Source organism: Geotrypetes seraphini, chromosome 3, assembly GCF_902459505.1.
Source record: "Geotrypetes seraphini chromosome 3, aGeoSer1.1, whole genome shotgun sequence".
NCBI classification, from domain to species: Eukaryota; Metazoa; Chordata; class Amphibia; order Gymnophiona; family Dermophiidae; genus Geotrypetes; species Geotrypetes seraphini.
Genome location: NC_047086.1, coordinates 77,456,783 through 77,600,961, shown reverse-complemented (window position 1 = coordinate 77,600,961; position 144,179 = coordinate 77,456,783). Strand labels below are relative to the sequence as shown.

The window sequence follows — 144,179 nt, the reverse complement described above, 5'->3', positions numbered from 1 at the left end:
CATACCTGTCAGAGTACTTCTGTCAAGCTATTGGCTTAATTTCATATATAAAGGAATAATTTTCAAATGGATTTCTATAGGTAAACAGCAGTTCTTGTATTTTGAAGACAAGTGAGTGATAGGTGCATGGCCACTGCTTGAATTGGTGGTATATGAGGGCGGTTTGAAAAGTTTGGTAAAAATCAAGTTAAACAAATAATATTTTAAAAAATTTGACATAACCATATTTCCCAACATGACAGAAAACCTGGAAACTCATTGGACTAAGGGGACCTTTTATCAAGGCGCGGTAGGGGGTTTAACGCGCGGAATACTGCACGTTAAACCGCCTGCCGCACTAGTTGGTAACGCCTCCATTGACGAGGCGTTAGTATTTTGGCTTGCCTCAGGAGTTAGTGCGTGATGAAATGTCCGACGCGCTAACCCCCGTAGCGCACCTTGATAAAAGGAGCCCTAAGTGTATAGCCCTTGATGAAGACAATGTTGAGAAATATAACTGGTTTAAAAAAAATATATTTCTTTAACTTGATTTTTTACAAAACTTTTCAAACCACCCTTGTACCAGATGTGGTACCAATGTTAGTCTACTTTAAAAAATAATAAATAGATTTCTCCAATTTGTCCATTCTAAGAGACTGTTGCTGGAGTTTCTCTTCAAAAGTTTTAAATTTACTATTAGAATTTTGTGTGGAAAGTACAATCTGGGAGCATACCTTGTGTAAAGTCTCCATAGCGCTCCATAGTGCCTCCATGTCAATCACCGCTGGTTTAATCAGGGGAGCAGGGGTAGCTATTCCGAGGGACTTCACCATGGGATCCATCTCCACCTTCCATGCTTCCCACTGACTTTCAGGTCCTCCGGTTTCCAATGCTGACTGTAAGGAAGTCAGCAAGCTGTGGTTTCCATCCGGGGTCAGGGGTGAGACATGCAGCGCCGCCGGAGACATCAATTCCGGCGCTTCCTGTGCGTCTGAGGGCAGCCCCGACATCATCCCGGGATGCGGAGGAACTCCAGGCCCGAATGGGCTAAGCGAAACGTCGCCTTCCAAGACCGAGGTCTGCCCTCCTCGGTCAACGGATGCGCCCACTCCAACTGGGACAGCATAAGATGTTATTGCCGCTTGCCGAGTCAATGAAGTGGAAGAGGAGGCAGGAAGCACGCTCCTCTGCTTACCCCTGCGCTTGGGCATAGCAGGTAAGTCTCTAAGGAAAAAAAAAGTTGAAAAAATTGCCGAACAGAGCAGGAGCCACTTGATAACTCGATTCACTCCGACGCCATCTTGATTCCTTACTCCTTACTTGGAGAAATCTGTGGCAGATGAGAAGATTACCACTAATTTACAACTTAAGGAGAAAGTTTTACTTGCTAGGAAAATTGAAAATCTGGAAAATGCTAATAGGAATTTGAACTTGAGATTTTTAAACTTTCCTGTTTCCAAGTTTAAATCTCCTAGGGATTTATTTCAGTCGTTTTGAAATTTCCTGAAAATAATATGCCACCATTACAAAAGATATATTACTTAAATTTACCAAAGGAGGATAAAGATAAAGGGAACGCAGTACCAGGAGAATTGGATCTCACTGGTATGCTGGAGACATCTCAAGAAGATATAATGACTAGAGCTACTTTATTGTTAACTTTTGTCTTTCTTCAAGATAAAGAAGCAATTCTTCGTCTATTCTATAGGACTGATAAGGTGGAATTTCATGGATTCAAAATTTCTATATTTCCTGATGTATCTAAGTGGACACAAGCCAGACGTAAGAAGTTCTTGGCTTGTCGTCAGTCTGTTTTGAGTTTAGGGGCACCCTTTCAATTACGTTTCCCCTGTAAATGCTGCATTACTTATCAGAGTAATAGATATATTTTTTTATGAACCCGATCAATTGCAGCTTTTTCTTGAAGGTAAAGTAACCACAAGAATTCCAGACACCTCCATGGAATCAGCCCAGCAGGCCATTAGTTAATAACTCCAACTACACTCTGTTATTTGATTAATTTAGTTTATTTCTTGAATCCAACTACCCTTGGAAGTGATTGATTCCTTCTCCTCTCAGATTGTGGACTTTAATCATAGTTATTATGTGTTATTATTTTATAATTAATATTTGTTTTCCTTATTGGATTGTTATATTTCCTTTCAAGTATTGATTGATTTGTTAACTTGTAAAAGTATAAATAAAAAAAATAAAAAGTAATAAATAGAAATAAAACAAACAAGAAAAAAAGATAAGATGATGCCCTTGTATTGGACTAATTCAATACATATCTTTCAAAGACAATGCATTCTTCTACAGAAATGGGCAAAAGATGACAAATATCAGAATAAATAAGTGAAACCTTAAAGTATTCCAATGAAAGTCTCCAGAGGAAAGGTAGGGGTGAGAAGGGAAATGGATAAATGATCAGAGGGTAACAAAGTAGTATAATTTTATGGTTTAGAACAGTGGTCTCAAACTCAAACCCTTAGCCACATTATGGATTTGTAGGTACTTGGAGGGCCACAGAAAAAATAGTTAATGTCTTATTAAAGAAATAACAACTTTGCATGAGGTAAAACTCTTTATAGTTTATAAATTTTTCCTTTAACAGTTAAAGGAAAGATTTATAAACTATAAAGAATTTTACCTTATGCAAAATTGTCATTAACTATTTTTTCTACGTCCCTCCAAGTACCCTATTTTTTCTTCAGCACTCACATTTAAAGTTTAATATCTATCCTCTCTCAAAACTCATCCTCTCTCAAAACCGCATAGAACTTAACGGTATTGCGGTATATAAACTGTTATTATTATTATTAAAACTGACACATTTCAATTACTATATTTAAAATAAAATCATTTTCCCTTTGTTGGCTGGTGACTTTATTTTTCTGTGCTTTTAACTTTGTTTCCAGGGCCTTCTTATCCTTTGATTGTTTTTCTCTCCGTCCTCACTTTTTGCCTTGCATCCATCTTTAAATTACTGAATTACGTTCAGGGATATTATTTGACAAACACTAGGTCAGAAAGAGTCAAAATCCCAAAGACATATAACTGACCATGTAAATAAGACAAGCCTTTGAAGGGTGATCAAGAAATATTGTATAAAATTACTCAGAGATGTGAAACTCTGAAAGGAAGGCTACAAAACCTCCCTTGGGTAAAAAGTATACCTTCCAGTCATTGTTATTCTATAAAAATCTTTTTTGATCACGACCTGGAAAGGCTAAAAAGTTCAAACTGTTTCAAAAGTTCAAAATAACTGGTTTATTCTTGTTGTTAATATCATGCAAACATCACTGCATCCTTGATGAAAAAAATCCACTTAGCTGTTAAACAGGAGTGACCCCCTCAAAACCTCAAAACGTTGGCAGGCCAGCCGGCTCCAAAATAGGGCCAGATTGGCCCAGGCGGTTGAAACCCCACCCATAGGTGGGGCCTCAGGCACCTGGGCCAACCAGAATGGGCCCGGGAACCTTAGGCTCCTCCTGTGGGCGAAGCCTTAAGCACATGGGCCGGGTTGGTTGTCCTGGGGCATTCTGCTCAGAATTCCTTACCCAAGCAGAAGATACAGAATTCACAGTTCTGCTAAGGCACTAGCATTGGATCTCTCCTCAGTCTCTCTCCCTATCAGGATAGAAACATAGAAACATAGAACATGACGGCAGAAAAGGGCCATAGCCCATCGAGTCTGCCCACACCATTAACCCTCCCCTAACTACCCTCCTAGGGGTTGTGCTTTGATGGCATCACCTCTTCACTACCCTCATAGAGATCCGATGTGGGCATCCCACTTTTTCTTAAAATCTTGCACACTGCTGGCCGCGATCACCTGCACTGGGAGCCCGTTCCAGTGGTCAACCACTCTATCCGTGAAGAAGTACTTCCTGGTGTCACCATGAAATTTCCCGCCCCTGATTTTCAGCGGATGCCCTCTAGTGGCCGAGGGACCTTTGAGAAGGAAAGTATCATCTTCTACTTCGATACGGCCAGTGATATACTTAAATGTCTCAATCATGTCTCCCCTCTCCCTACGTTCTTCGAGAGAGTATAGCCGCAATTTGTCCAGCCTATCCTTGTAAGGGAGATCCTTGAGCCCCGAGATCATCCTGGTGACCATTGTCTGAACCGATTCAACTCTCAGCACATCCTTACAGTAGTGTGGCCTCCAGAATTGCACACAGTACTCCAGATGAGGCCTCACCATGGTCCTGTACAAAGGCATTATGACCTCTGGCTTCCGGCTAACAAAACTTCTACGGATACAACCCAGCATTTGTCTAGCCTTGGATGAAGCCTTCTCCACTTGATTGGCAGCTTTCATGTCTTCGCTAATGATCACCCCTAAATCCCGTTCTGCTGCAGTCCTAGCCAAAGTCTCACCGTTCAGTGTGTATGTTCTGCACGAATTATTGATACCAAGGTGCATGACCTTGCATTTTTTCACGTTGAAGCCCAGCTGCCAGGTCGAAGACCAATGTTCCAGTAAAAGCAGGTCTTGCTTCATGCTGTCAGACAAATCGCTTTTACTTACAATGTTACATAATTTGGCATCGTCGACGAATAATGTGATTTTACCTTGAAGCCCCTGAGTCAGGTCTACCACGAATATGTTGAAAAGGATCGGACCCAGGACCGAGCCCTGCGGTACTCCACTGGTCACCTCCGATGTTTTAGAGTGGGTACCGTTAACCATCACCCTCTGAAGTCTTCCACTTTGCCAGTCATTGACCCATGTAATTAGTGTTGCGCCTAGTCCCATTGATTTCATCTTGCTCAATAACCTACAGTGGGGGACGCTATCAAAAGCTTTACTAAAGTCCAAGTACACGACGTCTAGGGACTCTCCAAATCCAGCTTTCTAGTTACCCAGTCAAAGAAACTGATGAGAATGGATTGGCAGGATCTACCCTTGGTGAAACCATGTTGGTGGGGATTGCGTAGATTCTCTTCGTTCAGGATCGTGTCTAATTTGCGTTTGATCAATGTTTCCATGAGCTTACTCACTATCACCGGTCTGTAATTCGCAGCCTCTGCTCTGCAACCCTTTTGTGCAGAGGGAAGACGTTAGCTGATTTCCAGTCCAAGGGGACTCTTCCCGTACTCAGGGAGAGATTGAAGAGTACAGTTAACGGTTCCGCTAGGACTCCACACAGCTCTCTGAGCACCCTGGGGTGTATATTGTCCCGTCCCATGGCTTTGTTCAGAAGAGAAGGAAGTGAACATTGGGACAAAGTATCTGCATCCTTCAAATGTAAACTGCTTTGAATGTACCATAGAAAGAAGGCATATCAAATCTCACTTATCCATCTCTTTTTCTTCCTTCACTGAGGGTGTTTAGGAATGAGGCTTCACACAGGACTCAGGTCGGGATGAGGCGACCCTAATGGATGGTCTCTCACCCTATTATTAAGAATCTTAACTCCCTTAATTACTTAGCTAATGCTCTGCAAGGTTACAATTTCATCATGTATTTACAGTGTGGATTATAACAAGGTAACTCATTTGTTTACATATTTAATGTGATTCTCAAAACTACTATCTCACTTGACATATGAATACATCATAATGGTTACAATAAAGTGATTCTCTTATGTACTCTTTTAATATGTCTATAATTTTACTATAGCATTTGACAGTCCAAAGGTTATAATGCATGCTCCTTAAGCCTCTCATGATTAGCCTTAAACTCAGGGCCTGCTTTTGCATGTAGGCAAAGTCTGATTGTTGCCCATATAAGGAATAGTTAAACAAGATAAGGAATAAGATAAGGGTAAACGTGGATCAGGTTAATATGTGACAAGGATCTTGTGATAAGAGGGGGAAGGGGGGAATGCCTCAGCATTCTGTCACAAGGTGCTAACATTTTTCCTTGCTATAGAATGACTACGTGGCAGGAGGAGAGAGGGAATGAGAAAGGATTCATACTTCTTTCACAAGGCCTCAGATCCTTACACAGGGCCTTAGATCAGCGTGCTGACCTTGCCCTGGTTCAGAACTGCATTCCTTCAGGGGTACTTGTGAGTTTGCCACTATTGTTTGGGAAATAAAAGGTGGCACTCACTATCACTGAAACTGTATCTGTATGAGCCTTTGTCATGCTTACACCCCCAGCTGGCGTAGTGCCTGGTCTGCTCATTGGGTGGGTGGGTGGGGGAGGGGGTAGAGATCATCCTCCTCTTGGTCCAGTACACCTGCTGCTGCTGTATAGGCTCTGGCAGGGGCTGTCTTTATGCCAGGATGTGCAGCATGCCATGAAGATTTTGGCTGCTTTGTGGGCAATGCTCCCTCTAAGGACTATGTGCAATTTATTTCTCATGTTAGTGACGTTCTAAAAAAATATATTTTTGCGTGAGCAACAAGTTCTAAAAACCAACAATTTTCCAAATTTGCAAGTATTTTTGTGAGCAACCATGTAAAATCTGTGCGTGGTGGGTTGTGAGAATAGCTGCCTGCTGTCCCTGGATAACACCTGTTACGGTAAGTAACTGTGCTTTATCCCAGAACAAGCAGGCAGCCTATTCTCACAACCCACCCACCTCCCATGGTTGGCTTCTTTGCTAGCTATCTGAACTGAGACGCATGTCCTGCACTGGACGGGAAGGCACTCGCGCATGTGTGGTGCAGCAGTCGCAAACTTTTTTCAAGTTCTTCAAGCAAGTCTGCTTGTGAGGCTGTCCGTATCGGGACTCCATGGATGATGTCACCCACAGGTTGAGAATAGCTACCTGCTTGTCCTGGGATAATACCTTATAACAGCGTCGGCAGAAATCTACACAGGCTGCTTCACAGCCTTCTATCTCCAAGGCGCTCCTATGCTGTGATGCTGATGACATCATCAGTGATGCAGCAGAGGAATGCCTGGGAGATTTTTTGCAGTTTTCAATTAAGGAACCCCAAGGAAGCCATTAATATTGAGGAAACTGGACCCATCAGGCATAACTATATTGAACTGCACTTCACTATCACACTTTATCAATCAACATTAAGATACCGTATTTTTTGCTCCATGAGACACATCTGACCATAAGACGCACCCTATATTTAGAGGAGGAAAACAAGAAAAAAAACATTCTGAACCAAATTCTCCCTGCCAGGTTCTTCACCCAACTCCACACTCCTTGCCAGGATCTGCACCCTGTCCACCTTTCTGGTGGTCTAGTGGTAGGCCAGGACAGGGCACAGGGCGGGCAGGGACAAGGCACAGAGCAGCAGGCCTAGTGACAGGCATACAGGCAGGCCCCCCAAGTACGCGCTGAGCAGCCAGGTTTGTTCATGGGTGGGTAAAGAGTATATGAAAAATGGCACATGACGCAAAGGTTCAAAAAACTTATTTTTTATTTATTTCCATAACATCCATCAAAAAGTTATTGTGTCATCGGGAGATCTTTAAAGACACCAAACGCTGGCTTTTCTGGCAAAAATCTCAACCCCTTAATTGTCATTCACCAATATATACCTTACATGAACAGCATGACATCATTACTTGTCAGCCAATCACTGACAGAGGCTGTCCTTAAGTTTAAACAAAGAACTTCCTTTTTTGACATCGAAATAAAAGTTTCAGAAATCATATTTTTGTTTACATTCATTTCTGAACATACATAAACTCATTATTACATATCCAATATTCTTTTTGTCCTTCTCAAGGACAAAAACTTAAATCAAACTGTTTATCTATTTCAAGAGAGCCTGCATTTGTTTTCAGCATCTGCTGAAAAGTGCTGAAAAGTTAATGTCCCTGTCAGCACCAGAGAAAGGAGGAGGGGCTATTCTCCCCTGCTCTGAGCTTTGCAATGACTGGTACAGTGTTTCTGATTCTATTTCCAGATGTTGTTCTTAGGATTTCTCCTTAGAGTTTCTTCAGGTTTAAAATATATAAAATATGTTTTTCAAAACCCACTCTCATGCTTAGTATACCTTCACACATCATTCATACATCATTCATTCGGGGCCCCATTCACACACAACACGGTATATTGCATTCATATTTAATACAAGAAAGCTTTCTCTGTTATACCCCATTTTGGGATATGTAATCTAATATGTTCTACCTAACCAGCTCAAGCACATCAGGTATCAATTAGACCATGAGGCTCAAAGCGGGAAAAACTGAACAAAGACAGACAGAGAGGACAAAGACAGACAGAAAGACAGAAAACCAAAATGGAGTCATTTAACAAAATGGAGTTTCTTATTACAAGATGGAGTTCTTAATCCCTCTAGAAGTATATTGCGCATTACCTGATTTCCTCTATGATTCTGCCCTACCTAACACCTCACACAAATAGTGAATTCCCCTTTTCCTATGCTATATATTGGTTTTCTGGTCTTTTGTTTATTATCCTGACTTTTTCAAAGTTTTAAATGTGTTTGCATGTATATAAGACCCTCTGATCAGAACTAGGAAGGTCTCTGTCATGCCCTGCTAACGCTTTTGTGCCGTGTGCACCAAACCAGGCCTCTTCAGCGCCCAGTACCTTAAATCACCCCCCACGTACCCCAGTGCCTTTTTTAATAATCCCCCATACCTTTAATCATAGCCCCCTTGTAGCTTTTTAATCATACCCCCTCTTGTACCTTTTTAATCATATCCCAAACCTTTGTACCTTTTTTATCATAGCCCCCCTTGTTCCTTTTTAATCATATCCACCCCTTTGTACCTTAAAAAAACAAAACCCCGTACCTTTTTAAATTCTTCCCTCCCTCCCTCCATGGCTCTGCATTATTTTCTGGCAGCAGGCGCGCGAGTCAGGAGCCCGGAGGTCAGGCGCGAGCTTTCCATGTTCCCACCTGGTCCTGCACCGCTTTCTGAATGGCTGCCAGCAGTTCTCGCAAGTCCCGCGAGAACTGCTGCCAGCCACTCAGAAAGTGGTGCGGGCCCAAGCGGGAGCGTATAAAGCTTGGGCCTGACTGCTGCGCTCCTGACTCGTGTGCCTGCTACCAGAAAATAATGCAGAGCCGTGGAGGGAGGGATATACGCTGGACCACCAGGCTTGAAAAAAGTATGGCGGTGAATATAGCAGCGATGGTGATGACAGTGGTAGCGGGGGGGGAGGGGGGGTGTTGTTTTAAAAAGGTGTGCAGCCTAAAGGGGTTGTGGCTGCGACGAGGAGGAGTTGCAATTGTATGGGGGGGGGGCCTGCGAGGCAGTGTTTAAAAAGGTGGTGTGGCTGAAAGGTGGTACGGCCATGGGGGGGGTTGCAATTGTATGGGGGGGGCAGTGTTTAAAAAGCTGGTGCGCAGGGGGGGGTTGCAGCCATGTGGGGGATTCAAATTTTTCACCTTCGCTTCATAAGACACACCGAGATTTCCACCCACTTTTGGATGGAAAAAAAATGTGTCTTATGGAGCGAAAAATACGGTAAGTGCATTTATCACAATATATATATCAGTATTTATTTAAATTAAGTATATAGAAAAATTTAAAAATATTGAACCACAGAGGAATATGGTCGATGAATGATAACCTGACCTGCAACAGCTATTTCAATGGTTACTCATTGAGAGCGCAAGAGCTCTGAGACCATTTCCTCTTGTGAATACAACGCTCTTGTTGAATAGAAACCTGTTTGGACTGTGGAGTAGAACAGGTATAAGTGGATCAATTTTTCACTCCATCAAAAATTACAAAGACTAGGGGACATTTAATGAAGTTACAGGTAAATACTTTTAAAACCAATAGCTAGTTTTAAGAAAGGTTTGGACAATTTCCTGGAGAAAAAGTCCATAGTCTAATACTATTCATTTCTGATGGTTGAGAGCATGAACCAAATATGAAAGGGGATCTTCATTTTATAGGTCTTATAGTCTCTCTGCATTTTAAGCACTTTTCAAGATTTCAAAATTAACACAAGTGCAAATCCTGTTGTCTTAGAAAACTAAAGTAATGAATTCAATGCCAAAATGTAAGGGGTTTTAAACATATTACATTCTGCCCACCTTTTCAGTGATGTCATTTTTAATTAATCCACTGCCATCCTCCTACAGTGCCCCTGGCAGGTTTCACAGTTCCCATTAATCATGTTCAGATAATCAAGACTCACTGTACCACTGTGATGCTCCACAAGAATATGATCTTTCAATACCCTTACAACCTTTGAGTGGAGGCCACCATAGAAGCTCACAGTAATTACATCTGCAATGTGAATTCAAGTCATTTGGTGTTCTAAAATCAGACAATCTGCTTATCAATTAGCAGGTGTATTAACCTAGTACAGATCAGTAGATTACCGTCACTTATTATGTACTGAAGAACAGACAAGGAATGATCCATTACTGATAATTACTGGTGGGTTGCTGCCTCATTCATTACAGTAAGAGTCGGTGTCAATTAAGACTTTGAAAATGGAGTAAGGAAAATAAGAAAGGAGATGGGGGAGATAATCCAGAATAGGGAAACAGAGCAGAATGAGATTACTGAAAAGAACTGACATAGAATAGAAGTAGAAGGAAATAATTACAGTGTAGTCTCACTTAGGGACCTTTTTTTTACTAAGCTGCACTGTGCCCTATTGTAGGCTTAACATCGTAAAAAAAAAAAATGCTTACCTCAAGTCGCTTTAGCACATCTGTGCCAGTAATTTTCATGTTAATGTGCACTATTTTTATTTTTCAAAATTATTTTTGAGGTGGAATGTCATGGGCAGATAGTGGGCATTCCTGCATGAAACACCTAGCATATGGAAATTACCATGCATAAAATATTTAGTGCATAATTAATTTGGGAGCATTTACTGCCTCCTAAATAAGAGAAGGTAAGCGCTCCCACATTAATATTTTTGTCAGTCCCAACCTCTAATGGAGAAGTTAGTGTAGGTCCAGCAAAAATATAAAAAGAAAAAGGGTGGGGGGGTTTTCTGATGTGGTAAGAAAGTTCCATGTTAGGGCATGTAAGGCTATTTCTAACTGGCGTATAATGCATATAAAATGGCGTATAATTGATGTAGATCATGGTGGGCTCAAATTTTCCACCATGAATGCAGTGGTTAGAGTGGCTTATGGGCCAGGGTACTCCTCTCTATGGTTCACTAGCCCACTCCCAGACTACTTAAGCCACCTCTATGCAGCTCTACTAGGCTTTCCTATGCCAGGTGCTGATGTTCTGGAGGCAGATATGTACGTTTTTATTCTGATTTTTATGGTGGTGCGGGAGGGGGGGGGGTCAGTGATCACTGGGGGAGTGTGTGGGGGTCTGTACTTTGTGTCTGCAGTGGTTATCTGGTCACTTTGGATACCTTCTGGGCACTTAGACCTGTTTTAAGATCGTCTCAATCACAACGTATAAGTTCCATCCAGGCAGCCTCATAAAACTTTTGATTATCCCTGCAGTACGACTAAGGGCTCCTTTTACAAAGGCGCGCTAAAATGCAGTGCGCGGTAGCCGCTACCGCCTCCTCTTGAGCAGGCGGTAGTTTTTCAGGTAGCATGCGCTAATCCGGTGCGTGCGCTAAAAACGCTAGCACACCTTTGTAAAAGGAGCCCTAAGTCTAGGTTGGCCCACATCCCATCCTTCAAAAACTCCCCTTTCAGCTCTGGGCACACAGTGGGATTCAGAGGCCTAAAAAGTCTCTGGATTATCGGTACTTGGACGACCTGTCTTTTAGGTCGTCCAACTGCCAATTTGGATATATATTAGATATATTTCTGTTTCGATTATGTCTCATAACTTTGGCTATGAAATTGAAAGGGTTTTTAGCATAATTACCGCAGAAAGCATCATTATCCACAAAACCCAGCACAATGAGCTTTGGCAACTGTCCCAAAACGAGATTTTCCTGGATAGTCACACGTGCACTGGTCAGTATGCTAAACACCTTAAACCCCACATGATCTATTGCATTAGCTTTTAGTAGAGCTTCAGCATGTCCCAAGTGCACCACGGGTACAAGTGGATCGATTTTTCACTCTGTTAAAAATTACAAAGACCAGGGGACACTCGATGAAGTTAAAGGAAAATACTTTTAAAATATAAGAGCTCACAACTTCAGTTTTACTGAGAGGGCCCACTTTACAACATCTGGTCATGAGGTGGAACTGTTGGGACATTTACACAGTGATCTATTTTTTCAAGAAAAGCTGCTGATCATCACCATGGATCTCAAAATTAAATTGATTTGTAACAAATACTCCTTCTGTTTAATGAGAGGCGATACCAACCAAAATTATAAACTACTTATCCTGAACACAACCCTCTTTGTAAAGAACATAAGATTAGCCTTACTGGGTCAGACCAATGGTCCATCAAGCCCAGTAGCCCGTTTTCACGGTGGCAATCCCAGGGCCCTAGTACCTGGCCAAAACCCAAGAAGTAGCAACATTCCATGCTATCGATCCAGGGCAAGCAGTGGCTTCCCTCATGTATTTTTTAATAACAGAATATGGACTTTTCCTCCAGGAAACTGTTCAAACCTTTTTTAAAACCAGCTACGCTATCCACTCTTACCACAACCTCTGGCAACACATTCCATATCTTAACTATTCTCTGAGTGAAAAAAAATTTCCTCCTATTGGTTTTAAAAGTATTTCCCTGTAACTTCGAGTGTCTCCTAATTTTTGACGGAATGAAAAATCAATCCACTTGTACCCATTCTACTCCATTCAGGATTTTGTAGACTTCAATCATATCTACCCTCAGTCGTCTCTTTTCCAAGCAGAAGAGCCCTAACCATTTTAGTCTTTCCTCATACGAGAGGAGTTCCATCCACTTTATCATCTTGGTCACTCTTCTTTGAACCTTTTCTAGCACCACTATATCTTTCTTGAGATAAGGAGACCATAATTGAACACAATACTCCAGAAATTTTTTTTTCACTCAGAGAAATGTTAAGCTCTGGAACGCGTTGCCAGAGGTTGTGGTAAGATTGGATAGCATAGCTGGTTTTAAGAAAGATTTGGACAATTTCCTGGAGAAAAGCTCATAGTCTATTATTAAGATAGACATGGGGGAAACCAGTGCTTGTCCTGGATTGGTAGCATGGAATATTGCTACTCCTTGGGTTTTGGCCAGGTTCTAGGGACCTGGATTGGGCACCATGAGAACGGGCTACTAGGCTTGATGGACCATTGGTTTGAACCAATAAGACTAGTCTTATGTTCTTTACAAAGAGGGTTAGGTTCAGGATAAGGAGTTTATAATTTTGGTTGGCATCGCCTCTCATTAATCAGAAGGAGTTTTTGTTACAAATCAATTTAATTTTGAGATCCACAGTGTTGATCAACAGCTTTTCTTGAAAAAATAGATCACTGTGTAAATGTCCCAACAGTTCTACCTTGTGACCAGATGTTGTAAATTGGGTCCTTTCAGTAAATGAAGTTGTGAGCTCTTATATCTCTTCCCCTTGATTGCCAGCTGTATCTTTATAAAACAGGCTATTTGTAAACTGTAAATTGAGGGCTCCTTCACAATAATTGAGGAGCAGCTCTATGAAGGATCTATAGGGGTAGCAGTTATTACTCTGGCTAATCAGTTGGTCTCCCAGGGTAACATTCAATTGGCTAAAGATAGATAGATAGTTTACCAGTGCTACTTTGGCTGTTGCATCAATGTCTGAACTGTCTTCCTCCACAATTTTACAGGTCAGGTACAAGAGAGTGCTATTTAAATCAATGTACATAAGAACATAAGAAGTTGCCTCCGCTGAGGCAGACCAGAGGTCCATCTCGCCCAGCGGTCCACTCCCGCGGCGGCCCATCAGGCCCATTGCCTGAGCAGTGGTCCCAGACTATCCCTAAAAACTACCTCTACTCCTATCTGTACCCCTCAATTCCTTTATCCTCTAGGAACCTATCCAAACCTTCTTTGAAGCCTTGTAATGTGCTCCGGCCTATCACAGCCTCCAGAAGCGCATTCCATGTATCCACCACCCTCTGGGTGAAAAAGAACTTTCTGGCATTTGTTCTAAACCTGTACCCTTTTAATTTCTCCGAGTGCCCCCTTGTACTTGTGGTTCCCCATAATCTGAAAAATCTGTCCCTGTCTACCCTTTCTATACCCTTCAGGATCTTGAAGGTTTCTATCATGTCTCCTCTAAGTCTCCGTTTTTCCAGGGAGAACAGCCCCAGCTCTTTCAGTATGTCAGTATATGAGAGGTTTTCCATACCCTTTATCAGTTTAGTTGCTCTTCTCTGGACTCCCTCAAGTACCGCCATGTCCTTCTTGAGGTATGGCGACCAGGCCTGGACACAGTATTCCAGATGCGGGCGCACCATTGCACGATACAGTGGCAGGATGATCTCCTTCGTCCTGGTCGTGATACCCTTCTTAATGATACCCAACATTTTGTTTGCTTTTCTTGAGGCTGTGGCGCACTGTGCTGACGCCTTCAGGGTTGTGTCTACCATCACTCCCAGGTCTCTTTCAAGGTTACTTACCCCTAGCAGTGATCCCCCCCATTTTGTAGCTAAACATTGGGTTCTTTTTCCCTACATGTATGACCTTGCATTTCCCTACGTTAAAGCTCATTTGCCACTTTTTGGCCCATTCTTCTAGTGTCGTTAGGTCCCTTTGCAGATCTTCGCAGTCTTCCATGGTTTCTACCCTGCGGTAGAGTTTGGTGTCATCCGCAAATTTAATAACTTCGCAGTTTGTTCTCACCTCCAGGTCATTAATAAATATATTGAACAGGAGCAATCCCAGCACTGACCCCTGCGGAACTCCGCTCGTAACCCATTGCCAGTCTGAGTAATGGCCCTTTACTCCAACCCTCTGTTTCCTGCCTGCCAGCCAGTTTTTGATCCATCGGTGGACCTCCCCTTGCACTCCGTGTTTCCACAGCTTTTTAAGCAGCCTTTCGTGCGGTACCTTGTCGAAGGCTTTTTGAAAGTCTTCACCGTAATCAGCTATGTAGAAATCTAAAGGGGCTGTTTCCGACAAAGTCGATAATGACGATATTTCCACATAAATGTTTTTTCAATACTGTTTTGGGTCAGGGCTAGTTCCGATTTAACACATTCTTCAGTGTCATGGTGTACAAAAGCCATGGTGCTTTTTTTTTTTTTTTTTTAAGAATATATCATGTTCCCTAGAATGGGCTCTTCTCTTCTTACACTCATTGGTTAGTTTCTGCGACTTGTCACCTTTGGGTTTCTGCTTTTAAAAGATTTGAGAGGTCCTTGCAGTAACCCTGACGCTTTGCCCTCTTTCTTTTAAAAGCTCTCCTAATCATAGCCAGTCCTGATCCATCCTGCTGTGCAGAATGGTCAATTTAATTTAGAACGGCTGTTGCGACATAACCTATGACATCTTTGGCAGTTTTCTGTGGTGCCTTTCATATATGATTTAACAATCTCAAAAACCCTTCTCAAAAACGGTATTGCTGTTCTAAAGAGACTATGAAATATAACACCTACCCCAGCGTTATATGACTGGGGTCCTGTGATATCTTGAAAGTCCACAGCTGGCTTATGTTGTGTAATCATTTTTGTATGCTCTGGAGTCTCTAGTCACCAACATTTTAAAAAACAACAGTCTTCCGGGGTCACAGATGAAGCTTAAGGATCACCTTCCCATAACGAGATGAGATGTGTCTGTTCTGATCTGTCTTTATTTCAAATGTGATGGGGTCGAGGTGCTGCTTGTTCACAGGGACATAGTGCGGTTTATCATAAGTGAGGGTAATAAACTTATCCCTTGACTCCTTAGTTGGAACACAACAGAACAGCTGGATAAAATGGTCACCTAATAACTGGTGCTCTACAATATCTATGTACAAGTAGAGGATATTAAAACCACCCAAGAAATTCATGGGGAATTGAGAACGCTGTGTATTAATGTTAGCTTTTACCTCCCATAGGAGGGGCCTTAAGCACCAGGGCCAACCGGAGTCTTAGATCTCCTTACCAATGCATTCTGGGATGCACAGGGAGTGGTCTAAGATTCCAATTGGCCAGATACCAAAGGCCACTGTTGGTGAGTGTTGGGGAATGTTGGAGAATGTCAGGTGGGTGTTGGGGAATGTTGTGGATTTGGGGTATCGAGAGGGCCGGCGGCAGGAGGAACTGGGCATCCTTCCTGCCCAGAGACTTCGAGGGGGGGGGGGTTCGGGAATGGCGGCGGAAAGGATTGGACATCCCTCCTGCCGAAGACAGTGTTGAGTGGGGGTTCAGGGGTGGCAGCAGGAGGAATTGGCCATCCCTTCTGTCAGCCAAGTTTGCGGGGGGGGGAGGAGAAGGAGGAGGGGTTGGAAGTTCCCTGCTGCAGCTGCTCAGCTGATCTTGGCAGGAGGATTCTCTTACCATGATCAACTGATGGGAAGGGATTAGGCACAGTTCTATAACTGGTGCCTGTGACATGGACGCCAGTTAGAGAATCAGGCTGGTTAGGCGGAGTTGAGCATCTGTCCCTTAGGGCACACGCGATTCTGTATAGGATGCCGGTGTGCAATTCTCAGCTGCTTCTTAAGCTGCTGCAGAAACCAGCGCCCTATACATAATTTCTCCCCAAATTGTGTTTGTAACAGATTACATCTTCACACATCCCCCTTCCTGTTGTCACTAGGCAGCTTATTTCCTCTCTCCTTTCTCTTGCACAGAGAAAGAAAAATGACAGTGCCTCAAGGATCAGTGTTAGGGCTAATTCTGTTCAATATGTTTGTGAGTGATATTGCAGAAGGGTTAGACGGTAAAATTTGCCTTTTTGCAGATGATACCAAGATTTGTAATAGAGTGGACATCCCGGAGGGAGTGGAAAACATGAAAAAGGATATGCAAAAGTTGGAAGACTGATCGAATATCTGGCAACTAAAATTCAATGCAAAGAAGTGCAGAGTGATGCATTTGGGAGCAGAAATCTGTGAGAAATGTATGTGCTGGGAGGCGAGAGGCTGATATGCACAGACGGGAAAAGGGACCTTTGGGTGATAGTGTCTGAGGATCTGAAGGCGGCGAAACAGTGTGACAAAACGGTTGCTGTAGCTAGAAGGATGCTAGGCCTCCCCCCTCTCACATTACCCCTCTCCTCAAGTCGCTTCTGGAAATTGATCGTGCTCATCGTGTGCCATCGCACATGTCTGAACCTGGTGCGCGCCATCCCCGTCCCATTGTGGTTCGGCTCTTGCGATACAGACAAGTAATGGATATTATGAAGCAAGCAAAACTTAAGCAGCCTCTAAAATCTGAGGGGTCATCTTTGCTCTTCGTGCCAGACCTTACAAAACAGACCGCTAAGAGGCAAAAGTTACTATTGGAGTATCGCCCCAGACTCAAGTCCGAATACAGTTTAAACTCCTCTTGCTGACTTACAAATGCATTTGCTCTGAAGCCCTCCCCCCCCCCGATATCTCTCCTCACTTATCTCCCCCTATGCTCCCCCCTCATGATCTCCGCTCATCGGGCAAGCCCCTCTTATCTGTACCCTTCTATTCCACTGCCAACTCCACACTCCGGCCCTTCCTTCCTTCGACACCGTATGCCTGAATCAATACATTGTGCTCCATCCCTGGCAGTGTTCAAATCCAAGCTAAAGGCCCACTTTTTTGAAACTGCTTTCAACTCTTAACTCCCACTCACTGCTGTCAGATACCTATACCCACTATAATCTCCCCAACCCTGAAATGTCCTGTCTAAATTAGATTGTAAGCTCTTCTGAGCTTCTGTTTTCTTATCCTTTCCAAAACAAAAAATATATATATATATTTTTGTTTTTTCCTCCTGGTTCTTCGGTGGCCGCTTGGCCTCGCGTAGCCGCAGCTTTTTCTCTCTGCCCTATGTCCTGGCCTCTCACCAAGTTCAAGAAGTGCACACAGTGCGGTCGGGTTATTTCCATCATAGACCCGCACCATTGGTGTATCCTTTGCCTGGGGGTTGATTACCCTACGGACTCTTGCCCTCGCTGTGCCACCCTTCAACCTTGGGCTCTCCGTCGGCATCGGGCCAAGATTCTGGACCTCTTCGCCATGGAAGCGGGTCCCGCCTCGACCCCGGTCTCGGTCTTGACATCAGCCTCAAAGACCTCGGTCCCAAGCAAATCCCCGTCGACCTCGAAGCACTTGGGGGCTCTGGCTTCGAAGACTTCAACCTCAGGTAAGTCTCCTCTTCCTCCTTCAGGTTCAGCTCAGCTACTGAAGAAGCCAGTCTCTGGCCTCCCAGGCAGTGAGTGCAGTCCTGCCGGCCTCGACGAGATCTCCTCCCAAGCATGCCTCCACTTGCCCAGTGAGGGGCAAGGGCAGAGCCAGAGAGGATCGAATACAGAGGGCGAACGACTGGCTGCGAGGATGGTGCAAGGAGATGAACTTCGGGTTTCTGCACCATGGAGAAGCATTGCAAGGACTACAGGGACACGACGGGCTACACCTGACCAGAAGAGGGAAGAATGTCCTTGGACACCGTCTGGCCCGCCTACTCCACAGGTAAGTCGGGGGAGGGTACAGGCACAAACAACATACCCGGCGAACTAAACTGCCAATACATTTTTGAGGCTGAGGTAAGTAATCACCGAAATTCTAGGTCTGGGTCAGGGGTGGGTGCACACACTTTCGAGTTGGGAGTAGGGTCACATCATATTTATGGGTCACATTGTAATTCCGGGTCTAGGGGAGGTACACACTGTAGTTCTGGGTATATGGGGAGTACACATTGTGGTTCTGGGTCTAAGGAAAGCACAAATAATGCTAAAGGTGTTCAAGTAGCTCAAGCAGGAATATCCCCATTGAGACGTAGCAAAAATACAACATGGAGGGCTATGTACGTCAACGCACACAGTTTAGGAAACAAGATCCTGGAATTGGAAACAGAAATAAGGAATGCCGACTTGGATGTGGTGGCGATATCCGAAACCTGGCTCACAGACTCCCACGGGTGGGACATGGTCATACCGGGTTACAACTTGCTTCGCCGGGACAGGGAGTGCAGAATGGGAGGAGGTGTAGCAATCAAGTGGAGAAGGCTTCATCTAAGGCAAGGCAGATATTGGGTTGTATCAATAGAAGTTTTGTCAGCCGAAAGCCTGAAGTCATAATGCCGTTGTACAGGGCCATGGTGAGACCTCATCTGGAGTACTGTGTGCAATTCTGGAGGCCACATTACAGTAAAGATGTGCGCAGAATTGAATCGGTTCAACGGACGGCCACCAGGATGATCTCGGGGCTCAAGGGTCTCTCGTACGAAGAGAGACTGAACAAATTGCAGCTCTACACTCTTGAGGAACGTAGGGATAGGGGAGACATGATCAAAACATTTAAGTACCTCACGGGACGTGTCGAAGTGGAAGATGATATTTTCTTTCTCAAGGGACCCTCGGCCACAAGAGGGCACCCGCTCAAACTCAGGGGCGGAAAATTTTATGGCGACACCAGAAAGTATTTCTTCACAGAAAGAGTGGTTGATCATTGGAACAAGCTTCCAGTGCAGGTGATCGAGGCAGACAGCGTGCCAGACTTTAAGAATAAATGGGATACCCATGTGGGATTCCTACGAGGGTCAAGATAAGGAAATTGGGTCATTAGGGCATAGATAGGGGGTGGGTAAGCAGAGTGGGCAGACTTGATGGGCTGTAGCCCTTTTCTGCCGTCATATTCTATGTTTCTATATATACTAAAGATGACATTAAGGTCACGAGAATCTCAGATGTCCAGTATACTGGGGAATCCCTTTGGGTTAATTTGGCCAGAGGGAAGGACAAATGCTTGTATCTTGGCGTAATTTACAGACCCCCAAGACAACAGGATGACCTGGATATGGAAATAATCGGAGATATAGAAAATATCATCTTGCGTGGGGACACAGTATTGCTGGGTGACTTTAACATGCCTGATGTGGATTGAGTTACACTTACCTCTGCTTCCGGCAGCAGCAGGAGGCTATTAAACTCTATGAAGGGAGCAAGACTCAGGCAACTGGTGTTGGAACCAACAAGGGATCAGGCAATACTGGACCTGATACTTACCAATGGAGAAAGTGTCACAGAGGTCTCGGTGGGTGACACATTGGCCTCCAGTGACCACAACATGGTATGGTTCAATCTCAGGAAAGGTTTCACTAAATCTACCACACTGACCAAGGTCCTCAAATTCAAGGACACAAATTTCAAAGAAATGGGAGACTTCGTTCACCAGGCGCTACAAAGCCAAGCAGAAACCGATAACGTGGAAGATATGTGGTTGACTTTGAAAGCAACCATACAAGAAGCAACAAACCGCTATGTTAAATCAGTAAGTAAATGGCGAAGGAACAATAAGCCACAGTGGTTTACTGCAGAGATCTCAGACCTCATCAAGGAGAAGAAAAAAGCATTCATCTCTTACAAACAATCGGGGAAGCAGGACTCTAGAGCAGACTACCTGACCAAATCAAAAGCCGTCAAAACAGCAGTCAGGGAGGCTAAATTCCACATGGAGGAGTCTCTAGCAAAGAATATCCAGAAGGGAGATAAATCCTTCTTCAGGTATATCAGTGATAGAAGAAAAAACTCAAGCGGGATTGTATGTCTTAGGAATCCAGACGGAGACTATGTGGAAAAGGATTCGGAAAAAGCCCAACTATTAAATGAATACTTCTGCTCAGTCTTCACCCGAGAAGAGCCGGGGTTCGGCCCTCAGCTACAGACAAGGGTTGGCTCAGTTGACCCGTTTAGTAACTTTGAGTTTACGCCCAGCAGTGTCTACGGTGAGCTGTCAAAGCTCAAGGTTAACAAAGCAATGGGGCCGGACAACCTGCATCCCAGGGTGCTAAGGGAGCTGAGTGATGTCTTGGCGGAGCCACTGTCCGTGCTCTTCAACCTCTCCCTTAGTACAGGCAGCATCCCGTTGGACTGGAGGACGGCTAACGTCATTCCACTCCACAAGAAAGGCTCAAAGATGGAGACAGCAAACTACAGACCAGTGAGTCTAACATCGATAGTGAGCAAACTAATGGAAACTCTAATCAAACGCCAATTGGATAAGATCCTGGATGAGGAGAATCTACAGGATCCCCGACAACATGGATTTACTAAAAGGAGATCATGCCAATCCAACCTGATCAGCTTCTTTGATTGGGTGACGGGGAAGCTGGATATTGGGGAGTCCCTGGACATCGTGTACCTGGACTTTAGCAAAGCATTCGATAGCGTACCACACCGCAGGTTGCTGAGCAAGATGAGTTCTATAGGATTAGGCGACACATTGACGCAATGGGTTGGGAACTAGCTTGGAGGTAGGCTTCAAAGGGTGGTGGTGAATGGCACCCCCTCCGAAATGACGGAGGTGATCAGTGGAGTGCCACAGGGCTCAGTCTTGGGCCCAATCCTATTCAACATCTTTATAAGAGACTTGGCAGAAGGGCTTCGAGGTAAAATAACATTATTCGTCGATGACGCCAAACTAAGTAATGTAGTGGGCAAATGCATAACAGACGAAGATTCAATGCCCGACAACATGATGCACGACCTACTCCTACTGGAGCGATGGTCTAGGACATGGCAACTCAACTTCAGTGCCAAAAAATGCAAAGTTATGCACCTGGGCAGCCAAAATCCATGCAAGTCTTATACCCTTAATGGCGAGATCCTAGCAAAAACGGTAGCAGAACGAGACTTGGGGATAATCGTCAGTGAAGACATGAAGTCCGCCAATCAAGTGGAACAGGCTTCGTCCAAGGCAAGACAAATCATGGGCTGCATACGAAGGGGTTTCGTCAGTCGTAAGGCGGAAGTCATTATGCCATTGTATAGATCCATGGTGAGGCCCCACCTGGAATACTGTGTGCAATTCTGGAGGCCACATTATCGCAAGGATGTGCTGAGACTGGAGTCGGTGCAGAGAATGGCAACCCGGATGGTCTCGGGACTCAAGGATCTTCCATACGAAGAACGGCTTGACAAATTACAGCTATACTCGCTCGAGGAGCGCAGAGAGAGGGGAGACATGATCGAGACGTTCAAGTATCTTACGGGCCGCATCGAGGCAGAGGAAGATATCTTCTTTTTCAAGGGTCCCACGACAACAAGAGGGCAACCGTGGAAAATCAGGGGCGGGAAACTACGAGGTGACACCAGGAAATTCTTTTTCACTGAAAGAGTGGTTGATCGCTGGAATAGTCTTCCACTACAGGTGATGGAGGCCAGCAGCGTGCCTGATTTTAAGGCCAAATGGGATCAGCACATGGGATCTATTCACAGGGCAAAGGTAGGGGAGGGACATTAGGGTGGGCAGACTAGATGGGCTGTGGCCCTTATCTGCCGTCTATTTCTATGTTTCTATGAATACTCTACCTCGAGGTCGCCCTCATTGGAGTGCAAGGGGGCGTCCGTCTGTCCGAATCCCTTGGTCTCAATGCCGATACTTGAGGATATGCTTAATGCTATTCTAACCACGCAGATCTCGGCTTTGGCCCAGCTTGCCCGGCCACGACCTCGCCCGTTGTGGACCAGCCTGAGCATCGCGCCGAGGGCCCTTGAGGCAAGCAGTGTCGGTCTCGACGCCTCTCCTCGAGTGATTCCTCGCCTGTTCCCTCGAGACGTACTTCTCCCGCCGCCCGTCCTCGTGCGAGGCACCGGTCGAGGTGTATTTCTGCCTCTCAGCGCACTGCGGTGACACCCTCCTTGCGGCGTTCGCTCCGTTGGTGGACGCTCTCTTCCAATCTTTCAAGAGGTTTTCTCTTTCTCACTCCCCCGCCACAGAAGGTCCTGACGACGGACTCTTCCGCGTATGCCTGGGGGGCTCACCTCGACGGCCTCCGAACCCAGGGTCTTTGGTCGAGCACCGACCATCGCTGCCACATCAATCTGCTGGAGCTTCGGGCCATTTACAATGCCCTGGTCACCTTTCGGCATTTGATTCAGGATCAGGTGGTCCTGGTGCACACGGACAACCAGGTGGCAATGTATTATGTAAACAAACAGGGGGGTACGGGTTCCCTGTCTCTTTGCCGGGAGGTTCTTTGGCTCTGGGAGTGGGTGATACGTTACAACATCTTCCTTCGAGCGGTCTACATCCAGGGAGAGCACAACTGCCTTGCGGACAGGCTGAGTCGTCTTCTCCAGCCACACGAATGGTCACTTCATGTCTCGATTCTGCGTCAGGTGTTTGCTCATTGGGAGACGCCGCAAGTAGATCTATTCACCTCGCCCCTCAACCACAAATTGCCTCTCTTCTGTTCCAGGATTTACTCCCCGGACCGTCTCGAGGTGGATGCTTTCCTTCTGGATTGGACAGCCCGGCTCCTCTACGCATTACCTCCTTTTCCTCTGATTCTGCGGACCCTCATGCAGCTCAAGTCGGCTCATGCCGACATGATTGATAGCTCCTCGTTGGCCCCGGCAGCCGTGGTTCTCCCTTCTCCTTCAGCTTAGTGTCAGGGAGCCACTGCTTCTGCCTGTGTTTCCTTCTCTGCTGTCTCAGGGTCAGGGTTCGCTGCTGCATCCCAATCTGCAGTCTCCACACTTAATGGATTGGTTCCTGTGCACCTAACTCCCTCCTTCGGTTTTTCTCAGTCGGTCTGGGATGTTGTTGAGGCTTCTCGCAAAAGTTCTACTCGACAATGCTACTCCCAGAAGTGGAATAGGTTTGCTGCGTGGTGTGCTTCACGTAACCTGGAGCCGCTGTCTGCCGCCTTGCCCTCCGTGCTGGGTTATTTGCTCCACTTGTCTGGCCTCAAGTCTGGCCATAAGTCTGGCCTCAAGTCGACTTCTATTCGAGTCCACCTTTCAGCCAATTGATGGGAAATCGCTCTCCGTCCATCCAGTGGTTTCTCGATTCATGAAGGGCCTTTTTAATGTTCATCCTCCTCCTGTCAAACCTCCCCCGGTGGTTTGGGATCTTAATGTAATGTAATGTAATATAATGTAATTTATTTCTTATATACCGCTAAACTCCGTTAGGATTCTAAGCGGTTTACAGAAAATAGACAATAGTGTGCATTAAAATTATAAGTAATATAGGTTTACAGAGAAATATACATTAAAGGATACAATAAAAATAAGATAAATAAATAAAGAATAGGTACTTAGAAATTCCCTTACTGTCCAGAAGGCTCACAATCTAACTGAAGTACCTGGAAAAATAACAATTAGTTGAGTAATAAAAGTAAGAAATAGAAATAGAAGAAAAAAATAAGAAAATAACTACATTGATCTAAGGACTTTGAAAGGTAGAAAAGAAGAGAGATAGGAAAAGCTGCAGAAAGGAGGAACCGTTGAGCAATAGAATTTTGGAGAAATTTAAATGTTAAAAATAAAACAAAACAAGGGGCAAATCAATGAATGAAATTAACAATAAAACATAAACTGGAAAAAAAAGTGTAAATATAAATCAGAACAGTCGGATTAAAGTCCAGATTGAGATGACTTCACTGCTAGGCCGCCAAATTTCACCAGGTATCATCCGTTCCTTGCCAACACACCGGAAGCCCCAGATCCAGTGTCTCTGCTTTTCGAAGTCGACCGAGATGTTCACATCCTCCTCCTGCATGCCAAACCTGAAGAACTGGCTCAATTAATGGTACTGGCTCAATTAATGAAACCTCCATTTGAGCTCCTGGATAAGATTCATCTGAAATTCCTCACTTGGAAGATGGTATTTCTTGTTGCTCTCACGTCTGCTTGCAGAGTCAGTGAGCTGCAAGCTCTGGTTGCGGACCCGCCTTTTACTGTTTTTCATCATGACAAGGTGGTCCTTCGTACTCATCCGAAGTTCTTGCCCAAGGTGGTTTCGGATTTCCACCTCAACCAGTCCATTGTTCTTCCGGTGTTTTTTCCGAAGCCCCATTCTCATCCTGGTGAAGTGGCACTTCACACTCTTGAATGTAAGAGGGCGTTGGCCTTCTACCTCCAACACACCCAGTCTCATCGGACGGCTCCTCAACTTTTCATCTCATTTGATCCTAATCGGTTGGGCTGTCCTGTTTCCAAGAGCACCTTATCCAACTGGTTGGCTGCTTGTATTTCTTTCTGCTACGCTCAGGCTGGTCTCCCGCTGCAGGGTCGGGTCACGGGGCACAAGGTCAGAGTGATGGCGGCGTCTGTTGCTTTCCTCAGGTCTACGCCTATTGAGGAGATACTGCAAGACCGCCACTTGGTCCTCGGTTCATACTTTCACCTCTCATTACTGTCTGGATGCCTTTTCCAGGCGTGACGGCCGGTTTGGCCAGTCAGTTTTGCGTAATCTGTTCTCCTAATTTGCCAACTTTCCCACCGTCCCTTCCTAGTTAGCTTGGAGACCACCCACATGTCGAGAATATGCTGCCTGCTTGTCCTGGGATAAAGCACAGTTACTTACTGTAACAGGTGTTATCCAGGGACAGCAGGCAGATAATTCTCGCAACCCTCCCATCTCCCCGGGTTGGCTTCTTTGCTAGCTATCTGAACTGAAGACCACGTTGAGGAGTTGCGCCCTCTAGCTGAGCGGGAAGGCATGCACATGCGCGGTGCAGTACTAGCAAACTTAAGATCTTCAATCAAGTTTGCTTGAAAAGCTGTCCGCATCAGGGCTCCGTGGATGACGTCACCCACATGTCGAGAATATCTGCCTGCTGTCCCTGGATAACACCTGTTACGGTAAGTAACTGTGCTATCTGGTCGATCCTGTCTTTTTCAGGGTTCCTTACGTCTCAGCTTCTCCTTATGCTTTATCACCTTTCTCTTTTGCTTAGTGGTTAAATCCAGGGCTCGTGCAAGGAAATTAAAAAATATTTTAATGACTAGGTGAAAGCACAATATAATAATAAAGTATACTAGATGTACAACCCAATATTGTTTGAATTTTAAAAGTTATAATCTCTCAATTTTTCGTGAAAGGTATTCTGGCTTATAATGATTTATTATCCAGTATTCAGATCAAAGTTTTGAAGGTCGGGCGATCTCCTGCTCTTTTGCTGAACTCCAGCTATCTCTCCAGTCTCTGGCCCTTCCCACCACTTTTAGCCTTTCCTGCGTGACGCGCTGCCGTTCTCATTTGCTTTGACCAAAACATTGGCACGTGCGAGCGCTCCCCGGCACGTGACGCTTTCCTTACTTCTTCCGTGTAAGCTGGTTTCTGCCTTCATCTTCCGCGGCCTTCGCACTAACGTTTTGATGTAACAATTCGGAAGTTGTCTCGGTTTTTTTTTTTCGCCCACCCGGAAGGTAGATCTTGGTCGGTGCGGGGCGTTATCAGGTGAGCTCGAGGGCTTTAGGTTTCTTTTGGTGAAGGCCGGGAAATCCCGAGTTTGCCTCTACCCCCTCCCTTACCAGGTAAGCGGTGACAATGCTTGCTGTCTTTGCCTGCAAGCATTGTCACCGCTTACCTGCAGCACAGACTCGCTCCTGTTTATTTTCGTGAATAAAAAATAGTGAGAAAAGGTAACTTGGATAGTAATTGCTTTCTGTCTGACGGGGCTTCGGCTTATGTAGTATATGGGTACAGTATAACGTATTGAGAAGGAAGTTCTTATTTTCTTCCTGTGGTGCTTGGAAGTGAAAGTGGAGAATTGTTTTGTCTAGATTCAGTAACCAGATTAGTTTTGCGGCTCAGGGTTGAAGGTCAGCCAGCGCCAAGTTAAAACTTTTCTTTAAACTGTATATGTTTGGGATACCTTTGGATATCCGTGTTTTCTTACTGAGTCAGTACAAACTTAGGCAAACTTTAGGAGTCAAAAAAGCCAATATATTTGATTTTCGATGTTTGTGCTTTGTAACATGAAGATCTAGTACCTACAGTAGTATCTGTTCTTAAGAAAAGCAAAATTTTTGCAGGCTGTGTGATGTCTTTTACATTACTAAATAGAGTTAACATAGTAAATGATGGCAGATATAGACATTTTATAGTCCAGACTGCTCAACTTTAACCCCTCCCTCTCCCACCTCACTTCCATTCTATGCAGATTACACTCCTTAGTTATTAAACATGGTATCACAAACAAGGCATTTGGCAATCTGTCACCATGTTAATGCCATAGACAGTTAAAGCACAACAACACTATTCCCCAAAATGGTTTTATTATTATTATGGCCTCAGCATAGTCAAATACATTAAATACATGTCTTTTGCTCCACCTTTTAAGAAAAACAGCAAGGACTGGGTGGAAAACAGATCCTATGAATCTTTGTGTGCTTCACCTTAAATTTGGAAGGTCCAGCTTTTACCCAATTAGCCTTCAGATTAATGTATTCAGAGGTCTTCAGATTCTGCTTCAGCCTGCCTTTGAATAACTTCCAATCTCAAAATACTGGGTAACTAATTTAAATAGAGAGGGAAAAATTATGAAAATCAAAATATACAGAGCCCTCTCTTAAATGTAAAGTGCTTTACAACACTATACTGATGAAACTTATATCATAATATTTTTTAATCTAATATAATAAAGAGCTAGCCGCGCATGCGCACTCCTATTTGCGTTGTTCCGTGCGTGTAGGTCTGTGGCCGAAGGAGTGCGCATGCGCGAGTCCCCAGCCTTGACTGCGGCTTGAGGCGTATGCGCCAGTTAGCTGCATCGGGCGACAGGAGCGGCTCTGGCAGCGGATGGCGGGAGGAGGGTTCATGGTCCTGCCGCCGCTGCCGCTCCTGTTCATAGCGGCCTGCACGTCGCTGACTCCCCCCCTCCCGCAAAAACCGCTCCCGCTCTTCCTCTCCCTCCAGTCACCGCTGCCATTCCTATTTAAAACGGCCTGCTGAGGTTCGCGGCCGGCTGTAGCGAACCTCGCAGGCTGCTTTCCACATGGTAGCACGTTCCCTCTGACGCGATTGCGTCAGAGGGAACATGCTACTGAGGTGAACAGCGGCCTGCGAGGTTCGCTACAGCCGGCTGCGAACCTCAGCAGGCCGTTTTAAATAGGAATGGCAGCGGTGACTGGAGGGAGGGGAAGAACGGGAGGGGAAGAGGAAAAAGAAGCGCCATGGAGCAGGCAGGAAAGGGGGCTGTTTTGGTGGGAGGGTTGTGCTGAGTGCAGATAGCAATCATGGGGGGAGGGAACAGAAAGGGGCCAAGGAGTAGGTAGGCATTGCAGAACAGGGGGAGAGGGAAAGGAGGCTGTTTTGGCAAGCAGGGGGGGCCAGGGAGACAGACAGAAAGAAAAACGGACAGACAGGGGACCAGGGAGAGACACAGACACAAAGAATGACAGACAGACAGCGTCCAAGGAGAGAGAGACAAATAAAACCCCCCAGACATACAGACATCTATTCTGGGCGGCGGGAGGAAGGCGTTGTGGCCCAAGGCACTTGAGGCACCTAGTGTGAGGGTCTGTGAGAGAAATTGCACGTTGACACTGGCTACACTTCTTGAAGCCTGTTGCTGGTCAGGAAGTAGAAGGAAAAACAACCGCTGCAAGGTCGAAGCCCCTGGGCTGCGGCCAAGCGGCCTGCCCGGCAGCCGAACGGAAGAAATAAAATAAAGAAAGTATGAACAGCGATTTGTGAAGAAAAAAACACAAACCGCGGTGTAGTGAAAGCACGAAGTTGAAAAGTTAAACGCAGAGAGTGAAAGATGGACTTCTCGGCTCCGCGGAAAACTGAGAACTGAGGAGATGCGCCCTACACTGGGCGGGAAGGCACTCGCGCGTGCGCGGTGCAGTCGACGCGAAACTTCTAGAATAGGCTGCCTGCTTGTCCAGGGATAAGTGTTTTTTTACTGTTGTTTGAACTTCAGGTTGTGTTTGGGAGTCTTAGTACTGTGGGTTCGGTCAACGTACGTTTAAGGAATGGATATTTTATTGAGGCTAAGTTTTATGACTAGAAATCCGTTGAGGAGGCCGGGACTTTCCCGCCCTTTGCATGCACGCGCTTGGTTTCCTTGTAGGTTACAGTGCGGCAGTAACGGTGCGATTTCATGCTCGCACTTGTTCTCCTTGTTGGGTTTCAGTGCAGCAGTAGTAGTCCTGTTTATTCCGAGGCTCTCTTTCGTCGGTGTTTGTCGCGGCCATGTGCAGCTGATTGTGCAGGTGCCGGTTTATAGCAGCGCACATGAGATGGGACATGTTTTTTCCGGCGCTGTGGGAATCACCCACCGTTCTTCTAGTTATTCCCCGAGTCTGATTTTCTTTCTATACAGGCTGCGGCAGGGTAAATTTTGCGGGGCTTGAATCCGACTATGTTTCTAGCAGCATTGATGCAGCAGCCACGTGTTGGCAAGAATCAGGTGCGCACTTGGGTCTTCGGCGATGACGGGAGAGCTGCAGCATTCTGGTAGTTTATTTCCAGCTGACTTTGGTCAGGGTATGCTGCGGCTTCTCTTCTTTCCGGTTCAGACAAGTTGTACGTGTTTCACCAGGTTTGGGACAAGCTTGGGCAGATTTATATATTTATGTCTGTGTTCCTGCTGTATTCACTTGAAGGAAGCTGCTAGTTTAATCGGACTCTGGGGTTAGCACTCTGACCTGTGCTAGGTCACCCAGTCTCGGTTTGTCTCCGGACTGGGTCAACATACGGCAAATCACGGCTCAGTGAGATTAGCAGTAAGATAGTGCCCTGTATTTCACACGGGTATCTCATTGTCTCTTGGGGTCCATGCAGATTGAGCCTTTGTCTGTTGGTAACTGTCCTTCTTATTTGGGCCTCTGTGCTGCGCTGCATGTGTCTATAGTGGCATAGGATATATATGCCTAAAGGTAGTACAAACAGTTTCCAATTTCAGGCTGTCGCTATGGGCATAATGACACTTCGCATCTTCCTGCGGGCAGGACTCTCTTTCTCTATTTCTGAGGGGGCCTGGACTTCATATTTCCATGCTTATCATGCTGGTTTCGTACACCTCTTAGATAGCCCTGTCCGGAGTATAGTCTTAAGGTACTTCTTCACAGTTTACCGAAGGCGTCATTTCATCCTGGTGTTAGACATAACGGGGGACCGCAAAGCCCAGGCTGTGCTTCTTTAGCTTCCAGTTGGCTTAGGGCTTTCTCTGACCAGAGGGCAGTTGCCCTAGTTGCACTCCCCTAACATTATTCCTTTCATGTGTGACTGCGGTATTCTGTTAGCATGATTTTTTGTGTAGCATTCTGTAATAATTTGGTTTATTCAGTTTTTTGATAGTGGAGGGGATATTTGTGAAGGGGAGGAGAAACAGGGATTTTGTTGATCCTTGCTCTGTATTATTTGTGTTTATAAAATGACAATTGTACAGAATATTGTTTCTTTTTATACTTTAATAAAATAAGTTCAGTATAAAATTATAACTATTCGAGGCTTATGCGGATGAATCCATAGAGGCCGCCACAAAGAAGTTGTCTGAGCATGAGAAATCTTTTACTTCCATAGTCAGACCAAAGCCTAAGCCAGTTCCTTCTAAGCCTTCTCGATCTCCTTCATCCTATCAGAGGCGTTATCCTCCGAGGGCCGCTCCTTACACTCGAGCAGCAGCAGAAGCACAGCAGCAAAAGCAACAGAAACCTTAGCCTTCTTCTGCACCCAAGGCTTCTCAGCCTTTTTGACTGTCTCAAACAGAGCACAACCTCCATCATTCTGCCTCTGTCCTCCCCTCTTCCCATAGGAGGTCATCTCCATCATTTTTACCTTCGATGGGAGACAATTCTATCGGACCTCTGGGTACTGCCCATCATCAGGGAAGGATACTCTCTTCATTTCACTCAGATTCCACCAGAGCTTCTTCCAAGAGAGTATCCTTCCCAGACCACCCTTCTTCAGGAAGCTCAAGCTCTGCTTTATCTCCGTGCCATCAAGGAAGTTCCCTTTCAACAGCAGAGCAGGGGGTTTTACTCCCTAGTTCCAAAGAAGGCGGGCAATCTGTGGCCTATATTGGATCTCATGGCTCTCAACAAATTTTTGGTCAAAGAAAAATGTTGCATGTTGTCCCTGGCATCCCTATATCTCCTTCTAGATCAGAACGATTGGTTATGTTCTCTAGATCTCAAGGAGGCTTACACTCACATTCCCATTCATCCAGCCTCCTGTCAGTACCTCAGATTTCGAGTAGGGAATCTGCATTTCCAGTAAAGAGTGCTACCCTTTGGCCTGGCATCATCTCCAAGAGTGTTCCCCAAGTGCCTAGTGGTGGTTGCAGCAGCTCTGCGGAAGCATGGTCTTCAGGTGTTCCCATACCTGGACGACTGGCTCATCAAAGATTCAACATCTCAGGGGGTTATTGTAGCGACCCAACGGACTACGTGGTTCCTACAAAGCTTGGGATTTGAAATCAACTTTCCAAAATCCCATCTCCAGCCCTCTCAGAACCTACAGTTCTGGACACTGTACAACTCAGAGCATTCCTTCCTCAGCAGCGTCTGGATGCTCTCCTTCAGCTTTGCCGCAAGGTGTCTTCCTTTCCTTCACTCTCAGCGAGACATGATGTTACTACTCGGTCACATGGCTTCTACAGTTCATGAGACTCCTTTTGCTAGACTTCACCTTAGAATTCCTCAGTGGACCCTGGCATCTCAGTGGGCGCAGGCTTGCGACCCACTTTCTCAACACATCAGAGTGATGCCTTCATTGAGACAGTCTCTCCACTGGTGGATGCTCTCTTCCAATCTTTCCAGAGGTTTGCTGTTCCAAGCGCTCCCTCATCAGAAGGTTCTCATGACAAGAGTTCTCAACCTACGCTTGGGGGGCACATCTAGACGGTCTCCATACTCAAGGCCCTTGGTCCAACACGGATCGTCAGTGTCACATCAATCTGTTAGAACTCAGAGCGATCTTCAATGCTCTACAAGCTTTTCAACATCTTCTTCACGACAAAGTCGTTCTTATTCGAACGGACAATCAAGTCACTATGTACTATGTCAACAAGGAGGGAAGCACAGGCTCTCTCCTTCTTTGACAAGAAGTTCCGCAGCTTTGGACTTGGGCTGTCTCTCACAACATCATCCTGAAAGCTGTCTACATTCATAGGAAGAGCAATTGGCAGACAAATTGAGTCGCCATCTACAACCTCACGAATGGACTCTCAATTTGTCGCCTCTTTATCACATCTTCTCTCTGTGGGGGGACCCCTCAGATAGACCTCTTCTCGTTTCCCCACAACAAATTGCCTCAATTCTATTCAAGGATATACTCTCCTCACCGCATGGAGGCAGATGCTTTTCTTCTGGAATGGACGAACAAGTTTCTGTATGCATTCCCTCTGATTCTCAAGACGCTTGTCAAGCTCAAGAACAATCATGAAACCATGATTCTAATAGCTCCTCGGTAGCCCAGGCAACCCTGGTTCTCCCTTCTTCAACTCAGCAGCAGGGAGCCATACCTTCTACCAGTTTTTCCATCTCTGCTTACACAGTGTCAAGGTTCTCTACTTCATCCCAACCTGCAGTCTCTACATTTGACAGCTTGGTACCTCTCAACATAACTCCTCTTCAGTTTTCTCAACTTGTTTGAGACATTTTAGAGGCTTCCAGAAAACCTGTCACTAGACAATGCTATCACCAAAAATGAACTAGATTTTCTACGTGGTGCTCTCTCACAACAAGCTACCTCCTTGTCTTCCGTCTTGGATTATCTTCTGCACTTATCTACTTCTGGCCTCAAGTCTACATCCATTTGAGTCGCATGGAGGCAGATGCTTTTCTTCTGGAATGGACAAACACGTTTCTGTATGCATTCCCTCTATTCCCTCTGATTCTCAAGACTCTTGTCAAGCTCAAGGACGATCATGAATCCATGATTCTGATAGCTCCTCGGTGGCCCAGACAACCATGGTTCTCCCTTTTACTTCAACTCAGCAACAGGGAGCTATTTCTTCTAGCAGTTTTTCCGTCTCTGCTTACACAGAGTCAGGGATCTCTGCTTCATCCCAACTTACAGTCTCTATACTTGACAGCTTGGTACCTTTCAACATAACTGCCAATCTACAGTTCCCTCAATCTGTCAAGGACATTTTAGAGGCTTCCAGAAAGCCTACCACTAGGCAATGTTACAACCAGAAATGGACTAGATTTACTGTTTGGTGCACCATTCATCACAAGGAGTCTCAATCTACCTCCTTGTCTTCAGTTTTGGATTACCTGTTGCATTTAACCCAATCAGGCCTCAAATCAACATCCATTCGAGTCCATCTCAGTGCAATTGCTGCTTTCTATCAGCCTATCGAAGGGAAACCCCTTTCTGCTCATCCTGTGGTTTCCAGATTTATGAAAGTTCTTTTCAGTGTCAAACCACCTCCAGTGATTTGGGATCTCAATGTTGTTCTTGCTCAATTGATGAAGCCTCCTTTTGAACAAATTGCTATGGCTCATCTCAATACCTCACTTGGAAAGTGGTGTTTCTCATTGCTCTCATATCTGCTCAAAGAGTCAGTGACCTGCAAGCTTTGGTAGCTGATCCACCTATCACATTTTTCCATCATGACAAGGTGGTCCTCTATACTCATCCTAAATTCTTACCTAAAGTGGATTCAGAATTTCATCTCAATCAATCCTTGTACTTTCAGTGTTTTTTCCAAGGCCTCATTCTCATCTTGGAGAATCAGCTCGTCATACCCTGGACTGTAAACGTGCTTTGGCCTTCTACTTAAAACGCACTAAACCACACAGAACTGCTCCTTAACTTTTTGTTTCCGTCGATCCAAATAAGTTGGGACATCCGATTTCTAAGCATACCATGTCCAGCTGGATGGCTGCTTGTATCTCTTTCTGCTATGCTCAGGCATCTGCAGAGTCGAGTCACAGCCCATAAAGTCAGAGCCATGGCGGCTTCAGTAGCTTTCCTCAGATCTATTCCTATTGAGGAAATTTGCAAAGCTGCCACCTGATCCTTGGTTCATACTTCCACCTCTCATTATTGTCTGGATACTTTCTCTAGATGGGATAACCATTTTGGCCAGGCAGTATTACAAAATTTATTCTCCTGAATTGCCAACACTCCCACCATCCCATTCTGGTTAGCTTGGAGGTCACTCACATGTGAGAATAGGCTGCCTGCTTGTCCTGGGATAAAGCACAGTTACTTACCGTGACAGGTGTTATCCAGGAACAGCAGGCAGCTATTCTCACAACCCACCCACCTCCCCTGGTTGGCTTCTCTGCTAGCTATCTGAACTGAGGAGACGCGCCATGTGCTGGGCGGGAAGGCACTCGCGCATTTGCGGTGCGGCAGACTCGAAAATGAGTTTCTTCAAGCAAGTCTGCTTGCGAGGCTGTCCGCATCTGGGTTCCATGGATGACGTCACCCACATGCGAGAATAGCTGCCTGCTGTCCCTGGATAACATCTGTTACAGTGAGTAACTGTACTTTATAGTTTTTTGTTGTTTTTTTTTAAATCTTTATTTTCATTTTATAGTATTGACATAATATTAGTCAAAACAAGAAAATAATACAAGTCAGTTCAAAGATTAAAATGAGACAATAGGTAATAATGAACATTTACAATTGAAATAAAGGAATCAAGGCAAAATTTTCCCCTTTCTCATACGGCATAACATTAAACACAAAATAAATTTTTACTGGTTTGTATCGTTAGACCTCAATCCATGGGGGAGAAAGCTTTAAAATTGCTGAAATCTTAATCAAATAGTTCAAAGGAAAATGAAAATGGTAGCGGGAGAGAACATAACCAAAAACCTTATACTTGAGCAGGTTGAGACTGAACTTCTCTCAAGAATTTAAGTTTGCTCTTTAGCAGAAATAAATTTTGTCAGCTGCTGGGGTTCAAAGAAAATAAATCTGTTCCCTTGATAGGTCATTACACATTTACAGGGGAATCTGAGTACAAACGTCGCACCTAGCTGCAGAACCCTTGGTCTCAAAATAAGAAATTGTTTTCTTCTCTTTTGGGTCATTCGTGACACGTCTGGATACATTCTCACTATTTTAGTCATAAATGGAACATCTTTAAACTTGAAAAACAATTTAAGCATCCATTCCCTGTCAGCATCTATAGCAAATTGTACAAATAGCGTAGCAGTTGCCGATATCTCTTCACCTGACCTCTCCAGGAAATTTGTCAAATCCAAACTATCAGCAGACAAATTCTGCTGGTTTGGTTTTTGAACAGATGCTCTAGTTGGTAAATAATAAATTTTAGTGAGAGGCAGATAGGAGGTTTCGGAAACTTTCAAAACTTCTTTCAAATATTTTTTAAATGTATCCTGCGCTGAAATAAGTGGTAATTTTGGGAAGTTAATAATCCGAAGATTACTTCTTCTAGTCATATTTTCTAACATTTCCACCTTAAAGTTAAGGTTTCCACTGTCTTTTACCCAGACCGAAGCCTGGGACTCCACTGTTTTTAATCTAGTTTCATGTCCATCCACTTTATTTTCAACGCTGGATATCCTATTTTTCATTTCCAAATTTTCAGACACAACAGAGGTATAATGTGTAGTAAGTTGCTGCATTTGAGTTCCCAAAGAGATTTGCAAACTAGATATTGCTTCCCAAATTGTCTCCATATTGAAAACCTTGGGCCTCTGCATTGGTGTCAGTTCAGTACCCAGAACCTCTGGTGAAAAAGTACCTGGAACTTCAGCAGGTGATGAAGTTAATGTCAGGAAATCCTGAGGAAGCTTCTGTCCCAGCTCCTCCGAATGCACAGATAATAGTGGCTTCACTCCTCCTCCTACTGAGCCGACTTCCGAACTCAGCATGCCTGGAGAGCAAACACCCTGGTGCATTTCCTCCACCGTCGACTGGCCAAACACCCCCAAGCAACTCGGAGGACTTGGAGGACTTTGATCTTCAATCGATCGGACAAACGCCCCCGGGCGACTCGGAGGACTCCGCTCTTCTGGGGTCAGAGATGTTGCCTCGAGGGAGAGCTGCGACGCTTCAGCCAGCGTGTCTCTCCCAGCCGAGAAAGCCTCCGGCTGTGTTGGCGTCCCTCGCTGAAGGAAGGCGTCCATCGGGCCCGTTGCTGCTGGTAAGGATTCGTCGGGGAAAATCCGAAGCTTGGATTATCCCAGGACAAGCAGGCATGATATTCTCACATGTGGGTGACGTCATCTACGGAGCCCCGATGCGGAAGCATTTTCAAGCAAACTTGATTGAAGATTTAAGTTTGCTCTGCTGCTCCACGCATGCGTGCCTTCCTGCTCTACTAGGGGGTGCATCCCCTCGTGGTCTCCAGTTCAAAAATTTTCCGCTGAGCCTAGAAGTCGTGTTTTTCAGGCTCTGCCCCAACTGCCTTCTAGCACCGCAATTTTTTCTTGTTTTTTCTCGATTAAGTCGCTGTGCGCGAATTCTTTACTTTTCAACTTGATTCCTGCTTCGTTTTTGACGACCCGGAGGCTTCCGGGTCCCCGTGGCCGCGTGGCTACTTGAGCCGCGGCTACTTTCGATCTATGTCCCGGCCTTTGACCGGCTTTAAAAAGTGCACCCGGTGTGAGCGGCTTCTTTCCATCACAGACCCGCATCGCCGGTGCATCCTCTGCCTGGGGGCGGCTCATCCAACCGACTCCTGCCCCCAGTGCACTACTTTCCAGAACCGGGCCCTTCGTCGAAGAAAAGCCCGCATGGCGGATCTTTTTGCTCCGGACCAACCCTCTACCTCGGCCTCGAGGTCAGCCCCGGCCTCGGCCCCGGCCTTGACCTCGGCCCCGAATACCTCGGCATTGCCCCGAGACCCGAATCCGAAGCCCTCGGGACAGCAGAAAGCCTCGGCCCCGGGTAAGTCCCCTCTTCCTTCTTCAGGTTCCGTAACATCGAAGAAGCCAGCCTCGGGGACACCGTCGACGCATGGCGGAAGCCCCATGCTTACAGCCTCGGCTAAGCCCTCCAAGCCTTCGGGCCGTGCCTCCACCACACGGGAATACTCTGATACGAGGTCGCCCCCGGTGGAGTGCACCGAGGCAGTGGACATGCCTTCGATGCTGTCCGTGCCCGTCTTCCAGGACCTACTCCGAGCGATGATCTCGTCGGAGCTGTCCGCTGCAATGGCCCAGTTACAATCGGCCTCGACCTCGACCCCGCAGGTGCCAGACCAGCCTGAGCCTCACATCGAGCAACCTCGGGGAAAAGTGCACAAGCTTCGCCGCATCCCATCCTCCTCGGACTCCTCGCCGAGGCGCCCGAGACGCTCTCCCTCCGCAGACCGCCGCGGGGCAAAACGTCGTGCTAAAACGACAGAAACCTCGAACCGCCGTACCCCCAAGAAGGCCCTAGGTTCACCAACTCTACGAGGCCGTTCTCCTACACCTCGTACGGGACCACTAAGGGTGGCTGAGTTATCACTCTCCAACCCGCACATCCTCCGAACTCCCTCTCGGACCGGGACCCCCGACCTGAGGTTGCAGGTATTCTCCGAGGGAGTCCGGGTCGAGGTCACCGATTCGACACCGATCGGTACCCCGAACCCCGGCATCGTCTCCGAGGGGCTCCTCGAGACGCCGAAGATCGACGACCCCGGAACACTCTCACAGTGCTTCCCCGGTCTCGGAGCGTGGATCGGAGCAGGAACCTCGATACTCGAGGGAAGCCTCCCCATCCTTCTCCACCTGACAGAGGTCTCGTTCACCGACCCCGCACGGGACCCCGGGAACATCCCGCCCATCCTTCACTCGCTTTGTCCAGGACATGGGCCACGCTTTGGACTTAGACCTCCAGTCCGACTCCAGATACTCTAAGGAGTACCTAGCGGAGCTGGATATGCCTTCACTGCCCAGAGAGTCCCTTCGCTTACCACCTAACCCGGTACTCCAACAGGCCTTCTTCAGGAACCTGGAGACCCCCTACATGGTCACAGCCGTACCCTCAAAAATGGAGGCCAAGTACCGCACAGTACCCTACCCGGGATTCGAACAACCACAGCTCTCCCACCAGTCGCTGCTAGTAGAATCCTCCTTGAAAAAGGCTCACCCATCCCGGGTCTCAGCTGCGGTCCCCCCAGGCCGAGAAGGCCGAACCCTGGACAAGTTCGGCAGGAGACTATATCAAAATGCAATGATGGCCTCTAGGGTGCAAAGCTACACTTTCACCTTCACATCCTACCTCAAACACCTCATTGGACTATTGAGAGCCTTTGAGACTGACCTACCGGCCTCCCGGCAAGGAGCGTTTGGCCTGCTTTTAGAGTCCCTCTCCAACCTGCGCCTCCATCTATTCCACGCGGCATACGATGGCTTCGAACTCTCCTCCAGAGAGGCAGCCTTTGCTATCGCCATGCGCCGACTAGCTTGGCTGTGCCTGGTCGACATGGACCCCAACTTGCAGGACCGGTTGGCTAACCTCCCCTGCGTGGGAAAAGAACTGTTCGATGACACTATCGAGGCGGCTACAAAACGCCTCTCCGAACACGAATGCTCGTTCGCCTCCCTCGTCCGGCAAAAGCCTAAACCGCCCGCGTCCAGGCCGTACAGGGCCCCTCCGCGCCGCTACCCACAAAAATCCACCCATGCCTTCTCGCGGCCTCCACCCAGGCGTCCGCAAGCCCACCACCGGGCCATGCCCAAGTCCCAACCGCCTGCGACTACCAAACCATCCCCGTCCTTTTGACGGGATACGCGGAAGGGGCGGGCCCCCTCCGCCATAGTCCTAGGCCTCCTTCCCATCGGGGGTTGCCTCAAAGCCTTTTACTCTCGCTGGGAACAAGTCACGTCGGACGCATGGGTCCTTGGCGTGATCTCATCAGGATACTCTCTCAACTTTTGGGCCATTCCTCCGGACAACCCCCCAAGGAATTGCCCTCCCAACCGGACGCAGCTACCCCTACTCCTCTCCGAAGCTCGAGACCTGCTTCGCCTGAGAGCAGTGGAGGAGGTTCCCCCCGACCAACGGGGGAAGGGCTTCTACTCCCGTTACTTCCTGGTACCGAAAAAAACGGGAGACCTACGCCCAATACTAGACTTGAGACGCCTCAACAAATTTCTGGTACGGGAAAAATTTTGGATGCTTTCCCTACCGACCCTCTACCCCCTGATCGACGAGGGCGACTGGCTCTGCTCCCTCGATCTGAAGGAGGCGTACACGCATGTCCCAGTGCACCCTGCTCACCGCAAGTTCTTGCGTTTTCAGGTAGGGGACTGGCACCTACAATACCGTGTCCTCCCCTTCGGCCTAGCATCGTCACCTCGGGTCTTCACCAAGTGCCTCGTGGTAGTCGCAGCAAGCTTACGCTCCCAGGGCCTCCAGGTATTCCCCTACCTGGACGACTGGCTGATCAAAGCCCCGTCCAGGGAAGCGGTTATCTCAGCAACCCAACAGACTATTACCTACCTACAAAGTCTGGGGTTCGAGATAAACTTCCCAAAATCCCAACTACGCCCCTCCCAGTTCCTGCAGTTCATAGGGGCCACGCTGGACACGGTTCGCCTCCGTTCCTTCCTCCCCCCTCCACGCCTAGAGGCGTTAGTAAGTCTGAGTCGAAGGTTTTCCCTGCTGACCTCGGTATCAGCTCGGCAGATGATGACTCTTCTGGGCCACATGGCCTCCACCGTCCACGTCACACCCTTCGCCCCCCTCCATCTGAGAATTCCTCAATGGACCTTGGCCTCTCAATGGCGTCAAGACCGGGACCCGATCGACCGCCCCGTGACAGTGACGCCTTCTTTGCAACGATCGCTCCGCTGATGGGCCGACTCTTCAAATCTTTCCAAAGGTTTGCTCTTCCTCACCCCACCTCACAGCAAGATACTCACCACGGACTCGTCGGAGTACGCTTGGGGAGCCCATCTAGACGGCCTACGCACTCAAGGGATGTGGTCAGCAGAAGACCGTCGCTACCACATCAACGTGCTAGAGCTTCGGGCCATCTATCTCGCAGCTGTAGCTTTTCAACATCTGCTCCACGACCGAGTGGTTCTCATCCGAACCGACAACCAAGTAGCAATGTACTACGTAAACAAACAAGGGGGAACAGGGTCTTGGTCCCTTTGCCGGGAAGCCCTGCGCCTCTGGAAATGGGCAATCTCCAACAACACCTTCCTTCGAGCGGTGTACATACAAGGAGAACAAAACTGTCTGGCGGACAGACTCAGCCGCCTCCTCCAGCCACACGAGTGGTCACTGCACTCTCAGATCCTACGACAGGTGTTCGAAAAGTGGGGGACGCCTCAAATAGATCTATTCGCATTCCCCCACAACCACAAGCTGCCTCTCTTCTGCTCCCGGATGTACTCCCCGGACCGGCTCGAGGCCGACGCCTTCCTCCTCGACTGGGAGGGAAGGTTCCTGTACGCGTTCCCGCCGTTTCCTCTGATACTGTGGACGCTTGTCCACCTGAAAACAGTACAAGCCACCCTGATCCTGATTGCCCCTCGCTGGCCACGCCAGCCGTGGTTTTCCCTTCTACTTCAACTCAGTGTCAGAGATCCACTGCCTCTGCCTCTGTTTCTCTCTCTACTATCACAGGATCAGGGTTCGCTGTTACATCCCAATCTTCAATCTCTTCATCTGAATGCTTGGTTTCTCTCCCCGTGTCTCAATCAGTCAAGGAGATATTGGAGGCCTCTAGAAAGACCTCGACGAGAACCTGCTACTCCCAAAAGTGGACCAGATTCTCAATCTGGTGCTCCTCCCACAGCCAGGACCCGGTGTCGGTCCCCGTCCCTCTGGTCCTTGACTATTTACTTCAATTATCTCATTCCGGCCTAAAGACCAACTCCATTCGAGTACACCTCAGTGCGATTGCGGCCTTTCATCAGCCCCTGGAAGGGAAAGCCCTCTCGCTCCATCCCTTAGTCTCTCGCTTCATGAAGGGTCTTCTGAACGTCCACCCTCCTCTCAACCCCCCCCCCCCCCGGTGGTTTGGGACCTTAACGTGGTTCTGGCTCAACTAATGAAACCTCCATTTGAGCCCCTAGACAAATGCCATCCAAAATTCCTCACTTGGAAGGTGATTTTCCTGCTCGCGCTCACTTCCGCCCGGCAGGTTAGTGAGTTACAAGCTCTGGTAGCGGACCCACCCTTCACGGTATTCCATCACGACAAGGTGGTACTCCGCACCCATCCAAAGTTCTTACCTAAAGTAGTGTCTGATTTTCATCTCAATCAGTCCATTGTCTTGCCTGTGTTTTTTCCCAAGCCCCACTCTCACCCCGGAGAAGTGGCGCTCCACACTCTTGACTGCAAGAGAGCGTTGGCCTTTTACCTCCAACGCACTCAGTCACACCGGAAAGTCCCACAACTGTTTTTGTCCTTCGACCCAAACCGGTTAAGTCACCCAGTTTCCAAACGCACCTTGTCCAACTGGTTGGCCGATTGCATCTCCTTTTGCTACGCTCAGGCTGGTCTCGCGCTGCATGGTCGAGTAACGGGACACAAGGTCCGAGCGATGGCAGCCTCCGTAGCATTCCTCAGGTCCACACCTATTGAGGAAATCTGCAAGGCTGCCACGTGGTCTTCGGTTCATACCTTCACCTCCCACTACTGTCTGGATTCACTGTCCAGAAGCGATGGCCGGTTCGGCCAATCGGTATTGCGAAATCTATTTGCTTAAATTGCCAACTTCCCTCCATCCCTTTTCAGTTAGCTTGGAGGTCACCCACATGTGAGAATATCATGCCTGCTTGTCCTGGGATAAAGCACAGTTACTTACCGTAACAGGTGTTATCCAGGGACAGCAGGCATATATTCTCACAACCCGCCCACCTCCCCGAGGTTGGCTTCTTGGCTAGTTAAGTGAACTGGAGACCACGAGGGGATGCACCACCTAGTGGAGCAGGAAGGCACGCATGCGTGGAGCAGCAGAGCAAACTTAAATCTTCAATCAAGTTTGCTTGAAAATGCTTCCGCATCGGGGCTCCGTAGATGACGTCCCACATGTGAGAATATATGCCTGCTGTCCCTGGATAACACCTGTTACGGTAAGTAACTGTGCTTTTTCGTTTCACCATTTCTCCACTTTAGAAAAAAAAAACAGCAGTCAGGGAACATCCGTGGCGTCTAGCTCCAGACTCCCGCAGCCATCTTCCTTAGGCCACTCCCCCTACTTTATAGTTTATAAATCTTTCCTTTTGGCTAGTCTTAATAATAATATTGTAATTTACAGCTAGAGAGACATATGATCAAGAAACTTGTTTTATTTTACTTTTGTGATTAAGATAAACATACCGAGGACCTCAAAATAGTACCTGGTGGGCCATATGTGGCCCCCGGGCCGTGAGTTTGAGACCACTGGGCTAGTATATATTGGGGTGTGAATCTGGCTTAGCCTATTTTATGTAATTGTTTTCAGCAGGTGAATCATGCCATTTTTGGGACAGGATTGGCGATCTCCTGGATGGAGCTGGATGAAAACAGAGGATGGATGGAAAAGATGTGAGTTTTATAGTCATGAACTGAAGAGAGAGAGTAACCAGCTCAACATCATCAATTATCCGATGTAAGGTTTAAGGAAAATATAGACTAAATAGAATTGTTTGTTGTATATTAATTTGCACACCTAAGAAATAGTTATTTTATTGTATGATAAAGTCTGTGGTGTGAAAATATTAATGTGCTGTGTTTAGGCATTTGAGTGGTTTTGGAATTTTGTGCTTCCTTGTCATCAACAACAGCCTATCCACAAAGTCAATGTATTATTCTTGTTAAGATCATTTATCATACATGCCACTTGATTACCCATATTCTCGCAGTAACCAAATATCTCAATGGCTATGGCTTCTTCATTTGCCCTCTCTGTTTTATATTAGAATTATTCTTTTCCTTGTAATTTTCTTCAATTTTCTTGTATTTTAAAGTGCTTAGTGCTTAAATAAGTATAAATAAATATGAACTTATCTTAAAATGTTTTTTGTTCATTTCATTCTCTCTTATCAAATCGGGAAAGGGACCTGTCACATCGACATGTTTCGCCGTTAGGCTGCTTCAAGAAAAAGTCCCCCTTTATCCATTTATCCAAGCCATCCCGATCTATATAATCTTATCTTAACAGAAATTATATAGATCGGGATGGCTTGGATAAATGGATAAAGGGGGACTTTTTCTTGAAGCATTTATCCAAGCCATTCTGATCTATATAATCTTATCTTAACAGAAATTATATAGATCGGGATGGCTTGGATAAATGGATAAAGGGGGACTGAGAGTGATGAGGAGAAAGCAAATGTGCTAAACAAATAATTCTGCTCTGTGTTCACAGAAGAAAATCCTGGAGAAGGACCGAGATTGTCTGGCAAAGTTACACGAGAAAATGGAGTAGATTCTGCGCCATTCACGGAGGAGGGTGTTTATGAGCAACTTGAAAAACTGAAGGTGGACAAAGCGATGGGACCAGACGGGATCCATCCCAGGATACTAAGGGAGCTCAGAGAGGTTCTGGCGAGTCCTATTAAAGACTTGTTCAACAAATCTCTGGAGACGGGAGTGATTCCTGGGGATTGGAGGAGAGCGGATGTGGTCCCTATTCATAAAAGTGGTCACAGGGATGAAGCAGGAAACTACAGGCCGGTGAGCCTCACTTCAGTTGTTGGAAAAATAATGGAAGTGTTGCTGAAAGAAAGGATAGTGTACTTCCTTGAATCTAATGGGTTACAGGATCCGAGGCAACATGGCTTTACAAAAGGTAAATCGTGCCAAACGAACCTGATTTAATTTTTTGATTGGGTGACCAGAGAGCTGAATCGAGGACATATGCTAGATGTAATTTACTTGGATTTCAGCAAAGCCTTTGATAGAGTTCCTCATAGGAGGCTGTTGAACAAACTTGAAGGGCTGAAGTTAGGACCCAAAGTGGTGAACTGGGTCAGAAACTGGCTGTCGGACAGACGCCAGAGGGTGGTGGTTAATGGAAGTCGCTCGAAGGAAGGAAAGGTGACTAGTGGAGTCCCTCAGGGTTCGGTGCTGGGGCCAATCCTGTTCAATATGTTTGTGAGTGACATTGCTGAAGGGTTAGAAGGAAAAGTGTGCCTTTTTGCAGATGATACCAAGATTTGTAACAGAGTAGACACCGAAGAGGGAGTGGAAAATATGAAAAAGGATCTGCAAAAGTTAGAGGAATGGTCTAATGCCTGGCAACTAAAATTCAATGCAAAGAAATGCAGAGTAATGCATTTGGGGATTAATAATAGGAAGGAACCGTATATGCTGGGAGGAGAGAAGCTGATATGCACGGATGGGGAGAGGGACCTTGGGGTTATAGTGTCCGAAGATCTAAAAGCGAAAAAATAGTTTGACAAGGCAGTGGCTGCTGCCAGAAGGATGCTGGGCTGTATAAAGAGAGGGTTAGTCAGTAGAAGGAAGAAGGTGTTGATGCCCCTGTACAGGTCATTGGTAAGGCCCCACTTGGAGTATTGTGTTCAGTTTTGGAGACCGTATCTGGCAAAAGACGTAAGAAGACTTGAGGCGGTCCAGATGAGGGCGACGAAAATGATAGGAGGCTTGCGCCAGAAGACGTATGAGGAGAGACTGGAAGCCCTGAATATGTATACCCTAGAGGAAAGGAGAGACAGGGGAGATATGATTCAGATGTTCAAATACTTGAAGGGTATTAACGTAGAACAAAATCTTTTCCAGAGAAAGGAAAATGGTAAAACCAGAGGACATAATTTGAAGTTGAGGGGTGGTAGATTCAGGGGCAATGTTAGGAAATTATACTTTACGGAGAGGGTAGTAGATGCCTGGAATGCGCTCCCGAGAGAGGTGGTGGAGAGTAAAACGGTGACTGAGTTCAAGGAAGCGTGGGATGAACACAGAAGATTTAGAATCAGAAAATAATATTAAATATTGAACTAGGCCAGTACTGGGCAGACTTGCACGGTCTGTGTCTGTGTATGGCCGTTTGGTGGAGGATGGGCTGGGGAGGGCTTCAATGGCTGGGAGGGTGTAGATGGGCTGGAGTAAGTCTTAACAGAGATTTCGACAGTTGGAACCCAAGCACAGTACCGGGTAAAGCTTTGGATTCTTGCCCAGAAATAGCTAAGAAGAAAAAAAAATAAAATTTAAATTGAATCAGGTTGGGCAGACTGGATGGCCATTCGGGTCTTTATCTGCCATCATCTACTATGTTACTATGTTTTCTTGAAGCAGCCTAACGACGAAACATGTCGATGTGACAGGTCCCTTTCCCGATTCGATAAGCGAGAATGAAATGAACAAAAAACATTTTAAGATAAGTTCATATTTATTTATACTTATTTAAGCAAAAAGCACTTTAAAATATAAGAAAATTGAAGAAAAATACAAGGAAAAGAATAATTCTAATATAAAACAGAGAGGGCAAATGAAGAAGCCATAGCCATTAAGATATTTGGTTACCGCAAGAATATGGGTAATCAAGTGGCATGTCTGAAGCCCTGAAAAGTATGATAAATGATCTTAACAAGAATAATACATTGACTTTGTGAATAGGCTGTTGTTGAATAACTAGTCAATGTTGAATGAATGACTGAGGCTTTCACTGGTCCTTGTCATCAACAGCAGATGAATCCAGAGATAGTGGGATTACTTCCATCAACCAGCAGGTGAAGATAGAATTAGAGAGCACTGAGTTGCCCTCAGGTATATCTTGGAAGCATAGCCTCCTGGCCAACCAGTATACTCTATCTCCAGTATACTAAATCTCATAAGCTCACTCGTTCTGTGGGCGTGGAGCTACTGAGGTCCTGTTCTCTTTGGAGAGGCACCGGTAGGAGGTGGGTTTTTTTTTTTTCTCCTTTCCAGCTTTGGCCTTAGTCTCAAGGGTCATGTTTGTTTACTCCGTTCCCTCCTGCCTTGTCTTTGGGCAGGGATGGGGTGTTTGTATTTTGGAATGGAGTGCTGCCATTAGTGATACAGGAGGGGTTTCGTGATGCTGCTTCCTGTTCCCTGTGCCGGTTAGGGTTGACCGTGACGGTATGGGTGAGTGTGGTGTCATGGCAGCTGTGTTTTGCCGGAGTTCACTGGTTGCAACTAGGTCAGGCAGTAGGAGGCCCTGAAGCTGGTTGGTCGATGCCCTTCCCTTCCACTGCGGCTCGGGGAGGGGGGGTGGGTGTGAGCGTCGCTGCAGTTGCTGTCACCTCCACTGTCTTTCTCTTCTCGGAGGAAGGACGATGCCTCCGGCAGTACTGCCTTTTCCGCCACTGACTGGCCGGCCTAGTTGCTGCTGCACGGATGGGGAGTTGGCCTTGGCCGGAGCGCCAGTTCGCTTACGGCCTAGTGTACTTTGTTTAGCCCGGCCGGCTGATAGTTAGTTGTGGCTAGGCTAGTTGTGGGTTAGTTTACAGCTCTTTTTCTCGTGATCAGAGTCTATTCTTTTCACTTCTTCTTGGTTCATATATGTGGAAGAGTGGGCTGGAAGTTGGATCAGCTACCTCAGTGCCTGAGGTTGCCACGGTATCTCCTTGGGACTCTGGGGAAGACACTTGTCACTTCGTGGCATTCTTCTTGACTTTGGTCAGCAGTTTGCCTCCTGTGGGAGCCCTATGGACTTTGTGCTTTGAGAGGGCTGCAGTTGGCGGGGGGGAAGGGACTTCACTTGTCATGTTTCCAGGCTTGATGTCCTAGAACCTCGCGAGTGGAGAGGGTCTGGTCTGTGGCAGTGCTTATGGGTTTTATCATTAGCTAAGGACCATTGCCAGACACGATGGTTTCATTCCACAGGAGGTTATTTAGGGGCCTGGTGGTCACAATAGGAAGCTGCTTTGCACTCATTCTATTTGTGGAGGGTCACTGTAGTTGTGAATTACTCAGCATGGTGCTCTCAGGCAAGGATTGCTCCTGCTCACATGTTCTATGGGGGTTAGCCTTTGTTTGATCATGGGATACATACTCTCTGGAATTTCATATCTCCTTGGACGTGTGCTGCAGGGCTGGATTTGGGAACGTGGGATTTCAAGTTCACTTGTTTATTTCCCTCCCTATGTTTGGACTGCTTTGGTACATCCCACTAGTTTCTGGGTTCATCTGCTGTTGATGACAAGGAAGGTAAATTATGTCCTTACCTGATGATTTTCTTTCCTTTAGTCACAGCAGATGAATCCAGAGCCCCACCCTGTTGCGGGGTTTGTCTCTCTCAGGCATGGTTTGAGCCTGCTTTTCGGCTGAAATTGCATTCTCAAATTTAAAACATCAGTGGTTTGGGTAGTACATATGAGGGAAAGTTTCATATGTTTCATGCCTTTTATGTGCTTTATTTCAACTGCTTTGAGAAGCCCTATACTGGTTGGCCAGGCGGCTGTGCATCCAAGATTTACCTGAGGACAACTCAGTGCTCTCTATTTCTACCTGCTGGTTGATGGACGTAATCCTACTAGTTTCTGGATTCATCTGCTATGACTAAAGGAAAGAAAATTATCAGGTAAGGACATGACATAATTTTACCATAATGTATGATGATGGGCATAATTCTGCAATCCTGGTAACACCAGTAACAAAAAACCAAAACTTTTTCTGTCCTACTGCTTTCCTCCAGTAACTTATTCCTTCCATCAGACCTCTGTTTCTGGCTGGATGGACACTTCTCCTCAATGAAAACTGCAAACCTAGAAACCAGCCTCCACAGTGCCCATGAAAACACTGTTAAATGACTGTGAACTGATGTGCTGAATAAATAGGTTAAGAGGCTGGTTTTTAAATAGAAATTGGCTTTAAATGAATTTCGGGAAGACACCTTCTCCAGGATTGGCTCAGGTGCTTCAGGCTCCTCCCGTTTCTTTTCCCCCAGTAGCCAAAGCAGGCCAATCAGAGACTTCCTTAGACTCAACCCTAAGGAAGTCCCTGATTGGCTCAGGTGCCTCAGGCCCCTCCCAAGGGAGGAGCCTGAGGCACCTGAGCTAATCAGGGACTTAGGTCCCTCCCAGTGCATCACATCCGTTGGATAACATCATCCAAATGGAGAATACTTGACCTGGTGTCCTTAGAGAACATCTGCTACAGGTGAGTAGCTTCCCTTTGTTGATAGAGAAAATGACATAGTGGGATAATCCATCACTTAAACTTTCATCTCTGTTTTTGCAGTTGTTATTTAAGCCTGAGGAGCTTGTCTGGTAGCAGCTTTGTAGGATCTTCTACACATGTTCAGAAAAGTCTTTTAGGGTTTTTTAAGTTGAACTGAATACTTTTGTCATTCTTCACATTTGTATATTGTTAGGTACTTGAGTGGCTGCTTTAATCAGCTATCCTAGGAATGCATGTATGACCATTTATCTACTTTTTATGGTAAATTTACCATAATTATGTGTACCAAAGAATGTTTTGTTTTCATGTAATTAATTGAACCTAAATGTTCTTATTTTAGCACCTTAAAGAGTGAAGACCAGGAAAACTGTAATGAAAATTGTGAAATCACAGTATAGAAAAGAAGAAAGGACAAGTTTAATAATAGTAAATCAAAGTGTAAGTCTAGTTTTTGGTCCTGGTCTCTTTGTACTAGTCTCAATGAAAATTCACTTTTAGTTGCTTTGATTTTTTTTTTTTTTTTTTTTCCCCCTCATTTACATATGAATTTTTTAGCAAGATGTTGACAAAAATTATTTTTTCAAGCAAGTTACTTTCTCAAGAGTGTGTGATATACTGAGATCATTATATAAATAAGGTAAAGAAAGGTAATCAAATTTTTCTTTTTCCCTCAGTAGATTTTTATCAGGAAACATGGATCTGTTTTCATAAAGAAAGCACAAGAGAAGTAAGTAGATCTGTAATTTTTTTTTTCTGATTAGTCCTGTTTGTTCAGAATACCTGCTTAGGCAGACTATCTGCTCAGCCCTTTTTTCCATCTCTGAATGAGGCGAAGGAATAACAGCTGGATACAAATTGGAGTGAAAACATAAGGCCTTCATAGGAGAACACTCAACGTGCACAAAATGGCAGTATTCATCCACATATCTCTCCTTGGATGAATACTGCCATTTTGTGTAGGTTCTTTGAGTGCTCTCCTATGAAGCTTATGTATAAACAACTTACTTATTTAGATTCAATTTAAGCCCCTAACTATAATTCAGATCCCTAACTATAATTCAGATGTATCTATTTATATTTGTCTCCTTTTCATCAGTTATAGAAGGCTCACTGGTGTATGATCACCCTAAATCCTGCTTAATACTATTATTCACGTTGGCCTCCCCCTTTGATCACAAGAAGGATAAAAACATGGCCCATCCAGTCTGCTCATCTACAGCATCCCCTATCTCCTCCTCTCCCTAAGAGACCACTGCATGTCTGTTCCATGGTATCTTGAATTCAGATACAGTTCAATCGTTGCTGCTGAGACTGTTGTAACATAGTCTACTTGACATGTACCAAGAAAGAGATGGCTAGGCTTAGACTAATTCAGAACACGGCAGTAAAATTGATTTATGGTCTAAAGAAATATGATCATGTGACACCCTTCTACCATGAGTTGCATTGGCTTCCAGTGGAGGCTTGCGTTTTGTTTAAGTTGGGTTGTCTCTGTTACAAAGTTGTGTACGGGTATTGCTCCAATCTATATGACTGATAGATTCCTTATAGCATCCTATAAACATAGAAGATGATCATACACTTTGTTTAACTTTCCATCGGCTCAAGGATGTAAGAGTAAGAAATCTTTGGAACGTACATTAACATTTTAGGCTGCTTTCGATGATAGGGCATTTCGACCATTTTTGCATAGTTCTTGTTCTTATAAACACTTTAGAACTCAATTGAAAACTTATCTTTCTTCAAAGTATCTGGTGAATTAAGCTAAATGATCCCTAGGTTACGCTATTATTAATCTTTTGTTAACCATGTTGAACTTATGGTTATATGGTTTATAAGTATGATGTTATGTCATGTTATGTCTTCATCTCCACCAGCTCCACCAGGAGATCATTCCACGCATACCACCCTTTCTGTAAAAGTATTTCCTTAGATTATTCCTGAGCCTATCACCTCTTAACTTCATCTTTTGCCCTCTAGTTCTAGAGCTTCTTTTCAAATGAAAGAGATTTGCCTCATGCGTATTTGAGAGATTTGCCTCATGCAACCAAAGAGCTCCAGGATTTTGGCATGTCTCCGGAGAGCTCGTTTTTGAAGGGTAGCACAGCGCGGGCAGGAGTCAGGACAATGTTTGGGTCCCAAGCACTTGATACACCAATGGTGGGGGTCGGTGAGAGAAATCGCCCGATTACACTGGCTACACTTAAACCCGGTAAGAGGCCGGGACATAGAAAAAAATAACGTCTGCAATGAAACGAGGGCCGGCGGCAGGGTCTGAGCCCGAGAAGAAAAAATAAAAGTTGTATTGGTTTTTTTTGGTTTTTTTTTAAAGAGACGCGCTGCACAGCGACTATGAAAAATAAAATAAATAAAGAAGAAAAGGAAGCCGCTGTGTGAGAAGGCTACTCAAAAATCAGCAGAGCTCAGAAACAGGTGCTTCTTGGCTCCGTGGAGAACTGAGGTACTTCACAGGAGATGCATGACTTATGTTTGGCGGGAAGGCACTTGCGCATGAGCGGTGCAGCACTCATGAGCTCTTTGAAAGTTCTACAAGCAAGTCTGCTTGCGAGGCTGTCCGCTACGGGGCTCCGTGGATGACATCACCCACATGTTGAGAATATGCTGCCTGCTTGTCCTGGGATAATGTGCTGCAGTCTGCCACAGCTCTCTTACAGTAGTTGGAATCAGAGAACCACTGCCACATGCCTGGAATGCCTTCATGATACTGATCTTCGGGCTGCTAGTCAGACTCCATGCCCGACTGCACTTCCACCTCTGCAGACGGACGGATGCATTCGTGAATGGGCGGATGCGCGGAATGTAGCTAGCACCCTGCAAGATACTGCCGAGTCTCCTAGATATGCCCAACAGCCTGCGCTGAACTTCATCCAACAGTAGGAGAAAGGGGGATGGCCCGAACCCCTCAGAAGCAGATGCAGGCTGACTGACAGGTATCTACTGGGATTGGCCTATCAGCTGTAGTCTGTGTATTCCCCACACAGGCAGAGCTGAATAATCACTCCGAGCACAAGAAATCTTGAAATCCTATGGAGTCATCTACAGAGAAGACCTCGGCCTTGACCCCCTTGGTGACCTCATCTTCCAAGTCTTCAACCTCAAGCAAGTCACCCTTGTCCTCGAAGGCCTCGTCTGCTGTGCCTCTAAAGGTCTTGTCCTCAGGCAAGTCTCTTCTTCCCTCCGCAGGTACGTTACCTAAGAAGCCTCCAGCTGAGTCTTGGGCAATCCAGGCAATGAGTGCAGTCGTGCCAACCTCTACGAGACCTCTTCCGAAGCGTGCCTCCAAACATAGGGAATACTCATCTTCAAGGTCGGCCTCTATGGAGTGCACTGCTGCACCTTCTAGACCAGAGTTATTGGTCTCGGTGCTTGTCTTCGAGCTTACCTCTGTTTTGGCCAAGCTTGCCCCTGCCTCGGCCCTGCTTTCTGCGAGCCAGTCTGAGCATACTGTCGAGGCACCAGGAGCAAAACCTCTTTGGCCTCGACCTTTGTCCTCCAGTGACTCCTCGCCGCATCCTTCCAGGTCCGGGTCTCCAGCTACTCAACCTGTTCAAGACGTGGTGGAGAAACCTTGATCGAAGCATTCCTCATCCTTGAGGTACCTGGCTTCGAAAAAGAAGGAAGAGTACTAAGTCTCCTATGCCTCATTCGTCGAGGTCCATCGAGACCCCTTCCAAACCCAGGCATAGGTCTCAAACTCCGACGATTTCAACGCCTCGTACTTCTCCTCGAGGCCCATCCAGGTCCCAGACTCCTTTCTCGAGACCATCTCCGAGGGATCCTCCTTTGTTTGTCTCTACAAGGCACGAGTCGAGGCTGTCAATTCCTCATACTCCTGGGACTTCTCCATCAAGACTTCTCAAACATAAGCACTCTCTGACCCTGCCTATATCACACAGCGGAGCTTCTTCTGTGACTCTTACGTTGGATACAGACCTCCCTTCTCAATACTCCAAGGAGGCTTCTCCTTCTTATTCAGCGGCGCCTCGGTCTCGCTCTGCTTCGCCTTCTAATGACTCTTCGGCTTCCAAGTCCACATCTTTTTCAAGATTTCTTTTTACATGAGTAAGGCTCTTCAAATTGATCACCAAATGCAAAGTAATGCATTTAGGTAGTAAGAATAAGGAACACGCGTATAGAATGTCAGGCGCAACTCTGGGTAAGAGCGAACAAGAAAAGGACCTGGGTGTACTGATAGATAGGACCCTGAAGCCATCGGCACAATGCGCGGCAGCGGCAAAGAAAGCAAACAGAATGTTAGGCATGATAAAGAAAGGAATCACGAGTAGATCGAAGAAAGTCATAATGCCGCTTTATAGAGCAATGGTCAGACCACACTTGGAATACTGTGTCCAACATTGGTCTCCCAACCTAAAGAAGGATATAAAACTGCTGGAGAGGGTGCAGAGACGAGCAACGAAGCTAATAAGAGGTATGGAGAACTTGGAATATGAGGAACGACTCAAGAAACTGGGACTGTTCTCCCTTGAGAAGAGGAGGCTGCGAGGGGACATGATAGAGACGTTCAAAATACTGAAAGACATCGATAAAATAGAGCAGAAAAACAAATTATTTACATTGTCCAACGTGACACGGACAAGAGGACATGGTTTGAAGCTAAGGGGGAACAAGTCCAGGACAAATGTCAGGAAGTTCTGCTTTACGCAGCGAGTGGTGGACGCCTGGAATACTCTTCCAAAGGAGGTTATTAAGGAATTCACTGTGCTAGGATTCAAAGGCAAATTAGATGCACATCTCCTTACGAGAGGCATAGAGGGATATGGGTGATTAAAACTACATCAGGTGTATACCTGACTGGGCCTCCGCGTGTGCGGATCGCCGGACTCGTTAGACCATGGGTCTGATCCGGAGATGGCAGTTCTTATGTTCTTAAGTATACTACTGAATATCCACATCAAGTTTCAAGTTTATTAGTATTTTGATATACCGACCATCACGTGTATCTGGTCGGTTTACAGTAGTAAAAAGATAAAAATAGAAAATAAAAATTTTTTTGATAAAAGTTAAATCTAAGCATAGGAGAAAATAAAATCTCTATGGAAGTATGGGGAAGAGGGTCAAGACAAAGACTTGATTACAAAGGATACGAAACAAAGGAAAAAGAGGGGAGGGGAAGATTTGTAAATTGATTTACTATTATTAAACTTGTCCTTTCTTCTTTTCTTGACTGTGATTTCACAATTTTCATTACAGTTTTCCTGGTCTTTACTCTTTAAGGTGCTAAAATAATAACATTTAGGTTCAATTAATTACATGAAAACAAAACATTCTTTGGTACACATAATTATGGTAAATTTACCATAAAAAGTAGATAAATGGTCATACATGCATTCCTAGGATAGCTGGTTAAAGCAGTTTTGCGCAAGGATGGCATTCTGGTTCACCCATATCTGGACGACTGGTTGATTCAAGCAAAGTCTTTTCAGGAGAGTTCTCGAGTTACAGCTCGGTTTGTGGAGTTCCTGCAGTCACTGGGATGGGTAGTCAGCCTATCCAATAGTCGGTTGACTCCATCTCAGCACCTGGAGTACCTTGGGGTTCTTTTCGACACCAGCTTGGGGAAGGTCTTCCTGCCAGAGATCCAAGTGGTCAAGTTGCAGTCGCAGAGGACCTCTCATATACTGACAGACTGAAAAAGCTGGGGCTTTTCTCCCTGGAAAAGCAGAGACTTAGAGGAGACATGATAGAAACCTTCAAGATCATGAAGGGCATAGAAAAAGTAGACAGGGACAAATTTTTCAAATTATGGGGGACCACAAGTACAAGGGGGCACTCAGAAAAATTGAAAGGGGAAAGGTTTAGAACAAACGCCAGGAAGTTCTTTTTCACCCAAAGGGTGGTGGAAACATGGAACGCGCTACCGGAGGATGTGATAAGCAGGAACACGCTACAGGGCTTCAAAGAAGGTTTGGATAGGTACCTGGAGGACAAAGGGATTGAGGGGTACAGATAGGAGTAGAGGTAGGTTATAGGGATAGGATTAGAGATAAGTTATAAAATTAGTCAAGGACCACCGTTCAGGCAAGTAGGCCTGATGGGCCGCCGCGGGAGCGGACCGCTGGGCAAGATGGACCTCTGGTCTGCCTCAGCGGAGGCAACTTCTTATGTTCTGATGGCTTCCCGATGTCCTCAGGTGCAGGTTTTTCTCCAGGTCTTGGGGTCGATGGCGGCTTTTCTGGACATGATTCGGCGGGCCTGGGCTCACATGTGCCCGCTTCAGCATGCTCTGCTTCAGCGGCGGTCACCTTAGGTGCACAATTTGGACTTTTCTGTTCCTCTCTTGAGGTTAGTTCATCGCAGTCTCCGTTGGTGGCTACAGTCTTCCAATCTGGTGCAGAGAGTGAGTCTGGATCAGCCCCAGTGGACAGTGCTCCTCACGGACGCCAGTCTCCTCGGTTGGGGAGCTCAGTGTCTCGGTCAATCGGGGGGGGGGGGGGGGGAACCAGGAGTAGTCTGGTACTACAGAAGGTTGCTCTGCTCATGGTGTAAGCAGAAACTCATCTCGGTTTGCAAGCCTTCAGTTGGTTGTGCAGTCTTGGGGGCCACCGGTCATGGACCTGATGGCCACGAATGTCAACGCCAAAGCACTACTGTTCTTCATTCGGCGCAGGGATGTTCAGGCATAGGGGTTAGATGCTCTGGTACAGCTTTGTCTGACGGTGGGCCTCCTGTACGTGATCCCTCCATGGCTGATGGTGGGCAGAGTCCTTCTTTGCATTGCTCAGCACCCCGGCCACGTGATCCTGGTGGCTCCAGACTGGCCCTTGGTACATGGATCTGATTCTTCTCGTGGCAGATCCTCTTCCGCTGCCCCTCTCGCCCGACCTTCTGACTTGGGGCCCCATTCCAATGTTTGATCCAGGTCCCTTTTGTCTTGAGAGGGAATGCCTAGGTAAGAAAAGTTATTCAGATAAAGTGATCTCCACTCTCTTGGAGTCCCGGAGGCTTTCCACTTCTCGGGCTTATGTGCGGGTTTGAAGAGTGGTGTGCTGCGCGTGGAGTGGTTTCTTTTGTGCCTCTTTGCCTTCGCATCTTGGAGTTCTTGCAGGATGGCCTGGATAGGGGTCTGGCCTGGTCTTCTCTCCAGGTTCAGCTTGCAGCTTTGCGTTTCACGGTTTGCTGCAGGGTAAGCATTTAACTTCTTTTCTGGACATTGTTCGCTTTTTGAGGGCAGCTAAATTGCCTTTGGTTCCGATCTGGGATCTCAATCTGGTCCTGTCCATGCTAGTACACTCTCCCTTTGAGCCCCCTGAGTTTTTGCTCGTTGAAGGACCTTACTCTCAAAACAGTTTTCCTGGTGGCCATTACTTCAGCGAAACGCGTTTCTGAGCTGCAGGCTTTCTCTTATAGGCCTCCCTTCTTGGAGTTTTCTAGGTGGTGCTACGTCCTGTTCCTTCCTTTCTCCCGAAGGTGGTCTCACCTTTTCATGTCAACCAGTCCGTGGTCCTCCCGGTCTTGGGTAGCCGCGAGGGCTCTTTGGAACAGAGGCAGTTGCGCAAGTTAGATGTCTGTTGGGTCTTCGCTCTTACATTCAGTGGACCCAGGAGTTCCAGAAGTTGGATCATTTTTTTGTCCTCTTAGCGGGTCCTCATAAGGGGGACGGCGCTTTCAAGGCTACCATTGCATGTTGGATCAAAGAGACAATCACTTCTGCCTATCTTCTTCAGAAGAAGCCCGTTCCGGATTTTCTCAAGGCTCATGCCACTGCGGCTCAGGCAGCTTTTTGGGCTAAGTCTTCTCTGGTGCCTCCAGTGGATATCTGTAAGACCGCGGTTTGGTCTTCGACACTACTGTGTGGCCGTCCAGACGCATCGGGACGTGATGTTCGATGAGCGTGTTCTGGTGGTGGCCTTCCGTGGGTCCCACCCATGATGGGTACTGCTTTGGTACATCCCATCAGTGAACTGTACCGTTCTGGAGAGATGCTAAAGAAGGAGAAATTAGGCTATTACCTGCTAATTTTCTTTCTTTTAGAGTAGACTCTTCAGACTGGTACAGTCTCCACCCTGTTTGTTTGTTGTTCTTACAGGATTCGCATGAAGTGTGTTTTTTCTGTGGGTTCTAGGATTTTATAGGGTCGAGGAGATCAAAAGAACAGCGGCTGATCAAAAGAACAGCTGGTGTAGCTGGCGACCTGTGGGGATGTTTTGCTGAAGGGGCATTTATGCAATTTCTAACAGTATTGCTCTATGTTAGTTGTTACTCCTGTAAGGAGTGTTGTTACTGTTATAGCTCTGCTTGGCTATTCGGCAGACTGGTTAGACTAGAGAGAAGCACAGCTGTTAGTATTACAGCCAAAGTTTTGTCTGTCTCCACCTTCTGGTCATGGTTAGCTATTACCCATCAGTGAACTGTACCAGTGTGACTAGTCTAAAAGAAATGAAATTAGCAGGTAAGCACATAATTTCTCCTTGTTACTTCCAGTTCCCATGTATTCATATTGAGTGAACTCAGATTCAAGCCGAGACTATATTCAGCCATTTTAGAGTGCTGGGAGACGCGTTTTCATGTTCCACATGAAAGATACATTTTGTTTCATTCTCCCGCATTATATGGGTTAGATCTGGAGGTTTTCACTGAAGTTTTAAAATGTTTATTCTCTATGCTTTGATTGCTTGTGTCACACACTGAAGCAGCAGAAATATGAAATGCTGGTCATTGTTGGTGTGCCAATCGGCTTTATTAGATAAGTTGATTTGTTCATCTATCTTTTAAACATTTAAGTTTTTCACTGCACCGCCCAGAGCTTTTTCAGACACGAGGGGAGGTTTTTTATGCCAATGAGCTTATCACCCTGAACACCTTGAACCACTATTGTGGCGTGGGAGGAGTTGGGTTCTGAGGCTTTTTCCTCCTCCGAGTCTTTGTTTAAGTCTGTGTTGTTGCATTCACATGTGATTCATTTTTGTACCTGCACTATCTATGTGAAAGAGTTATTTATTCATAGTATTGGATTTTCACTACATCTGTGTTATTAAGACAGCAGTGAATCTAATACAGGTACAAGATCCTTTATCTGAAATCATTGGGACCAGGTAGATTTCAGTTTTTGAAATTTTTTGGTTTTCAGAATGATAATATTAAGTCAGAAAAAGAGATCATAAGACCATAAAATTGCACTTCAAACACAAACTTACCTGCACTAGCTGACATGTCCCTGCCTCATATTTTCATGTAGGACAGATATAAAATATAGGCGTGCACATCCAACAATTTCATAGTTTTTTATTTTTTATGTTTATTAATCTGTATTCTTTCAGAAAGACTGTGCACAACTGAAGAAAGAGTCGTACTATTCACAAAGGGCTTCTTTTACAAAGCCTCTACCATGACTTTGTAAATGGGGCCTAAAAAGCCTGCATTACTTGGGGGGGGGATCACAAACATTAAACACTTCACCAAAGGTCCATCAAGCCCAGTATCCTGCTTCCAACAGTGGCCAACCCAGGTCCCAAGTACCTAGCTAGATCCCAAGTAACAAAACAGATTCTATGCTGCTTATCCTAGGAATAAGCAGTGAATTTCCCCAAGCCATCTCAATAATGGCCTATGGACTAGAGAATGACACGGTGGCGGTTACCTGCTGCTAGCCGCGTTTAGCCGCGGGTAACCCGCCAAAAGGGGGAAAGAAAACTAGCAGTCGCTGCGGGGACGGGGACAAGGCCATTCACCGTCCCGTGGAGCGGTGAATGGTCTTGTCTCCTGATCAGGATAATTGCACACATGCGTACTTATTCTAGGGTTGTAAAATGAAAATGACAAAAAAATTAATGATGCAAAATATTTTAATAAAATCCAAAATCTTATTTTTTATTAGATATCAATATTAGATCATAAGAGTACTCAATTAATTGATTAGCAAATCAATTGAGTATCATTTGCATCAGAGAATTATTACAGAAGCCAAAAGCTGGCCTTGCTCATAAAAAATTCCAACGTTTTACCAGTTACACGTCCATATATATCCTAAATGACGACATTCCTTCATTACAATCCATCTGCAGTCTAATTGGTTCACATTATTTATTCCCATATAAGGCTAGCTTCATATAGGCGTGTCACAAATTACATTCTTATATCTAAAAAAGTTACATTCTCACATTAAGCTTACATATTTTATAAAAAGAAGAAATACATAGACCAATATTATAATATACTTACAAAACTCCTCAGATTCTACATCCCTTCCTGTAAATATCAGTGTCTTTTCCTGAGATCTTTGTCTCACAAAGACTGCACAAAGAAAAGATGGAAAAGAGCAGGTACCCCTCCCATCAAAATTCTATGTAGAAAAAAGTTGCTCAAGGTCAGAGGTCAAACACCATCTGTTGCCTTATCAGGATCTCTTCAGGATTTCAGATATATGAAAATCAAAATAACATATATTCCTAATCTAATCTATATTGGTTGTTAACTTATTACCTATAGCTACCTAAGAAAATTTCTATTATGTAATTTTTCCTAACTTTCTGACACTTAATTTTGGATCAATTCATACCATGATACACATGTGGTTTAGATTTGTCCTTAGCAAACTCAAGTCATGGCAAACCAGGGCCCCCTGGTATGTGGATACCAGGTCAAAAGCCAACTCCTGTCTGCCTACATTTCCCTGAGGATTGGCCTAGTTCAGGCTGGTCACTCTAACACAAAGAAGCTCTATAAGAAACTTAAGCTTCCCATCTGGAGTACATTTGATATGGTAGTCATCAATCACAAAATGTCTTAGCCTGCCTCCCTATATCCGTCAAGCACATGACATATATCAAATCCATATGGTGACTTAAAATCCCTGTTTTTAAACTTTTTGTATTTCTGATCATTTTATTCCAGCTCATCCAATTTTCATTTATTAATTTATAGCTACTAATCCACATTCTCACTTGCTCTTGGATTAGGCCCTATCTATCAACAGGTTTTTTTCTAATTAGTAAATCCTGATGCAATGTGAGAAAGTGTAATAGCTGAATTTTTTTATTTCATGTTTGCTCACTTGTACCTGTCCAGGTAAACTAAGCTGGCCCTACTCAGAACTACTTAAGGCATAGGTCAAGGTCCTGACTCCGCAGTGAGGCATCAAGGATCGCGCGGTTCCCGCAGCCTCCACCCGCCCAATCGATCGTTTAACTAGCTTCCTCTCTCCACCTCACCTTAGTTTGCAGGCTTTCTTTTTCAGCGACCCGCAAGCGCGGCTGCTCAGTATTCAATCTTCTGCTCTGACGCAACCAGAAACAGAAAGTTGCAGCAGAGCAGAAGATTGAACTCTGAGCAGCCGCGCGTGCGGGTCGCCGAAAAAGAAAGCCGGCAAACTAAGGTGAGGTGGAGGGAGAGAGCTGGCTAAACGTTGCGATATGGCGAGTGGGTGCGTGTTCCGCAGCCAGATCTTCCCACTCTCTTTGCTGCCCACGTCGGTGGTCTGCATACTGGCAGCAGCCTGGGGTTATTCACTTCTGTCGCTCGCCACGAACGCCGAGCCGCGCTCTTCAGTCCTCCCAAGCCCGCCACCAAACAGCGGGAAATTCAAACGGCCATTTGGCTGCTTTTTTACACACACCGAGCGCCCTCGCAATAGCCAAGACTCCTCACTCTACCGCTCCACGGGGCAGAAATAGAAACTACCCAAACTGAAACAGCGCACGGCTGAGCAGCAGCGCTGAAACCATATCACCCCTCCCAAGAATCAGATCCAGGAAAACAATCATGGTCACCCTTTACATGCTGGGAAATGCAGTTTTGCGCGTTGGATCCTTCGTCCTCCTTCCGACCACAGGGGAGACGGGCCTTTAGGCGAAGTTAAAGAGTGCTGTGGGTAGGTACTCACCTAAGCCTGTCGAGAGGTCGCACTGACTAATGTGTGTGTTTTATCACGTGAACAAGAAAGACATTACTTCCTTGATCTGTCTAGATAAGCTGTTTGTTTTGTTTCTGTTGTTTTCTCTTTTGTTGATACTATTTTTCCCCCCATAAAGTAATTTATTGATATTTTAAAAGATACAGAAACAAACAACAAAACAGAATACAAATAACAACAATGCTAATGATACAAGATATTATAAGTACAATTAGTCCTGGAATGTTATAAAAGATCATAGAGGGCTCCTTTTATCAAGCGCGCTAGCGGGGTTAATGCGCACAACTTTTCATCACGCGTTAACCCCTGCATGCTTGAGGAGGCGGTAGCAGCTAGCGCCTCCTGTGGTTTAGCGTGCGCTATTACCCATGTTAAACCGCTAGCACGGTTTGATAAAAGGAGCCCAGAATGTTTTACACATATTGTGAAATTTTTTAATATTCAACTACCATAACTACAAAAAGGATTCCATGTTATGAAATTTCTTCGTTTCCACACCTAATAGCAAACATTTTTTTCTTATTTGACATATAAGCACAATATATTCCACCAATTAATCTAATCTAATTTTGTTGATATTTATTTATTATTTAGATTTATATCCTGTCCTCTCCAGAGAGTTCAGAAGGGGTTACAGGTTAGCATTCAGTGCTACAATATCACATTATATAGGGTTACAGTTAAGGTAGAAAAAAAAATTCTATTTATTTTTTGCTTTAGGATAAAGTAGTATATTAGTTGTGTTGATAAAAATTTATAAACAAAACCCTGCCAGCTGAACATCTCCATGACGGGGCGGTGAAAGGGATGGCGGTGACGGTGTCGGGGCGGTGAAGGGAACGGCGGTGACGGGGCGGTGCAGAGGATGGTGGGCCGGGGACGGTGCAGTGACGGGAACAGTTTTTTTCCCCGTGTCATTCTCTACTATGGACTTCTCTTTTAGGAACTTATCCAATCCTTTTTTAACCCCTACTAAGCTAACTGATTTCACCACATTCTCTGACAACAAATTCCAGAGTTTAGTTACACATTGTGTGAAGAAATATTTTCTTCAGTTTGTTTTAAATCTAATACTTAGTAGCTTCATCGCATGTCCCTTAGTCCTAGTATATTTGGAAAGAGTGAACCATCGATTCACATCTACCCTTTTCACTCCACTCATTATTTTATAGATCTCTATCATATCACCCCTGAGCCTCTACATGTTCATTTTCATTGAACGTTGTTGATGGCTTAAGTTCATGCCAAGCATTTTTTAATGCTTATTTTGTTACATCTTTCTAGGCACTCAATCAGCACACAATCTAAATCTTCATTTTTTGCACTATGCAATGTTTTTCTTTTTTTCATTAATTTGTGATCATCATTCTCACTAAAATTTCAACAGCTTTCTGTTTTTGTAAGTCATATATGCTCCCACATCATATTCTTCATTCAGCCATTATACAGAAACATTATGATCAAGCTTCTTCAATATCTCAGTTTTCTGTTGATGGATATAAAAGCTTCCTTTTCTGCTTCTCACTGCTCTGAGTGGAATCTGCATCTCTCTGCCATTTTCTAGCCCTCCGAACTTTTCTGATTCTTACTGCCACCCTGAAATCTTTAGCTCTCCACTTTCTAGCCTGAAATTGTGCAGAGATAAGGAGAAATGCACCTGCTTTGGTTTCAGCGTGTGTCACATCAGGGGAAAAACTACTACCGTTTTACATCAAATTTCAGTTTTCAGAGCTTTTAGGTTTTCGGAATTTCAGATAAAGGATCTTGTACCTGTAAACTGGTTTTCTCAGATCCATGTTTGGTATATTTGATGTATGACTTAATATATTTATTTTGTAGAGGCATGGATATTGCACATTAGGAGAAGCTTTTAATCGCTTGGATTTTTCAAGTGCAATTCAGGATATTAGAAGATTCAGTTATGTGGTCAAAGTAAGTTAACTAATATGTTGAAAGAAATTGTGGACATTTTCATATTTATTTCTCAAACCATTTCTCTATAGCCTGCAGTGACAATGGGACAATACTGCAATGGGAGAAGTATAGAATGGGATAATATATGCTGATAAATTGTACTGATAGTTTGGCCTTGGCAAGAGGAAAGACAAATTAGTTGTATCCCTTTCTATTGGCCATCAAACAAATTGTGCTTCTCCATCCTGCGGATTGACAGTAAGAGAATACAAAACAACAAGGGCTTGTTTTTCTCCTTCATTTATTTCCAAAGGGAGTGTGTTTGTGGGGAGGACAAATTACTTTGTCTGCTAGCTGCTGTAGTAACATACGTAGCCTAGGAGTTGGGGGAGACAAATATTTCTGAAAAGTGAGGAGAGGTGAATCTGAAAGAGAAGATGAAGATCAATGCACTAGGACAGAGTTTCTCAACTTCTTCAAGCCAAGTACCACCACCCAAGCTCTACCCCACCCCCATAATAATAGTACAAATTATAATGCAATTTCTTCTATCCATTTTTCATATAGAAACAATATAATCCTATTAATACATAATGGTAACCACAAAATTAAAAAACAACAAAGCACACAGAGAAAATCTTAATTATCATTTATATTTGGGGTTTTTTAAAAGAGGTCAGGGCGCTAGAAAAGGTTCAAACAAGAGCAACCAAGATGGTAAAGGGGATGGAACTCCTCTCGTATGAGGAAAGACCAAAACGATTAGGGCTCTTCAGCTTAGTAAAGAGACAGCTGAGGGGAGATATGATTGAAGTCTACAAAATTCTGATTGGAGTAGAATGGGTAAGAGTGGATCGATTTTTCACTCCGTCAAAAATTAGACTAGGGATCACTCGATGAAGTTACAGGGAAATACTTTTAAAACCAATAGGAGGAACTTTTTTTCACTCGGAAAATAGTTAAGCTCTGGAACGCGTTGCCAGAGGATGTGGTAAGAACGGATAACGTAGTTTGTTTTAAGAAAGGTTTGGACAAGTTCCTAGAGGAAAAGTCCATAATCTGTTATTGAGAAAGACAAGGGGGAAGCCACTGCTTGCCCTGGATTGGTTGCTACTCTTTGGGTTTTGGCCAGGTACTAGTGACCTGGAGTGGCCACCGTGAGAACGGGCTACTGGGCTTGATGGACCATTTGTCTGTCTCAGTAAGGCTATTCGTATGTTCTTATGCAGTGTCACCTCAGTAACAACTATAGACAAATATAGAGCAAAATATAGACAGCAGATATAAATTCTAAAACAGACACATTTCAAGCACTAAATTGAAAATAAAATCATTTATCCTACTTTTGTTGTCTGGTGATTTTATGAGTCTCTTGTTTCACTTTCTTCTGACTGTGCATCCGGTATTTCTTTCTTTCTGCCTCCTGCACACTTCATCTCCTCCATGCAGCATCTCTTCCTTCTTCCCCTCCATTATCATGTACAACATTTCTTTCTCTCTCCCCAAGCACCATCTCTCCTTGCCCTCCACCCTATGTCCAACATGTTTCCCTCTTCTCCATGCATGTCTCTATCCCCTCCACCATATGCAAGATTTCTCCTCTACCTCTTTGTTGCATCTCTCCCTTCCTCTCCCCTACCCCATGTCCCTTCCCCTCTCCCCCCATGTGCAGCAGCTTTCAACCCCTTCCTCCCATCCCCCTGTGCAGTAGCTTTCCATCCTTACTATCTCCTTGTGCAGCCCCCCCCCCCCCGACTGACTTCCCCCCCCATCGTGAGATCTGATGGCCTTCCAAAGCTACAGTGGCTGGCCAGCAGAGGCAGCACTGTGAACAGGATGCTTGCGTTCTGCCCCGCCAGGACTTCCTTGGCCGACAGGCCACCGCTGCTACTGCTGCTGCTGCTTTAGAAGGCCCGACAGTATGAGGTCTCTCTGTGCGTGTGTGTGTGTGTGGGGGGGTATTGGTCACTGAATCGCTGAGTCCAATATTTTTGTGAGAAGAAGGACAGGGGAGTTATGATACAGATGTTTAAACACTTGAAATGTATTAATATAGATGTATAAACACTTTAAAGCAGTGGTCTCAAACTCAAACCGTTTGCGGGGCCACATTTTGGATTTGTAGGTACTTGGAGGGCTGCAGAAAAAAATAGTTAATGTCTTATTAAAGAAATGACAATTTTGCATGAGGTAAAACTCTTTATAGTTTATAAAACTCTCCTTTAACAGTTAAAAGGAAAGATATATAAACTATAAAGAGTTTTACCTCATGCAAAATTGTCATTTCTTTAATAAGACATTAACTATTTTTTTCTGCGGCCCTCCAAGTACTCTATTTTTTTCTGCAGCACTCACATTTAAAGTTCAATATGTTTTCTTTCTCAAAACTGGCACATTTCAATCACTAAATTGAAAATAAAATCATTTTCCTACCTTTGTTTGGTAATTTCATCAGTCTCTGGTTGCACTTTATTCTTCTGACTGTGCATCCAATACTTCTTCCCTTCTTTCAGCCTCCTGTATGCTTCCTCTCCTCCAGACCTCATTCCCTCCCCCAACTTTTTCTTTCTTTCTCTATGTCTGTCTTTCTATGATTCCGTGCCCCATTTTTTGCTTTGTTTCTGGTTCCCTGTCCCCCCTCCTTCTTTCTTACTTCCTCCGTGCCCCATTTTTTGCTTTTTTTTCTGGCTCCCTGTCCCCACCCCACCTTCTTTCTTTCTTTCTTTTTTCCTTCCTTCCTGCCCTCCCCCATGCCTCCGCTGCTGCCGCTCCAGCTATCGGGAACAGGCCGAAATCTCCCTGCTTCTCTTCTGCACGGGGCCGACCAACTCTCGCCGCCCGACGTCAATTCTAACGTCGGAAAGGACGTTCCGGGCAGCCAGGCAGCAATTGGCTAGCCAGAACGTCCTCTCGACGTCAGAACTGACGTTGGGCCGCGAGAGTTGGTCGGATCCGCAGGGAAGAGAAGCAGGGAGATCAAAGAACACGGTGCCGGCCTGATCCCCAATGGCAGCAGTGAGAAGGGAAGGGAAGCAGGTTGGGCACCACTGCTCTAGACGAGCCGCGAGCTGCACTCTAGGGAGAACAGTGGACCGCCCCCCCCTTGGTATGCCACTGGAGCAGCAGCGTGTCTGGCCGGCTCGTTCGTTCAAAGCCGGGGGTGGCGGCTCCTTGCGAGATCCGTGCCTGCGTCTGAAGCCTCTCTGATGTTGTGACATCAGAGAGGCTTCCGATGCAGGAGTGGATAGCGCAAGGAGCCGCCAACCCATGGCTTTGAACGAACAAGCCGGCTGCTGCTCCAAAAGGAAGAGAATGATGCCTCCAGACCAGGGGCCGCAAATAAAACCTGGAGAGCCACATGCGGCCCACGGGCCACATGTTTGAAACCGCTGCTTTAAAGGTATTCATTTAGAAACAAATCTCTTCCAGAGAATGAAAAATGGTAAAACTAGAGGGCATGAATTGAGGTTGTAAGGTGGCAGACTTAGGATTAATGTTAGGAAATTTATTTTTATGGAGACGGTGGTAGATGCCTGGAATGCCCTCCCAAGGGATATGGTAAAGATGAAAACGGTGATGGAATTTTAAAAAGCATATGATGAACACAGGGGATCTCCAATTAGAAAATGAATGTCATAAAACAAACTTAAGGCCGATACTGGGCAGTCTTGCATAGTCTGTGTCCCATATATGGCGATTTGGTTTAGGATGGACTGGAGAGGTGGAAGCTCCAGTGACAGGATGTTTAGGAAAAGCTGGATTGAACTTTGATGCCATCTCTAGTAGTGGGAACCTAAAGATGATACCAGGTGGACTTTTACAATCTGTGGTCCAGAAATATTAGAGAAGAAAGACAATTTAACCATGAATGTATAATGCGTGTGACTATTGGACAGACTGGATGAACTTGTTAAGTTGTTATTTACTATCTTACCCTCTCAACATGGCTTCAGGAACTTACACAGCACAGAAGTGTGTGTGATAAATCATTGGGTGCTAATGATCAATTACTGGCACTAATTAGTTTTAAAATTTACATCCACAATTTTAGGTGCCATGGGAGGAAAATGGGTGGATCAGGGCGTTCCTACAATTTATGCTTACTGTTCTAGAATAAGTGGAATCCACACTTAATTTAGGCACAAGGATTATGCACTCGTTTCGTTAATGTAAGTCTATGTGCTTAAAGTTAGGCACAGATCCCAGTGCTAAGCATTATAAACGGTACCTGTCATAACGCCATTAATAGAATAGTGCTTAGCTTGCCTTTTTTTTTTTTTTGCAGTGCTGATTTTTTTGGCACCATTTATAAGAATTGGGTCCATAATGTTCAGCAGTACGATTATGAGTATGAAACTGCTGAGTTGTAAGTGCATTATTTATCATGTGGAATGTATTTGACCCAGAAAAACTCCTTTTTGTTTATAGCTGCTGCAGTTGATTGCAAAATCAGAATTAACTAATTTAAGTGGAGCAGCACAGAAAAACTACTTCAGTATTTTGGAAAAAATTGTCAGAAAGGGTAAGGTTATTATATGTTTTCCTAATTTACATGTTGTCCTATATTCTTATGATACTAGATTCATGTTACTGGCAAGATGTCCATCTCCTGTAAAAAGAAAACATGGATGTCATGAAAAAGTTGAATCAATGTAAATTGATAACATTGAGACACCTGCATCTGGTGTTAACTGGAATATCTTTTTTTTTTCTATGATTTCTACTAGCAAGGAACAGCTGTGTACCATGTATTTATTTAATGTTGAATTTTAAGCATGCAACCCCATGGTCCTTTCTCCTTTTTAAAAGAATGTAATGAAAAGGAACACAGACTTAGCTGTAACAACAACAACTATTTATTAATTTATTCATTCATTCAATTTTCTATACTGTTCTCCCAGCAGAGCTCAGAATGGTTTACATAAGTTTATTCAGGTACTCAAGTATTTTTCTCTGTCTGTCTCGGCGGGCCTATAATCTATCTAATGTACCTGGGGCAGTGGGGGGATTTAGTGACTTGCCCAGAGTCACAAAGAGCAACGTGGGTTTGAACCTACAACCTCAGGGTGCTGAGGCTGTAGCTTTAACCACTGCGCCACACTCAAAACAACTTTTCTTTTGCCCTTATAAAAGTCTCCAGTGATCTTTTCATGGCTAAAGTCTAATTCCTTTTCTCCATCCTTATCTTTCTCTACCTGTTTGCTTCTTTTGACAATGTTGATTACCACCTACTCCTTGATCTCTGTCCTTGGGGTTTCTATTTAGTGTGTCCTTTGACAGATTCTTGTCTGTTAAGAACATAAGAATCGTCTCCGCTGAGTCAGACCATAGGTCCATCATGCCCAGCAGTCCGCTCCCGCGACGGCCCCCCAGGTCGATGACCTGTAAGTGATCTATTACTCTAAAGCATTTGTACTGTATAGTACCCCTCTAATTGTACCCTTCAATCCCCTTTTCCTTCAGAAATTTGTCCAGTCCTTATACGGCCCCGAAGCAGCATGTGTAGATGCTGCTGGAGTCGGCAGGTTTGGAGTCGGGACCGTGGGAAGGGAAGGGGGGGGGGGGCAGCAAGGTTAAGAACTTACTTTTACCAGAGCAGGGAGTCCAGCGCTGGCGGCCAGTCCTGCCGGTGAGTGAAGTTAGGTGCTATAAGGCTGGGGACCCACGCATGCGCACTCCTGCCACCACAGACCTACATCTCAAGGAACAGGGAAAATGGACACGCAAGTAGGAGTGTGCATGTGCGGTTAGGGTTTTATTATATAGGATGCCTAGCTTATCATCATTGGTACAGAAATGTGCACATAATTCTTAAATTATTAATATTAGAGGTGGCTTTTACTTAGAGAAAATCAGACAAGAAATTGTTAGCTGATAACCACAATCACTAATTAGTGATGAGGTATCTTTAAAAGTAATCAGTGACAAAATGTTACATTCTGCCTTTCCTTAATTTTCAGCTGAACGCAACTGGCCTGTTTTCCTATAACAAACATAGTGGATTCTAAGGCCCGGATTCTGTATAGGACGCCCAGTCTCGGAAGCCAGTGGGCGCCCTATACAGAATCGCACCTAAGCCCGCCTAAAAAGAACCCGATTCTCTAACCGACATCCATGTTACAGACGCCAGTTAGAGAATCGGGTTGCTGCTGAGCTTATAATGGCAAGGGATCTCCTTGCCATGATAAGCTTAGTGGCTGCCTGTCCTCCCCAAACGATTGCTGGCAGGAGGGATGTCCAATCCCTCCTGCTGGAACGCCCCCCCCCCCCCCTTCGTAGATAGCAACAGGAGGGGTACCCAATCCCTCCTGCCGGAGGCCCCCTGGTAGATCGTGCCAAACCCCCCACCCACACTAGAACCCCTTCCTAACCCCACCCAAAGACCCCCCTCTAACCTTTTTGGAAGGCCAGCCGGCTGGGTCATCCCTCTGTCCATCTGTTTTGCAGCCCAAATGTATGGCCTTGCATTTCTTAGCATTAAATTTTAGTTGCCAAATTTCAGACCATTCTTGTATAACAAAAATCTTATACACGACCCCTCAGGAAAGAGACTTGGGAGTACTGGTCGACAAGTCGATGAAGCCGTCTGCGCAAAGTGCGGCGGCGGCAAAAAGGGCAAACAGAATGCTGGGAATGATTAAGAAGGGGATCACGAACAGATCAGAGAGGGTTATCATGCCGCTGTACCAGGCCATGGTATGCCCTCACCTGGAGTACTTCGTTCAGCACTGGTCGCCGTACATGAAGAAGGACACAGTACTATTCGAAAGGGTCTAGAGAAGAACAACCAAAATGGTTAAGGGGCTAGAGGAGTTGCCATACAGTGAGAGGTTAGAGAATCTGGGCCTCTTCTCCCTTGAAAAGAGGAGACTGAGAGGGGACATGATCGAAACGTTCAAGATAATGAAGGGAATAGACTTAGATAAAGACAGGTTGTTCACCCTTTTAAGATGGAGAGAATGAGAGGGCACTCTCTAAAGTTAAAAAGGGATAGATTCCGTACAAACATAAAGAAGTTCTTCTTCACCCAGAGAGTGGTAGAAAATTGGAACGCTCTTCCGGAGGCTGTTATAGGGGAAAACACCCTCCAGGGATTCAAGACAAAGTTAGATAAGTTCCTGCTGAACTAGAACGTACGCAGGTAAGGCTAGACTCAGGGCACTGGTCTTTGACCTAAGGGCTGCCGCGTGAGCGTACTGCTGGGCATGATGGACCACTGGTTTGACTCAGCAGCGGCAATTCTTATGTTCTTAATCTTTGCCAGGTCTTCATGTTATTCACACCATCCTGTGTATCTACTCTATTGCGGATTTTGGTATCATCCACAAAGAGGCAAATCTTACCTGACAGCCCTTCAGCAATATTGTTTATAAAATGTTTAAACGATCAGGCCCAAGAACAAAACCTTGAGGCACTCCACTGGTAACATCCCTTTCCTCAGAGCGATCTCCATTGATCACTACCCTCTGTCGCCTTCCACTCAACCAGTTCTTGACCCATCTCATCACTTTGGGGCCCATCGCAAGGGCACTCAGTTTATTTATTAGACGTCTGTGTGGAGCACTGTCAAAGGCTTTGCTAAAATCTAAATACACCACATCTAGCACAATCCCTCCATCCAATTCTCTGGTCACCCAGTCAAAGAAATTGAACAGATTTGTCTGAGAAAACCTACCTCTAGGGAATCCATGTTGTCTCTAGTCCTGTAATCCACAGGATTCCAGAAGCTTCACCATTCTCTGTTTTAAAAGCATTTCCATTAATTTGCTTACCACAGAAGTCAGACTTACCGGCCTGTAATTCCCTACTTCTGTAGCGCCTGTAGACCGGTACAGTTCAATTCTTCACAGATGGGTTATATCTCACTGTGACCAGCAGGTGGAGACTGAGACCAAAACTTGTATATTAACTGAGACTCCCCTTACCAATCCAGTCTTTTCTCAGTCTCCAGCAGAGTGGTAAAACTAAATTGCCCCCCCCCCCCCCCCCCGTTAGGGCTGTTGGAATTTGTTTTAGGACTCCTGTGTCCCCTTTTTTGCCGGATGGAGCTTGGATGGGTCCTGTTTGGGGATCCGTTTGACCTTAGGGGTATTAAACCTGGCAGGTTGTGTGCTGGGTCCCTCCCCCCACCTTCCTCCACCTCCCCACATTTTTGTAGAGGTGTCTTAGCTGGCAGCCTGGCTACTGATACCGGTCAGGCCTCCAGCTTTGAGAGCCGTGGAGTCTGTTCTGATTGAAAAAGAAAAAAAATCTTGAGGCTGTGCCGGTCTAAAGGGCTCCTTTTGTGTTTGTTCTCACCTAACTGGCACTTATTTTCAGCTAGGTAGCATTTAAAGCACAATGAGCACTTTGCAGGGGAAAAAGTGGAGTCTGTTCTTGGAAGAAAAAAAAATCCTGAGGCTGTGCCAGTTTAAAGGACTGTCTTTTGTGTTTGTTCTCACCTAACCAGCACTTATTTTCAGCTAGGCAGTGTTTAAAGCACAATGAGCACTTTGCAGTGGAAAAAGTGTTCATTGTGCTCCAGACGTGAGGCACTTGCGGCTGGCCTGTGCAAGCGTTGTAAGGGGTTGGATTCCGCCAGCGATGGTTTTGAGCGCCCGTGGTGCACATTTTTCAGCAAGATGAGCTTCTTGAGCTAATGAGTCAGGTCTCCTCTGTGTTGAGGTTTGAGGACATCATGTCGGAGCCCCCGCAACAGTGGACCCCTTGCTCCGGGGGATCCGCTCTGCTTCCCATTCTTTCCCTATGCATCAGGATATTCAGGATATGCTCCCACAGTGGCAGATGCCGGAGGGGCTCTTTCGCTTTACGTGCTCCATGGCCCGCCTGTATCCCATCCCGGAAGAGGATTGGGACACTTTGAAGTCACCGGTGGTGGACATGGTAAGTCTCAGCTATCGCAAAGTGACATACTGTGCCTGTTCAGGGCGGTGCTGCCTTGAGGGACCCAGAGGAATGTAAGTTTGAGTCCCTCCTTAAGCAGAGTTTTGATGTGACAGCTCTGGCGGTCCAAGCGGCGATATGTGGCAGGCTGGTTGCTCGTGCATGTTTTCGCTGTGCCGAGCGGGTCCTTGATCCTTGAGTCTGATACTTGGGACCTAGTAGAGCATGAAGTTGCCAAAATTGAAATGGGTGCTTCTTATCTCTCGGATGCCATGTATGACCTCTTGCGAGCTTCTCCAAGTCTATGGCTTTTGGAGTGGCAGCATGCCGTACCTTATGGCTTAGGGCATGGTTGGCGGATGCGGTGTCCAAAGCTAAGCTGACAAAATTCCTCTTTAGGAGATCTTTCTTGTTTGGAGAGAATTTGGACAAGTTAGTTCAGACCTTAACAGATTCTAAAGTGCTTTGTTTGCCTGAAGATAGGGCTAGGATGGTGGCACGAGGTTGTGCTCCTCAAGGGCTTGGGCGTGATTTCCACTGTCTCCGTCCTGGTTCGGGAGCCATTTCTTTTCAGGCGTTTGGGTTTTCCTGAGGCTGGTTCTTCCAGCGTATGCAGTCTTTTCGAGGGGCCTGCCAGGGTGCTGGAGGTACCCCTCCCTGCTGGTTCTCCTGCAGCCCATCTTGCCCAATGACTCCTTGCTGGCACCTGCTCTGGTTCTGGTGGGCGCCCGGCTACGTGACTTTTATCCAAAGTGGGCAGAGATCACGTTCGATCAATGGGTCCTGGAGGTGATTCAGGATGGTTATGCTCTGGAGTTTGCCATTCATTGCCAGATCATTTTCTCGCTTCTCCTTCGCTGGTGCCGTGGAAGAAGCAGGCCTTTCACCAGACCCTTGCGTTATCCTGTCCCATACAACGTAAATTGTTTCCCATCCAAACTGTCACATTTATTAGGCTACTCGGGGTTGTCTTAGACGGAAAACTTTCTTTCCATGACCAAATAAGTTCAGTGGTTAGAAAATGCTTCTATCACCTCTGTATGATCAGATCTCTTGCCACATTGCTTAATCAATCTTCATTGGCCATCCTCATCCATTCATTAGTTTTTTCATGCCTGGATTATAGCAACTCACTTTAGCGGGTGCCCTCTTGTTCTCATCACCTTGGAGAGGGTGAACAATCTCTCTTTATCCCAGGACAAGCAGGCAGGTATTCTCACATATGGGTGACGTCATCGATGGAGCTCGGATGCGAACGCCTCACAAGCAGACTTGCTTGAAGAAACTCAAGTTTCGAGTCGCCCGCACGGCGCATGCGCAAGTGCCTTCCCGCCCAGCGCAGGGCGCGTCTCCTCAGTTCTCAGTTTTCTGTGGAGCCGAGAAGACCATCTTTGACTCTCTTCGTTTAACTTGGTTCCTTTGTGCCTTCTCTGAACCGCGGTTTGTATTTTTTTCTTCACGAAAAAAAAAAATTTTCTTCTTCCGTACATTTTTTGGGACAGGATGCTCAGTCGCAGCCTGAGGGCTTCGATCTTGCGGTGGATATTTTTCCTTCTATGTCCCGGCCTGCTACGGGCTTCAAGAGGTGTAGCAAGTGTCAGCGCACGATCTCTCTTACGGACCCTCACGGACGCTGCCTCAAGTGCCTTGGGCCGAAACATCATCCGAGGTCGTGTCTGCCTTGCCAAACACTTCAGCCTCGTGCTTTCAAGCGTCATATTTTGGTGGACAAGCTCTTCGAAATGGAGTCTTCTACTGATCCCTCGACTTCAAAGGCGTCCTCGGCCTCGTCTCCTACCGAGGCCACTCCTGCACCTACTGCTTCCACCTCGAGCCTCATAAGATCTTCGTCATTTGTAGCGGCTCTTTCTTCGATGTCTTCTGCTGTATCTTCCCCTGTTTCCTCAGGTCAGATAGCTCAGCAGTCGGTTCCACCGGTAGTGATTAAAGTGTCTAAGACTCCCAGGTCTAAGCACACTCACACTACCTCGAAGGAACCACCAGCCAAAGCAGGTGGTCTGGTTTCAGACGCGGACCCATCCTTGTCGGATTCTTTCCAGACCATGTTAGAGAAGCAGTTTATTCAATTCCTTACTAACATGGGACCCAAACTGCTTCCTCTTATCCAGCCTGGGCATTCAGCAGACTCCCGCGAGGTCGAGCCACTTCCTTTGCCTCAGTCTGACTTTACACACTCTTTGCAGGGAACAGAGCCTCTGCGAGTGTCTGGTCTGGCATCTAAGCACGTGAAGCAAGGAGCAGATTCTTTGCGAATGCCTCAACGAGAATCCTCACAATCTATACAAAGAGCAGAGTCTTTGGGAGTGCATCGAGGATCCTCCACCAAGCCACTGGAGCTTCGATCTACAGCCTCTAGTCCTATTTATACATTGGCATCGGCTGCTCTCGTCTCCGAGGCGAAGTCTCCTCGATCCTCGAGATCTGGTTGCAGACACGGTTCTCACCGACGTTCGAGGCCTTCATCGAGGCATCCTTCCAGGCATAGTTCTTCTCATGACAGACCATCTTCCTCGAAGCCTCGATCTACTCCAACCTCGACCAGACCACCGACTCCTCGTTCGAGGTCTCCGATGCCGGACCTCGACGATATCCCGATTTCGATTGCCTCATCCAAGTCACCAGGTTCCTTTGATGCCTTTTTCCCTGCCGAAGCTTCATCTTCGACACAGGCTGCCTCGACGCAAAGCATTGGCAGATCAGCTATCTTTCTCGTCTTTCCTTCGTGAGATGGCTGTGTAATTGGATATTCAATTAGATACTAGCTCCAAGTACTCTAAGGAATATCTAGAAGTCATGCATCTTCCTCAACCTCCGGCAGAGTCTCTTAAGCTTCCACTTCATAAGCTTTTGAATCAGACTTTTGGTCGATGCACCTTTTTCCATACCAGCTGTTCCAGGAAAATTGGACTCTAGGTATAAGACTCCCAGCCACTGAAGCCCTCCCCAGCCCATCCCCCACCAAACGGACATACACAGACACAGACCATGCAAGTCTGCCCAGTACTGGCCTTAGTTTAATATTTAATATTATTTTCTGATTCTAGATCCTCTGTGTTCATCCCACGCTTCTTTGAACTCAGTCAGTTTTACACTCCACCACCTCTCTCGTGAGCGCATTCCAGGCATCCACCACCCTCTCCGTAAAGTAGAATTTCCTAACATTGCCTTTGATTCTACCACCCCTCAACCTCAAATTATGTCCTCTGGTTTTACCATTTTCCTTTCTCTGGAAAAGATTTTGTTCTACGTTAATACCCTTTAAGTATTTGAACGTCTGAATCATATCTCCCCTGTCCCTCCTTTCCTCTAGGGCAGTGGTCTCAAACTCAAATTCTTTGCAGGGCCACATTTTGGATTTGTAGGTACTTGGAGGGCCGCAGAAAAAATAGTTAATTTCTTATTAAAGAAATGACAATTTTGTATGAGATAAAACTCTTTATAGTTCATAAATCTTTCTTTTTGGCTAAGTCTTAATAATAATATTGTAATTTATAGCTAAAGAGACATATGATGAAGATACTGTTTTATTTTACTTTTGTGATTATGATAAACATACCGAGGGCCTCAAAATAGTACCTGGCGGGCCGCTTGTGGCCCCCAGGCCGCATGTTTGAGACCACTGCTCTAAGGTATACATATTCAGAGCTTCCAGTCTCTCCTCATATGTCTTCTGGCGCAAGCCTCCTATCATTTTCGTCACCCTCCTCTGGACCGCTTCAAGTCTTCTTACGTCCTTCGCCAGATACGGTCTCCTATACTCCAAGTGGGGCCTTACCAATGACCTGAACAGGGGCATCAACACCTTCATCTTTCTACTGGCTACGCCTGTATTTATACAGGCCTGCATCCTTCTGGCAGCAGCCACTGCCTTGTCACACTGTTTTTTCACCTTTAGATCTTCGGACACTATCACCCCAAGGTCCCTCTCCCCGTCCGTGCATATCAGCTTCTCACCTCCCAGCATATACGGTTCCTTCTGATTATTAATCCCCAAATGCATTACTCTGCATTTCTTTGCATTGAATTTTAGTTGCCAGGCATTAGACCATTCCTCTAACATTTGCAGAGCCTTTTTCATATTTTCCACTCCCTCTTCGGTGTCTACTCTGTTACAAATCTTGGTATCATCTGCAAAAAGGCACACTTTTTCTTCTAACCCTTCTCCATGCCCTCGAACCAGTTCCCTTGGAACAGCAGAACAGGGTTTTTACTTCCGTTACTTCCTTGTTCCGAAGAAGACGGGCGATCTGCGGCCCATTGTGGATCTCAGGGCTCTCAACAAATTCCTAGTCAAAGAAAAGTTTTGAATGTAGTCCCTGGCATCCCTTTATCCCCTTCTCGAGCAGAACGACTGGTATGCTCTCTGGATCTCAAGGAGGCTTACACTCATATCCCCATTCATCCGGGCTCCCTTCACTACCTCAGATTTCGGGTGGGGAATCTGCATTATCAATACAGAGTACTACCCTTCGGCCTGGCCTCGTCCCCCAGAGTGTTCACCAAGTGCCTGGTAGTGGTAGTGGCAGCTCTACGGAACCATGGTCTTCAGGTATTTCCCTACCTCGACGACTGGCTCATCAAAGGATCCACATTTCAAGGGGTTATTGTAGCGACCCAACAGACTACCTGGTTCCTACAAAGTTTGGGATTCGAAATCAACTTTCCCAAATCTCAACTTCAGCCCTCACAGAATCTACAATTCATTGGAGCTGTTCTGGACACTGTCCAACTCAGAGCATTCCTTCCACAACAACGAATGGAAACTCTTCTTCAACTCTGTCATACAGTGTCTTCCCGCTCTTCCATCTCAGCGAGACACATGATGGTACTTCTGGGTCACATGGCCTCCACAGTACACGTGACTCCTTTTACCAGACATCACCTCAGAATTCCTCAGTGGACCCTGGCATCTCAATGGACGCAAGTTTGCAACCCTCCTCCTTGACACATTTCATATTCATAGTCAAACGGAAAACAGCAGGATACCATACACACTCTATACCCATCCACACAACAACACACAGACCAGCCCTACCATCCAGGAAACTCCTTACCCCCAGAACCCTGATCCCCTGTCCAACATACAGCCACGAAAGCATTCCCACTACCTGGGGAATAAGACCTCCATCAAAACCCAAGACAAGCACACAAAAACACCAAACAGTACCAAGAACAATCAACACAGTCACTACTCCCCTCCCTCACACAAAATATTCATCATTTACATGCGCATATATGAACATTAGATCTATCAGCCCAAAGACTGAACTAATCAAGGACTGGCTGATTAAAGATAATTTAAACTGCCTCTTCCTAACCGAAACCTGGCTCACTTCCGACTCAGACCCACACATTACTGAATTCTTCCCCAACAGATACAAACTAGAGCTAGTATGTCGAGAAAACAGAAGAGGAGGAGGCCTAGCAATCATAGTAAAAAACAATCTCAACATTAAAGTCCTAGCCAAGCATTCCACCCCTCACCTAGACCTGTTAGCCTGCCAACTCTCTGACAACACACTCACAGGAAATCTCAACTGCCTTCTCTGTTACGTTACACCAGGAAAGTGGAATACCTCAAAACAAGAACTCGAAGAATTCATATTCCAGAATTCTCTCTCCTCCACACATAACCTGATCCTTGGAGACGTAAATCTCCACTTTTAGAAGACCACTCCTCCAAACAAGTAGCGGAATTTTTGTCATACCTCAATACCCTATCTTACCAAATCCTCAACCCTGAACCCACACACGAAAAGGGCCATCAGCTTGACATAGCAGCATACGCGTCTCCTAACCTCAACACACAAAACATCCACATCACCAATGGCTCCTGGCTCCCTTTCCTCTGGTCAGACCACTACAAATATACCTTCACTATCAACTGGAAGCAAAGTAACAACAAACCCACTCCACACAAAACAAGCATCAAGACCAGACAGAAAATTGAACCTACCAAATTTTGGGACACAGTAGACCCCGCAATAGAGTCCAGCAACCCTAAAGAATTCATAAATAGCTGGCGGTCCCTCAGTGAATCTGCCTTGAACAAACTAGCTCCAATAAAAACAAAAAATAAGATATGTAGACCATCAGACAAATGGTTTGACGCCGAACTCCTACACCTAAAAAGGCAATGTAGACAACTAGAAAGGACAAGGAAAAAACAGAAACAAGACCACACCAAAACAGAATGGAGAATCCAAATCAAACAATACAAAATCAAACTGAAAGAAAAACGGAAAGAATACTACTCCAAACTCATTGGCACCGAAAAACCAGACACAAAAAAACTTTTCAACCTCGTAAGAAACCTCACTGATACCAAACGTTTTCTAGCCACCCAAGGAAACCAGTCTCCAACAGCTCACCAATTAGCGGATCACTTCAAACATAAAATCATCACAATCAGATCCACATTCAACAACTCACGAAACAACATAGACGAGATACTAATAAATCCCACAACAGACAATGCCATCTCAGAAGATATGATCTGGACCAACTTCCCAACAATACAATGGTCAGACCTGGATCGACTTTACAAAAAATACAGCAAATCTTCATGCGATTTGAACAACTGTCCACCTTACCTACTAGCTCCAAGGAGAGCAGGCAGGCGAACGCAGAGGCTTCAGGGCTCGCGGCCGATTCCAGCGGCAGCGAGCAGGAAAGCGGAGAGGCGAGGGGGACGCGGTGAGCCAGGGACGGGCGAGAGTTAGCTCCGCCCACCCGCATCGCGTCAGCGGCTTCAGCCAGCGGGCTCCCCCTTAAAAGGCAGGGAGCCGCGGCCAGGACAGGAGAGCAGGCAGGCGAATGCAGAGGCTTCAGGGCTCGCGGCCGATTCCAGCGGCAGCGAGCAGGAAAGCGGAGAGGCGAGGGGGACGCGGTGAGCCAGGGACGGGCGAGAGTTAGCTCCGCCCACCCGCATCGCGTCAGCGGCTTCAGCCAGCGGGCTCCCCCTTAAAAGGCAGGGAGCCGCGGCCAGGACAGGAGAGCAGGCAGGCGAACGCAGAGGCTTCAGGGCTCGCGGCCGATTCCAGCGGCAGCGAGCAGGAAAGCGGAGAGGCGAGGGGGACGCGGTGAGCCAGGGACTGGTGAGAGTTAGCTCCGCCCACCCGCATCGCGTCAGCGGCTTCAGCCAGCGGGCTCCCCCTTAAAAGGCAGGGAGCCAACGGCGCGCAGCCGTCCGGCGCGCGGCGAAGGCGAGCGGCAAAGGCGCTCGCCTTAGCGGGAGCGCCTTTGCGGAGGAGCCTTAAGGAGGAGCCAGGAGCACAGGCAGCCCAGTAGAGAAATTCCTGAGGTACATTTTCTCTAAATTTATTCTCTACTCATTCTCATTCTCTTTCCCTCTCTTCTCTTACAGAACACAGGAAAGAAAACAGAGAAATGGAGGCTGCAGGAATCCAGCAGGGCTACCCAGTATACTGCATCGCATGTCATATGTATGACTACCTCCCCTCTGGGAGGCAGGCATACATATGCAATCGATGCCAGGAACTGGATAGCCTGAAGAGGGAGGTCGGAAGACTGCAGGTTAGAGTTCAGGAACTGGAGGGACTCTGCTCAATAGAGGAACAGTGTGGGGAAATTGAGGATACTACCAGAGAGAGCCACATCACAGAACAAGTCAGAGAGCTCGAGAAGTTCATAGAGGAGGCCTGGCAGATGGCAGAGGCCCAGGACCACCAGCATATCAGACGGGAACCGGCAGCCGGAGGTCAGGAACCACCAAACACCATGGGAGAAGGACCTTGCGTAAGGTCTGAAAATGCGGATGATGACACCCAACAGGACCTGGCGGAAGGACCAGCGGAGATCCAGCAGAGCCCGGAGGACACGGACCTGAGACCAGAGAGACATCTGAAGAAAGGGAAATCTGCTGTTGTAGTGGGAGACTCAATCCTGAGAGAAGTGGACAGTCACATTGCCGGAGGGAGGGAGGACCGACTTGTGACATGTCTCCCGGGGGCAAGAACAACGGACGTCATCAGCAGAATTGATAGAATCCTGGAGGGAGATGAGACGGAGGAGACGGCAGTTGTAATCCACATTGGAACCAATGACGTCAGCAGGAAAAATTTCAACCGGACTACACTGACAGAGCAGTTCAGGATCCTGGGGCGGAAACTGAAGCTGAGATCAAAGAGGATAGCCTTCTCGGAGATCCTGCCAGTACCGAGAGCAGACGCAAGAAGACAGAGCGAACTACAAGAAATGAACGGATGGCTGAGGAGATGGTGCGAGGAGGAGGGATTCCACTTTGTTCGAAACTGGACGACCTTCTTGGGGAAGAACAAGCTCTACAGGAGAGATGGACTGCACCTGAGCACAGCTGGGACGAGGCAGCTGGCAAGAAACATCCAAAACGCCATAGACCTAGCTTTAAACTGAGGAGAAGGGGAAAGCCGGAAGTCGATCTGGCCTCGACACACCGGACATTGGTATCAAAAAATGATACTGAGCAAGGACATTGCAAAAGAGAGCTTGGGACCGAGTGGGATCTGATGGACAAAGGGACTGAGAGAAAATTCTTGGACAAAGGGACTATGAGGGGCTTCTTGGACAAAGGGACTGAGGGGACACTTTTTGGTAAAAGGACCGATTGGGAACTCTGGGACAAAGGGGCTGGGAGGGAACTTTTGGACAAAAGGGCTAAGTGGAAATCTTCAGAAAAAGGGCCCACAGATGCAACAGGAGAGCCAGGGGACCATCCAAAAAAGGGGATACTGGCTGGGGGTAGAACAGACACACCACGGGAGGTGGAGGACCGAGTAAAGGCAAGCCAGGTGGGAGCGCCGAGCCAAGGAAAGAAAACAGCAGGGCGGGCGACAAATCAGGACCTATATTGCCTCTACACAAATGCGAGGAGCCTCAGGGCCAAAATGGGAGAGCTGGAAATTATAGCCAGTCAAAAAGCCCTGGATATAATTGGAATCACAGAAACATGGTGGGCTGATGACAATAAATGGGATGTGGTCATACCAGGGTACAAACTTTACAGGAGAGACAGAACACACAAGAAGGGTGGAGGAATAGCGCTATACATAAAGGACTCCATACCCTCAACCAAAATGGAAACAACAGTAAGGTCGGAAGGCTTGGAATCAATATGGGTTAAACTACCAGGAGGATCTGGAGCAGACATCAAATTGGGCCTATACTATCGTCCGCCTGGCCAATCGGAAGAAATCGACCGGGACCTGGATACGGAACTGCGGCAGGTATGCAAAAATGGAAGTGTGGTGGTGATGGGGGACTTCAACTACCCTGGGATAGACTGGAGTATCGGGCACTCAAGTTGCGAGAGAGAGACCAAATTCCTGGAAGCCACGAGGGACTGCTTCCTAGAACAGCTGGTCACGGAACCTACACCAGGAGTAGCCACTCTTGATCTAATCTTCGGTGGACTGGGGGGACCTGCAAAGGAAGTAGCAGTATTAGACCCACTGGGGAACAGCGATCACAATATGATCCAGTCCAGACTAGAACTGGGATCAACCAGGGTGAAAAGAACCACAACGACAGCGCTCAACTTCAGAAAAGGGAATTATGATGCAATGAGGAAAATGGTGGGGAAGAAACTCAACGGCAGCACAAGGGAGATAGAGTCCATAGAAAGAGCCTGGTCCCTGCTCAAATGTACGGTGCACGAAGCACAGAACCTGTACGTCCCCAGGTTCAGAAAAGAGTGCAAGAAAAATCGAATTAAGAACCCAGCATGGATAACGGCTGTGGTAAAAAAAGCGATCAGTGACAAGAAAGCATCGTACAAAAAATGGAAACAGGACCAAACGCAGGCCAACCAAAAGGAACACAAGGAAAGCCAAAAGGAATGCCACCGAGTGGTTAGGAGAGCAAAGAGGGAATATGAAGAGAGACTAGCGGGAGAGGCAAAAAATTTCAAATCATTCTTCAGGTACGTAAAGGGAAAGCAACCAGCGAGGGAGGAAGTGGGGCCCTTGGATGATGGGGATAGAAAGGGAGTATTGAGGGAGGAAAAAGAAATAGCGGACAAGTTAAACGACTTCTTTACGTCGGTCTTCACGAGGGAGGACACATCCAACATTCCGGAACCAGAGGAAATAGAAAATGGAGATCAAGATAGCAAGCTGGTCCAATTAGAGGTGAGCCAGGAGGAGGTCCTCAGGCAGATAGACAAGCTAAAGAGCGACAAGTCGCCAGGCCCGGACGGCATTCACCCAAGGGTGCTCAAGGAATTAAGGAATGAAATAGCAGAGACACTTCAGCAAATATGCAACCTATCCCTAAAAACTGGAGAGATCCCGGAGGACTGGAAAATAGCAAATGTCACGCCCATCTTCAAGAAGGGTTCAAGGGGCGACCCGGGAAACTATAGGCCGGTAAGCCTCACATCGGTCCCGGGAAAGATGATGGAGGCGCTGATCAAGGACAGCATTTGTGACCATATCGAAAAAAATGGACAGCTAAGGTCGAGCCAGCATGGGTTCTGCAAGGGTAGGTCGTGCCTCACAAACTTATTGTACTTCTTTGAGGGGGTAAATAACCAGGTGGACAAAGGTGAACCCATAGACATAATCTACCTAGACTTCCAAAAAGCCTTCGATAAGGTACCACATGAGCGGTTGCTCAAGAAGCTATGGAATCACGGGGTGAGAGGGGAGGTCCACCGATGGATCAAAAACTGGCTGGCAGACAGGAAGCAGAGGGTTGGTGTAAAGGGCCACTACTCGGACTGGCAAGGGGTCACGAGCGGGGTTCCTCAAGGGTCAGTGCTGGGACCGCACCTGTTTAACATATTCATTGACGACCTGGAGGCGGGAACAAAATGCGAGGTCATCAAATTCACAGATGACACCAAACTATTCAGCAAGGTTGAAACCATGGTAGACTGTGAGAATCTCCAAAGGGATCTTACGACATTGGAAGAATGGGCGAAAAAGTGGCAAATGAGCTTCAATGTAGGGAAATGCAAGGTCATGCATATAGGGAGAAGGAACCCGATGTTCACTTACAAAATGGGGGGATCAATGCTAGGGGTCAGTAACCTTGAAAGAGACCTGGGAGTGATGGTAGACACAACACTGAAGGCGTCGGCACAATGCGCCACAGCCTCAAGGAAAGCAAATCAAATGTTAGGTATCATTAAGAAGGGTATCTCGACCAGAACGAAGGAAGTCATCCTGCCACTGTACCGGGCTATGGTGCGCCCGCACCTGGAATACTGTGTACAGTACTGGTCACCGTACCTCAAAAAGGACATGGCAATGCTTGAGGGAGTCCAGAGAAGAGCAACTAAACTGATTAAGGGTATGGAGAACCTTACATACACTGACAGACTGAAGAAGCTGGGGTTCTCCCTGGAAAAGCGGAGACTCAGAGGAGATATGATAGAGACCTTCAAGATCCTGAGGGGCATCGAAAAGGTTGACAAGGATAGATTTTTCAATTTGAAAGAAACCACAAGAACAAGGGGTCACTCGATGAAATTGAAGGGGGACAGGTTTAAAACAAACGCAAGGAAATTCTTCTTCACACAGAGGGTGGTGGACACATGGAACACCCTTCCGGAGGCCGTAATAAGAAATAGCACAGTACAGGGTTTCAAGGATGACCTGGATAGGTTCCTGGAGGACAAAGGGATTGAGGGGTACAGATAAGAGCAGTGGAAAGTTTAGAGATAAGTGTTGAGGTAGGCATAAAAATTGGTCAAGGACCGCAGATCAGGCAATATGCCTGATGGGCCACCGCGTGAGCGGACCGCCGGGCTAGATGGACCTCTGGTCTGCCCCAGCGGAGGCGACTACTTATGTACTTATGTACTTAGCTACAGCATCCACAAAATTCAAAGTTAATCTCACGCTATGGCTGCAAAATACTCTCAGTGAAGGTCAGTTCCCACCTGAACTTGGCGAAATTATAATTACTCCTATACTGAAAGACCTCAAAGGGCCAATAGACAACCCAACTAATTATAGACCAATCGCTTCTATCCCACTAAACGTCAAACTAATAGAAGGTCTTGTAGCACAATACCTCTCCAATTATCTAGAAGACCACCGCATTCTGCACCCATCTCAATCAGGATTCAGAACCAATCACAGCACAGAAACACTACTGGTATCCTTACTAGATATAGCCCTACAACACCTCAGCAAAGGAAACAAGCTGCTAATCATCCAACTCGATCTTTCAGCAGCATTCGACCTAGTTGACCACCCCATACTACTCCAGATACTAGACGCCATAGGAATAGGTAGAGTTCATAACTCAGGTAGAGTTCATAACTGGTTTCAAGGTTTCCTTAAAACAAGATCATACAGAGTAAAGTCAAAAGATCTTATTTCCGACTCATGGTCTAACCCCTGCGGAGTACCACAAGGATCTCCACTATCACCCATACTATTCAACCTCTTCATAGCTTCCCTAGGCACAACTCTAGATGCCCTAAATATAACCTCATTCAGCTATGCGGACGACATAACCATCCTCCTCCCCTTCGACATCCAAGACCCCAGCTCCACAGAACGCCTGAAAACAACACTGGTAACAGTAGAAAACTGGATGACCAACCATAAGTTGAAGCTAAACTCGGATAAAACTAAATTCCTTCTACTAGAGAAGGAAAAATTACCATCCTTTACAGAACTGGAAGTAAACGCAATCAAGTACCCAATACAGAGCACCCTCAAAATTCTGGGAATACAACTTGATAGATGCTGCACAATGCAGACACAAATTCACAAAATCATCCAAAAAGCTTTCTTCACCATGCAAAACCTAAGAAAAATAAGAAAATTCTTTAACAAAGATCAATACAGAATCATCGTTCAATCCCTTGTGCTTAATATTGTAGACTACTGCAACAGCCTCTACCTATCATGCCCAAACAACATGATAAAACAACTACAGACCGTTCAGAACACAGCCCTCAGACTCATCTACTCACTTAGCAAATTTGACCACATCACCAATGCATACTTAGACTCTCACTGGCTACCGATAAAAGCAAGATCACAATTCAAATTCTACTGTCTACTATTCAAAGTAACCCACAGAGCTGCACCAAGTTACCTAAACAACCGCCTATACCGCAACCTCACACACAGAATAAGGAAAACTCAAAGCCTATTCACCTACCCACCTCTCAATGGTACTCGCCGCAAGAAACTTTACGACAACCTTCTGATGACACAGGCAGCGAAAATTGACCCAACCGTCTCCAAACTGCTGACCAAAACAACAGACATTAAAGTTTTCCGAAAAGAAATCAAAACTCTTCTATTCAAAAAACACCTCCCATCACTCTAACCTCCATCCTACTCGCACACGCATACTCCATCATAAACACCACCCCTTTAGTATCTCCTAGCCAACTCTTCAAACCTTACCCCCAAAATCATGATCAGAAACATAAACAATCTACCTCCAAATGTAACCAGACTATTTCTCCCTTCAACGCTATGTAAGCAACCTCCATCTGTAACCAGAATGTTTCTTCCCTCAACGTTATATAATAATCTTCCTAACCTGAATGTATTGCTCTTCTTACCAAATATGTAAACTTGATATGTAAACTTGTTATGTACCTGATATGTAAACTTCCTGGAAATGTCCAGTTTTCTTCCAATTTGTAATCCACTTAGAACCGCAAGGCATAGGCGGAATAGAAATCTCTAATGTAATGTAATGTAATTTCAGTCATTCCTTCCTTGCAGAAATCTCTCCGTTGGTGGATGCTCTCTTCCAATCTTTCCAGAGGCTTGCTTTATGATACGCCCCCCCATCAGAAAGTCCTCACAACATACTCTTCGACCTAAGCTTGAGGCGCTCATCTTGATGGTCTCCGAACTCAATGTCACATAAATCTGTTGGAACTCGGAGCGATTTTCAAGGCTCTCAACGCTTTTCAACATCTTCTTCACGACCAGATAGTCCTCATCCGGACGGACAATCAAGTTGCCATGTATTATGTCAACAAACAGGGAGGGACGGAATCTGCCTCCCTTTGTCAAGAAGGTCTGAAGGTTTGGGACTGGGCAATCCGCCAAAACACCTTCCTCAAAGCTGTCTACATTCAAGGGGCGAAGAATTGCTTGGCGGACAACTTGAGTCATCTTCTGCAACCTCACGAATGGACACTCCATTCTTCGCCTCTTCATCACATTTTTTCACAGTGGGGGACCCCTTAGATAGACCTCTTTGCGGCTCCCCACAACTACAAACTGCCTCAGTTCTGCTCCAGGATATACTCTCCTCATTGCCTCGAGGCAGATGCTTTTCTTCTGGAATGGAAGAATCTCTTCCTCTACGCATTCCCTCCATTTCCTCTCATTCTCAAGACTCTGGTCAAGTTGAAGAACGATCATGCCACCATGATTCTAATCGCTCCTCGGTGGCCAAGACAACCTTGGTACTCCCTTCTACTTCAACTCAGCGCCAGGGAACCATACCTTCTACCAGTTTTTCCTTCTCTGCTTTCACAGAGTCAAGGATCTCTGCTTCATCCCAACCTGCAGTCTCTACACCTGACAGCTTGGTACCTTTCAACATAACTCCTCTTCAGTTTTCTCAATCTGTCAGAGACGTTTTAGAAGCTTCTAGGAAGCCTGCCACTAGACAATGCTATCACCAAAAATGGACTAGATTTTCTACGTGGTGTTTTTCACATCATAAGGTGCCTCAGCATTTCTCCTTATCTTCTGTTTTGGACTACCTTTTGCACTTATCCAATTCTGGCCTCAAGTCTACATCTATCTGAGTCTATCTCAGTGCAATTGCAGCTTTCCATCAGCCTATTGAAGGGAAACCCCTCTCTGCTCATCCGGTGGTTTCCAAATTCATGAAAGGACTCTTCAGTGTCAAACCTCCTCTCAAACCGCCTCCTGTGGTTTGGGACCTCAATGTTGTCCTTACTCAACTCATGAAGCCTCCATTTGAACCAAATGATAAGGCTCATCTGAAGTATCTCACTTGGAAAGTGGTGTTTCTCATAGCCCTCACTTCTGCTCGAAGAGTCAGTGAGATTCAAGCTTTAGTTGCTGACCCACCATTCACTGTGTTCCATCATGACAAAGTGGTTCTTCGTACTCATCCTAAATTCTTCCCTAAAGTGGTCTCGGAATTTCATTTCAACCAATCCATTGTTCTTCCAGTGTTTTACCCAAGCCTCATTCTCATCCTGGAGAATCTGCTCTTCATACTCTGGACTGTAAACGTGCTTTGGCCTTCTACTTGGAATGCACCAAACCACATAGAACTGCTCCTCAACTTTTTGTTTCCTTAAATCCAAATAAGTTGGGCCATCCTATTTCTAAACGTGCCATCTCCAACTGGATGGCGGCTTGTATCTCTTTCTGCTATGCCCAGGCTGGATTACCCCTTCACAGTAATGTCACAGCCCATAAGGTTAGAGCTATGGCAGCTTCAGTAGCTTTCCTCAGATCTACACCTATTGAGGAAATTTGTAGAACTGCTACTTGGTCCTCAGTTCATACCTTCACTTCTCACTATTGTGTGGATACTTTCTCCAGATGGGATGGACAGTTTGGCTAAAGAGTATTACAAAATTTATTCTCCTAAATTGCCAACACTCTCACCATCCCATTCTGGTTAGCTTGGAGGTCACCCATATGTGAGAATACTTGCCTGCTTGTCCTGGGATAAAGCACAGTTACTTACCATAACAGGTGTTATCCAGGGACAGCAGGCAGTTATTCTCACAACCCATCCACCTCCCCTGGTTGGCTTCTCTGCTAGCTATCTGAACTGAGGAGATGTGCCTTGCGCTGGGCGGGAAGGCACTCGCACATGTGTGGTGCGGGTGACTCGAAACTTCTAGTTTCTTCAAGCAAGTCTGCTAGTGAGGCGTCCGCATCCGGGCTCCATCGATGATGTCACCCATATGTGAGAATAGCTGCCTGCTGTCCCTGGATAACACCTGTTATGGTAAGTAACTGTGCTTTCTCTACTAAGCCAAATCCCTTCAATATCTTGAATGTTTCAATCATGTCCCCTCTCAGTTTTCTCTTTTCAAGGGAGAAGAGGCCCAGTTTCTCTAGCCTCTCGTTGTACTGCAACTCCCCCAGTCTCTCAACCATTTTTGTCGCTCTTCTCTGGACCCTTTCGAGTAGTACAATGTCCTTTTTCATGTACAGTGACCAGTGTTGGATGCAGTATTCCAGGTGGGGGCTTACCATGGCTCGGTATAACGGCATGATATCCTTTTCAGTTCTGTTTGTGATCCCCTTCTTAATCATTCCTAGCATTCTGTTCACCCTTTTTGCCGCCACCACACATTGCGCAGATGTTTCATTGACTTATCTACAAGTACTCCCAAGTCTCTTTCTTGGGGGCTCTCTCTGAGTATAGCACCGGACATCCTGTATTAGTACATATGATTTTTTGTTACTGACATGCATCACCTTGCACTTATTCATGTTGAACCTCATTTGCCATTTTATGGCCCATTCCTAGAGCGTATTTATGTCTCTTTGTAGGTCTTCGCAATCCTTCTATGTCTCACTACTCTGAATGACTTTGTATTGTCCGCAAATTTAATCACCTTACTCGTCGTGCCAATTTCTAGGTTGTTTATAAATATGTTGAAGAGCTCAGGCCCGAGCACCGAACCCTGTGGCACTCCACTCATGATGCTTTTCCAGTCCGAGTATTGTCCATTCACCTTCACTCTGTTTCCTATCCGCCAACCAGTTTTTAATCCACATGAGTTTATCACCCTTGATTCCATGGCTCACAATTTTTTGAAGTCGACGTTCATGCGGAACCTTGTCGAACGCCTTCTGAAAATCTAGATATATGATGTCGACTGGGTCACCCTTGTCTATCTGCCTATGTACTCCTTTGAAGAAGTGCAGTAAGTTTGTCAAGCAAGATCTTCCTTTGCTGAAGCCATCAGTTTGTGTCCGTCAAGGTGATCGATGATGCGGTACCAAAGTCAGACTCACTGGTCTGTAGTTTTCCGGATCTCCCTTTGAACCTTTCTTGAAGATCGGCGTAACATTCGCCACTTTCCAGTCTTCCGGAATCTTTCCTGATTTGATCGACAGATTGGTTATTAGTTGGAGCAGTTCAGCTATAATCCCTTTCAGTTCCTTGATTACCCTTGGGTGGATGTCGTCCGGTCCCGGGGATTTATCATTTTTAAGTCTATCAATCTGTCTGCATACCTCTTCTAGACCGACCGTCGTCCCTGTCAGTTTTCCATCTTCATTTCCTGTGTATAGCCTGTCGGCATCCAGTATATTGGATATATCCTCTTTGGTAAATACAGACGCTCCCTCTTCCAGGTCCAGGACTAAGCACCCGTGCATGTTCTTAACCAAAGGCCCATCCCCATACGCTGAAAGCGAGCCTATGATTAATAAAAGCCCTGTACTTGCACTGAATACGCTGGTCCCTGGGAGAGCAGGAGAGTCAGGGCCAGTAAAAAAAACAAAACAACAACCCATGCAGATGGGCTGCACATGCATCAGGATCGCACACTAGCGATCCATGCAGTCAGAGGGGGGCGTTCCTCCGATCGCCCTCATTTTAATTTTTTGGTTTTGTGAATTGGTCGGGCCTGCACGGATCATCCACGGAGAATCAGGTAAGTGAATCTAGCCTTCTCACCCCAAGGTCCCTCTCACCTCCCAGCACATACAGCTCCTTCCTATTTCTAATCCCCAAATGCATTACTCTGCACTTCTTTGCATTGAATTTTAGTTGCCAGATATTAGATCATTCCTCTAACTTTTGTAGATCCTTTTTCATGTTTTCCACTCCCTTCTCAGTGTCTACTCTGTTACAAACCTTGGTATCATCTACAAAGAGACAAACCTTTTCTTCTAGCCCTTCAGCAATGTCGCTCACAAACATATTGAAAAGGATCAGCCCCTAGCACCGATCCCTGAGGGGCTCTACTACTCACCTTTCCTTCCTCCGAGCGGAGAAGATAAAGGTAAATGAGTTGGTGTTTGTGAAATATAAAAAAACGAAAGAAGAGATGTACAGAAAGGATTACCAGGTGAAACTGAAAGAAGCCAAGAGAGATATACGACTGGTGAAAGCAGAAGAGCAAATGGCTAAAAATGGCTAGAAATGTAAAAAAGGGAGACAAAATTTTTTTCAGATATATTAGTGAAAGGATGAAGATGAAAAATGTAATTACGAGACTAAAAAATGCTATGAACTGACATGTGGAGAGTGATGAGGAAAAAGCAAACATGCTAAACAAATACTTCTGTTCTATGTTCACAGAAGAAAATCCTGGAGAAGGACCAAGATTGTCTGGCAAAGATACACACGAGAATGGAGTAGATACCACACTGTTCACAGAAGAAAGTGTTTATGAGCAACTTGAAAAACTGAAGGTGAACAAAGCAATGGGATCAAATGAGATCCATCAGGATACTGAGGGAGCTCAGAGAGGTTCTGGTGGGTCCCTATTAAAGATTTGTTCAACAAATCTCTGGAGACAAGAGTGGTTCCTGGGGATTGGAGAAGAGCAGATGTGGTGCCAATTCACAAAAGTGGTCGCAGAGATGAAACAGGAAACTACAGACCGGTAAGCCTCACTTCGGTTACTGGAAAAATAATGGAAGCGTTGCTGAAAGAAAGGATAGTGAAATTCCTAGAATCTAATGGGTTACAGGATCCAAGGCAACATGGGTTTACTAAAAGTAAATTGTGCCAAATGACTCTGATTTAATTTTTTAATTGGGTGACCAGATAATTGGACCAAGGACATATGCTAGATGTAATTTACTTAGATTTCAGCAAAACCTTTGACACAGTTCCTCATATGAGGCTCTTGAAGGTTCAAGGTTTATTAATATTTGATGTATCGCTGAATCTGTGTACAAAGCGATGTACAAACTTGATGGGCTGAAGTTAGGACACAAAGTGGTGAACTGGATTAGAAACTGGTTGATGGACAGGCGCCAGAGGGTGGTGGTTAATGGAATTCGCTTGGAGGAAGGAAAGGTGAGTAGTGTCTTCTGTGGTGCCGCTCTTGTCGCTTTAGCCTTGAACACAGAAGTTTTTAAGGTTCTCTATTCTGGGTGAACACTAAATATTAGTTCAGGATGTTCAATTTTCTTTAGCCATGATCCCCAGAACCTTTTTGAAGGTCAAGATAGTCTTGGCTGCATACCTATGCATGAAGGGAATAAGAATGCAATCTTATATTGATGACCAGTTATTAAATTAGGCTGGTGGTGAATTTTATCAAGATCTTGCTAGGTGCTTTGTTCCATTATAGTCACTGGAGTTTCTTGGAGCATGCTTTGATACCGAATTGGAAAATGTCTTAACCAGGAAGTGTGGTCAAGTTCCATGAGTAGCTTCAAGCTTTTTATGTACAGGAGGCGCTGAAGGCCTCAGATTACCTAAAGCTGCTAGGCTCCATTGCTACAACCTTGAAGCTTGTGTGAGAGCACATGTGTGGTCCCTTGAGAACTTTCCTCATAAGGTGGTCTCCCCAGTCTCAGGACTAAATGAGTTCTGTTTTGTCTTCCCCTGCAGCATTTACTGCAAGGTGGAGAGTTCCAGCACACTCCTAAAGGCTATATAACTGGCTGCACTGTGACAGGGGTAATTGTTCATTAGTTACTTGTTAACATAACACAATACTCCATTTGTATACCGCAAACACCTCACAGTTCTATGCCGTTAATATAAAGAGAACTGTGCATTCACAGAGAATTACAAAATAACTATGGAAGCATATATTACATCTACATTATTCCTCCAAAAATAGCTTAAATAAGTAAGTTTTTAACATTTTCCCATAAAGATCTTAAGATATAGATGTTTGTATTATAGGGTATAGATTTCTCTCCCAACTAGCAGCCTGAAAAGCCTCCATGTTTTCCACATACAGTATAATCTCGTTATAACGGACTCGCTTATAATGGAATATCATTTATAGCGGACGAGGTCCGCTGGTCCCAGCAGTGCGCCTTTATGAACATACAGAAAATCACCGCATATAACGGACAAACAATTTGGTCCCCAGAGCTGCTTTTAGCTGTAGTTAACGGACATGCAGGCTCCATCTACAAGGCGCGTAGTATCAAAATGCAGCTTTCTAGTACAATACAACATAATGCTTTAGAACCTCTTTTAGTGCTCTGGCTTTGCAATCATTTCGTGCCATACCAATGTTTTGCTGAGTTTTGTTATCGATGCTGCTGATATGCTTGTGCATTGACTGTTGTTCATTGATTGTTGTTTGACCTAAATAAAGTTTTTTAAAAATGCAACTCTGAATATAACGGACTCTGGATATAAAGGACTGTTTTTCCAGGTCCCTTGAAGTCTGTTATAACGAGATTATACTGTACTATATTTATGTAATGTAATATTAACCAATCTTTTATATTTAATTTGTTTAATTTTTCCTTAGTACTGGAAGATCAACAGTATCCTTGCCTTATCAAAGAACTTCTTCAAGATTTGAATTCAGCAATCTGTATGTTCTTAAGAGAAGTTGGACAGTTTGTGTTTATTGGAAATATTAACATTTGGATTTGTCGTTTGGAAACTATTCTTGTTTGGCAGCAGCAGCTCAAAAATCCTCAAATGGACCAGGTAAGTTGAATTGTTGTAGCAAAGTACAGAAAGCAGATTTCAGATTTTAAAAGCCTACTGTTAATAGCAAACAGAGCATTTTAAAAATTTAATATTTTTTGTAAAGAATTTTTCATTATTATAATTAAAGGCTGAAAATCTCTGGAATATTGTGTTATTACATGTATAGACTGCCTTCTCTGAACAGAAGTGCAGCACAAAGCATTTTGCTCAGTATAGTACCTATAAGTTGAGAAATTTTGCCTTCAAAATCCCATGAATAAACCAGAGTCATCTTATCTGAGTCATTCTTATCAGTGCCTTGCTTTGGGTGGCTAATCAAAAATAAACATAACCTTGTTATCGTTAGATTCAAGGAAGTAAGGCAGTTGGACTCAGGCTATACTGAACTTGTTTTACCAGATTTATTTATTTATTTAATTCGTTTTCTATCCCGTTCTCCTCAATGAGCTCAGAATTGGTTACAGGTTAAAATACATAATATACAGTTAACGGGTTACAATTTGCCATAATTACAGTACAAGATTTTTCAATATTTTTTTTATCCTAACTCGACACATACTAGGGATCTAATACTAATATACATAATATACAGTTTACAAGTTACAATTTGCATTGTTACAGTGCAAAATTTTTCAATGCAAATTTTTATCCTAATGTAGCACATACTGAGGATCTAGTACCAATATACATTTCTTTGTAATCCATCAGTCTTGGGCAGGGGAGTTAGGTGAAGAGGTATGTGTTGCTTTCCTAAAGTTCAGGAGTCCTTCAAGGAATCTGATCTGTGAGGGCAGTTGATTTTCAGTGGCTCGGAATGAAGTGGGAATAGGAACATCATCTGGCAGTTTGCAGTTGAAGGGCACGATCAGGGGGCGTTTTAATCATATTTCATACTGGGAGCGGAGGGACCTGTTCGACACATAAAGGGTCATCATGTAGCCCAGCGCCATGTCATACAAGGATTTGAACTCTAGCTTCAGGCCCTTGAAGACACAGGGTTTGGCTATGGGCAGCCAGTGAGCTGATGATAAAGCCTGAGAGACAGGGTCACGGGCACGGAGGTTTTTTAGAAGTCTGATTACCACATTTTGTACACGCTAGAGACGTTATACATTCTTCACTGTGAATCCAATGAATGGGTGAGAGGACAAGGGCAAAGATGAGTTGGGTTAAGTCAGACCCAGAAAAGTAGTTCCTTATTTTTCAGAGTTGTCACAGATGGTAAAATGAGGAAGAGACCACCTGAAAGATATGACTGGAAAGCGATAGGTTGGAGTCAAGAAGTATTCCTAGGCTGTCCTTTGCAATTATGGTAGTTGAGTCCCAGTGCAGTGCTCTATGTGGATCCAAAGGAGTTCCGTTTTGGAGGCATTTAGTTGTAATTTGTTGAGGGACCTCCAGTTTTTGATTTCCAAGAGGCAGTTTAGGAGTTTCATGATCTGGGAGTCATGAGTTTCTCCTAGTGGTAGGTTTAGTTGAATGTCATCTGTGAAGGAGTGAATCAGTATTTGTGGGCTATGTCAAGGACAGGTCTAATGTAGAGATTGAATAATGATGAGATGATAGAGCCCCCTGTGCAACACCGTATTTGATTGGTTTTTGTTTCGATAGCACATAGTTGAGCAGTATTCTTTGGGATCTGTTATTCAGGAAGGAGGTGTACCATTGTCACAGTGTCTCCGATTCCAATTTCAGAGAGCTTTGCAAAGAGGAGAAGATAGTCAGCAGTGTCAAACGCTACACAGAGGTCCAGTAAAACCAGAAGAACATCATTACCCTTGTCCGTGAGTTTCCAGCAGTCATCAATGATGTCGAGAAGGACGGTTTCAGTATTGTGGAATTTCCTGAATCCCGATTGGAAGGTAGATAGGGCTTCTTGTTTGTCGATGAATGAGTGTAATTGGATTAGCCTTGTTTTTTCCAGGATCTTTGAGACGAAGGGTAGGTTAGAGACAGGTTTAAAGTTGCCAGGCATATTAGGGTTGTGTGTGGGTTTTTTCAAGATCAGTCTGATGACCACTGACTTCCAGTCTGCGGGCACTAAGCCTGTTTGTAGAGAGGTGTTGATGAGGGAAAGGATGAAGTCTACAAAAGCGTCTTTCACAGCCACCAGGAGGAGTGGCAGACAGGGATCTAGGATAGAAACATAGAAATAGACGGCAGATAAGGGCCACGGCCCATCCAGTCTGCCCACCTTAATGACCCTCCCCTACCTTTCTCTGTGAAGAGAACCCATGTGACGATCCCATTTTGTCTTAAAATCAGGTACGCTGCTGGCCTCAATCACCTGAAGTGGAAGACTATTCCAGCGATCTACCACTCTCTCGGTGAAAAAGTACTTTCCCAGGACAAGCAGGCATGATATTCTCACATGTGGGTGACGTCATCTACGGAGCCCCAGCGCGGACAGCTTTTCAAGCAAACTTGATTAAAGTTTCAAGTTTGCACACTGCACCACGCATGTGCTAGCCTTCCTGCCCACTAGAGGGCGCATCCCCACCTCGTGGTCCTCAGTTCAATTTCATCCGCGGAGCCAGAAGCCCTGTGGAAAATTGTGCTCTTTCTTTAGCACTCTCCAGACCAGTAGAGGTTAATCTTTACGAATGGGTATATATCCAATCATGACCAGCAGGTGGAGACTGAAAACAAAACTTTGGGACAGTATATACTATCCTCCCTTCTCTATTTCCCTCAGTCTTCTTTCAGTCTCCAGCAGGTGTTGAGTGATCTGTACCCATCTCCCTTGGTAGGGCTGTTGGAATTTGTTTAAGGGGTTTGTTGTCCCTGTTTTTAGCCGGACGGAGCTTGGGCGGGCCCTGTTTGGGGGTTCGTCCGACCTCGGGGGTGTCAAACCCGGCGGGTCTCGAGCGGGGTCCCTCCCCCCACTTCCTCCACCTCCCCACATTTTTTTAGAGGAGCCTCAGCAGTAAGCCTTGCCCCCTAAATCAAGCAAGGCATATTGCTTCGAGAGCCTGTGGAGTCTGTTCTGTAAAAAAAAAAAAAAAAAAAATCCTGAGGTAGTGCCGGTCTGCAGGGTTGCTTCCCTGTCAGGTTACTGTTTTTTACTGTATTTTTTCTTCTAACCGGCACTTTGTTTCTAGCTAGGTCGCGTATGGAGCAATTGTGCCCTTCTCCGGGGGAGTGGGACACAATTAAGTCCAGCCGCGAGGCACTCGCGGCCAGCCTGAACTCGGCGGTTTGGGTCGGTGAGGTGGTGGAGCTCCGTTGGCAGCGGCTGCAGGCGCCCAGAGCTCCCCGCCGATGGTGCCTCGCGAGTCGGCTTGGAGCAGTGGGGAAGCCCGGTCTTCTCCAACCGCCCACGGAAGGATTCCCCGAAGAATTCCCTCTCAGCTGATTTTTTGACAGCTGATGCCGGCTTGCCTGCTTTAGCGGCTGAGACTGTTCAGGTTTCTCAGCCGCTACAGGCTATGGAGGGAGCTTTTTTGGCGGGAAAACCGCCATCTTCTCTGTCTGGCCCCTCCATTTTGTCTTCCACCTCAGGTGACCTTCCCCCTGTTTTGGCTATGCAGGGGCAGGTTTCTGCTGGGTCCCCTGCTGTGGCAGGGAGTCCCTTGGGACCCTCGGGGGGTTTTTCTCCTGATTTCTTTTTTTTCTTTATGCAGAGCCTATTTTCAGGCGGCTGGGGGTCCCAGTTGCGCCCAGGGGGTTTCGGGGGGTGGGGTTTCCTCCGCGCTCCCTGCGGCTTTGCCTCTCTCGTCTGGCGTGACGTCCCCTCCGCCGCCTCCCTTGTCCAAGCGTCCGCGGGTGTCGTGGGACGAGGATTTGTGGTCGGAGGAACGTGTCGGTCTGGAGGAGGACCTGGACCCTTCTGAGGAATTCCAGGACCCTCTGGAGGGGACGGAAGCTGGCGGCGGGTTGTCGGGTTTCCCGTTCTCCAGTGAAGAGGCGTCCGTGGTGCGCCTTTTTCAGAGAGATGAGCTGCCTGACCTTATTCACCAGGTTTCTTCGGTTTTGCGTTTTGAGGACGCGCCGCCGGAGACTCCGCGTGTGGGGGACCCTCTGTTACGGGGGATCCGTTCCGTTTCCCGCTCTTTTCCTATGCATCAGGATATTCGGGATATTATTCTGGAGCAGTGGAAAACGCCGGAGACGCCGTTTTGGCTGGCGCGCAGCATGGCTCGCCTGTATCCCATTCCAGAAGGGGATCGGGCTACGTTAGCTTCGCCAGTCGTTGATGCGGTGGTCTCGGCAATTTCCAAGCGGCATACCGTGCCTGTTGAGGGCGGTTCTGCCTTGCGGGACTCTGAGGAGCGCAAGTTGGAGAACATCCTTAAGCAAAATTTTCAGGTCTCGGCCTTTGGGGTCCAGGCGGCTATTTGTGGGGGACTAGTCGCTCGCGCCGTGTTTCGGTGGGCGGAGCGTGTCTTGGATCGAGAGTCTGATGACTGGTCTCTGGTGGATCAGGAGGTAGCGAAGATTGAGATGGCTGCCTCATTCCTCTCAGATGCTCTATATGACTTGGTGCGGATCTCGGCTAAGTCTATGGCTTTTGGCGTGGCCGCAAGGCGTGTGTTGTGGCTGCGCGCTTGGGCGGCGGATGCTGCGTCCAAAGCTAAGCTTACTAAATTTCCCTTTCGGGGGTCGTTTTTATTTGGAGAGGACTTGGATAAGTTGATTCAGACTGTCGGACTCGAAAGTTCCCCATCTGCCGGAGGACCGTGCCCGCCCTGCGTCTCGGGGTGGTGCGGCCCGGGGGCGTTTGCTGGAATTTCGCAAGTATCGCCCTGGGCGTGGGGCTGCTTCTTTCCAGTCTCCGGGGTTTTCCCGGGGTCGGTTCTTCCAGCGCATGCAGCCCTTTCGGGGGGCCCGTCGGGGGGCAGGGAATCCCTCCGCCGGTTCCCCTGCTTCCCGTCCTGCACAATTGACGCCTTGCCGGCGCCCCCTTTGGTTCCGGTGGGGGCCCGGCTGCGCGACTTTTTCCCCAAATGGGCCGAGATCACGTCCGATCAGTGGGTCCTGGAGGTGGTGCGGGACGGTTATGCCCTGGAGTTCGCCCGCTCCCTGCCGGACTTTTTCCTCGCTTCTCCATGTCAGACTCCTGGGAAGACGCAGGCTTTTCGCCAGACTCTTCAGCGCTTGCTAGATCTCAGGGCAGTTGTTCCAGTGCCCCCTCCGGAGTGGGGCACGGGCAGGTACTCCATTTACTTTGTGGTGCCCAAGAAGGAGGGGACTTTTTGGCCCATCCTCGATTTGAAAGGGGTCAACAGGGCTCTCAAGATTCCCTCTTTCCGTATGGAAACTCTGCGGTCGGTCATTCTGGCGGTTCAGCCGGGGGAGTTTCTCACTTCTCTCGATCTGACGGAGGCCTACTTGCATGTTCCCATTCGGGCCTCTCATCAGCGTTTCCTGCGCTTTGCGATCTTGGGTCGGCACTATCAGTTCTGTGCGCTTCCCTTTGGGCTGGCCACGGCTCCCCGGACGTTCACCAAGGTGATGGTGGTCATCGCGGCAGCCTTGCGGTCGGAGGGCATCCTGGTACACCCCTACCTGAACGACTGGTTAATTCGGGCAAAGTCGTTGCAGGAAAGCTCCCGGGTTACGGCTCGGGTGGTGGAGTTTTCTCCGGTCGCTGGGCTGGGTGGTCAACCTTTCCAAGAGCCGGTTGGTCCCGGCTCAGCATCTGGAGTACCTAGGGGTGCTGTTCGACACCTCCTTGGGGTAGGTCTTCCTCCCAGAGGCCCGGGTGAGCAAATTGCAATCTCAGATTCGCCTACTTTTGGCGTCCCGGTGTCCTCGGGCGCGAGATTTCCTCCAGGTCTTGGGGTCGATGGCGGCGTCCCTGGACGTGGTGAGGTGGGCGCGGGCCCACATGCGTCCTCTCCAGTATGCTCTGCTCCGGAGGTGGTCTCCCCAGAGGCACAGGATGGATGTTCCGGTTCCCCTGCGAGGCTTGGCGCGCTGCAGTCTGCGTTGGTGGCTCCAGACCCCTCACCTAGTTCAGGGGGTGGGTCTGGATCTTCCGCAGTGGACGGTGCTCCTTACGGATGCGAGTCTCCTGGGTTGGGGGGCTCAGTGTCTGGGTCACTCAGCTCAGGGTACCTGGTCCGTGGAGGAGGCCTCCTGGTCGATCAACGTGTTGGAGACCAGAGCGGTCCGGCTGGCACTGTTGGCTTTCCACTCCCTTTTGTTGGGCAAGTCTGTCAAGAGTCCTGTCGGACAATGCCACGGCGGTGGCTTATGTCTATCGTCAGGGGGGCACCAAGAGCACTCAGGTGGCGCAGGAGGCGGCTCGGCTCATGGTTTGGGCGGAGTCGCATCTTCTGGACCTCTCGGCCTCTCACATTGCCGGGGTAGAGAACGTTCAGGCGGACTTCCTCAGTCGTCACTTCTTGGATCCGGGAGAGTGGTGTCTCGGCGCCGTGGCGTTTCAGTTGATAGTGCGGGCTTGGGGGCAGCCCCTGATGGATCTGATGGCCACAAGTGGCAACGCCAAAGTACCCCGCTTCTTCAGTCGTCGCAGGGACGGTCTGGCCGAGGGTCTGGATGCTCTGGTCCAACCGTGGCCAACGGAGGGGCTGTTGTATGTGTTCCCTCCTTGGCCATTAGTGGGCAGAGTACTGCTTCGCATTGTTCGCCACCCGGGGCTGGTGGTTTTGGTGGCTCCGGATTGGCCTCGTCGTCCGTGGTATGCGGATCTGGTGAGGCATCTGGTGGCGGATCCTCTTCCTCTGCCTCTCGTGTGCGATCTGCTGACGCAGGGTCCCATTCCCATGTTCGACCCGTCTCCCTTTTGTCTTACGGCTTGGCTCTTGAAAGGGGCCGCCTGAGTAAGAAGGGATATTCAGATAAGGTGGTCTCTACACTTTTGGGATCCCGGAGGCTTTCTACCTCTCGGGCTTATGTGCGGGTTTGGCGTCTTTTTGAGGAATGGTGCCGGGCGCGGGGAGTGGTCTCTTTTCGCGCTTCCCTGCCTAACATTCTAGAGTTCTTGCAGGATGGCCTGGATAGAGGCCTGGCTTGGTCTTCTCTCCGGGTTCAACTGGCGGCCCTGGCGGCTTTTCGGGAGCTGGTGACAGGTCAGCGTTTGTCGGCCATTCCTGATGTGATTCGCTTTCTTCGGGCGGCCAAGTTGCTCAGGCCTCCCATAAGGCCCTCGTTTCCCTCTTGGGATCTCAATCTGGTTCTCTCGGTTCTGGTGCGCCCGCCTTTCGAGCCGTTGGATGGCTGTTCTTTGAAGGACCTTACGCTGAAGTCGGTCTTTTTGGTGGCCATTACTTCTGCTAGGAGGGTTTCTGAGCTACAGGCTTTCTCTTGTAGGGCTCCCTTCCTGGAATTTTCGAGGGAGCGGGTTGTTTTGCGGCCTGTTCCTTCCTTTCTGCCGAAGGTAGTTTCTCCTTTTCATGTCAATCAATCGGTGGTCCTCCCGGTCTTGGGTGGTCGGGAGGGTTCTTCTGAGCAACGGCAGCTGCGCAAGTTGGATGTCGGTCGGGTCCTCCGCGCTTATGTGCAGCGGACCCGGGATTTTCGGAGCTCCGATCATCTCTTTGTCCTTCTGGCGGGTCCTCGTCGGGGGGCTGGAGCTTCTAAGGCTACTATTGCGCGCTGGATCAAGGAGACGATTGCTTCCGCTTATCTTCTGAGTCAGAAGCCGGTTCCGGAGTTTCTCAAGGCTCATTCCACTCGGGGTCAGGCGGCTTCTTGGGCTGAGTCGTCGCTCGTGCCTCCGGTGGATATTTGTAAGGCTGCGGTTTGGTCCTCCTTGCATTTATTTGTTAGGCATTATCGGGTAGATGTTCAGGCGCGTCGGGACGCGGTGTTCGGTGAGCGTGTTCTGGTATCGGCCCTTCGGGGGTCCCGCCCGTGAGAGGGACTGCTTTGGTACGTCCCATTCGTAAAGATTAACCTCTACTGGTCTGGAGAGTGCTAAAGAAGGAGAAATTAGGTTCTTACCTGCTAATTTACTTTCTTTTAGCTTCTCCAGACCAGTAGAGGTCCCCACCCTGTCTGTTGTTATTGTTGTTGGGGCTGTTTCGCGGGCAGTTTTTGTTTTTTGCTGCGGGTTCTAGTATTTTTCTAGGGCCAGGGAGAATTAAAGAACAGCGGCTGTGGCTCGGCTGGCTTAGCTGACGAGCTGTGGGGACATTTTCCTTCGGGTATTTCTCCTCTGCATTTTCCAACAGCATTTGGGTATGTTATTTGTTACTCCTGTTCGGAGTATTGTTTTCTTTCTGTTTTCCAGTTCTTGGTTCTGCTTGGCTATTCGGCAGACTGAGGGAAATAGAGAAGGGAGGATAGTATATACTGTCCCAAAGTTTTGTTTTCAGTCTCCACCTGCTGGTCATGATTGGATATATACCCATTCGTAAAGATTAACCTCTACTGGTCTGGAGAAGCTAAAAGAAAGTAAATTAGCAGGTAAGAACCTAATTTCTCCTTAGTTGCCTTCTGTCGCCGCGGCTGTGTCCTGATTTCGACGCGGTCGCTGCGTTTTGCCTTATTTCTTTTATTTAATTGTTTCGTTATCGTAAAAAAAAAAAAAAGTTTTATTTTTCCGTCGCTCCGGGGGCTCCCGGTAGCCGCGGCCGTGGGACCTCGCCTGTTCCCGGCCGCTTTTTGGGCCCATGTCCCGGCCCGTGACGGGATTTAAAAAGTGCGGTCGGTGCGACCGACTCTTATCGATTACAGATCCTCACCGGTGCTGTCTGCGGTGCTTGGGGCCCCAGCACCCGACAGATTCTTGTGCCAGGTGTGCCACTTTTCAGAAGCGGGCTCTTAAACGCTGCAGGGCCCGCATGGCGGAACTTTTCGCCGTTGAGTCCCCGACCGGGAAGGCCTCGAGTTCGGCTTCGGCCCCGGCCTCAACCTCGGCCTCGGGCCCCTCGGCTTCGCCTCGACCTTCGGTCCCGTCGAAGCCTGTTGCCTCGTCCAAGCCGGCCTCGGGTAAGTCTCCACTTCCCTCCTCAGCTCCAGGATCGACCAAGAAGCCATCCTCGGGCGCCTCGACGGCGGGAGGGTCTGCCTCCGCCCAGCCCAAGGTGTCCAAATCGATTGCCCCGAGGGAATACTCGAGACCGAGGTCGCCCTCTGAGGAGCATCGACAGGTGTTACCGCCTGGGATGACGATCCCGGCTTTCCAGGACTTGCTCCGGGCTTTGATCGCCTCGGAGCTGTCCGGGGCCATTGAGCACCTGCAGCAGGCTTCGACCTCGACTGCTTCGGTCTCGGCTGCCCCGCAGTTGGCGACCTCGGCCTCGGGTACTGGGGCTTCGGCCCCTGAGGTTCGTACTGCCTCGCCCTCGGCTTTGCCCTCGGACCCGGCATCGGTGGGACAACCTGAGCGTAGCGTGCGGCCCCGTGACAAGATGCGCCGGGTGCGGAGGCTCTCGTCCACTTCTTCCTCGAGGTCCTCGCGAGGCTCCTTGCCTTCGGGTAGGCCTCGGGCGAGGCGCCGTCCGAGGAAGGCCAAGCGATCTCGGGCCTCGCCTCGGGGGCAAGGTCGCTCGTCGCCGCTCGGGGGCGAGACCTTGCAGGTCTAGGAGCTCCGCCTGGATAACCCCAGTCTTTTTCGCTCCCCGGTCGGAGAAGGTTCCTCCTCGCCGGGGCGGAAGGGACGGGCCTCGATACCTCGTACCCCGGGGGGTTCCTCCAAGGGTTCCTTCAGGCATGATCGGTCCCCGACCCCCTCGAGGTCCCGGGAGCGGGCCTCGTGGGGATCGGGGTCGGCTAGAGAGCCGAGGTATTCCCGCGAGGCCTCCCCTTTCGGCTCGGCGGGGAAATCTCGGTCTCCTTCTCCGCCTGCCAGACCTTCGTCATTCTCCAGGTTTGTGCAGGATATGGCGGGGGCTTTGGGAGTGGACTTGTTGGCAGGTTCCCATTACACCAAGGAGTTTTTGGAGGAGCAGGATCTTCCTGCTCCCCCTCGGGAATCCCCTCACCTTCCGCTGAATAAGGTCCTTCATCAGACCTTACTGAGAAATTTGGAAACCCCTCTTACGGTCACGGTGGTGCCCTCCAAGATGGAGTCGAAATACCGGACCCTCCCTCCTAAAGGGTTCGAGAAGGCGCAACTCTCCCACCAATCGCTCCTGGTGGAGTCGGCGCTTAAGAGGACGCAACCTTCCAGGGTGTCTGCAGCGGTCCCGCCGGGGAGGGAAGGACGGACCCTCGACAAATTTGGTTGTCGCCTCTACGCTAATTCTCTTATGGTGACGAGGGTCTTGAATTACGCATTTTCATATTCTTCCTACTTGCGTAACATGGTGAAGGACCTCCCTACTTTTCGGGACGTCATACCTGATTCCCATAGGGAGCAGTTCGCCACCTTTATGTCAAATCTATCTCAACTGCGCTTGTACCTATTCCATGCGGTGTACGACGCCTTTGAACTCGCCTCGAGGGTATCGGCCTGTGCGGTAGCTATGCGCCGGCTGGCGTGGCTCCGTACCCTCGAGATGGACCCCAACCTGCAGGAGCGTTTGGCGAACTTGCCCTGCGTGGGTTCGGAGCTGTTCGACGACTCCCTGGAGGCGGCGACCAAACGTCTGTCGGAGCAGGAGCGCTCTCTTGCCTCCCTGGTCCGCCCTAAACCTAAGGCCCCGCCGCAAAAACCTTTTCGGCAGCCCCCGAGAAGATACCCGCAGAAATCTACGCCGGCCTTCTCGAGACCTCCGCCCCGACGCCCACCCCAACAGGGTAGGGGAGGTCAGTCAAAACCCCCAGCGCAGGGAGCGTCCAAGCCCGCCCCGTCTTTTTGACGGGATCTGCGGTTTGGGGCGGGCCCCCTCCGCGGTATCGCCGGATCCCCTCCCCATCGGGGGTCGACTCAGGTCCTTTTACGGGGCTTGGACCGAGATTACATCCGACGCATGGGTGCTCCGGACCGTCTCCGAGGGCTATTCGCTCAACTTCTTAGCACAGCCTCCAGACAGGCCGCCCAGCGCTTGCCCGTCCAATCGGAGCCAGTTGGCCCTTCTCCTGGTCGAGGCCAGGGCCTTGTTGAGCCTACGGGCAGTGGAGCGGGTCCCTCCAGACCAGTGGGGTCGGGGGTTTTACTCCCGTTACTTTTTGGTCCCGAAAAAGACTGGGGATTTGCGCCCCATTTTGGACCTCAGGAAGCTCAACAAGTTCCTGGTCCGGGAGAAGTTCCGTATGTTATCGCTTCCGGTTTTGTACCCCCTGTTGGAGGAAGGGGACTGGATGTGCTCCCTGGACTTGAAGGAAGCATATACCCATGTTCCAGTGCATCCCGCTTTCCGCAAGTTCTTACGGTTCCAAGTGGGAGAGTTGCACCTTCAGTATCGGGTCCTTCCCTTTGGTCTGGCGTCCTCTCCTCGGGTGTTCACAAAGTGTATGGTGGTAGTCGCAGCGGCCCTTCGCTCTCGGGGGCTACAGGTCTTTCCCTACCTGGACGATTGGCTGATCAAGGCCCCGACCAGGGAGGGAGTTATCTTAGCGACCCAACAGACTATCATCTTACTGCAACGCTTAGGGTTCGAAGTGAACTTTCCCAAGTCTCAGTTGTGCCCGGCTCAGTCTCTCCAGTTTATCGGAGCCGTGCTGGACACGGTTCGCCTCCGCGCTTTCCTTCCCCCTACTCGGCGGGAGGCCTTGCTTCGGTTAAGTCGCCAAGTTTTGGGGCTATCCGTGGTGTCGGCCCAGCGTATGATGATCCTTCTGGGCCACATGGCACTCCCTTCGCCCGCTTGCATCTGAGGCTTCCTCAGTGGACTCTGGCCTCTCAATGGCGGCAGGATCGCGACCCAGTCTCTTGTCAGATAACAGTGACTCCTTCTTTGAGACGCTCGCTCCGTTGGTGGACCAACTCTTCCAGTCTTTCAGGGGGTTTGCTGTTTCTCGTTCCTCCGTGTCGCAAGGTCCTGACCACGGACTCCTCGGAGTACGCGTGGGGGGCACATCTCGACGGTCTGCGAACGCAGGGTCTATGGTCGGCCGAGGACCGTCTTTGTCACATCAATGTGTTGGAGCTTCGTGCCATTTTCCTGGCTGCTCGAGCTTTCTGCCACCTACTGCACGATCAAGTAGTGCTCGTGCGGACGGACAACCAGGTGGCGATGAATTATGTAAACAAGCAAGGGGGGACGGGCTCTTGGTCTCTGTGCCAGGAAGCCCTGCGCCTTTGGGAATGGGCAGTCGGCCAGAACATATTCCTACGTGCGGTTTACATTTAGAGAGAAAGGAACTGTCTGGCAGACAAACTCAGTCGTCTTCTCCAGCCGCACGAGTGGTCGCTGAACTCCCGGGTTCTACACGAGGTCTTCGACCGCTGGGGGACTCCTCAGGTAGATCTGTTTGCCTCCCCGGAAACTCACAAACTACCCCTCTACTGTTCTCGGATATACTCCCGGGACCGTCTCGAGGCCGATGCCTTTCTTCTCGACTGGGGGGGAAGGTTTCTCTATGCGTTCCCTCCTTTTCCTCTGATCTTGAGAACGCTGGTTCATCTCAAATCGACCAGAGCCACTATGATTCTCATTGCGCCTCGTTGGCCCAGACAGCACTGGTTCTCCCTGCTTCTTCAACTCAGTGTCAGGGAACCTCTGCTTCTGCCTGTCTTTCCCTCGCTACTGTCTCAGAGTCGGGGTTCACTGTTGCATCCCAATCTTCAGTCTTTACATCTGACCGCTTGGTTCCTTTCCCCTTGACTTCGGTTCCTGTTTCTCAGTCGGTGAGGGAGATTTTGGAAGCCTCGCGCAAGGTCTCGACTCGGCTTTGTTATTCCCAGAAGTGGACCAGATTTTCATCCTGGTGTGCCTCGAACCATCTGGACCCGAGTTCAGTTCCAGTGTCTTTGGTGCTGGAATATTTGTTGCATCTGTCTAAGTCTGGACTGAAGACGACTTCCATTCGGGTGCATCTCAGTGCCATTGCGGCGTTCCATCGGCATCTCGAGGGTCGGTCTCTCTCTCTGCATCCTCTGGTAACTCGTTTCATGAGGGGTCTCGTGAATGTCCATCCTCCTCTGAAACCTCCTCCTGTAGTTTGGGATCTTAATGTGGTCTTAGCTCAACTGATGAGGCCTCCTTTTGAGCCTCTCGACAAATCTCATCTTAAGTTTCTCACTTGGAAAGTGGTCTTTTTGATTGCGCTCACGTCCGCTCGTCGGATTAGCGAGCTGCAGGCTTTGGTTGCGGATCCACCTTTTACTGTGTTTCATCATGATAAGGTGGTTCTCCGTACCCATCCTAAATTTTTGCCCAAGGTTGTGTCTGATTTCCACCTCAATCAGTCCATTGTTCTTCCGGTGTTCTTCCCGAAGCCCCACTCTCATCCTGGTGAGGCGGCGCTTCACACGCTTGACTGTAAGAGGGGGTTGGCCTTTTATCTCCAACGTACCAAGTCTCATCGAAAGGTTTCTCAATTATTTTTGTCCTTTGATCCTAATCGGTTGGGACATCCGGTTTCCAAGCGCACCTTGTCCAACTGGTTGGCTGCTTGTATTTCTTTTTGCTATGCTCAGGCTGGTCTCACGCTCCATGGTCGAGTCACGGGGCATAAGGTCCGGGCTATGGCAGCTTCTGTTGCTTTCCTCCGGTCTACGCCTGTGGAGGACATATGTAAAGCTGCCACTTGGTCTTCGGTTCATACGTTCACCTCCCACTACTGTTTGGACACTTTGTCCAGAAGCGACGGCCGGTTTGGCCAGTCGGTGTTACGTAACCTGTTTTCCTAGATTGCCATCCTCCCACCTGCCCTTTTTTGGTTGGCTTGGAGGTCACCCACATGTGAGAATATCATGCCTGCTTGTCCTGGGATAAAGCACAGTTACTTACCGTAACAGGTGTTATCCAGGGACAGCAGGCATATATTCTCACAACCCGCCCACCTCCCCGGGGATGGCTTCTTTGCTTGATATGGAACTGAGGACCACGAGGTGGGGATGCGCCCTCTAGTGGGCAGGAAGGCTAGCACATGCGTGGTGCAGTGTGCAAACTTGAAACTTCAATCAAGTTTGCTTGAAAAGCTGTCCGCGCTGGAGCTCCGTAGATGACGTCACCCACATGTGAGAATATATGCCTGCTGTCCCTGGATAACACCTGTTACGGTAAGTAACTGTGCTTTCTGGTGTCACCGTGCAGCTTCCCTCCCCTGATTTTCCACGGATGCCCTCTTGTAGCCGTGGGACCTTTGAAAAAGAAGATATCTTCTTCCACCTTGATATGGCCCGTGAGATATTTGAACGTCTCGATCATGTCTCCCCTCTCTCTGCGTACCTCGAGTGAATATAGCCGCAACTTATCCAGCCGTTCCTCGTAAGGGAGGTCCTTGAGTCCTGAGACCATCCGGATGGCCATTCACTGGACCGACTCCAGTCTCAGCACATCTTTGCGGTAATGAGGCCTCCAGAATTGTACACAGTATTCCAGATGGGGTCTCACCATGGATCTATACAATGGCATTATGACTTCAGGCTTATGATTGACGAAACCCCTACGTATACACCCTATGATTTGTCCAGCCTTAGATGAAGCCTGCTCCACTTGATTGGCAGTCTTCATGTCTTCACTGATGATCACCCCTAAGTCCTGTTCTGCTACAGTCCTTGCTAGGATCTCGCCATTAAGGGTGTAACTTTTGCATGGGTTTTGGCTGCCAAGGTGCATGACTTTGCATTTTTTGGCATTGAAACCTAGTTGCCAGATCCTAGACCAGTGCTCCAGTAGGAGTAGGTCGTGCATCATATTGTCGGACATTGAGTTTTTGACCATTGCACTCCTTTCTACTACATTGCATAGTTTGGCGTCATCTGCGAATAACGTTATTTTACCTCGAAGCCCTTCAGCCAAGTCTCTTATAAAGATATTGAACAGGATCGGGCCCAAGACCGAGCCCTGCGACACTCCACTGATCACCTCCGTCATTTCAGAGGGGGTGCCGTTCACCACCATCCGCTGAAGCCTACCTCCAAGCCAGTTCTCAACCCATTTTGTCAAAGTGTCACCCAATCCTATAGAACTCATTTTGCTCAACAGCCTGCGGTGTGGTACGGTATCGAAAGCTTTGCTGAAGTCTAAGTATACGATGTCCAGGGGCTCCCCAACATCCAGCTTCCTCGTCACCCAGTCAAAGAAGCTGATCAGGTTGGATTGGCAGGAGCTCCCCATAGTAAATCCATGTTGACAGGGATCCCGTAGATTCTCCTCGTTCAGGATCGTATCCAATTGATGTTTGATTAGAGTTTCCATCAGCTTGCTCACTATTGATGTGAGATTCACCAGTCTATAGTTTGCAGCCTCCATTCTGCAACCTTTTTTGTGGAGTGGAATGACGTTAGCCGTTTTCCAGTCCAACGGGACTATACCCGTACTAAGGGAGAGATTGAAGAGCGCGGATAGTGGTTCCGCCAAGACATCACTTAACTCCCTGAGCACCCTGGGGTGTAGGTTGTCTGGCCCCATCGCTTTGTTAACCTTGAGTTTAGACAGCTCACAGTAGACACTGCCTGGCGTAAACTCGAAGCTACTAAACGGGTCTACTGAGCTATCCCTTGTCTGTAGCTGAGGGCCGGATCCCGGCTCCTCGCGGGTGAAGACCGAACAGAAGTATTCGTTTAAAAGTTTAGCCTTTTCCGAGTCTGCTTCTACATAGTTCCCGTCTGGTTTCCTAAGGCGTACTATCCCGCCTGTGTTTCTGTTTCTGTCACTAATATACCTGAAGAAGGATTTATCGCCCTTCTTGATGTTCTTCGCTAACGTCTCCTCGTTTCGGAATTTGGCCTCTCTAACTGCTGTTTTGACGGCTCTTGCCTTGGCCAGGTAGTCTTCTCTTGAGTCCTGATTCCCTGATTGTTTGTAAGAAATGAACGCTCTTTTCTTCTCTTTTATGAGGCCCGAGATCTCCGCAGAGAACCACTGTGGCCTATTGTTCCTTCGCCGTTTACTTACTGATTTTATATATCGGTTGGTTGCCTCCTGTATGGTATCTTTCAGAGCTGACCACATTTCTTCTACGTTATATGTTACTGCTTGGTTTTGTAGCGCTTGATGGATGAATTCCCCCATGCCCTCGAAGTTGGCGTCCTTGAAGCTTAGGACCTTGGTCAATGTGTTAGATTTGGCGAACCCCTTTTTGAGATTGAACCATACCATGTTGTGGTCACTGGAGGCCAACGCTTTGCCCACTGAGACCTCTGTGACACTTTCGCCATTGGTAAGTAACAGGTCCAGTATTGCCTGCTCCCTTGTTGGCTCCAGTACCAGTTGTTTCAGTCTTGCTCCCTTCATAGAGTTCAATAGCCTCCTGCTGCTGCTGGATGCAGAGGAAAGTGTGTTCCAATCCACACCAGGCATATTGAAGTCACCTAACAGTACTGTATCCCCACGCAAGGTGATATTCTCTATGTCTCCGATCAATTCCATATCCAGGTCCTCCTGTAGTCTTGGGGGTCTGTATATTACGCCAAGATACAGGCATTTGTCTTTCCCCCTGGCCAAATTTACCCAAAGGGATTCCCCTGTGTACCTGACATCTGCGATTCTGGTGACTTTAATGTCATCTTTAGTATATAGTGCTACACCTCCTCCCATTTTGCCCTCCCTGTCACGGCGAAGTAAATTGTAGCCCGGTATGACCATGTCCCACCCGTGGGAGTCCGTGAGCCAGGTCTCAGATATCGCCACCACATCCAGGTCAGCGTTCCTCATTTCAGTCTCTAATTCTAGGACCTTGTTGCCCAAACTGTGGGCGTTGACGTACATGGCTTTCCATGTCGCATGTTCGCTTTTAGTGCTAGTTTTAATGTGAGCACCTACCCCAGACACAGAAATGTGTGTACCCTGTGGGGGAATTCCCACTTGAGCTATTTGGACTCTTTTGGTACAATTTGCAAGGTGTGTACTCTCCCTAGACCCCAAATCACAACATGTACCCACCCCAGACCCGGAAATGTGTGTACTCGCCCCAGACCCGGACCTAGAATTTCGGTGTCCACTTACCCCAGTCTCAAAAAAGTATTGGCAGCCTAGCTCGCCAGGTGGGTTAATTGAGCCTGTACCCTCCCCCAACTTACCTAGTTTAAAGCCCTGTGAAGTAGGCGGGCTAGTCGGTGTCCAAGGACGTTCTTCCCTCTTCTGGTCAGGTGTAGCCCGTCTGATCCTTGTAGTCTTTGTAGCGCCTCTCCATGGTGCAGAAACCCGAAGTTCATCTCCTTGCACCATCCTCGCAGCCAGTCGTTAGCCCTCTGGATGCGCTCATCCCTGGCTCTACCTTTGCCCTTCACTGGGAGGATCGAGGAGAAGACCACCTGCACTTCCATCCTCCTCAGCTTCTCACCCAGGGCTCTAAAGTCTTCTTGTACGCTCTCCTGGGTGTTCCTGGCAGTGTCATTTGTTCCAACGTGGATGAGAAGCATAGGGAAGTGGTCCTGGGGCTTGATGAGTCTGTCCAGACAAGCGGTTACATCCCGAATCCTGGCCCCCGGCAAACAGCAAACCTCTCTTGATTGTAAGTCTGATCTGCAGATTGGTCTCTCGGTGCCCCTCAGTAGCGAATCCCCGATCACCACCACTCTGCGCTTCTTAGGGGTGGGCCGACCTGTTGTCTCCGGAACTGGGGCCTTCTGCTGAACAACTCCCTGTACCTCGTTGTCAGATACTTCCTGTAGTAGCTGGAATCTGTTCTTCAAGGTGATTTGCGGGGTCGATGTAGAACAGCCCTGTATGTGAGAGAAAGAGACAGAAGATGAGGAAGGTCTTCTGTGTTTTCCTGTGGAGGAAGTTACCAGCTGCCAGGAGTCAGCGTCTCCAGTCTCCTCCTGTATTCCGGTGGTTGGTCTCAAGGTAGCAGGATTGGTAGCTGGCTTGGTTGCTTTGGGTGTCGTGGGTATGGGTTCCTGATTGGTGATCTGGGACAGCTCTTGGATGACTCCGTCGATGAAGGTCTCGTCGATGCTTCGTAGGCACTGGACCTCCTCTCTCAGGTTCCTTAGCTCCAGCAAAAGGCTGTCATCTAGCTGCTCCATTGCTTCCGTCTGTGTGGAGACTGTAGACAACTTTGTGGGGTGGGGGGATGGCCTCTGTCTGTACAGAGACCTCTGCACTTCGTCCTGGATTCCCCTCCGTCTGCACAAGTACCGTAGCCACCCCCTGGATACTCTCGGTGACTGGACAGCCTGGCTTGATTGAAGTCTTGTTGCTTCTGGTCCTACCTGCCATAATAAAAAAGATGTTTTTATAATTAATTATTAATTTTTTATAATTTTTTTTTTATATATTTTCTGTTAGGATAGGGGTTGATAGTTTTATGTCAGATAGTGTAGAGGTTTGAGGGATAGAGGTAGTCAGTTAGTTCTTGGTCAGATAGTGTTAAAGTTTGAGGGATAGAGGTAGAAACATAGAAATCGACGGCAGAAAAGGGCCATAGCCCATCGAGTCTGCCCATACCAATAATCCACTCCCTGATTCTTACTCTCCTAGAGATCCCACATGAATATCCCATTTTCTCTTGAAATCTAACACGCTGCTGGCCTCAATCACCCGCTGAGGCAGCTCGTTCCAATGATCGACCACCCTTTCGGTGAAGAAGTACTTCCTAGCATCACCCCGAAATTTCCCTCCCCTGATTTTCAGCGAGTGTCCTCTGGTTACCGAGGGCCCTGTAAGACTGAAGATATCATCTTTCACCTCTATACGCCCAGTAATATACTTAAAGGTCTCAATCATGTCCCCTCTCTCTCTTCGCTCCTCCAGTGAGTACATCCGCAGTTTCTTTAACCTTTCTTCATACGTGAGATCCTTGAGCCCCAAGACCATCTTGGTAGCCATTCGCTGAACCGACTCAATTCTCAACACATCTTTTCGGTAGTGTGGTCTCCAGAATTGAACACAATACTCGAGATGAGGTCTCACCATGGATCTGTACACTGGCATTATGACTTCAGGTTTTCTGCTGACAAAACCCCTACGGATACAGCCTATCATTTGTCTTGCCTTGGACGAAGCCTTCTCTACTTGATTGGCAGCCTTCATGTCGTCGCTAATGATCACTCCTAAATCACGTTCCACCGTGGTCCTGGACAAGGTTTCACCATTTAGTGTTTAAGTTCTGTGTGGATTTTTTTTGCCTAGGTGCATTACTTTACATTTTTTAGCATTGAAGCCTAGCTGCCAAGTTGATGACCACTGTTCAAGCTGTTTTAGGTCCTGCGTCAAAGTCAGGCACACTGCTTTTGCTAACTATGTTGCATAGTTTGGCATCGTCGGCAAACAGTGATACTTTTCCTCTAAGTCCTAGGGTCAAATCTCCTATGAATAAATTGAATAGAATTGGCCCTAAGACGGAGCCCTGAGGTACTCCACTCATCACTGCTGACGTTTTGGAGGGGGTACCGTTTACCATCACCCTTTGAAGCCTACCATCTAGCCAATCCCTTACCCATGTAGTGAATGTATCCCCTAATCCCATCGATTTTAGTTTGTTCAACAGCCTGCGGTGTGGGACGCTATCAAAAGCTTTGCTGAAGTCCAAATATATCACATCAAGGGACTCACTGGCATCCAGATGACTGGTCACCCAATCAAAGAAGTCAATCAGATTAGATTGGCAGGACCTTCCCCTGGTAAATCCGTGTTGATGTGGATCATGCAAATTTTCTTCGTCTAGAATTTTGTCAAGTTCCTGTTTGATCAGTGTTTCCATGAGTTTGTACACTATGGATGTAAGACTCACCGGTCTATAATTTCCTGTCTCTGTTCTGCAGCCCTTTTTGTGGAGTGGAATTACGTTAGCTGTTTTCCAGTCTAGGGGTACTTTTCCCGTGCGCATGGAAAGATTGAAGAGTACGGATAGTGGTTCAGCCAGAACTTCACTCAGCTCTCTGAGTACCCTGGGGTGTAGATTGTCTGGCCCCATGGCTTTGTCTACTTTGAGTCTTACAGTTAATTGTTTGTTAAGGCTGCCTGTTTACCAGTGGGCTAGAAGGGGCTGCCTGATTGAAAGGTATGAGGATAGAGTGGTCTGCCTGGTTAAATGCTTGAGGATAGAGTGACTGGTGAGGTCTGCCTGGTTAGTGTGAAAGTTTTAGGTGCTTGCTGGTTAGGTAGAAAGTTAAAGGATTTGGTAGAGGTTGGAAATTAGACTGAGGTTAATTGGTTAATTAGCTACTTTTAGAAGTTAAACTATAGACTAAAGTTAAAAGTCCCTCCTTGAGGCCCTTCTTGAGGCTCTTCGCAAAGGCGATCTCGCTAAGGCGAGCCTTCGCCACGCGCCGAACGGCTGCGCGCCGTTGGCTCGACCCCTTTTATGGGGGAGATCGGCTGTGACGTCAGGGGGTGGGCGGAGTTACCATCCGCCTTGTCCTGCTCCCTTTGCCGCTTCTCCTGCCTTCTCCGCTCCCTTTTACTGCCTCCTCCGACTCCCTGTTAACTTCTCCTGCCTTCCGCTCCCCTTAACTGCCTCCTCTGACTCTCCGATTCACTTTCTCCTGTCTTGCCACTGTGTCAGCCCTCTCAGTCCCTGCAGCTGCTGGAAACAAGCACACTCACAGCACCTCCGATTCTCCTCAACTCCTCCACGTGCTTGCCCAACAGGCCCCCTTTGGCTGGCTCAGGATGGAGCCTGAAGGGTGAATAGCATCTAGTATTTTGGTGATGTTGTCGTGGGAGACTGTTTTGAAGTGAGTTAGGTTCCCAGTTGTAGTTTTAATGTTCTTGTCTGAGTTGTGGAGGGATGATGTCTATAGTGTGGTGGTCGAGATGAGACCGTATTTTGTCTACTTTGTTTGTGAAGTAGTTTGAGAGCATTAAAACCAATAGGAGGACATATTTTTTCACTCAGAGAATAGTTAAGCTCTGGAACGTGTTGCCAGAGGTTGTAAGAGCGGGTAGCATAGCTGGTTCTAAGCAAGGTTTGGACAATTTTCTGGAGGAAAAGTCCATAGTCTGTTCTTGAGAAAGACATGGGGGAAGCCACTGCTTGTCCTGGATTAATAGCATGGAATGTTGCTACTCCTTGGGTATGGGCCAGGTACTAGGGACCTGGATTGGCCACAGTGAGAAGGGGCTACTGGGCTTGATGGAGCATTGGTTTGACCCGGTAAGGCTATTCTTATGAGCTACAGCGGCACAGGGAATTTAGTCGAAATTGATGGCAAGATAAATGCAGCATTTTATCAGAAAATATTGTAGGATAATTTGCTTTTATCAGCCAGAAAGCTGCAAATGGGGTACCAGCAATGACCTACTTGTAACTATGTATTTGAAACTATGACCTAACTGTATTAATAGTTCTACTGATCTACCTTACTAGCAACTCTATTGAATGTTTGTGTCAAACTGTCCACTCTAACTTTCTGGGTAACTGACCCAACCTCTTGTAATGTAATCCGACCTTGAACTGAATACATAAAAGTGGAATCGAAAACCTGATTAACATAATATAACTTGGACTTTCCAATTTGACAATGATCCAGAACATAAGGTCAAGTTGACCCTTCAGTGGCTGCAGCAAAAAGAAAGTGAAGTTCTGGAGTAGCCATCATAAGTCTCCTGACCTCAACATCATTAAGCCACTTTGGGAGAGAACTCAAACATGCAATTCATGCTAGACAAACAAATTAATTTACAAGATCTGGAAGATTTTTGCCAAGAAAAATGGACAGCATTACCACATGAAAAAAATAAAAGGGTGAGGGGAGATGTGATAGAGATATTTAAATACCTACATGGCATAAATGTGCATGAGGCGAGTCTCTTTCATTGGAAAGGAAGTTTTCAAGTTTTATTTAAAATTTGATCAATCACTTAATCATACTTCTAAGTAATGTACATAGTTAAAATCTTTACAACTTTCAGGGGGATAGTACAAGCAACATAGGTGTGACATACAAGACATACGCTACAAAAGGGAAAAAGAGTAAGAAATACAATAATTGATAGAAAATAAGACATATAGGGGAAAAGACAACAGGGAGGGTTAAGCTGTGGGCAGCGGCTCCTCGCAACATCAGAGAGAAGGCTTCCGGTTCAGGCGCAGGACTTGTGTAGGAGCCTTTTTCCATGGCTTTGTGCACTGCAGCACTCGGGGAGCCAGCCCGAAGATGCCGCATTGATCGTGCCATGGACCGGTGGCTAAAGTACACTGTCTTCTGCCTAATGAATGTGCCAGCCTTGTGGACCGGCAGAAAATTTCTGCGGACTGGCGGTTGAAGAACACTGGTCTACAGTATCGAAAGCGGAAGAAAGATCAAAAGAAATTAAAAGAACAGATTTGTGATGATCCAGGTGGTAAAAAATAGAAATTGACGTACCTATTAATGAGTGTTCCGTAAAGTGATGTTGGCTAAAGCCTGCTTGATTTGGATGTAAAATGTTTGATTTTTCTACGCATTCCGAAATTTGTTTAAATACAACCTTCTCTGTTAAATTTGCTAAGAAAGGGATATTAGTGATGGGCCTGTAATTTGTTTTTTCATCCAGGTTGATTTAATGATCTTTGGTGATTGGACGAATGGTTGCTTCCTTCCAAGATTTGGGCAGAATGCTATGCTGTAGACTTTCGTTAATTAGAGTATGAACGAATGGGCTGAAAACACAGAAATAACATTTGAGAATGAAAGGGGGAATTAGTTCTACTTGAGAACCTTTAGTATTGATGCTCTGAATGAGGCACTCAATCTCCTTAGTGCCCTCAGTGCCTCCTTCCTATGTCCTTAGTGCCCCCAGTGCCTCCTTCCTATGTCCCTCTCACTGCCTTCTTCCTATGTCCCTCTCACTGTCTTCCAGACTTTGTCCCACCCCTAAAGCCTGCCTGTCTACCTCCCTCCCTCCCTGCCGCACCAAAGTCAACCTGCTTGCCTGCCTATCTCCTTCCCTCCCTTCCGCGCAAAAAAAAGCCTCCCTCCTTCCTTTCCCCCTGTGCGCTGCTGTCTTACCTCCCTGCTGCTGCTGCTAATCGCTGACAAGAAGTCTTCTTTCCGACGTCCATTCTGACGTCGGAGAGGACGTTCAGGGCTAGCCAGGTGGCAATTGGCTGGCCCAGAACGTCCTCTCAGACGTCAGATTAGCAGCATAAGACAGCTGCAGACTGGGAGAAAGGAAGGAGAGAGGATTTTTTTTTTGCGCGCGGCAGGGAGGGACAGGAAGCGATCGCCTGTCCCGATGTCCCCGCGCACAGCTTCGGGACGCTGTCCCTGAAAACGGGACATTTCGGTGTCTCAAAGCTGTGTGTGGGGACAACAGGACGGGGGGTCTGAAAACAGGATGGTCCTGTTCAAAACGGGACGTATGGTCTACTTAGGTATTATAAAAGGATTTCTTGGCTACACAAAAATGAAGATATCATCTGCGTAAGAGGATGAGATCCTGGGTTAAGGGCAGATTATTTTTCAAAGCTGTGAAATAGCTGTTACAATTCATTGAATAGTAATCCAGGTATTTTCCCTATCAGTCCCAGCAGGCTCAAAATCTAACTGTGGTACCAGGGGCAATTGAATGTTAAGTGATATCGAGCTCTCAACCTCAGGGTGCTGAGTCGTCAGCTCTAACCAATAGGCTACCTCCTCCACTGCACATATTCATACTAAATTTATTCTCCTTACATAGAATTGCTGCTTTCTTTAAATAGGGCACAGTTAAAGGATAGTTCTGGAGGGTAGAAAAGAAGGTTATGCAATTAAATTTGTTGTTCCTCATCACCAGACTTCCTAATGTTCTTTCGCATTATAGTCTTACAGCTCTGTACTGATGGTATAATTTCATTTCTGAAGTGTTGACTGTTGAAATTTTTGTAATTAAAAGTCTATACTTAACAAGAAACGCTTATCTATATAAACTATCATATAAAATGTTGCTGTAATAAATGTTACTTTATTCAATCTTTAAGTAAATTGTTTTTCATATTACTATTTAATATAAAAATGAAGATTTTAAAACCTTTACTTTTAGCAAATAAGCAATAGTCTTGGCTTCTGTGACCTTCCTCTGCATATGCAAAGCAACATATTGTACAGATTGTCTGATGGCTGGGACATTATTAACTTGGGTCAAGTGACCCCAGTCCTTCATGTGCTTAGTGAAGATCAACAACTATGGAAAAAACTTTGCCAGTACCATTTTGCTGAAAAAGAGGTAAGAGATTACTTTTTCATAAGTATGTGAACAGTTTTTAGTGGTTGTAAAAACATAATAACATAGTATATTACCGTGTCTTATATTCATTTGGGGCCCAAAAAAGGCACTAGGTCTTATTTTCAGGATATGAACATGATCATCTCTCCCTTTCTCTCCTTCACCCCAATTCTTCCTCTTTCCTTTCTCTCCCCCACATGTACATCATCTTTCCTCCCCTCCCATATCCCTGTGCAGCAGAAGTTTGCCCAGCTTCTATCCTTCCCTTCCTCCCATCCCTCGTGCAGCATAACCATTTCCCAGCTTCTATCCTTCCCTACCTCCCCATCCCTTGGGCAGCAGAACCCTTGCCCAACTTCTATTCTTCCTTCCCCCCCCCTCCCCGATGCAGCCGAACCCCTGCTGACTATCCTTCCCTCCCCGCCAACTGCGAGCGAGCCCTACCTTCAACCAAAGCTGCGTTGATCCGGCAGCATTCTTAACAGGCTGCTTGGCCTTGTCTGTCGGAGAGAGTAGGAGCCAGAAGTCCTTGAGCATGTGTAGATGCTCAAGGCTCAGCAGAGATCAGCGTCGGGCTCAATTGGCACTGGCACATCCTGTGGGTTGGTGCTGCGTGCTGGTGCCCGATTGTGGTAAGGGTTTGGGCAGGCAGACAGGCGATGTCGGGGGTGGGGGCTCGCATTTCGAGTCAACGCTCGGTTTGAAAGGCAAGATTTGCAAGAGTGTTTTGCTCATCTTGCAAAAATTATACTGACCATTTGACTCAGATGCAGGACAGTGCATGTACAGTTACATGCTGTTTATGCAAGAATGTCATGACATGCAAGAATAATGACATGTTCACATACACTAATAATAGGCAGTCTAAAAATGAAGAAATATGTAAATAATTTTTGCCTAAAAGGTCTGTAAATACCTGCATATCTTACATAGCATGCATTTTTATAGCTAGGTGTACACATGGGCAAGGTATGGATGAGACTCGCACTTAGATATCTTTATTAGGTGCATATCTTGAAACTTAAGTGAACATTACCAATAATATGGCTGACCTAAGTGCTTGAGCCTAAATTACAGGCATATAGTTTTGCTGTTATACTAGCATTAGTGTTTAAGCCCATCAGATTAATGGGTGCTAGAATAGATGTGCAGACTTAACAGTTAAAAAAATTACTGGAAACTTACCGTGAGAGCTTTAATATCCATTGTACAGTTGATGTCTTTTTTTGCTGTCTGTCTCCTTGGCCGCTGTCTGTCTGTCTTTTTTTGCTGTCTGTCTCCTTGGCCGCTGTCTGTCTGTCTTTTTTTGCTGTCTGTCTCCTTGGCCGCTGTCTGTCTGTCTTTTTTTGCTGTCTGTCTCCTTGGCCGCTGTCTGTCTGTCTTTTTTTGCTGTCTGTCTCCTTGGCCGCTGTATGTCTGTCTGTCTTTTTTTTGGTGTCTGTGTCCTTGGCTGCTGTCTGTCTGTCTCTCTTTTTTTGCTGTCTGTCTCCTTGGCCGCTGTCTGCCCGTCTCTCTTTTTTCACTGTCTGACTCCTTGGCCACTGTCTGTCTTTCTTTATTTTGGTCTGTCTCCTTGGCCGCTGTCTGTCTGTCTGTCTCCTTGGATGCTGTATGCCTGTTTGTCTTTTTTTGCTGTCCGTCTCTTTGGCCGCTGTATGTCTGTCTGTCTTTTTTTCTGTGTGCCTCTCTCTCCTTGTCCTTTGTTTGTTTCTTTCGATCTGTCTCCCTAGCCCCTGTCCTTCTGTGTATGTCTTTCACTGCCACCTACCTGTCTTTCAGTGTGTGAGACATATTTTAGTCAGTCTGTCAATGTCCCGGTTTTGTTGTTTTTTTTTTCTTTCAATCTCTCTCCCTGGCCCCCTGTCCTTCTGTGTGTGTGTGGAGATATCAGGGGGATGTCGGGGGAATATTGGGGATGTTAGGGGAGATGTCATGTGTGTGGAGATGTCGGGGGAATATGCCCCTTCTCCCACCTTCCTTTTTTTTTTTTTTTAAATCACGCGTTGTCTTGGAAAGCGCAACTGGCACAGAGTAACTTGTATAAAACCGCCACTCTTTAGAAATAGAACATGCTCATGCTGTACGTGTGCAAGTGCCAAATTTTCTCTGCTGTACAATTTCTCTGCCGGCCGCCGAATGCGCATGTGCCGAACGCTTTACAATGTCTCTGCCGGCCACTGGCACACTATATAAAGTAAATCGCCACTCATTGGAAATGGAATGTGACCGCGCAGAGCATGCGCACGCACCAAATTTTCTCTGCTTTACAATTTCTCTGCCGGCCACGGAGCTACAGATCACGGAACACGCAGGTAGGAGTGCGCATGCGCACTTAAGGTTTTATTATTATCCCAGAACAAGCAGGTAGGTATTCTCACATGTGGGTGACGTCATCGACGGAGCCCGGATGCGGACGCCTCACAAGCAGACTTGCTTGAAGAAACTCGAAGTTTCGAGTCACCCGCACCGCGCATGCGCAAGTGCCTTCCCGCCCAGCGCAGGGAGCGTCTCCTCAGTTCTCAGTTTTCCGCAGAGCCGAGAAGTTCGTCTTTGACTTTCTGTGTTTAACTTCGTTCCTTTGGGCCTTCTCTGAACCGCGGTTTGTATTTTTTTCTTCATGAATCGCTGTTCTTCTTTTATTTATTTTCTTTTTGGTAAAAAAAAAAAAAAAAAAATTATATTCTTCTGTACGTTTTTCGGGACAGGCTGCTCGGCTGCAGCCCGAGGGCTTCGATCTTGCGGCGGCTATTTTTCCTTCTATGTCCCGGCCTACTACGGGCTTCAAGAGGTGTAGCAAGTGTCAGCACGCGATCTCTCTTACGCGAAACATCATCCTAGGTCGTGCCTGCCTTGCCAAACACTTCAGCCTCGTGCTTTCAAGCGTCGTTGTCTTTTGGTGGACAAGCTCTTCGAGATGGAGTCTTCTACTGATCCCTCGACTTCGAAGGCGTCCTCGGCCTCGACTCCTACCGAGGCTCCTCCTACGCCTACTGCTTCCACCTCGAGCCTCATCAGACCTTCATCGTTTGCAGCGGTTCTTTCTTCAACGTCGTCTGCTGTATCTTCCCCTGTTTCCTCAGGTCAGATAGCTCAGCAGTCGGTTCCACCGGTAGTGATTAAAGTGTCTAAGACTCCCAGGTCGAAGCACACTCGTACTACCTCGAAGGAGCCTCCAGCCAAGACAGGTGGTCCGGTTTCAGACGCGGATCCATCCTTGCTGGCTTCTTTCCAGACCATGTTAGAGAAGCAGTTTATTCAGTTCCTTACTAACATGGGACCCAAACTGCTTCCTCTTATCTAGCCTCGGCATTCAGCAGACTCCCGTGAGGTCGAGCCGCTTCCTTTGCCTCAGTCTGACCTTCCACACTCTTTGCAGGGAGCAGAGTCTCTGCGAGTGTCTGGTCTGGCATCCAAGCACGTGAAGCAAGGAGCAGATTCTTTGCGAGTGCCTCGACGAGAATCCTCACACTCTATACAAGGAGCAGAGTCTTTGGGAGTGCATCGAGGTTCCTCCACCAAGCCTCTGGAGCTTCGATCTACAGCCTCTAGTCCTATTCATACATTGGCGTCGGCTGCCCTCGTTTCCGAGGCGAAGTCTCCTCGATCCTCGAGATCTGGCTCCAGAAACAGTTCCCACCGACGTTCGAGGCTTTCATCGAGGCATCCTTCCACTATTCCAACTTCGACCAGACCACCGACTCCTCTCTCGAGGTCTCTGATGTCGTACCTTGAGGATATCCCGGTTTCGATTGCCTCGTCCAAGTCACCAGGTTCCTTTGATACCTTTTTCCCTGACAAAGCTTCATCTTCGACACAGGCTGCCTCGACGTCTTTGAGTCCTTCTCGAGGCAAAGCATTGGCAGATCAGCTATCTTTCTCGTCTTTCCTGCGTCAGATGGCTGTAGACTTGGATATTCAATTAGATACTGGCTCCAAATACTCTAAGGAGTATCTAGAAGTCATGCATCTTCCTCAACCTCTGGCAGAGTCTCTTAAGCTTCCACTTCATAAGCTTTTGATTCAGACTTGATCGTTGCATGGAAACACCTTTTTCCATACCAGCTGTTCCAGGAAAATTGGACTCTAGGTATAAGACTGTGCATCGCAAAGCGTTTGAAAACTCTCAGTTATCTCATCAATCCCTGCTCGTCGAGTCCTCCTTGAAGAGGTCCCATCCTTCCAAGGTTTACGCCACCGTCCCTCCTGGAAGGGAAAACTATGGACAAATTTGGACGTCGCATCTACCAGAATGCTATGATGTCCTCTAAAGTCTTCAATTGTAATTTTCAATTCATCACTTACTTTGATTTCCTTATTTCTCTACTTCCAAAGTTTTTGAATTATTTGGATACCCAAATGCATTTTGAGTTTCAGGAAGTCATTGCTTCTTTATCTCAACTACGTCTGCATCTCCTCCAGTCACCTTATGATGCCTTCGAGTTATCTGCCCAAGCGGCTGCTTGCTCTGTAGCTATGCATCGTCTTGCCTGGCTTCGTACCATCGACATGGACCCTAATCTTCAAGACCGCTTGGCTAACATTCCTTGTGAGGGCAACGATCTCTTCGATGAATCCATCGAGGCAGCCACCAAGAAATTATCTGACCATGAAAAATCCTTTGCTTCTATAGTCAGACCTAAGCCAAAGCCAGCTCCTGCCAAACCTGCATGCCATGCTCTTATCTATCAAAGACATTTTGCTCCGAAGCCGGCTCCTTATACTCTCCCTCCTCTGAAAAAAACAGCAACCTCAGAAGCCACAGCAACCCCAACCTTCTGCTTCACCTAAGGCTTCTCAGCCTTTTTGACTGTTTACAACAGAGCATAACCTCCACCATTCTGTCTCTGTCTCCTTTTCCCCCTATAGTAGGTCGTCTCCATCATTTTTACAACCGATGGACGATAATTACATCTGACCTCTGGGTGCTTACCATCATCAGGGAAGGATACTCTCTTCATTTCACTAAGGTTCCACCAGAGCTTCCTCCAAGAGAGCATCCTTCCAATGCATCCCAGACCGCTCTTCTTCTACAGGAAGCTCAAGCTCTGCTTCGTCTCCATGCCATCGAATCAGTTCCCCTGGAACAGCAGAACAGGGGGTTTTACTCCCGTTACTTCCTTGTTCCGAAGAAGACGGGCGATCTGCGGCCCACTCTGGATCTCAGGGCTCTCAACAAATTTTTAGTCAAAGAAAAGTTTTGAATGTTGTCCCTGGCATCCCTTTATCCCCTTCTCAAGCAGGATGACTGGTTATGGTCTCTGTATCTCAAGGAGGCCTACACTCATATCCCCATTCATCCGGCCTTCTGTCAGTACCTCAGATTTCGGGTGGAGAATCTGCATTATCAATACAGAGTAATACCCTTCGGCCTGGCCTCATCTCCCAGAGTGTTCACCAAGTGCCTGGTAGTGGTAGCAGCAGCTCTATGGAACCATGGTCTTCAGGTATTTCCCTACCGTGACGACTGGCTCATCAAAGATTCCACATCTCAAGGGGTTATTATAGCGACCCAACGGACAACCTGGTTCCTACAAAGTTTGGGATTTGAAATCAACTTTCACAAATCTCACCTTCAGCCCTCACAGAATCTACAATTCATTGGAGCTGTTCTGGACACTATCCAACTCAGAGCATTCCATCCACAACAACGAATGGAAACTCTTCTTCAACTCTGTCATACAGTGTCTTCCCGCTCTTCCATCTCAGCGAGACACATGATGGTACTTCTGGGTCACATGGCCTCCACAGTACACATGACTCCTTTTGCCAGACTTCACCTCAGAATTCCTCAGTGGACCCTGGCATCTCAATGGACGCAAGTTTGCGACCCTCCTTCGACACATTTCAGTCACTCCTTCCTTGAAGAAGTCTCTCCATTGGTGGATGGTGTCTTCCAATCTTTCCAGAGGCTTGCTTTTTCAAACGCCCCTCATTAGTAAGTCCTCACAACAGACTCTTCGACCTACGCTTGGGGTGCTCATTTTGATGGTCTCCGTACTCAAGGCCACTGGACCAGTACGGATCGTCAATGTCACATAAATCTGTTGGAACTCAGAGCGATTTTCAAGGCTCTCAATGCTTTTTAACATCTTCTTCACGACCAGGTAGTCCTCATCCGGATGGACAAACAAGTCGCCCTGGTTTATGTCAACAAACAGGGAGAGACAGGATCTGCCTCCCTTTGTCAAGAAGCTCTGAAGGTTTGGTACTGGGCAACAGTGCTCCCTCTAAGCGGGCGGGTGTTGTGAGCAAACTTTTTTCGCTGTGAGCTAAAAATATCGGGCGCCAGCAAGTTATGAGCCAACTCGCCCGATTCTCCTCTCGCCGCCCTGCCATCTGCCGTACGCCGTGCGCTGTGACGAGAAACTTGTGCGCTGCGATGTAATATTTTGTGCGCCAGCGCACGCCAGCGCAGCTTAGCGGGAACACTGCTGGGCAATCCGCCAAAACACCTTCCTCAAAGCTGTCTACATTCAAGGGGCAAAGAATTGCTTGGCGGACAACTTGAGTCGTCTTCTGTAACCTCACGAATGGGCACTCCATTCCTCGCCTCTTCATCACATTTTTTCACAGTGGGGAACCCCTCAGGTAGACCTCTTAGCGGCATCCCACAACTACAAACTGCCTCAGTTCTGCTTCAGGATATACTCTCCTCATCGCCTCGAGGCAGATTCTTTTCTTCTGGAATGGAAGAATCTCTTCCTGTATGCATTTCCTCCATTCCCTCTCATTCTCAAGACTCTTGTCAAGTTGAAGAACGATCATGCCACCATGATTCTAATCGCTCCTCGGTGGCCAAGACAACCTTGGTACTCCCTTCTACTTCAACTCAGCACCAGGGAGCCATACCTTCTACCAGTTTTTCCTTCTCTGCTTACACAAAGTCAAGGATCTCTGTAGAGAGTTGCGCGGGGACAAATCCCACCTGTCCCCGCCAATGTCTCACCTGTCCCCACCCGTCCCCGCGAGGAATCCCTTCATCCCCACCCATCCCCGTGAGGAATCCCCTCCGTCCCCGTGAGGAATCCCCTCCGTCCCCGCCCGTCCCTATAAACTACAGAAATAGTTATTTCATTTAATTATGCTACTGAATTAAAGGCTCTGGTAGAAACCCTTTTAAAAATAAGCAAAAAGACTTTATTAATTTGGAAATATTAATTGGGAAGAATACATACTTTGTAAACGGGTTTCTACCAGAGCCTCTAATGTTTATAAATTTTTATCAACACAACTAATATACTACTTTATCCTGAAGCAAAAAAAAAAAAAAAAAGAATTTTTTTTCTACCTTTGTTGCCTGGTTTCTGCTTTCTTCATGTTCTCATTCAATTCCTTCCATCCACTGTCTCTCTTCTCTCTGTGTCTTCCATTTGCTCTGTTACTGTGCCTCTCCCTTTCTCCCCCCTCCCAAATTGGTCTGGCACCCATCTTCTTCCCTCCGCTAACCCCATAGTCTGGCATCTCTTTCTTCTTCCCTGCCAGCGTCTTCTCCCCACTCTCTCTTCCCCATTTCCTTTCAGCGTCCTTCTCCCCCCCATCTTCCCCATGTCCTGTCAGGCAGCATCCTTCTCCCCCCTCTGCCTTCCCCATGTCCTTTCAGCGTCCTTCTCCCCCCTCTGTCTTCCCCATGTCCTTTCAGTGTCCTCCCCCCCCCCCATCTTCCCATGTCCTTTCAGCGTCCGCCTCCACCCCTTTGTCTTTCCCATGTTTTTTCAGCGTCCTTCTCCCCCTCTGTCTTCCCCATGTCCTTTCAGCGTCCTTCTCCCCCCTCTGTCTTCCCCATGTGCTTTCAGCGGCCTTCTCCCCCTTCAGTTTTACCCATTTCCCTTAAGCGTCTTTTCTTCTCCACTCCACCTTTCCTCCCTTTCTCCCTCCCTGCCCCTTACCTTTGTGGCGCTTCCCCACCCGACCGACAACAGAACAGGCCCGGTCGGACAAATCTCCCTGTCCTGTAGCCGCAAATCTAAATTACCTTCTTACAGCAGCTGGAGTAGTGAAGCTGCTGTAAGAGGTAATTTAGATTCGCGGCTACAGGACAGGGAGGTTTGTTGGCTGGGCCTGTTGTCGGTCGATCGGGGGATCTGACCGGCTGTGCACATTCCCCGGGGCGCACCGCCCCCCCCCCCTCTTTCGTACGCCATTGCCTTCTCCCTACCTGTCCTGCCGCACACAGCCGACCGGAAATCTTCCTGATGTCAGCGCTGACGTCGGAGGAAGGGAGGGATTTGCTTAAACCCTCCCTCCGACGTCAGCGCTGACATCGGGAAGACTTCTGTTCGGCTGTGTGCTGCGACAGGGCAGGTAAGGAGAAGACTACCCTCGTGGCTTGAGTACACTGCGATCCAACCCCGCAGGAACCCCGCGACCCTCGGAGGCGTCCCCATGGGATCCCCGCGACCCTAGGGGGCGTCCCTATGGGATCCCCGTGACCCAAAGGGGGAACCCACGGGTCCCGCGGGATTCCCGTCATCCCCGTTCCCGTGCAGCTCTCTAGATCTCTGCTTCATCCCAGCCTGCAGTCTCTACACCTGACAGCTTGGTACCTTTCAACATAACTCCTCTTCAGTTTTCTCAATCTGTCAGAGATATTTTAGAAGCTTCCAGGAAGCCTACCACTAGACAATGCTATCACCAAAGTGGACAAGATTTTCTACGTGGTGTTTTTCTCATCATAATGAGCCTCATCATTCCTCCTTATCTTCTGTTTTGGACTACCTTTTGCACTTATCCAATTCTGGCCTCAAGTCTACATCTATCCGAGTCCATCTCAGTGCAATTGCAACTTTCCATCAGCCTATTGAAGGGAAACCCCTCACTGCTCATCCGGTGGTTTCCAAATTCATGACAGGACTCTTCAATGTCAAACCTCCTCCTGTGATTTGGGACCTCAATGTTGTCCTTACTCAACTCATGAAGCCTCCATTTGAACCAATTGATAAGGCTCATCTGAAGTATCTCACTTGGAAAGTGGTGTTTCTCATAGCCCTCACTTCTGCTCGAAGAGTCAGTGAGCTGCAAGCTTTAGTTGCTGATCCACTTTCACGATGTTCCATCATGACAAAGTGGTTCTTCGTACTCATCCTAAATTCCTCCCTAAAGTGGTCTCGGAATTTCATCTCAACCAATCCATTGTTCTTCCAGTGTTTTTTTCCAAAGCCTCATTCTCATCCTGTAGAATCAGCTCTTCATACTCTGGACTATAAACGTGCTTTGGCCTTCTACTTGGAACGCACCAAACCACACAGAACTTCTCCTCAACTTTTTGTTTCCTTCGATCCAAATAAGTTGGGCCATCATATTTCTAAGCGTACCATGGATGGCGGCTTGCATCTCTTTCTGCTATGCCCAGGCTGGATTACCCCTTCACAGTAATGTCACAGCCCATAAGGTTAGAGCTATGGCAGCTTCAGTAGCTTTCCTCAGATCTACACCTATTGAGGAAATTTGTAGAGCTGCTTCTTGGTCCTCGGTTCATACCTTCACTTCTCACTATTGTCTGGATACTTTCTCCAGTTTGGCCAAACAGTATTACAAAATTTATTCTCCTGAATTGCCAACACTCCCACCATCCCATTCTGGTTAGCTTGGAGGTCACCCACATGTGAGAATACCTGCCTGCTTGTCCTGAGGTAAAGCAGTTACTGAGGTTAGCGCCTACCCGCCCCCCCCCTTCCAGACCTATTGCAGGCCTCCCCTGGGCCTGCCGTAAACCCTGGTGGTCCATCGCTAGGCTAGGACAGGAGAGATCCCTCCTAGCTTCTGTCCAGTTGACTCTGACACATCCCACCTCCCTCCTGCCTCCCAGACTTTTAACAAAACTACCTTTAAAGCCCTGTTTGTCCAGCGGTGAACAGGAGCTACTATCTGAAATGACTGGTGCAAGAACTCAGCAGTGTCTAGTTATGCCTAGCTGATTTCCACATGGAACTTAATTTTTTTAAGGTAAAGCAATTTTTATTGAACAAAAAACGAGAAATTAATTTTTAAAAATTGGCTTAATTGGTATAATAATTGAAACACCGTTAAAAGCCAGTTTAAAAAAAAATGTAATGATTAATTTAAGTTGTGCATGGAAATCGGCACAACACCTACCTAAAAGGTGGGCGTGGAATGATTTAGTTGTCAGAAGGTGTCTTTGTTAGACACTGGTAAATTAGGCCATGAAAACCCTGGCCTAATATACCAGCACCTAACATTATGGTATCTACCGATGCCTAAGTTGAGTTAGGTTCTGCTAGGTGCAGTTCTATAAAAGGTGCCTTAATTTGATTGACCTATGGTAGGTGGCGTTTTTTGTGGCACCTACCAATTTAGGCGCTGTTTATAGAATCGGGCCCTAAATGGATAGTTGCAAGTGGAAGTCACTGTTTAAGCAAATATTCAGTGGGATATCTTAAATGGATACTGCTGTTGAATATATCTTATAAAATAAATGTTGATTCTGAATATATGATAGCCATCCCCAGCTGAAAATTTGGCCCACTGATTTTAAAGATGATTAAAATAAATGTTGATTCTGACTATATGATAGCCATCCCCAGCTGAAAATTTGGCCCAGTGATTTTAAAGATGATTATAATAAATATGTGAGTGATGTAGAACATTAATATGCACGAGTTAACTAGCATCGTATTGATTTGGGTTCCTGATTTTGATTCTTTGTCGTTCTAAAATATTAATTTATCTTTTAGGTCCATAAGCATTTGATTCTCTCAGAAAAAGGTCACATAGACTGGAAGTTGATGTTCTTTGTGCTACAGAAATACTACCCTAAAAAAGAGCAATATGGAGATACTTTACATTTTTGTCGGTATTGTAGTATCCTCTTTTGGAAGGTAAGAATGGTTTGCTATATTACTTGAAATCAAGTTTTATTACCAGAATAGGAGAAGAGTTTAAGGCCCCTTTTATAAAGCTGGGCTTGCCCCATGTCTTTGATAAACTTTGTAAAAGATTGTGTCTTTGGAGGCATATTTTATGTAGCAGAATTGGAGGAGATGAATCCAAAATTGTGCCCTAAGAATCATCTTCTGAGTACTCTGACTGAGAAGAAGAGTGTACAGATACAAGATGTGATAAAAAAATATGGTGAATGCACCATTCAATGGAAAGGCATGGATCTTCAATATGGGAAGTGGCACTTATAACCTTAGTAACAGTGTGACACGTTTCAACTTGTTCAATGCAGTCAGTTGGTTGTGAGCTACGGTTGAGAGAAGTTGTGTTTTAAAGTGTGCCGTAAATCCTGGATCACGAACAATACATTAACAAAATTTTGTTTCAAACTTCAAAAAACTGCTAAACTCACAAAATGTTAAAATGAGTTTATGGTGATACAGTGATCATGAAGACAAGTGGTTTGAGCGAATCGGATGAAGATGAGGAGAGATTGAAGTCCTTCAACATCAGAAGCCCAAGAGAATGTTGAAAGAGTAAGCAAAATGATTTGATCAAACAGGCGATTGACTATTAGTGAAATTTCTGAGGATCTGAATGAAAGATTAGATTCTTTGCTAATCTTCTTTCTTGTAAATCCACACTTTATTCCGGGACCAGTTGGTTATTTCCTTTCACCTGCCAGGACTTTGCAGGAAGCCTCAAACTTCAGAGGCTTTAACCCCTCCCCCTCATACCTCATCACTGAGCATGCTTCTCATCTTACCAGTCAGTAGTAAAGCAGCCAGGAACATCTGTAGAAGATAAGAACAAGAAAGACGTACGAGAACAATCCCAACAAGTTTTATATATTTAGCCCGTCCTCCCAAAGGAGCTCAGAACGGGTTACAGGAATGCATTCACAGTATGGGTAGGACAAATAGTGAGACATACAGACTTTACAGCATTTACATCATGAACAAAGGGGTTTAGATTACAGTATAGACATAACATGCAGACTTACAAATACAGACTTACAGCCTCTTTTACAAAGCCGCGCTAGCGGCTGCACTGTGCTAACTGCCCCAAAGCCTATAGAGATTTAAAGGGGCCATTAGTCGGCATAGGGTGGTTTAAATTGCAGCATTTTCAGTGTAGATATACTTGGAAGTGAAATAGTTTTTCTTTGCAGGTGGGTGTATCTTTGTTAGAGAATGTGGTAGTAATTTAGGTTATATTTGTGGTGGCATGCGAGTTTAGCGAGATTCCGTTTGGTATATTAGGTGGTATCTTTGGGGTTCCATCCATCCGAGGTGTAGAAGTGGGTCTTCAAGGAGCTGGGTTTATAAAGAGGAAGGTTTTCACGGCCTTTCTGAAGTTCCAAAGACTGTCTAGTAATCTAATGGATGGGGGGGGGGGATGAGGTGCCACATTCTGTGTATGTAATGAGAATATGAGCATCTTCGGGCTGTCTCAGACCTGAGTGAGCGGCCTGGTGGCAGGACTAGCTGTTTTTCTGATTGGGATCTCATTGATCGGTTGGGGACATAATTGTATAGTTTGATGCTACGTAGTTTGGTGTCATTTTGTGGAAATTCTTGAAAGCTAGCACTAAGGCTTTAAAGGCGCATCGTTTTTGGATAGGTAGCCAGTGCATGAATGTTAGTGCAGGGGTGATGTGGTCGCAGAAGCCCAAGTTTTTTAGGAGTCGGATTACGACGTTTTGCACACCTTGTAGACAGGAGAGTGTTTTTGCTGGTAAGCCCACTAGTAGAGCGTTGCAGCAATCTAAGCGGGATAGTATAAACGCGTATAGTAGCTGGGCGAAATCGTTTTCTGAAAATTAAGCACAGATGCATTTTAGTTGGCGGAGGTAATAGAAGGATGAAGATACCAAATTTGATACATGGTCTAAGAGCGGCAGGTTTGAGTCGAGAATCACTCCTAGGCTGTGGACTTTGTCTTTGGCTGTGAGGGTGTCATTTCCCCAGGAAAGAGATGGGCGGGGGTATGCGCAGGAGTCTTTATGTATCCAGAGTTTTGTTTTTGACGCGTTGAGCTGTAGTTTATTTGCAGTCATCCAGTTTTTTATTTCTGATAGACAGCAGTGAAGTTTTTTCATTTGTACATCTCGGTATTGACCTAGGGGAAGGTAGAGCTGTATGTTGTCTGCGTACGAGTGTATTTTGATTTGGTGTTTTTCTGCGATGTCAAGTACTGGTTTGACATATATGTTAAAGAGGAGAGGGGATAGTAGTGCACCCTGAGGCACTCCGTAGTCGAGAGATTTTGGCTCCGAAAAGGAAGGTTCCAGTAGTACTTTCTGAGACCTTTCATTTAAGAAGGAGGAGAACCATGCCATGGATTCCGATAGAGTGTAGTCTGGATAGGAGGAGTGAGTGATCGATGGTATTAAAGGCGGCGCTCAGGTCTAATAGAATCAGCAGAGCGTCTTTCCCCTCATCAAGGATTTTCCAGCAGTCATCTACGATATCTAGAAGCACCGTTTCTGTGTTGTGGTGTTTCCAGAATCCTGATTGGATGTTGGAGAGGATGGTGTTTGTTTCCATGAAGTCTCGTAGTTGTGTGAATACAATCTTTTCTAGTATTTTTGAATAAATGGGAGATTTGAGACTGGCCTATAGCTGCTTGGATTGTCTGGGAAAATATTTCTGATAACCAAATACAGTCAGACCTTGGTTTACGAGTGCCCCAGTTTGTGAGTGTTTTGCAAGACGAACAAAACATTTGCGAAATCTGCGCTTTGCAAACCGAGCGTTGACTCGATTTGCGAGTGCCCCCAGCGATCCGGCATCCCCTCCCGCTCACGTCACCCCCCTCCCTCCCGCTGCCGTGATCCGGCATCCCCCACTCACCTACCCACCCACCCATCCAAGCACAATCTCTTACCCCGATGTGGCACCAGCACCAATGCACAGGACATGCCGGTGCCCGAAAATCCTCCCTCTTCCTTAGGCTGGACCTTGAGCATCTGCGCATCCTCAAGGCCTTCTAGTTTTTGCTCTCTCCGAGATTCTTATAGATCTCTGAGAATCTCGGAGAGAGCGAGAACTAGAAGGCCTTGAGCATGCACAGATGCTCAAGGCTCAGCCTAAGGAAGAGGGAGGATTTTCGGGTAACGGCATGTCCTGTACGTTGGTGCTGGTGCCGGTGCCACATCGGGGTAAGAGATTGTGCATGGGTGAGTGGGGGATGCCGGATCGCGGTGGGGGGGGGGGCACTCGCAAATCGAGTCAACGCGCGGTTTGAGAGGCGCAGATTTTGCAAATGTTTTGCTTGTCTTGCAAAAAACACTCACAAACTGCGGCACTCGTAAACCGAGGTTTGTCTGTATTTGGTTGTCAGAAATATTTTCTCAGGAATTCTTTTAGTACTGTAACAGAATAGTTGGTTATCTATTTTAATGTTATGTACTATGTTATGTATCTATTTTAATGTTATATTTTTTGTGTAATCTGAGTAGTATTTATTGTGGGGGGGTTTTGTATGTAATGTTATGTATCTATTTTAATGTTATATTTTTTGTGTAATCTGAGTAGTATTTATTGTGGGGGGGTTTTGTTTGTATTGTTTATGTATGTATTGTGTGTGAGTAGTATTTATTGTATATGTTATATTTATGTTATATTTATTTATAGATATATATAAATTCCATCTTGGCATTGTTGATTGGTTACTTCTAGTGGGTACTGTAAGATCATTTCCCTAGACCTTTATGAGTCCAGCAGATTGCAATTCAGGGAATTTCTGCCCTAGGCAGAGTATTCCTAGGTCTGTGTGATCTTCTGTACCCACAATTCCTGCTACAGCCAATGTAACTGTGGATGCCTAGATTTAAGGCACTCTGATACCAGGTTGCACTAGTATTCTATAATGGAAGCTAGGTGCCCAGATGCCATTGCTCTGCATCAGGTACCTAAAAGGAGGCACCCACTTATAGCACTTAAAAAAATGCTTTTTCAATCTCCATATGCTAAGAAAAGTCAGATCCTGCTTCCACCAACAACATTTCGCTGTCCTTGTACAATCCATCATTCTATCCAGACTAGATTACTGCAACTCCATCTACCTAAGCCTAACAAAGAAAAGTCTTCTCAGACTTCAGCGGATTCAGAACACCGCAGCTAAACTAATCTTCGCAAAAGGCAAATTCGACCATGTCTCCCCGCTTCTGTCTAAGCTTCACTGGCTCCCAGTCATCCTCAGGGTTCACTACAAATGCGCCTGTCTTGCCTTCAAATCTCTTCACGGCATCCTTCCTCCCCTCTTTCCACTATCTTGGCTCTCGAGTACTCACTCCACCAGATCCACTCAAAAATTCAAACTATCCTTCCCCTCTCTAAATGGCATATCCCACACAGAAAAACTTGGAACATCCCTCCTCTTCAGGATCACCGAGCGATGGAACAGCTTTACTGCCCATCTTCGGAGTTCGACCTCCCTCCAACACTTCAGAAAACATCTGAAAACTTGGCTTTTCTCCAAAATGTAACTACCCCCCTCTCTCCATTATTCTAAGTCCCCTCTTTCCTTCCTATTTACCAAGCCCTTCTTCCTCCCATTGGAGTTCCTTTCTTTTTTAATTCCTGTAAACCGTATCGAGCTCCACTTCCGTGGAGATGACGCGGTATATAAACTTAAGGTTTAGTTTAGTTTAGTTTAGAATTATCCCCTTTTTGAATGAAGTTTATGTGTCTTCTATTGTTGTACCCGGTTTTAAGCATACCTTTGTCAAGTCTACTTGTCAGTTATTCATGCTTTTATCAATGCAATGCCTAAACACCAACTTGGCATCTGATTTCTTTGATTAATGAAAGTAGCTCAGAAAAAGGAGTTTTCTCCAAACTAAATGCTGTTTTGCAATTAACTAATAATTTCAGTTAAAGTAGAATTTGCATAATAGGCGTTCATAGCTACCTGAATTATCTAAAAAAGAGGGTTTTTTCTCTGATAAAACAAATGTACATAGCCTTGTCCAGCTGTTCACTAACTTGATTTTTTCTTGCCTTCTAGGATTCAGGTCATCCCTGCATGGCTAGTGATCCAGATAACTGCTTTATGCCAGTTTCTCCTCAACACTTCATCGATCTCTTCAAATTTTAGCTGCATTTTATGTCAATAATTTAAGCATTTTATGCAATATGTTTTTCTGCAATATTTGCATAATCACATCTTAGATTAATCTGAAGTGTCTAGGATATATTATTCTGATTGGAAATATATTTTTATGCATGTCTTCAGATACACTGGGAGCCAATTTGGAAGATTATATACGTTTAGACTGACTTTAACATTCCTGTTTCAAGAAAAGAGTAAAGGGCTTTCTGTTTTTTATGATAGACTTGAAGATTTTTTTTTTTTTTTAAATACAATCTTTTCCTTAGCCCATGAATATTGTTATTGTATATTATTGTGATTTATTTAAGAGCACATAAAAGAAAGGCAAGGGGGATGTCCTTCCAACCAAATAAAAGTCTTTATTCCTTTGTAAAACAGTCCCAACAAGGATCCATGTTTCGGGTTATCTAAATGCCTTTCTCGGTACACTACAAAACATTTAAAATATAGATGGACTGATAAAACACACTAAAAAATGAATATTTCTAGTGTAATAAGTGAGATATTCTAGAACATAGGGTTATTTCCCTTTACCCGCTTGGGCTGCAGAAGAGATCCATTCCAGCTTTTTCACTCTACCTCTAGTGTACTTCACAGGCTAGCTTAGCTCCTCCCAGCAGTTTATCTCTTCTGCATGCATGGCTGCAGTTGTGTGTGTTCTGCTCTCCCAAATTTATTATTTTAATTTGACGTAGTTTCGTCCCCTTTCGCAGTTCTTTCACGTTTAAAGTAAATTGGAAGCGATGCCTGCTTGAGAATTCACAGACATTCACAGTCCGATCCCTTCGGGGTACCTGTTAGCCAGTCTTCCTTGCAAATCAGGGCCGTTCCTGACTTGGTCTCACTCTCTGTTAAGCAAGGCAGGGGGGGGGATGTCGAGCGTAGACTGTTTAGCACGCTTAGGGGGCTCAGCAGTGTTCCGCAGCATTCAGGCTGCGTTTTCGCACCTCCGCCCATCCTGTTGCGCAGTTGGTGTTCTGCAGGGGTGGAGGTATAGTCACACAGTGGAGTCTGACTGACAGCCTGAAGACCAGCTTAGAGACAGCATTTCCAGCAGTGTGGCCGTGAGTTCTGACTTTGGCTCTTAATCAGGGCTAGAATGCAGGTGCAACTTCTATGTCCAGTGACTCTATGCTCCAGGGTCCAGATACCTTCTTAGAGTTCATGAGATTTTTATAGTCCGAGTTTCAGTCCAGGGGTCCGGCTACTGGGTGCTCTTCTGTTCCCCTCTGCGATGTCTCTGGACAACGGTATGTCCTCAGGGATATCAGTGTCTCCGCCTAATCTAGCTGTTCCTTCTTCACAGCCAGTTCAGAGGGCTCCAACGGTGGATCCACACCTCACTGATCATTTATTTGACAGTACTGTGCTGCCCGGATTGGGGGTTCCGGAGTTGGATGCTGGTTCCGCAGATCCTTTAGGGGCGCCGGATCCTGGTAGTGATCTTCCTGTAGTACGCTTGTTTAAATTTGCGTCGCTGCCTGATCTGATTGCTGAGTATTTACAGGAATTGAGCCTGGAAGCTCAGCCTGCTCCTTCTACTTCTGCTGCTTCTTCTCCATGTCTCTGCAGCGTGCATGAGTTTCATAGTTATGGAACAGTGTGTCTCCAGAATATCCCTTTCGGAATGCTAGGGCTATGTCCCGCATGTATCCTCTGGCACAGGAGTTTCAACAGCTTTTGGGGCAGCTTTTGGGGTGGATTCCCTGGTGGCTTAGGTGACCCTGTCGCACTAAAAAAAACCAAAAAAACTGCCTAGTGACAGTTGAAAAGCCACCTGTTTACGGCCTTCAATAACTGACTTCACGGAAACCCAATATGCTGTTATAATTAATATATATTTTATTAACAATCAATAACAGGTTACAATAGCAAATCTTTACAGCATATGGAGCTGACAGATAGTATGCCTCAAGCGCTTGAGTATACCTGAATGTCTGCCCTCCCTACATAATCACAAAGGCTGTCTTTTATACAATTCTTGATAGCCTGAGGCCACGTTGGTACATATCATATTGTTAGTTTTTATTGGTCACTTACAAACGTCATTACGTTTAGCAGTTTATTAATTGATTAACATTATCTGTGTCATACTGTATGTGTGTCCTGTTTACTAAAATCACTACCTATTCCCGTCAAATGTCATTTCAATATCAGGTTATCAATTTTGAGCTTTTGGGTCCAGTAAGGCTCCGCCCATTCCAAGATATATCTTAAAAATAATGTATTTTTATATTCTTGGTTAGGAAATATCTTCATCTTTTTGTTCACATCCCTATTCTTATGGCACTACAGCAGATGTGGTACCAGTTGCCATGTGAAATAAGTTTCGCTTGACATGCTTATTTTAGCATAAGTATCGCTTGGCTTGATGATTTCAGCAAGCATAGATTGTGCAAAGGCTGACAGCTTTAGTCAGAGCATTCTCAGCCATCTTAGACCTTTAGTAGTATTTATTAGCTTATTATTCTGGGGAATTTTCAGGGGGTTTTGTCTTCACCTCTAGTTTCATAGAGGACTTAAATTCACCGGGGGATTGTAAAGATCTGCAACGTGACATAATCAGGCTTGAGGAATGGGCATCGACATGGCAGATGAGGTTCAATGTGGATAAGTGTAAAGTGATGCATGTTGGTAAAAAAAAATCTCATGCATGAATACAGGATGTCCGGAGCGGTACTTGGAGAGACCTCCCAGGAAAGAGATTTGGGATTTATGATCGACAAGTTGATGAAGCCATCCATGCAATGTGCGGTGGCTGCGAAAAGGGTGAACAGAATGCTAGGAATAAAGAAAGGGATCAAGAACAGATCGGAGAAGGTTATCATGCCGCTGTACCGGGCCATGGTGCGCCCTCACCTGGAGTACTGCGTTCAGCACTGGTCGCCGTACATGAAGGACATGGTACTACTTAAAAGGGTCCAGAGAACAGCGACTAAGATGGTTAAGGGGCTGGAGGAGTTGCCATACAGTGAAAGCTTAGAGAAACTGGGCATTTTCTCCCTCGAACAGAGGAGATTGAGAGGGGACATGATCAAAACATTCAAGGTACTGAAGGGAATAGACTTAGTAGATAAGGACAGGTTGTTCACCCTCTCCAAAGTAGGGAGAACGAGAGGGCACTCTCTAAAATTGAAAGGAGATAGATTCCGTACAAACGTAAGGAAGTTCTTCACCCAGAGAGTGGTGGAACGCTGGAATGCTCTCCCGGAGTCTGTTGTAGGGAAAAACACCTTCCAGGGATTCAAGACAAAGTTTGCCAAAGGGATGGTGGTAGTGGTGGCTCATCTTAGGAAGATGGGGTTGCAAGTCCACCTGTATCTGGATGACTGGTTAATCAGAGCGCCCTCATTAGAAGAGGGGCACTCCACGGTAGAAAAGGTGCTCCAGGTACAGGAAGACCTGGGCTGGATTGTCAACTTCAAGAAGAGCCATCTGACACCCACGCAGTCGCTGGGATATCAGAGTTTTGTTCGATACAGCGGCGGGCCACATTTACCTGCCTGAGCCTCGCTGATAGGAGCTCTGAGCACAGTTTTCAGATCTGTTGAAGTCGGCGCCTTCAGCATGGGACTTCTTGCAGGTTCTGGGCTTCATGGTGGCCATACTGGATGTGGTCCCTTGCACGAGCTCTTCAGCAGGCCTTGCTCCCTCACTGGGCACCCCATCGAGATGCCTTAAAGATAAAACTGCTGTTGGCTTTGGAAGCCAGAGCAAGTATGACCTGGTGGCTTCACCTGCAGTCGCTCTGCCAGGGCGATCCGTTATATATTGCCTCCTGGATGCCAGCCTTCGGGGCTGGGGGCTCATTGTGATTGTCGTCTCCTTCAGGGCTGTTGGACTCCGTCGCAGAGGAAGAAAAAAAACTTGTATAAAAGATACATACAAATATGAATTGTGTTGGTCATCATATGGTAAAAACATAAAAACTCATGAATGCATACAAATATAAGGTATGTTATAACATAAAAACACATGGATATAATATTTGTGGCTTAAAACTAAAAAGTAAAACAATAAATAGATTATAACCGGAGCTTTTTAATTCTATTCTACTCACCGTCGGCTTTGTCGGGTCCTTTTCCACTTTTGTACCCGATACATATTTGGATCATAAAATGGATGCCCTTATTGACTCATTGGGCAATTTTTCTTTTTTTACTTAGACTTTGTTTTTTTTTAGCAGTTGGACATTTTATTCATTTGCCCCACTGGTTTCATTATTATCTTTTCACTCTCTGTACCAGTGTTTCTCAACTTCTTCAAGCCAAGTACCCCCTAAGTCTAACAAATATTAACCGAGTACTCATGTCCAAGCTCTGCCCCTGGTCCTACCACCATAATAATAGTACTAATTGTAATGCAATTTCTTCCATTCATTTTTCATACACACACAATATAATCTTATTAATACACAATAATAACCACAAAATTTAAAAAAATGTCATACTGTATGCAGTGAAAATGTTAATCATTTATATTTGGAGTTTTTTTCAGAGGTCAAGGCAGATGACTTTAAAATATGCAATGTCACCTCAGTAACAACTATAGAAAAATAAACAAATATAGTGCAAAATATAGACAGCAGATATACATTCTCAAAACTGACACATTTCGATCACTAAATTGAAAATAAAATCATTTTTCCTACCTTTGTTCTCAGATAATTTCATGAGTCTCTGTTTGCTCTTCTTTCTGACTGTACATCCAATTTTTCTTTCTTTCTGCCTCCTGCACATGTCTTCTCTGGACCTCATTTTCTTCCCCAACCAACATATCTCTGTCTCTCCATGAGTCCAACTTTTCTTCCTCACTCCTCTATTATTGACGTCGTCTCCCTCTCTCTCTCACACTGTCCATCTGTCTTGAGAGATGCAGGCATCTCTCCTACCCCCTCTACTGCCATATCCAACATTTCTCCCTCTCTCATCCCCTGGATTATGTGCATTTTTCACCACTGCCCACCAGCCCAATGCCCATTTCTCCTATCACCCCTCTCCAGCACCATGCCACATCTCTCCTTCCATCACTGTCCAACATTCCTCCCCCTTGTATCCCCTTCAATCTGTCCCTCTATTCTCTCTCCACTACCATATCCAACATTTCTCCATCTCATCTTTCTATTCCCCATGCATCTCCACCTCACACCTCTCTATGCACAATTTTCCTATTTCTTCCTTTCCCCATATGCACAATCTCTTTCCCTCACACACTCATGCCCAACTATTCTCCCTTTCTGTTCCCTCCCTCCTTTGTCCCGAGTTTGCCTTACAGCCTTTGTCCCAAAATCGTGCTCCTCCCATATCCCAAAGTGTCCCTTCCTCCCCCCCCCCCCCCCCTTATTCCAGATCATGTCCTTGCTTGAGCCACACTCATTCCTGCCTTCAGTGGCATTTGTTGCAGGGACATGCAGGCAGCGATTCACACGCTGCACGTGGCTGATTCACAAGCCTTCCCTCTGACATTAGAGAGGATGATTCCGGGTCAGCTTCGTGCAGCTTGTAAACCGCAGTTCCTGCAATCAGTGCCACTGAAGGCAGAAGGAGGTAACTGGTGGACCTCCCCCCCTGCTGACCTGGAAGGCTTTCCTCTGACGCCAACTCTGACATTTAAGGGAAGCCCTCTGGGTTGGCTTTGGCGGGCGGGTGGAGGCAGGAAGGAGGAATCCCCAGTAGCAACTTCCACGTGTGGGTGGAGAGCAGGAAGGAGGGATCCCCGAAGGCAGCGCCTTCATTGGGCAGGTGGAGGGCAGGGAGGGATCCCTGAGTTCGGTTGGCAGGCAATATCCTCGGCGGTAGCCAGTGCCTTGAACCCCCAACAAACAACTCACATACTGCATGTTCAGAAACACTGCTCTATACAATATGCTTGGCCACTCATTCGCTTTAAGTCGCAATTACTTTCCAGTTTGCACTTTTCTGTTGACATTCATATCTTTTATGCTACCATGTCCTGGGTTGTGCAATTTATATTTCTCTATTTTATCCATTTATTGTTTTACTTTTTAGTTTTAAGCCACAAATATCTATATGTTTTTATCATATGCTGTCCAATACAATTCATATTTGTATGCATCTTATATATGAGCTTTTTCTTACCTTGTATATTTATATATTCATTTTTTAGTGTGTCTTATCAGTCCATCTATATTTTTAATGTTTTGTAGTGTCCTCTGAGGAAGGGGTTTGAATACCCCGAAACGTAGATCCTTGTTGGGACCGTTTTTTCAAAGGAATAAAGACTTTTGCTTGGTTGGAAGGACGTTTCCCTTGCCTTTCTTTTATGTGCTGTTGTGATTACAAGGTGAGGCTTTCTTTGTTTGCTCTTTATGATTTATTTAAACCTGTTATTTTTTGATTGTCTTAATATTTATGTTGATACTACATGTTGTAAACATTCATACTTTAAAATAAATGTGTGGTGTGTGGATTACTTTATAAAGTAATTAACACCAATGTAAAATATTTATACTTTTAAATGAAATTAACCACATTAAATCAGAATACTTTCATTGTACTGGTTTGAAATTATTTCTTTTAGAAATTGTCCTTTAGTTAATTCATATTATTATAATAATGTCATGGTCATTTTTTATTTTGGGAAGAGACAGGGTAGTAGATTCTATATATTTAATAAAAATATGAGTAAAGATGTGATAGTGTAAAGAAATATTTTAATATCCTAAAAGACCATTTCTGATGTGTGGACTGTGCTCCCAACCAGTAGATGGTGACAAAGAACATAACATAATATAACATAACATAATGGCAAATATCTAAACCGCATAGCCATAAGTTCAATGTGGTTAATAATATGATATACAGAAATCTAATTGGTCAAGAATTTTGAAAATAGAAAAGTCTTCAAATGTTCATAAGATGTGGATCTAATCAATAATGGACGGAAATCTGTGTCATAGTAAGCTGCTTGGTAGGAAAGACAATGCCCATGATGTTTTTTACTTTTACAACCCTTAGCTGAAGGGAACATAAATAGTGTATGAGATTTTCTACTATTCTTATGTGCCACGATAACAAATCTGTCAACAAGATATAATGGGGCAACACCAAAAGCAACTTTATATTATAAGCATCCCAACTTAAAGATCACCTGGGCCTCTACCGGAAGCCAATGCAGTTCACAATAATAGGGGTTAACATGGTCATACTTCCTCAAACCATAAATCATTCTGTATTCTGAACCAGGGTCAATCTAGCCAAATTTTTCTTATATATAATATTACAATAGTAATATATAATATTATAATATTACAATTGTAATATATAATATTACAATAGTCCAGTATACTCAGAAGTAGTGTCTGAACTAAAATTGTAATAGCAGCAGCATTAAAGTAGGATCTGATGTTCAGTGACATGGCCAGTATAAGGAGTGGTGCATCCCTAATATCTGCTTCTAATAAAGGTTAAGGTTGAACTGGTGCAGCAGGATTCCTTTTGAGGCCTGGCTCCTTGGGACACAGTGTGGCTTGGGCCTATGTTTGAGCCACTGGCCTTATGGTACTCTCAGGGATCAGTTTATGGGCATTTACTCTGATACTAGGACTAGGGGGCACATAATGAAACTACAAAGTAGTAAATTTAAAACAAACCAGAGAAAATGTGTCTTTGCTCAATGTGTAATTAAACTCTGGAATTCGTTGTCAGTGAATGTGGTGAAAGCAGTTAGCTTAACAGTGTTTAAAAAAGGTTTGGATAATTTCTTAAAACCGAAGTCCATAAGCTATTACTAAGATGAATTTGGGAAATCCACTGCTTATTTTTAGGATAAACAGCATAAAATCTGTTTTACTCCTTGGTCTGGAGGGCCGCCGCGGGAGCGGACTGCTGGGCGCGATGGACCCCTGGTCTGACCCGGCAGAGGCAATTCTTATGTCTTTATCTGCCGTCATTTACTATGTTACTATGTGAACTTTGATCAGGATAATTGCACACATGCGTACTTATAGCTTTCTAGGGTTGTAAAATGAAAATGGAAAAAAAATAATGATGCAAAATATTTTAATAAAATCCAAAATCTTATTTTTTATTAGATATCAATATTAGATCATAAGAGTACTCAATTAATTGATTAGCAAATCAATTGAGTATCATTTGCATCATAGAATTATTACAGAAGCCAAAAGCTGGCCTTGCTCATAAAAAATTCCAACGTTTTACCAGTTACACGTCCATATATATCCTAAATGACGACATTCCTTCGTTACAATCCATCTGCAGTCTAATTGGTTCACATTATTTATTCCCATATAAGACTAGCTTCATATAGGCGTGTCACAAATTACATTCTTATATCTAAAAAAGTTACATTCTCACATTAAGCTTACATATTTTATAAAAAGAAGAAATACATAGACCAATATTATAATACACTTACAAAACTCCTCAGATTATATATTCTTTCCTGTAAATGTCAGTGTTCTTTTCTATTCTGAGATCTCTGTCTCACAAAGACTGCACAAAGAAAAGATGGAAAGGAGCAGGTACCCCTCCCATCAAGGTTCTACGTAGAAAAAAGTTGCTCTCTAATGAAGTAGAAAAAGTTGCTCAAGGTCAGAGGTCAAACACCATCTGTTGCCTTATCAGGATCTCTTCAGGATTTCAGATATATGAAAATCAAAATAAACTATATTCCTAATCTATATGTATTGTTAGTTTATATTCCTAATCTATATTGATTGTTAACATATATTCCTATAGCTACCTAAGAAAATTTCTATTATGTAATTTTTCCTAACTTTCTGATACTTAACTTTGGATCAATTCATACCATGATACACATGTGGTTTAGATTTGTCCTTAGCAAACTCAAGTCATGGTAAACCCAGGGCCCCCTGGTATGTGGATACCAGGTCAAAAGCCAACTCCTGTCTGCCTACATTTCCCTGAGGATTGGCCTAGTTCAGGCTGGTCACTCTAACACAAAGAAACTCTATAAGAAACTTAAGCTTCCCATCTGGAGTACATTTGATATGGTAGTCATCAATCACAAAAATGTCTTAGCTTGCCTCCCTATATCCGTCAAGCACATGACATATATCAAATCCATATGGTAACTTAAAGTCCCTGTTTTTAAACTTTTTGTATTTCTGATCATTTTATTCCAGATTATCCAATTTTCATTTATTAATTTATAGCTACTAATCCACATTCTCACTTGCTCTTGGATCAGGCCTTATCTGTTAACAGTTTTTCTTTTCTTTCTAGCTAGTAAATCCTGATGCAATGTGAGAAAGTGTAATAGCTGAATTTTTTTATTTCATGTTGGCTCACTGTTACCTGCCCAGGTAAACAAAGCTGGCCCACCTCAGAACTACTTAAGGCATAGGACCAGGTCCTTAACTTGCCAGGTACTTGTGACTTGGGTTGGTCTCTATTGGAAACAGGATACTAGGCCTGATGGACCTTTGATACTAGTATGGCAATTCTTATGAGATCCTTTCCTTGGCCCCAAGCCTCATGTCCCAGGGCATTAGTTTCAGGGTGAGTATTCACTCCCCTGGATTCAGGCCTGTGGGAAACTAAGAGTGTAGGCCCATGGCGCCTTTGCTGAGGATAGGACAATTTTTCCTCCCCCTCATGAAAATAAGAGTTTTTGGGTCTTCCAGTCTCTCTCCCTGGCTTGCTTTTCCCCCTTTTTTATTTTTTGGTGTTCTTACTGCTTGACTCAAAAAGGAAGAAAATAGCTGAGGGGGAGATATAGAGTTCTATAAAATGCTGAGTTTACTACTATTTATCATTTCTATAGTGCTACCAGACACATACAGCGCTGTACATAAACATGTACGTTAGAAACACAAAGAAGCAACGTGAATTACTTGTTTACTCTTTCCAAAAATACAAGGACTCGGGGGCATGCAACAAAATTACTGAGTTGTAAATTTAAAACAAACTGGAGAAATATTCATTCAATCGATGTATAATTAAACTCTGGAATTTGTTGCCAGAGAATATGGTAAAAGAAGTTAGCATAGTAGGGTTTAAAAAAAGGTTTAAACTGCTTCCTAAAAGAAAAGTCCATAAGCCATTATTAAGATGGACTTGAGAAAATCCACTGCTTATTCCTTGGATAAACAGTATAAAATGTATTTTTCTAAAGCAGGTTTTGCTCAATTATTCTATGCTTTTTTATCCCTTATGGATTATTGTAATGTTTTACAGTATTTGTAGATTTGCAAAAGAATTTATTACAATTGCAGTGTGTACAGAATGCAGTAGTTTGCTGAAAAATTTGGATATCCACGACTATATCTCCAGCATTAGCCTCTCTTCATTGGTTGCCTATTGGAAGACATATCTTTTAAGGGCCTTTAAAATCTTTCATAATATGATTCCAGGTTATATGTTAAAGAAATTGTCAATTTATGTTCCTGGATGATCCTTACAGTCACAAGAAGAGAGACAATTGCAAATGACCCCTTCATTTAGAAAATGTCTGTAGGCGAGTTCTCATTTCATGTCTAAACTGGAATCAACTCCTATCATTTGGTAGATCATAGGAAGGGATGCTGAGTTCCAGGAAAGCTGTGAAATCTTTTTATATAAAATATGGCTGCAAATGGGCAGATTAGGTTCTTACCTAGATAATCTTTCTAGTAGAAGGGTATATGAGTTTTGAACCAATGTGTTATTCTCTTTTAATTGTTACTTTGTGAAGGAATCGTCTACCTTTTTCTCTCTGCTCCACCTCCAGCATCTCTGGGCTGTGCCCCATCTCCTCAGTTTGTCTCAAAGCAGTTGACAATTTCTGTAAGAGGAAAGAGGAGAAGGGAAACGAGGTACTTACTCCCTGACCAGCCGATTCTGTTCTGATCTGCAACAAGTCAAAGGTAACAAATCAGTGCCAATATAACTGAGAACAAGGTGGAAATGAACAAGCCACCTACCTGAGTGCAACCAGCACTAACACTTATGTAGTTCTCAGGCCTTGCATTTTTCTCATTGGAACAGAGAGGTCAGTCATTGGAACAGAGAGGTTCAGCATATCATCCCCATCTACTGGAAAGGATATTAATAAGGTAAGAACCTAATCTCTTTTTTAAAAAGCTTTCAATCATCGGCATGAAAACCTTCCTTTTAGCATCATCAGTCCAAATATACGTAGCAGTGAAAACTTCAAAAAGTCAAAAAACTTAATTCTTCATACTCGATGTAGTTCTAATCATTCATTCACACTATGTCTCCAGTCTCTACAGAGGTCTTCGTTTCATAATCTCCAGATCAGATAACTGCTTCAAGGAATTCCAAGCATGAGATGAATTGTTTAAGTGAACGTAAAATGTAAGCCTACAATTTTTATTTTTTCATTAAGAAGCCAACGAGGGAAGTGGGCATGTATGCCTGTTGTCATTTGAGAACACCTGCTACAGGTAAGTATCTTTATCCCAGGACAAGCAGGCAGCATATTCTCTACATGTGGGTGACATCATCCACGGAGCCCCGACGCAGACAGCTTTTCAAGCAAACTTGATTGAAGATTTCAAGTTTGCTGGTGCTGCACCACGCATGTGCGTGCCTTCCTGCTTCACTAGAGGGCGCATCCCATCCTCGTGGTCTTCAGTTCTTAGTTTTCCGCGGAGCCAGAAAGCCCTGTCGTTTTTCTCTCCGTGTTTTCGTGCCTTTCTAGCACCATGGCTTCTTTGTTTTTCTCGGAGTCTCTGTGCGCCTTTTTTGTTGTAAAAAAAAAAACATCTAAATTGAATTCGGACTCGGCATCCGGGGGCTCCCAGGTTGCCGTGGCCTCTGGCCCTCGATCGGCTGCTGCCTATTTTTCCTATGTCGCGGCCTCTGACCGGGTTTAAAAAGTGCACCCAGTGCGGTCAGCTTCTGTCCATCACTGACCCGCATCGGTGGTGTATCTTGTGCCTGGGGGCTGACCATCCGACCGACGCTTGTCCCAGGTGTGCGACTTTTCAGAATCGTGCCCTACGACATCGGGCCCGCATGGCTGAACTTTTTGCAGGGGATCCGGCCCTGGTTTCGGCTCTGGTCTAGGCCTCGAAGATCTCAGCCCTGAGTAAGACCCCGGCCTCGAAGGGATCGATCTCGACCTCGAAGACCTCGGCTCCGGGTAAGTCCCCTCTTCCTTCCTCTTCAGGTTCGGCGCTGGCGAAGAAGCCAACCTCGGAGTCTCCAGCCGTCCATGATGGGAGTGCTCTTCCGCAGGTCCCGTCGAGACTGGCAAAGCCCTCAAAGCGTGCATCCGCCTCTAGGGAATACTCTCCCTCGAGGTCGCCCTAGGTGGAATGCACTGCTGCACCTGATATGCCTTCTATGTTTTTGGTGCCCGTGTTCCAGGAGATGTTAAGGGCTATGATTTCCTCGGAACTCTCCTCGGCTTTGGCCCATTTGACCTCGGCCTAATATGCGCTGGCCCAGCCTGAGCGTAGTGTCGAGGCCTCTCGGGGCAAGGTGCGTCGGTCTCGGCGTCTCTCATCGGATTCCTCTCGACTCTCGAGGCGTTCTTCGCCCTTGAGGCGTATGGGGTCAAAGCGCCGGTTGGGGTGTGCCTCGACCACGTCTCGACGTTCGTCTAAACAGCCCCAGGACTCTCCCCCGAGGCGAGGTTGGTCCCCAGGAAGTCGCCCTGCCGGGGATCTCCGGGTCTCGGAGCTATCTTTGTCCAAACCCCGGTTGTTCAAGTTGCCTTCCCGGTCCGGGACTCCGCTCCAGGAAGCGGCGGCTTCAAAGGAGTCTCCTGCATTTTCCCGCGGAGTGTCGCCTCGGCGTCGGAGGGCCTCGGATCCTGGGGTCCTCGCCTCAACCGTCCTCATGGCGGCGGCAGTCCTCGACCCTGCTCCGTTCCCTTAGCGGGGCGTCTTGGGGCTCGGGGCAGGGCACTGATAGACTGCCACATTACTCTCGGGAGGCTTCTCCCTCCTTTTCGGTGGCGCCTCAGTCTCGTTCGACCACCCCCCTCGAGGGCCGGTCAGACAGTCGCCCATCTTCCTTCACCAGGTTTGTTCAGGACATGGGGAAGGCGCTCCATATCGAACTCCAGTCTGACTCCAAATACACCAAGGAATTTTTTGGAGGAAATGGATTTCCCTTGTCCTCGGGAGTCCTTGCGGTTCCCTTTGAATCCGGTGCTGCGCCAAGCTTTCTTCCGGAATTTGGAGACCCCCTATGTGGTCCCGGCCATTCCGTCTAAAATGGAGGCCCGTTACTGGACCGTCCCCTGTCTGGGGTTTGAGAAGGCGCAACTTTCCCACCAGTCCCTGTTGGTGGAATCTTCTCTGAAAAAGAGTCATCCCTC

General features: G+C 46.3%; 1 protein-coding gene across 4 annotated transcripts; it reads left to right on the top strand.

Moving 5' to 3' along the window:
- The first annotated feature begins 25,919 nt into the window (after nucleotides 1-25,919).
- FBXO25 (F-box protein 25) lies at nucleotides 25,920-133,562 on the top strand. 4 transcript variants are annotated; one of them, XM_033938948.1, is made up of 9 exons: nucleotides 25,920-26,048; nucleotides 41,923-42,005; nucleotides 48,239-48,288; nucleotides 61,291-61,383; nucleotides 65,794-65,887; nucleotides 90,662-90,846; nucleotides 114,708-114,890; nucleotides 125,582-125,725; nucleotides 130,800-133,562. In XM_033938948.1, the coding sequence occupies exons 2-9, from the start codon at nucleotides 41,933-41,935 to the stop codon at nucleotides 130,887-130,889; spliced, it is 912 nt and encodes a 303-aa protein (XP_033794839.1). In that variant the 5' UTR covers nucleotides 25,920-26,048; nucleotides 41,923-41,932; the 3' UTR covers nucleotides 130,890-133,562. The 4 variants fall into 4 exon arrangements, with proteins under 4 accessions (XP_033794839.1, XP_033794836.1, XP_033794838.1 ...); XM_033938945.1 differs by lacking the exon at nucleotides 25,920-26,048 and adding an exon at nucleotides 35,139-35,673 and having other exon boundaries at nucleotides 41,951-42,005; XM_033938949.1 differs by lacking the exon at nucleotides 25,920-26,048 and adding an exon at nucleotides 35,549-35,673.
- The last annotated feature ends 10,617 nt before the right edge of the window (nucleotides 133,563-144,179 follow it).

What these genes read in the sequence shown, in the direction of transcription:
- FBXO25 (XM_033938945.1), top strand. Translation starts at nt 35,290, where the DNA reads ATGAAGTTAATGTCAGGAAATCCTGAGGAAGCTTCTGTCCCAGCTCCT. An exon ending in CATCGGGCCCGTTGCTGCTG is followed by an intron (nt 35,674 to 41,950) that starts GTAAGGATTCGT and finishes TTTTTGGGACAG; the next exon opens with GATTGGCGATCTCCTGGATG. An exon ending in GATTCAGTTATGTGGTCAAA is followed by an intron (nt 61,384 to 65,793) that starts GTAAGTTAACTA and finishes TTTTGTTTATAG; the next exon opens with CTGCTGCAGTTGATTGCAAA.